The sequence below is a fragment of the Oncorhynchus mykiss genome, chromosome 28 (genome assembly GCF_013265735.2).
Source record: "Oncorhynchus mykiss isolate Arlee chromosome 28, USDA_OmykA_1.1, whole genome shotgun sequence".
NCBI lineage: Eukaryota > Metazoa > Chordata > Actinopteri > Salmoniformes > Salmonidae > Oncorhynchus > Oncorhynchus mykiss.
Window position 1 is genome coordinate 10759615 of NC_048592.1, and position 144179 is coordinate 10903793.

Consider the following 144179-nt stretch of genomic DNA (forward strand, 5'->3'; position numbering starts at 1 on the left):
TTTCCCCCCATACTCTAGTCCTCCCATCAGCGTGAAACAGCAGGAACCCGGATTAATCAGACAGGCAATGTTTTTCCAATTTTAAAGTATCTAGCGTTTTCATTCCTTAACCGCAGTTTCTTGTTTTTTGCTGAATGAAGTGGAACTTTGCAAGGTCGTCGGCTGCCATACACCATTCTCAGGGGGCGCAACTTTGGTTTTATAAGTGGCCGTCTCTATTTAGAACAACAAAATGGAAGCATGCCCCCAGTCATCAAGCTAGGTAAGAGATCATTGTTAAATGTGTTTAAGTGATTGATAAGGTGGAACTAGATCAAAGCTAATTCAATAATCAATATTGTGGTGCACCTTTAACTCAAGTACAAAGACTTTTGATTGTCTTTATTAAGGCATACTCTATATCAAATGTCAGCCAGTCCGCCCAGCCAGCCCGAGCCGCCTGCACGCCGACCCCCATCAGTCTAGTCCATACCTCAACTCTCTCCCAACACAATCTTTTCCCCACTTTTTCAAATTGGATTTATTCCCAAGTGAAAGGTTTTTGAAACAAAAACAATAGAATATGTTGTATCTGAATAAGTTAAATATTAGCATCCTGTTGTTCATCCCTGTCAGTTCCATAGTATTATCATCTTGTCTGCCTCTCAGTTCCTCAGGTGCTGCGAAGCAGCAGTGAATTCATTGAGGAGCATGGAAATTGGTACTTAATGCAGGTAAAACCAAGTACATCATGTTTTCTAAATCACTTAAAAATTGATCTGATGATTTATGCATATTGTGCCCACATTGATCACGTCCCCGCTTATAAATATCTGGGCATTTGGATGGATGAAAAGTTATCTTTTAAAAGCATGTTGATGAGTTAGTCATGGAGTTGAGAGTAAAAATGGGCTTCTTTAGAAATAGATCCTGCCTCACCCTGAACAGCAGAAAGCAGATTATTAAATCAACTTTCCTGCCAGTGCGAGACTATGGTGACACCATTTATACCCCTGGATTTATTCCACATTTCGTGCTACAGCCTGAATTCAAAATGGATTAGATAAAATAAAAATCGATCTACACAGAATAACCCATGATGACGAAGTGAAAATGTGTTTTTAGAATGTTTTGCAAATGAAATACAGAAATATCTCATTTGCATGAGTATTCACACCCCTGACTCAAAACATGTTAGAATCACCTGTGGCAGAAATGACTGTCAGGTTGTGCGCTACTGGTAAGAAGTCAGGTGCAGAAGAGCGGAGAGTTGTGATCATGCGTACACTTTGATAGGCAGAAGTAACAACAGACGGACGCAACTGCGTCAAAACCTCCAGCCAAATGGCGGTACCCGGGGAAAAACCAGCCTGGCGCGTAACATGAAACATGAAACATTTAACAAAACAAAGACATGGGGGAAACAGAGGAAATATGTAGTGTGATTAGGGAATGTAAACCAGGTGTGCGGGGAAACAAGACAAAACAAATGGAACAATGACAAGTGGAGCGGCAATGGCTAGAAGACCTGTGACGTCGATCGCAGAACGCCGCCCGAACAAGGAGAGGAGCCGACTTCGGCGGAATTCGTGACATACAGCTGTGAGTCTTTCTGGGTAAATGTCTAAGAGCTTTGGATTGTACAATATTTGCTCATTATTTGTTTCAAAATTCTTCAAACTCTTTTGGTCAAATTGGTTGTTGATCATTGCTAGACAACCCTTTCCAAGTCTTTCCATAGAGTTCCAACTGTAACTCGTCCATTCATGAACATTCAGCGTCTTCTTGGTAAGCAACTCCAGTGTAGATTTGGCCTTGTGCGTTAGGTTATTGTCCTGCTGAAAAGTGAATTAATCTCCCAGTGTCTGGTGGAAAGCAGACAACCAGGTTTTGTTCTAGGATTTTGCCTGTGCTTAGCTCCTGGAAAAACTCCCCAGCTCTTAATGATTACAAGCATACTCATAACATGATGCAGCCACCACTATGCTTGAAAATATGGAGAGTGGTACTCAGTAAAGTGTTGTATTGGATTTGCCCCAAACATAACACTTTGTATTCAAGACAAAATTTAATTGCTTTGCCACATTTTTTGAGGTATTACTTTAGTGCCTTGTTGCAAAAAGGATGCATGTTTTGGAATACTTTAATAATGTACATGTTTCCTCCTTTTCACTGTGTATTAGGTTAGTATTGTGGCGTAACTACAATGTTGATCCATCCTCAGTTTTCCCCTACACAGCCATTAAACTCTGTAACTTTTTTTAAAGTCACCATTGGCCTCATGGTGAAATCCCTGAGGGGTTTCCTTCCTTTCTGGCAACTGAGTTAGGAAGGACGCATGTATCTTTGTAGTCTACCAATATGATATGTGCCCTTTGTGATACATTGGAAAAGCTCCCTGCTCTTTGTGGTTGAATCGGTGTTGGAAATTCACTGCAAAAAAAACTATTCTGTGTGGGGTACAGAGAGGAGTTAGTCATTTAAAAAATCATGTTAAGCACAAATGCACACAGTGAGTCCATGCAACTTATTATGTGACTTATTGAATCAATACATTTCAGGTTTTCATTTGTTATTAATTTGGACATATTTATATAAACACAATTCCACTTTGACATTATGTGGTATTGTGACTAGGCCAGTGAGAAAAAAAATCTCAATTGAATCAATTTTAAATTCAGGCTGTAATACAACAAAATGCCGAAAACGTCAAGTGGTGTGAATACTTTCTGAAGGCATTGTACATGGCTGGAACCATATCTTTGCAACTAGGGGAACTGTACATTTAGCCATTTGTAGTTTTTCTCCAATAGTTTCAACTGTTTTCAAACTAACTCTACAGAATTAAACCCAGTTCTCTCTCTTTCAGCCCCTTCTCCCTCTGCCTGGTTTCTCAGAACTCAAGAATTCCTGATGCTCACCTTGTCAAGATGGCTTCTTATTCCTCAAACATCAACAAGCATGCCTGGAACCTCACCATTGTTTTGGCTCCAAACCTTCTCAGGTGTGTGTGTGTGTGTATCTACATCTGCCACACTGTCATGGATACTGGATAACTGGCTATGTCTGAGGCCCAAACAGTGTGGTGAGTGTGTCTGTAGGCTGTATTTTCTTTGTTTCTATGACTGTCCTTTTGTTACCTGTTTTTATCTGATGATAATTCCAATTTCAACCAGTAAGACTTTATGAAATTAAACCAGAGGAACGTACTGTCTGACTGTGCTTCAGTCTCTCAGGTGAGCTGATCCAGTGACTGCAAGATCTTTGTTTTGGTCCTTCAGAATTGTCCGTGTGAGATGCTGGGGAGATCCTCCCTGAGTGCAGTCCGCTGATTGATTAGTCTAACAGCGGGGGGCAGTATGAGCTCTAACGGTACTAACCAGATGGATAGTGTGAAATTGTAATTGGGGGGGAAACATCTGCCTTCAGGGTGACTTTGTGATCTCTTCATGTTATATACAGTATGACAGTAATTTCTGATGTTTATGTTGTCTTCAGGGGTCTGCAGGGGGAGTTTGATAGCAGATTGTGTGGAGCGGGAGCTGCATGTGTAAGAAATGGGATTCGGGGATGGAAATCAGCAGGATTTTAGCTCACAAAACACACACACACCACTGCTCTGTGCTCCGGTAGTGGATCTTTACTAATAATCTGAATTCCCTTTTCAAAAATACAATGATATGCGCATACCATTTTGTGATGTTGTATATCGTTTCTATATATTTTATATTCAGACAAGACCAAGGAGACGAAGCAGGAGCACATGGTAGGTGCTACGGCATCTGATGGCACTGTGAAGCTGTGGCACCCCTTCCAGGTGAGCTGAATGCAATTTGATTTATGATTTAAGATTTGATTGGAGCAGTGTCAAAGCATGAAGGAGTCCAGGCATTCCTCACTGTGTCTGAAGATCGGTCGCTGAAGTCTTGGAGCATTGCTATGGCAATGGGTAACACATTTATCAACCTAAATTAATCGTCCAATTTCCATGCTTGATGTTTTTTGCTTCTTTTTTATTAATTTCCCATCTTTACCATTTCCTCAAGAGAGTCCTTCCAACCAGAGGGGCACTGTTACTGCTCTGTGCTGCTCTGAGTGGCAATCTGCTGCTATCTGGCAGAGTGGATATATGGAAACACAACACTTTAGTTGGCCACAAAAAGGTATCTCCATACAGTAATGTCCATTCAGGACCTTGTTTTGTTGGTGTGTTTATCACATTTTAGTAATTTAGCAGACTCGCTTATCCAGAGCAACTTACAGTAGTCAGAGCATACATTTTCATACTGGTCCCCCATTGGAATCAAACCCACAACCCTGAGCATTGCAAGCACCATGATCCACCAACTGAGCCACATTGTGATGAATAAAACAAAGTTGGTTTATCTGTGATTTGCTTGTCTCTCAGGTGTCTGACAGTAGTGTAAAAGTGATCTGCTCCATGCCTGATGGTTAGTTATCTGTGGTCCGCAGGAGGTTGGAGTGGAATCTTTAGCACAATGCTGCAAGGTCAGCTCTTGATATTGGCACAATTTGGCATTTGTAAGACATTTATTACATTTGCTGGTTGAAAATGTGGAAATGTTCAGTAGTATATACAGTGTACTCAGACCCCTTTACATGTTCTACATTTTGTTACGTTACAGCCTTATTCTAAACATAAAAAATAAAAAATCCTCATCAATACCCCATAATGAAGAAACGAAAACAGGTTTTTAGAAAGGTGGGCAAATGTATTCAAAATAAAAAACACATAAGTATTCAGACCTTTTGCTATGAGACTCGAAATTGAGCTCAGGTGTATCCTGTTTCCATTGATCATCCTTGACATGTTTATACAACTTGATTGGAGTCCACCTGTGGTTAATTCAATTGATTGGACATGATTTGGATTGGCACGCACCTGTCTATATAAAGTCCTACAGTTGACAGTATATGTCAGAGAAAAAAACAAGACATGAGGTCGAAGGAATTGTCCGTAGAGCTCTGAGACAAGATTGTGTTGAGACACAGATCTGGGGAAGAGCACCAAAAAATGCCTGCCACATTGAAGGTCCCCAAGAACACAGTGGCCTCCATCATTATTAAATGGACGACATTTGGAACCACCAAGACTCTTCCAAGAGCTGGCTGTCCAGCCAAACTGAGCAATCGGGGGAGAAGGGCCTTGGTCAGGGAGGTTACCAAGAACACAATGGTCACTCTGACAGAGCTTCAGAGTTCCTGTGTGGAGATGAGAGAACCTTCCAGAAGGACAGAAGGACAGCCATCATTCGGACTTGAACACTATCAAACAGAGACCTGAAAATACCTGTGCAGCGACGCTCCCCATCCAACCTGACAGAGCTTGAAAGGATCTGCAGAAAAGAATGGGAGAAACTCCCCAAATACAGGTGTGTCAAGCTTGTAGTGTCCTACCTAAGACGACTTGAGGCTGTAATTGCTTCAACAATATACTGAGTAAAGGGTCTGAATACTTATGTAAATGTCATTTTTCTGTTTTTTTAAATTGAAGAGGAAAAAAACTATTTATTCAATAAAGCTGTATTTTATTTTTTACCAGGCAAGTCAGTTTGTACCCTGTCAGCTCTGGGATTCGCTCCAGAAACCTTTCGGCTACTGGCCCAACGCTCTAACCACTAGGCTACCTAACGTAACAAAATGTGGCAAAAGTCGAAGGGTCTGAAGACTTTCCGAATGCGCCGTACAGTAGATGACATTTTAGTCATAATGTGTTCTAGTACTCCTGCAATGCCTGCTGGTAAACTGTCATCCTTTTGCCCCTAGTCTGTTGGTGTCCACATACTCAGTGCCTTCCCCAGTGATGCACCTGTACTGCTGCCCTATCCTGCTGGGAACCTGTGAGGATGGAAATATCATCAGTGTCCTCATTGACCCTGATTCTGATAGAGAAATTATCAAGTAAAGCACATGATCAAGCACAATGATCAAGTAAAGACACACACACACACATTGTGGTTATCCAGACTGATAAATACTGACTTAAAATGTACATAACTGATTAAATTACAGTTGGAAGGATGACATGTGAATTCTTGGAATGTGGCCAACGATGAAAAAAGAACTTGGTTGGTAGATGAGAAGAAAGGACAGGTTGTGCTTGGCATCTTGGTGAGTTTACCACCATCACCGACACATTCATCATTTTCAATGATCTCACTGCTGCTGTTTGGATTATTGTTTTGATAGAAGTTATATTGGTGGATGATAATATGATCCTATCTGCCTTCTTTAGTATATCATGTTACAGGGCTCCCAAGTGGCGCAGTGATCTAAGGCACTGCATCTTAATGCAAGAGGTGTCCCTACAGACCTTGGTTTGAATCCAGGCTGTATTACATCCGGCTGTGATTTGGAGTCCCATAGGGCGGCGCTCAATTGGCCCAGCGTCTTCTGGGTTTGGCCTGGGTAGGCCGTCAATGTAAATAAGAATTTGTTCTTAACTGACTTGCCTAGTTAAATAAAGGTTACATTTAAAAAATGTGGTGACATTAAGCTAGAAATGGACCCGTCTAGTGGTGGAAGAGGTGGCTGGATAACTGCAGTGACTGTGGAGAGAGGCACAGTAGCTGCACTGCAGTACAATGACACTCACATAACAAGTTGTTATATGAATAATTGATTAACTGGACTGTTATTCTGTGTCCTGTCTCTAGAGTTAGCGGTGTGGGAGATTCCAAGGGGAAAATGTGGTTCGACCAGCCACCAAATGTCAACTCCTAGAGCAGCAGGAAACCTGTAAGATGTCTCCCTTTTGAAACGGGTGTCTTTTTTCCAACGGTGATGGTTTTGATGGATATTCTCTAGGCACACAGTGACAGGATCAGTGTCCTGCGACTCACCAACCAGCACGGTCATCTCAGTGTCCCATGACAGAACTGTCAAAATGTGGGACAAACACCAAGAAACGGCTGCATGCAATTCTAACTCTTCAGTTTCCACACATTTAAATGATTTGATCAATAATGGATGAGTAGTCACCGCAATGCACTGTTTGTGTATGTATTTATGCTTACACGCTATCTCTCGATCTCTCTACAGGTGGGTGTGTTTGCGTGTGTGGGTCCTGTTCTAGTCTTGAAGGTCAACCCGCACTGCTCCAGTGAACTGGTGTGTGGCGATGAACTGAGCCAGCTCTACTTCCTCTCCTGGTAAGAATAACCGGCTCAATTTACACAGTCATTGTATACACATCCATGCAATCATAATTAACGTACTCTCCCACAGATACAGTATATTAGTACTACTGTATGTTCATGTATATTCTCTCATGTAGCTCAGTCAATACTACTCAATATCTTCTGCACACTATCTGATATGGATACACTTTATATATAAGACCTCTACTTATGTAGCCTTGTCAGTGGATATAGGAGGACTGGCTCATTGTAATGGCTAGATTAATAAATGGAATGGTATCAAACATATGGAAACCACATGTTTGACTCAGTTCCATGTATTGCATTCCAGCCATTACAATGAGCCGTCCTCCTATAGCTCCTCCCACCAGCCTCCACTGGTCTATGTATGTGCCTTAAAAACCCTAAGCGAAGAACCTCTGTGTAAATCCGGTATAATGCATGTAGCCTAGTATGCAAGTTACTAGACATATACTGGACATATATTTATAATGAAATGACATGACATTTTTTTTTAAGTTTACATGAAACTAGTTTATGTCAAGCAAGTGATATATCCTTCAATAAATACTATACCACATTTTCAGAATGGTTTATTAGGTTGTGTTGATGAGAATGGAGATGACAATATTAATGACAACATTTGATCATATATAAACCATGAGTTTTTAAGAATGGTTTCATTTACGTTTTACTAAAGTTGCTTCATGCCTTTTATGCATTCATAACCATGTGAGCCAGAATACGTTAAAAAAACGTTTTTTTTGCCAATAGATATTGCTACATGACGACTACATACTATTTTTACCAATCTTGAAGGGCTGTTGCATTCTGTCTCTACGGTAATAAATAATTGCGTCACGAGTTGAACGGAAGTGCGACTGCAGTTGCGCACGCATCTCCCACTTGAAAATTGTTGCCATTTATCAATATCTACGGATTGTTTCTTGCACATTAGTTGGGATATTGTAGACTTTTTACTTCACACAGAGAATACAAAACTGACAAGATGGCCAGCTGCAATTTTCAGGCGCAGTTGGTATCCATTATGGAGGTATTAGCTAAAGCAGCTGTAGCAGAAATAAACAAACGGGTTGATGATAGCTGTGCAGTTATACGTTTGGAAGTGACCCAAAGCCAGCGAGATATTGATGTACTGAAAAGGAAGTGTCAAATAATGGAGGGCGAGCTGAAGAAGACAAGAGTCAGGAGAAAAGGTAATGTGTTATTCATGTAAATTGATTGCATATGCAAAACCCAAATGTGTAACTAGCCCTAATATGACAGAATTTAAGTTTTTTTTTTACCCCATGGCATCAGAGAGATCTTCATATCCAGTCAAGATTGTTTTGAACAAGCAGAGGATTAGCTCACAGTGGAGCGACGAAGAGATTGCTGTTGAAGAGGACTCTCAACCCCAGGTGTGATACATCACCTTTCACAATTAGACCTGGCTTCTCGGATCAGTTATGTTCAAATCACATTTTATTCGTCATGCTTTGTAAATAGGCGTGGACTAACACAGAAGAAAGAAAATATAGAAATAATACTTTTTTTTATACATGTAATAGATACACAAACAGTAACAATGTAAAAACATAGTAACAATAAATCAAATGTTATTAGTCACATGCGCCAAATACAACAGGTGTAGTTGACCTTAGAGTGAAAGGCTTACTTAGGAGCCCCTAACCAACTGTGCAGTTTTAAAAAAAATACAGATAAGAGTAACAAGTAATTAAAGAGCAGCAGTAAGGATAACTTGAAGAATGAGTGAACAACAAGACTTTTAGTGTCAAGTCCCCAGGTACATTTGGCCAAATCATGAATGAGACATTTGCATTCATATTCCATTTTTCTGCAAGAATATTGTCAAATCTGTATATCTGGACTTTGATTTAGCTTTCCAAGTATTAGTAGCTGTATTATAAGTTCAACATTTGCAAAACAACCAGTTTTCATAACTCTGAATATTCTTCTATGTTGTGTCCAAAAGGAAAAAGCATGCTGTCGCAAAAGGTTAGCGCCTACAGTGGGGAGAACAAGTATTTGATAACCTGCAAAATCGGCAGTGTTTCCTACTTACAAAGCATGTAGAGGTCTGTAATTTGTATCATAGGTACACTTCAACTGTGAGAGATGGAATCTAAAACAAAAATCCAGAAAATCACGTATGATTTTTAAGTAATTAATTTGCATTTCATTGCATGACATAAGTATTTGATCACCTACCAACCAGTAAGAATTCCGGCTCTCACAGACCTGTTAGTTTTTCTTTAAGAAGCCCTCCTGTTCATGCAAATAGTCTGGGTAGCCATTTGACTAGATGTTCAGGAGTCTTATGGCTTGGGGGTTTAATCTGAAGCCTCTTGGACCTAGACTTGGTGCTCCGGTACCGCTTGCCGTGTGGTAGCAGAGAGAACAGTCTATGACTAGGGTGGCTGGAGTCTTAGACCATTTTTAGGGCCTTCCTCTGACACCGCCTGGTATAGAGGTCCTGGATGGCAGGAAGCTCGGCCCCAGTGATTTACTGGGCCGTATGCACTACCCTCTGTAGCCCGTTGCCAAGCCGTTTCTATACCAAGTGGTGAAGCAGCCAGTCAAGATGCTCTCAATGTTTTTTTAGGATTTGATGGGGAAGAGGCGTTGTCGTGCCATCTTCACAACTGTTGGTGTGTTTGGATCATGATAGATCCTTAGTGATGTGGGCTTGAACTTGAAGCTCTTGATCTGCTCCACTTTAGCCCCATCGATCTGAGTAGGGGAGTGCTCAGCCCTCCATTTCCTGTAGTCCACAATCAGCTCCTTTGTCTTGCTGACCTTGAGGGATAGATTGTTATCCTGGCACCACACTGCCAGGTTTCTGATCTCGTCCCTATAGGTTCTCGTCATAGTGATCAGGCCTACCACCATTGTGTCGTCGGGAAAACTTAATATTGGCGTTGCGCACAGCCATGCAATTATGGGTGAACAGAGTACAGGAGGGGACTAAGCTCGCACCCCTGAGGGGCCCCATTGTTGAGGGTCAGCGTGGCGGATGTGGTGTTGCCTACCTTCACCACTTGGGGCGTCTGTCAGGAAGTCCAGGATCCAGTTGCAAAGGGAAAAAGGGATACGAGGTGTTCAGTCCCAGGGTCCTTAGCTTACTGATTAGCTTGGAGTGCACTATGATGTTGAACGCTGAGCTGTAGTTAATTGAACAGCATTCTCGCATATGTTTCCTTTTGTCCAAGTGGGAAAACGCAGTGTGGAGTACAATAGAGATTGCATCATCTAGGGATCTGTTGGGGCGGTATGCTAATTGGAGTCGGTCCAGGGTGTCTTTAGATGGTGTTGATGTGACCCATGACCAGCCTTTCAAAGCATTTCATGGCTACAGATGTGAGTGCTACAGGACGATAGTCATTTAGACAGGTTACCTTGGCGTTCTTGGGCACAGGAACTATGGTTATTGGAATATCAGGAGAATTTACCGCTTTTGGGTGATTTCATGAGTATGAAAAGTGTTAGATATGGTGTGTCCAGAGTAATAATCTCAGTTCCATGTTACAGCCTACAGATGTGGAGCAGAGAGCAGAGACTGAACCCATACTGATCAAAGATGAAGAGACAGCAGAGGATGTGTGGAAGACTGACCTTCAGGAAGAGCTCAGGATCACTGGAGAGGGTGGGTGCGACCATAAGGGGTACTGCTCTGTCTGTCTATGGACTGTGGTTGTATGCACATTCCAAATTGCTACATTGGTGTTGAGTGTTTTATGTACACACATAGTCGGTTCTAAAACAGTCATGTTTTGCAACTGTTAATTAACCCCTTGCACTCAGCCTTTATGGAAAATGGCCTATATGGATAGGGCCAAATGTAAATGTTTCGAACAGAATAACTTTTTTAAAAAGCATGCATGACCATGGTAGCAATTGAAAGAGAACACTTTGGAGATCATGGGGAAATGATCAGACCAAATTTGAGGACACAACAGTTCACCTGACTCAAGACTGAATCCGAAGATTACTCTGACATTTTACATTTACTGTACTTTTCACAGCATTTGTCAATAACAAAATCTGAAAATACTCAGGATACATTCAGTAACAAAAGGTACAAGATAAGACAAAATAATTACAAGGGTTTGAGTGAGAGGTCTTAAGTGACCACACCTCTCCAAACTGTGCATAGTTCCTAAGTAATTTCAATGCACTTTAATGACTCAAGGAAAGAGCCTTCAACTATAAGGTGCTTTTTTGAGGTTTCCTGGCTTTGCCATCAAGGAACTGAAGCACGCACACTTGTAGTTTTGTTTAGAAATCGCAATCTGGGTCAGGTGACATCATTTGAAAGCTTATTCTATTGCCAAAATGTCTAGCTAAGTTATAAAATACGTTCTTAATGTTAGGCTTTCAAAAGGCACTTCAGACAAACAGATTGTAATTTTGGTGTGCATAGAATGGAGTCATGAGTGCATGTTCCATGGCTAATGTTCTTCACAATACAACAAACTGGCTCATTTACTTTTTACTATTTTCTTCATTGTAGAATCATAGTGAAGACATCAAAACTATGAAATAACACATGGAATTCTATAGTAACCAGAAAAGTGTTAAACAAATCAAAATATATTTTATATTTCCGATTCTTCAAAGTAGCAACTCTTTGCCTTGATGACAGCTTTGCACACTCTTGGCATTCTCTCAACCACCTTCATGATGTAGTCACCTGGAATGCTTTTCCAACAGTCTTGAAGGAATTCCCACAAATGCTGAGCACTTGTTGGCCGCTTTTCCTTCACTCTGCTGTCCAACTCATCCCAAACCATCTCAATTGGGTTGAGGTCAGGTGATTGTGGAGGCCAGGTCATCTGACGCAGCACTCCATTCCTCTTCTTCTTGGTCAAATAGCCCTTACAGGTGTGATTTGGGTCATTTGTGATTTGTCCTGTTAAAAAACAAATGATAGTCCCGCTAAGGGCAAACCAAATGGGATGGCATCTCGCTGCAGATTGATGTGGTAGCCATGCTGGTTAAGTGCTCCTTGAATTCTAAATAGATTGCTGACAGTGTCACCAGAAAAGCACCATCACACCTCCTCCTCTATGCTTCATGGTGGTAACCACACATGCAGAGATGATCCGTTCACCTACTCTGCGTCTCACAAAGACACGGTGTTTGGAACCAAAAATCGACATTTTGGACTCGTCAGACCAAAGGACAGATTTCCACCGGTCTAATGTCCATTGCTAGTGTTTCTTGGCTCAAGCAAGTCTCTTGGTGTCCTTTAGTAGTGCTTTCTTTGCAGCAATGTGACCATGAATGTGACCATGAAGTCCTTATTCATGCAGTCTCCTCTGAACAGGTGATGTGTATGTTACTTGAACTCTGTGAAGCATTTATTTGGGCTGCAATCTGAGGTGCAGTTAATTGCCAATTTCTGAGGCTGGTAATAAATGAACTTATCCTCTGCAGCAGAGGTAACTCTGGGTCTTCCTTTCTTGTGGCAGTCCTCATGAGAGCCTTAGTTTCATCACGGCACTTGATGGTTTCTGCACTTGAAGAAACTTTCAGTTCTTAATTCTCCGCATTGACTGACCTTCATGTCTTAAAGTAATGATGGACTGTCATATCGCTTTGCTTATTTGAGCCGTTCTTGTCATAATATGGACTTGTTCTTTTACCAAATATGGCTATCTTCTGTATACCACCTCCACCTTGTCACAACACAACTGATTGGCTCAAACACATTAAGAAAAATATATTCCACAAATTAACTTTTAACAAGGAACACCTGTTAATTGAAATGCATTCCTGGTGACTACCTCGTGAAGCTGGTTGAGAGAATGCCAAGAGTGTGCAAAGCTGTCATCAAGGCAAAGATTGGCTACTTTAAAGAATCTCAAATATAAAATATTCTACAATGTAGAATATAGTAAAAAAGAAATAAACCCTTAAAAGAGTAGGTGTGTCCAAACTTTTGACATGCACACAGTGCCTTCGGAAAGTATTCAGACCCCTTGACCGTCCCAGCTCTGCGTATTTTTCATTAGCTCACTTGTTTTGGTATTGCACATATACAGTGCCTTGCGAAAGTATTCGGCCCCCTTGAACTTTGCGACCTTTTGCCACATTTCAGGCTTCAAACATAAAGATATAAAACTGTATTTTTTTGTGAAGAATCAACAACAAGTGGGACACAATCATGAAGTAGAACGACATTTATTGGATATTTCAAACTTTTTTAACAAATCAAAAACTGAAAAATTGGGCTCTCGCGCTCTTCCTACCTGCATAATTTCAGTCGCATCTCATGCCCTACACTTGTCTGTCCATTGCAGATGTAAACAATAGTTTGCCCACTCCATGGCAAGTGACTCTAGCTGCTCTGATTGGTAAAATAATTTAATGTTGAGCTAATGTAAAAGATGTAGATTTCAGATGTTTTAGAAAAGAACGATATAAACCGGTACTTTTTGGGAGTTTGAACCGGTTCAGAACTTTTATTTTGCAGGTTGCAATAGTGAAACGGAACGAAAAAAAGAATGGTTCCGTTCGGAACGAAAAGATTGGAAAATCATTTTGTTTCCAAACCCTGGTCAAAAACCGTACCTCGCTGTGAAGTGGAGAATCTGAACTCTGACGTCGTGTATAGCATGTTACTTTACAGCCACTGCATTCCAATTTAGTTGCTTATCAATGACAAAATCTGCCATTTTCAACCCATATAGGGGCTGAGTGGAAAGGGCTACAGGTCTTCTGTAATGTTTATTTTATGTTTGTCCCAAATCTTGTAGAGTCTGGTTCCAAGTCTGGGAAACCACCATCCTTTGAGCAACGGCACTTTGATGAGGACTTCATCACACAACCCAACATATCTCCTGAAGAGTCAGTGGAACATTACCCCAATTCTGATGGTCCAGAGGAACCAGGCACATCCCGGCTCACGTCTGAGGTGTTTAGCACAGAGCAGCACCGGCCAGCCGAGGACGAGGACTCACTAGAGCTAGTGATGGTGAAGGATGAGAAAAAGGAGGAGCTGGGTCAGACCACGGCCCTGGCAGGACTTGACCAGTTTGTCATGGATGAGACTGATGGGCAGCTGTGGACCTCTGTGGATCCAGGCAGACACACTGATGGCCACCCAGATTTCTCCTTTCATGCCACAGAGGAGTACTCTCAGAATATATCAATTTTCCCATCTCAAAGTGTGCTGCCATCTGTTCCTACTATGACAGATGATGTATGGCCATTGCTTCCCTCTTCTATAGGGAAACCACATGCTGACATGCTCAGTGCAGCAGCACACATGAAAAAACATGTCAGGACATTGGCTGATGAGACTAGACAACAGATGCCAGAAGGACAGAGCAGTGAGATGCTGAATTCAAATAATGATGGAAATAGTTTAGCTCTACAGCCAAGTCAGCATCAGCACAGGGCTTCAGAAGCAACAGTGAGAATGAGTGAGTGCATGACAGGGTCAAACATGGCCACCACCTCCACCTTCTCTGGATACAGCCTGAGTCGCAGTAGTTTTAACATGGTGAAGAGAATGAGGACTCAGTGGAGGTCGGGCGGCACCACTGAGAGGCGTTTCAGCTGCACCTTCTGTGGGAAGAGCTTCCAGCGTTTCAGCCAGCTCAAAGTACACCTCCGGAGTCACACCGGAGAGAAACCGTACACCTGCGAACAGTGTGGCAGGAGTTTCACCAAGCAGTGCAACCTGATCAGACATGCTGTGGTCCACAGCGGGGAGAAGCCCTATGAGTGCACACAGTGTGGGAAATGCTTCACCCAGCGCTCCAGTATGAAGTCACATCAGAGAACTCACATAGGAGAGAGTCCAGTGTCTCAACATGTGGTACCTGCATACCCTGGGGATCCACACACAAGTTTAATGTTGTCTCAGACGAAATGGAGCAAATAAAACATAATTGTATTGTTTTTTGTTAACATTTTCTATGTGAAAATGTGGGAAGAAGTTGAGACATTTTTACACGCTTTTCCTCCAAACTGATTTGTGAACTGGTTTTCATGTTTAACTGTTGACTGCTCGTCACTTTCATTTTAACAAACAATTGATTTACTACTGGTAACATCAATCATAAAAAACATTCAAATATACAGTGCCGTGCGAAAGTATTTGGCCCCCTTGAACTTTGCGACCTTTTGCCACATTTCAGGCTTCAAACATAAAGATATAAAACTGTATTTTTTTGTGAAGAATCAGCAACAAGTGGGACACAATCATGAGGTGGAACGACATTTATTGGATGTTTCAAACTTTTTTAACAAATCAAAAACTGAAAAATTGGGCGTGCAAAATTATTCAGCCCCCTTAAGTTAATACTTTGTAGCGCCACCTTTTGCTGCGATTACAGCTGTAAGTCGCTTGGGGTATGTCTCTATCAGTTTTGCACATCGAGAGACTGAATTTTTTTCCCATTCCTCCTTGCAAAACAGCTCGAGCTCAGTGAGGTTGGATGGAGAGCATTTGTGGACAGCAGTTTTCAGTTCTTTCCACAGATTCTCGATTGGATTCAGGTCTGGACTTTGACTTGGCCATTCTAACACCTGGATATGTTTATTTTTGAACCATTCCATTGTAGATTTTGCTTTATGTTTTGGATCATTGTCTTGTTGGAAGACAAATCTCCGTCCCAGTCTCAGGTCTTTTGCAGACTTCATCAGGTTTTCTTCTAGAATGGTCCTGTATTTGGCTCCATCCATCTTCCCATCAATTTTAACCATCTTCCCTGTCCCTGCTGAAGAAAAGCAGGCCCAAACCATGATGCTGCCACCACCATGTTTGACAGTGGGGATGGTGTGTTCAGCTGTGTTGCTTTTACGCCAAACATAACGTTTTGCATTGTTGCCAAAAAGTTCAATTTTGGTTTCATCTGACCAGAGCACCTTCTTCCACATGTTTGGTGTGTCTCCCAGGTGGCTTGTGGCAAACTTTAAACGACACTTTTTATGGATATCTTTAAGAAATGGCTTTCTTCTTGCCACTCTTCCTTAAAGGCCAGATTTGTGCAATATACGACTGATTGTTGTCCTATGGACAGAGTCTCCCACCTCAGCTGTAGATCTCTGCAGTTCATCCAGAGTGATCATGGGCCTCTTGGCTGCATCTCTGATCAGTCTTCTCCTTGTATGAGCTGAAAGTTTAGAGGGACGGCCAGGTCTTGGTAGATTTGCAGTGGTCTGATACTCCTTCCATTTCAATATTATCGCTTGCACAGTGCTCCTTGGGATGTTTAAAGCTTGGGAAATCTTTTTGTATCCAAATCCGGCTTTAAACTTCTTCACAACAGTATCTCGGACCTGCCTGGTGTGTTCCTTGTTCTTCATGATGCTCTCTGCGCTTTTAACGGACCTCTGAGACTATCACAGTGCAGGTGCATTTATACAGAGACTTGATTACACACAGGTGGATTGTATTTATCATCATTAGTCATTTAGGTCAACATTGGATCATTCTGAGATCCTCACTGAACTTCTGGAGAGAGTTTGCTGCACTGAAAGTAAAGGGGCTGAATAATTTTGCACGCCCAATTTTTCAGTTTTTGATTTGTTAAAAAAGTTTGAAATATCCAATAAATGTCGTTCCACTTCATGATTGTGTCCCACTTGTTGTTGATTCTTCACAAAAAAATACAGTTTTATATCTTTGTTTGAAGCCTGAAATGTGGCAAAAGGTCGCAAAGTTCAAGGGGGCCGAATACTTTCGCAAGGCACTGTATCATAAACATGTTAAATGGAATGTATTTAAAGACGGTCAATCTGCGCTTTTAGATAAAGAACATACTGTATATAGGAGCCATTTTCGTATGTGTTGACTTGTTAGTGTTTGTCTATCCGGGATGTAATTTCTTGCCACATGGGACAGTCTCATATCAAGTCAAGTTAATACCTTAACTTGATTTCCTGAGTTATAGTTTGAAGTTACTCTGCTGCCTTACAATCTTACATTATATCAACTCAGCTAGGCAATGAAATATGTTTCAGTGTAATAGCTTACGTCTTACATGTACAGTACCAGTCTATTTTGGACACCTGCTCATTTCAAGGGTTTTTATTTACTTTTACTACATTGTAGAATAATAGTCATCAAAACTATGAAATAACACATGAAATCATTTAGTAACCAAAAAAAGTGTTGAATCCAAATATATTTTGCCTTGACAGCTTTGCACACGCTTGTCATTCTCTCAACCAGCTTCACCTGGAATGCTTTTCCAACAGTCTTGAAGGAGTTCCCACATGCAGAGCGCTTGTTGGCTGCTTTTCCTCCACTCTGTGGTCCAACTCATCACTAACCATCTCAATTGGGTTGAGGTTGGGTGATTGTGGAGGTCAGGTCATCTGATGCAGCACGCCATCACTCTCCTTCTGGGTAAAATAGCCCTTACACTGACTGGAGGTGTGTTTTGGGTCAATGTCCTGTTGAAAAACAAATGATAGTCCCACTAAGCGCAAACCAGATGGGATGGCGTATCACTGCAGAATGTTGTGGTAGCCATGCTGGTTAAGTGTTCCTTGAATTCTAAATAAGTCACCGACAGTGTCATCAGCAAAGCACCATCTCACCTCCTCCTCCATGCTTCACGGTGGGAACCACACGTGGAGATCATCTGTTCACCTACTCTGCCTCTCACAAAGACACGGAGGTTGGAACAAAAAATCTAAAATTTGGACTCATCAGACCAAAATACAGATTTCCACCGGTCTAATGTCCATTGCTTGTGTTTCTTGGCCCAAGCAAGACTTCTTACTGGTGTCCTTTAGTAGTGATTTCTTTGCAGCAATTCAACCATGAAGGCCTGACTCACGCAGTCTCCTCTGAACAGTTGATGTTGAGATTTGTCTGTTACTTGTGAAGCATTTATTTGGGCTGCAATTTCTGAGGCTGGTAACTAATGAACTTATCCTCTACATCAGAGGTAACTCTGAGTTTTCCTTTCCTGTGGCGGTCCTCATGAGAGCTAGTTTGATCATAGCTCTTGATGGATTTTGCGACTGCACTTGAAGAAACTTTCAAAGTTCTTAATTTTCCGTATTGACTGACCTTCATGTCTTTAAAGTAATGATGGACTGTCATTTATCTTTGCTTATTTGAGCTAAGAGAAATAGACTTGGTCTTTTACCAAATAGGGCTATCTTCTGTATACCACCCATACCTTGTCACAACACAACTGATTGGCTCAAACGCATTAAGAAGGAAATTCCACAAATTAACTTTAACAAGGCACACCTGTTAATTGAAAAGCATTTCAGGTGACTATTTCAAGAAGCTGGTTGAGAGAATGTGCAAAGCTGTCATCTTAGCAAAGGGTGGCTACTTTGAAGAATCTAAAATGTATGTTTTGATTCAACACTTTTCTTTGGTTGCTACATGATTCCATGTCTTCACTATTATTCTACAATGTAAAAAATATTTTTAAAAACCTTGAATGAGTAGGTGTGTCCACTTTTGACTGGTACTGTATGTTCATACAACATTACATTTGACATTTGGGCAACTACACTTTTCCTGTGTAATTTGTCTAAACTGACACTACACTGGAACTGTGTAAAACGGGTTATCTGAATCAAAGATCATTAGCTACTGTAGATAAGAAGTGGATTGGTATGATTAGTAGTTTGAATAATGTACTGGTTCATTGAATTGCCAATAAACAGAGGCAGAGATAATAGGGGAGATATACAGAATTATACAAACCACGGGTCCAATCCTGGATGCTGATGGGTTAAAACCGCATTCCAGCTGGTGTCTATTTAGGTGATAATGACCAAGAAGCCTGTGTTTGAAATCGTGCCAATATATCCTCCAAACACCGGCTTCTCTGGCATCACTTTAATACAACGGGTTAGCAAAATATTTAAATAATGATTGACATTTTCATTAAATGTTATTTTAAAATTTTTACCTTTATTTAACTAGGCAAGTCAGTTAAGAACAAATTCTTATTTTCAATGACGGCCTAGGAACAGTGGGTTAACTGCCTGTTCGGGGTAGAACTACAGATGACCTTGTCAGCTCGGGGGTTTGAACTTGCAACCTTCCAGTTACTAGTCCAACGCTCTAACCACTAGGAAATCCTGCCGCCCCAAATTTAATTTACAATTTTGATTAATGTATTCATACTATTTCATCCCTCCGCAAGATATAGTCCCAACACAAATCTAGGGATGCTACTCAAGCAAGTTCTATTGGTTTGGTTACCAGAGACTCGACCCAGTTGTTCAGTCTTTTTGTTCTGTGTCTATGGACGCGACCCAGTCATTGTAAATGTTCCATTGCCATACTGGCTGGGACAATTGTTATCCCTTGCTTGTCATCTATTGATAGTTCTTTGAATATATCCTTAAAAAGGATGTTGATTCATGATTTCGACTGGGTTGCGCAGTTAGATGGAACAGAGTAAATATGTATTTTAACATCATAGATTTAGCCGGGGGTAACTTGTGGAATAGACACTGGCTGGAATGCGGTTTTAACCAATCGGCATTCAGGATTAGACACACCCATTGTATAATCCACAAATTACCACCCACTACGGCTATGAGTTTGAAATACCTATTTACTGCTCCTACTCACTGCAATCCACCGTCTCATCTGCCCAACCGAGCAATTTATAAACTTGATCCTCACTGTAAAAAAGCATTTTTCTCCCCTTTCTTTTAGACTAGCATTTGGTTTTCAATGGCAGAGATTTGTATAAACCTTGCTGTCCATCTCTCTGGCCTTTGCAACATTGTTTTATTAAAAAAAATTCTCTCAATGTCCCATTGAGGATTAACGTGTCAGGACGAGATATGGCGCTTTCAAGACAACTGGGTCAAATCATGACTTCGGTGATCTTTATGTCAGAAAGTCAGAGCTCTAGGAAGATGCCTATAATTACGAGTTGGATGACCGTTCAACAAGGAAAAAAATCCCAGTTGAAGCTCGTTTTTTCCCCAGATGTTCTGAACGTGGCGATAGGTTTCTCAGACAATCTGCATCATTTTTAAGGATTATATACAAAGAAATGTAAATAGAAAAACCGGTCAAACGAAATGCATCTAGTTTGCCGTCTTTCCAGCTTCAGTTTAAGTGATTGTGTTAGCTGTGTAGTTGGCTAGCTCCTCTGAGCAGTGCATTTTCAATGCCAGGCGAAATTGCGCATCATTAGCCCATTGGCTGTATCCATAGACATTAAAAACGGATGTATCATGTATCCATATAAATGTATGGTAAGTGATTCAGGCCTACGAAAGTATTCACCCCCCTTGGCATTTTTACTATTTTGTTGCCTTACCACCTGGAATTAAAATAGATTTTGGGGTTTGTATAATTTCATTTACAGAAGATGCAAAATATTTTTTATTGTGAAACAAACTAGAAATAAGAAAAAAAACAGAACTATTCACCCCCCAAAGTCAATACTTTGTCGAGCCACCCTTTGCAGCAATTACAGCTGCAAGTCTCTTGGGGTATGTCTCTGTAAATTTGGCACATCTAGCCACACAGCTCCTTCAAGTTGGATGGGTTCTGCTGGTGTACAGCAATCTTTAAATCATACCCTAGATTCTCAATTGGATTGAGGTCTGGGCTTTGACTAGGCCATTCCAAGACATTTTAATGTTTCCCTTTAAACCACACAAGTGTTGCTTTAGCAGAATGCTTAGTGTCATTGGAAGGTGAACCTCCGTCCCAGTCTCAAATCTCTGGAAGACTGTAACAGGTTTCCCTCAAGAATTTCCCTGTATTTAGCACCATCCATCATTCCTTCCATTCTGACCAATGTCCCGGTCCCTGCCGATGGAAAAACATCACCCTTTCACGATGCTGCCACCACCATGCTTCACTGTGGGGATGGTGTTTTTTGGGTGATGAGAGGTGTTGGGTTTGTGCCAGACATAGCATTTCCTTGATGGCCAAAAAGCTCAATTTTAGTATCATCTGACCAGAGTACCTTCTTCCATATGTTTGGGGAGTCTCCCACATGCCTTTTGGAGAACACCAAACATGTTTGCTTGTTTTTTTCTGCCCTCTCTTCCGTAAAGCCCAGCTCTGTGGAGTGTACAGCTTAAAGTGGTCCTATGGACAGATACTCCAATCTCTGCTGTGGAACTTTGCAGTTCCTTCAGTATTATCTTCGGTCTCTTTGTTGACTCTCTGATTAACAGCCTTGTTCAGGAACAGAACAACATATTTTTACCTTGTCAGCTCGGGGATTCGATCTTGCAACCTTTCGGTTACTAGTTCAACGCTCTACCCGCTAGGCTACCTGCCGCCCCAGTATTGAAGGTCCCTAAGAACACAGTGGCTTCCATCGTTCTTAAATGGAAGAAGTTTGGAACCACCAAGACTATTCCTAGAGCTGGCCGCCCGGCCAAACTGAGCAATTGGCGGAGAACGGCCTTGGCCAGGGAGGTGACCAAGAACCCGATGGTCACTCTGGCAGAGCTCTAGAGTTTCTCTGGGGAGATGGGAGAACTTTCCAGAAGGATGACCATCTCTGCAGCACTCCACCAATCAGGCCTTTATGGTAGAGTGGCCAGACGGAAGCCACTCCTCAGTAAAATGCACATGACAGAACGCTTCGAGTTTGCCTGGCACCATCCCTTCAGTGAAGAATGGTGGTGACAGCATCATGCTGTGGGAATGTTTTTCAGCGGCAAAGACTGGGAGACTGGTCAAGATAAAAGGAAAAATGAAAGGCGCAAAGTACAGAGAGATCCTTGATGAAAACCTGCTCAGGACCTCAGACTGCGTCTAAGATTCACCTTCCAACAGGACAATGACCATAAGCAAAGACAACGCACGAGTGACTTCGGGATACGTTTCTGAATGTCCTTGAGTGGCCCGGCCCAGCCAGAGCCTGGACTTGAATCGCTGCCAAATGTGCTTCAACAATGTACTGAACAAACAAAGGGTTTGAATACTTATGCAAATGTTATAACCTGTTTTTGCTTTGTCATTATGTTGAAAAGACGACTATGCCCGACTTCTAATATAACTTTGGTTTTGGTTGAAAATACGTATTTTTCATGTCGCTGAAAAGACACCTATAAAAAGACGTCTACGGCTCGTTTCGTTTGAAAGTTGAAAATACGTATTTTTCAGGTCGTTGTTTTAACAACATGCAAATAACAATTTCAGTGTACTTGTAGCCTATACACATGGACCAAGTAACTAAATATTTTTTTTTCACATTTTGTCAAATTAACGATCACACCACTCATTACATTACTCCAGTATTTGCACAAAACATTCAGTCAAAGAATACTACAGTTGAAGTCGGAGGTTTACATACACATAGGTTGGAGTCATTAAAACTCGTTTTTCAACCACTCCACACATTTCTTGTTAACAAGCTATAGATTTGCCAAGTCGGTTAGGACATTTTTCCAACAGATTTTTCCAACAATTGTTTACAGACAGATTATTTCACTTATAATTCACTGTATCACAATTCCAGTGGGTCAGAAGTAGAGGTCGACCGATTATGATTTTTCAACGCCGATACCGATTATTGGAGGACCAAAAAAAGCCGATACAGATTAATCGGACGACTTTTATTTATTTGTAATAATGACAATTACAACAATACTGAATGAACACTTATTTTAACTTAATATAATACATCAATCAAATCAATTTAGCCTCAAATAAATAATGAAACATGTTCAATTTGGTTTAAATAATGCAAAAACAAAGTGTTGGAGAAGAAAGTAAAAGTGCAATACGTGCCATGTAAAAAAGGCTAACGTTTAAGTTCCTTGCTCAGAACATGAGAACATATGAAAGCTGGTGGTTCCTTTTAACATGAGTCTTCAATTTTCCCAGGTAAGAAGTTTTAGGTTGTAGTTATTATAGAAATTTTAGGACTATTTCTCTCTATACCATTTGTATTTCATATACCTTTGACTATTCTAAAGTGTTATAGGCACTTTAGTATTGCTAGTGTAACAGTATAGCTTCCGTCACTCTCCTCGCCCCAAACCAGGAACACATCGACAACAGCCACCCTCGAAGCATCGTTACCCATCGCTCCACAAAAGCTGCAGCCCTTGCAGAGCAAGGGGGACAACTACTCCAAGTCTCAGAGTGAGTGACGTCACCGATTGAAACGCTATTAGCGCGCAACCCGCTAGCCAATTGAGCTGTTGATGAATTCAAACCTATCAACTCCCGAGATTAGGCTGGTGTAACCGATGTGAAATGGCTAGCTAGGCTGGTGTAACCGATGTGAAATGGCTAGTGGGGTGCGCGCTAATAGCGTTTCAATCGGTGACGTCACTCACTCTGAGACTTGGAGTAGTTGTCCCCCTTGCTCTGCAAGGGCTGCAGCTTTTGTGGAGCGATGTGTAACGATGCTTCGAGGGTGGCTGTTGTCGATGTGATCCTGGTTCGAGGCGAGGAGAGGAGAGGGACGGAAGCTAGAACTGTTTGGCCATAATGACCATCGTTATGGTTTGGAGGAAAAAGGGGGAGGCTTGCAAGCCGAAGAACACCATCCCAACCGTGACGCACGGGTGTGGCAGCATCATGTTGTGTGGGTGCTTTGCTGCACTTAACAAAATAGATGGCAACATGAGGAAGGAAAAGTATGTGGATATATTGAAGCAACATCTCAAGACATCAGTTAAAGCTTGGTCGCAAATGGGTCTTCCAAATCGACAATGACCCCAAGCATACTTCCAAAGTTGTGGCAAAATGGCTTAATAAGGACAACAAAGTCAATTTATTGGAGTGGCCATCACAAAGCCCTGACCTCAATCCTATAGAAAATGTGTGGTCGGAACTGAAAAATCGTGTGCGAGCAAGGCGGCCTACAAACCTGACTGTTACACCAGCTCTGTCAGGAGGAATGGAACACAATTCACCAAGTTAAACAATTTAAAGGGTATGCCACCAAATACCAATTGAGTGTATGTAAACTTCTCACCCACTGGGAATGTGATGAAAGAAATAAAAGCTGAAATCGCCTCACTATTTATGTTGAATAAATTAGTCTTTCAATTTGAACTAAGCAAGCTGTTAAAACGTTCAGTTTATATCTGAAGCAAACACTGGAGGCCGTATCTGTCCAGGCAAAACATACCTATAGTTGAATTACAATCAGAAACCCCGACTTTAGTCAATACCATAGACCAAATGCTATTGAAATGACGAAGAAGGAAATAACCCAATTTACAATTGTTTGTAGTCGTAAAATCAGGCACATAATAACGACACAATTCCCAGAAAATAGCCTTAATTAAAGGTCCAAGCGTTTCTCCGGTGAGATTCTCCAGCTGCAAACAGGCTCACAATCAATTCGTGCATATATGTACAAAATGCATTTCAGCAAATTTCGTGCGTTTTTCAGAATTCGTGCGAAAAGACACTAATTTAACCAGTAGGCTACACACAAGCCTTTGCAACAACCATTTAGACGCGATAGTGTATATTTCATTTTGTCTTCTTAATGGCTAATTCAACGTTATGAATATACAGAAATGTTTGCGCGAATTGAGGCTGTGAGGCTGGGCTGCACCCAGAGTCTCAGGGTGCGCTTGAACATTGGCTTCAGACACTGAAGTCTATGCTACGTAAATATTGTTTGGAATCTGAGAAAGATTGGGATGAGGGAGTTCCTCTAGTTTTGTTTGCTGCTCGTGAAACTGTACAGGAGACCCTAGGGTTCTGCCCGGCTGAACTAGTGTTTGGTCACACAGTGAGAGGACCAATGAAAGTCCTTAAAGAACCGTTTTTGTCCCAAGAGTTGTGTGCGGGAGATGAGAATGTGTTGGATTACGTTAGTTGCTTTCGTGAGCGCCTACATCAAGCCTGTGCTCTCGCAAAGGAAGCTCTGTCTTCCTCACAGTGGAGTATGAAAAGACACAATGATAAACAGGCTTTTTCTTGTCCACTACAGCCAGGTGACCAAGTATTGGTGTTATTGCCTGTTCCAGGATCTTCTCTGTCAACTCGTTTCTCTGGTCCTTATTTCATTGAAAATAAATTAAGTGAAACTTCAAACTCCTGATAGAAAAGGCCAGTCTCGTGTGTGCCACATTAACATGTGAATTCCAATTATAATTATTTTAAATGTGCTAGCCAGGTATGCCCTGGGTTTGGTAATTTAGCGTTAAATATCTAGTGTGAACTAGTTTTGGCCTTTTAACATAAAAAAATCCGGAATCTGTGTGAACTAGTTCATTTTGTATTTTGTATGACGTCGTTTTCCAACTTCACCGCAATGTTTTTTTAGTATCTTATTCAATACCCCGTCCAGCTGGTGGCGGTAATGCAACATTAACATTGAATGCCAACTGCTGTTAAACCCCATCGAAGAAGCACGTCAGGCGTTGAAAGGAAGTGGAATTGAGGACGCACATAGCGTTACTACTTACGTTGTTACTAGTTATAAGTATCTACGGATTTAGTGCACATTCGCATCGAAATTGTATACTTTTCGTCACACAGAGAATACAAAACTGTAATTTGGGCTGGACAACATGGCGCAGTTGGTATCCATTATGGAGGTTTTAGCTAAAGCAGCTGTAGCAGAAATTAACAAACGTGTTGATGATAGCTGTGCAGTTATACGTTTGGAAATTACCCAAAGCCAGCGAGATATTGATGTACTGAAAAGGAAGTGTCAAATGATGGAGAGCGAGCTGAAGAAGACACGAGGACAAGTCAGGAAAAAAGGTAGATGTGTATGATAATTTTATGCTTCAGTTCGAAAACTCGGCTAGTCGAACGAGTGCGCTCACGTTTTCCCATAAGACCTTCGCTTGAAAAACAAGAAGTGGCAATAGTACCGTTTGTCCATTTTGGACGCCGTAGTCAGTATACACTTCCTCAAAATAGTCCGAATGAATCTAAGAAGAAATGTAATCAATATTGACGTTTTTGCCAAAGTTCTGTCGCGCAATTTTACACCTAAGATGTTGGCAGTATTTTTCTATTTAAAAAAAATGTACATTCGTTTTTTTTAATTAACGAATCAATACAGGAAGTACATGTGGAAACACGTGTGTGTGTGTGTGTGTGTGTGTGTGTATGAATGTGTGTGTATATATATACACACAAAGGACAATTGGGCCAGGGGTTACAATATCACATTGCACAAGGACCTTAGGGCCATACATACACTTATCATTTATTTTTTGTTAGAGTATTTAATTGTCTTAAAATACAAAAAGAAATGTAACTGTAAGGTAAGAATGTGGTTTTTGTAAATTTGCATTTGTGAATATAAAATTTGGCCAAAAGAATAATGAAATGAGTTACATAAAATTGTTTCAACTTATTTCTATTGCTGGTAAAATATCCAAGCAGTACATCTCTCCATAATAGTGTAAAATCTTCATAAATGTGTTCAATTATAAATCTACTGATGTCTTGCCACAGTTTCCTTACAAACACAATGCCAAAAAAGATGCAACACTGTTTCTGGGTGGTCAATACAAAAGGTACAATTTGAGTTTGTTTTCCTTAAACTTCTTCACATAGTGGTTGGCAGGATATTATTTATGAAATGTTTTAAAGGAAACTTCCTTAATTTAGTGAACAAGTAGGTATGTGTGTGGCAACATCCACACTTTTTTTCCAACAAATATTATCAATAAAAACTTTCCAATAAGGCATTGCATAAGGTATAGATAGATACAACATCCTGCTGAAACAAGGTTTGTATCGCTCTGTTGTTGAATGGACCAAAAGAGAAATGAATCTTTCCTACTTATGAGTCAACAGGGTTAATGGAAGGTAGGCTCTGAGGGTCAGGTCTTGACACCTTCCTGAGTAATAAAGCAACACCTGAGGGAATGGCATTTAAGACAATTGCAAAATCTTTAGGTGTTACATGGACCTTGTAAAGTGATAAGAATTCCTTATAACTGAGTAAAAGACCCTGAAAAGACATGAAATCGAGTCTTCTGTCGTTGAATGACATACTTTGACGAATCCCTACAGTTGACCAATCAACGACGAAGGGGCGTAGACATCGGCTCCGAACTTCAGCTTGCCCCCGGAATCAAATGTGCGCACGAACAGCCGAAAAAAACTTAATCGAAGTGCAAAACAAACAAAGTCAATGTCATAAGATGTACGAACTCTACCGAACTGTTTTGGTTGGGAAGCAAGCCTATACCTTTGTTCGTGTTGACAGAAAATTGCAACCCTACTATTACCCTTGTTTACACTGAGCTGCACTGGGGTTGGACAGCATGTTTGTGTAGAGCAAGACACTTTGGGGCCAGCACAAGATACATCTCGGAAATCATGTAAATCCAGGGATGAGAAATGTGTCGTACTCCAAATGGTGTCTGTGTTTGGAAGATTATTGGTGGCCATAGACTTCATCTTTGGCCTAACACCCATACCAATTTCTTCTCCAAAGACCGGCTTCTCGTGCATTATCACTTAATCAAAAAATCCCCAAACTATGGATGCTCCTCTGAAGTACAATAATTAATTGGTCATTTTAAATGTGTATTTTACCATATTTAGACATCTTATGTTTTAGTCAAGTCAACTACAGTTGACTTGACATAGGTTGGAGTCATTAACTCGTTTTTCAACCACTCCACAAATTTCTTGTTAACAAACTATAGTTTTGACAAGTCGGTTAGGACATATGCACAAAGTATAACACAAGTAATTTTTCCAACAATTATTTACAGACATTATTTCACTATCGCAATTCCAGTGGGTCAGAAGTTTACATACACTTGGTTGACTGTGCATTTAAATAGCTTGGAAAATTCCAGAAAATGTCATGCCATTTGAAGCTTCTGATAAATTGTCAATTAGCCTGAGTCAATTGGAGGTGGACTTGTGGATGTATTTCAAGACCTACCTTCAAACTCAATGCCTCTTTGCTTGATATCATGGGAAAATCAAAAGAAATCAGCCAAAATCAGAAAAAAAGATTGTAGACCTCCACACGTCTGGTTCATCCTTGGGAGCAATTTCAAAATGCCTGAAGGTACCACGTTCATCTGTACAAACAATAGTACGCAAGTATAAACACCATGGGACCACGCAGCCGTCATACCGCTCGGGGAAGAGATGCGTTCTGTCTCCTAGAGTTGAAGGTATTTTGGTGCAAAAAGTGCAAATGAATCCCAGAACAGCAAAGAACCTTGTGAAGATGCTGGAGGAAACCGGTACAAAGTATCTATATACACAGTAAAACGAGTCCTGTATCGACACAACCTGAAAGGCCGCTCAGCAAGGAAGAAGCCACTGCTCCAAAACCGCCATAAAAAAGGCAGACTACGGTTTGCAACTGCACATGGGGACAAAGATTGTACTTTTTGGAGAAATGTCCCCTGGTCTGATGAAACAAAAATAGAACTGTTTGGCCATAATGACCATTGTTATGTTTGGAGAAAAAGGGGGAGGCTTGCAAGCCGAAGAACACCATCCCAACCGTGACACATGGGTGTGGCAGCATCATGTTGTGGGGGTGCTTTGCTGCAGGAGGGACTGGTGCACTTCACAAAATAGATAGTTTTCCTACCTCATGATTCTATGTGGATATACTGAAGCAACATCTCAAGACATCAGTCAGGAAGTTAAAGCTTGGTTGCAAATGTGTCTTCCAAATGGACAATGACCCATAAGCATACTTTCAAAGTCAAGGTATTGGAGTGGCCATCACAATGCCCTGACCTCAATCCCATGGAAAATCTGTGGGCAGAACTGAAAAGGCGTGTGTGAGCAAGGAGGCCTACAAACCTGACTCAGTTACACCAGCTCTGTCAGGAGGAATGGGCCAAAACTCACCAAATTTATTGTGGGAAGCTTGTGGAAGGCTACCCAAAATGTTTGACCCAAGTAAAAAAAAAAAATGTAAAGGCAATGCTACCAAATACTAATTTGAGTGTATGTAAACTTCTGACCCACTGGGAATGTGATGAAAAATAAAAGCTGAAATAAATAATTCTCTACTATTCTGACATTTCACATTCTTAAAATAAAGTGGTGATCCTAACTGACCTAAACATGGAATTTTTACTAGGATTAAATGTCAGGAATTGTGAAAAACCGAGTTTAAATGTATTTGGCTAAGTGTATGTAAACCTCCGACTTCAACTGTATATGCACTGAATTTGTGATGATTTAAGCGCACTGTTTGACGAAATATTTAAGACAGAAGACTAGATGGGGTCTGACCATATTTGATTATGCTGGGTGCGGTGTTAAAAAAACATCTGGGATTTGTTTTGGAGAAACAACCCCTATTCCCCTAACCCTTGTTCTCTTTACGTGACACAGGTATGTATCACATGCACTTGACCAATAGGGCCTGACCTACAGCATATCATCATTATCAGTAAATTGGTTATAACTCTGACACTGATACGTAAACAGCAAAATGGATGCAGATGGTGTGATAAACTCCAATTGGGGAATGTTTGGTTGCTCAGGAGGTAAAGTGGAGCTAAGTCATGTGTGAAATAAATGACTAGTTGTGGAAAATACTGGAGATCAAGAAAAAGGTAAGGAGCAAGCTCCGCGTGCGTATTATGTGTGCCAAACGGGTGCTGTTAGATTAAAATATATTTCTGACCATTTGGAACAATACTATATAAATTAAGCATACCAGAGTAACCATTTTTGGCCCTTTGTTACAGCAAAGACTAAAACAGTCGACATGCAATTGTAGACATGGAACGGTTTATTATTCAAGGGTCGCTTTATTTTAAAACTTAAATGGTTGATTTGCGTTTCAACTAAGGAATGACATGAACAAATTATTGATTGATACTGTAGCCTATATAAGCATTGATAGGCCTAAGTAAGTTAGTATTAGGACTAAACAGGATGTGCTCTTAGGCCTACAGCTTGGTGGTTATACAAGGCTTATATACATACTAAGCCTACCAATGGCACTACTTAATGATAGTAGTAATAAACAATGAGGTAAAGAAAGAGGGTTTATTATAAATACACATTTCTGACCAGTTGGAACAGTGTAAACACTAAGTAAGTAATACCAGAGGCTGTTCTAATGAAAAATTCTAAAGCCTTCAAATCAAATCAAATCAAATTTTATTTGTCACATACACATGGTTAGCAGATGTTAATGCGAGTGTAGCGAAATGCTTGTGCTTCTAGTTCCGACAATGCAGTAATAACAAGTAATCTAACTAACAATTCCAAAACTACTGTCTTGTACACAGTGTAAGGGGATGAAGAATATGTACATAAGGATATATGAATGAGTGATGGTACAGAGCAGCATAGGCAAGATACAGTAGATGGTATCGAGTACAGTATGTACAAATGAGATGAGTATGTAAACAAAGTGGCAGCATAGCAAATATAGCAAATAGCAAATATTAACAAACAGCCGAATTTGTGAAATTGTTTCTGACGTGGTTGTGTGAGGCTTGGTGCTCACGGAATCAGTAGGCTATTAAACAAACTCACAGGCAACACAAGCAGGCGCAGTCTTATTTCTGTAGATATTACAGCCTTATTCCAAAATGAATTTGTTTTTTCCCCCCTCAATCTACACAATACCCCATAATAATGGCAAAGCAAAAACAGGTTTAGGAATTTTGCAAATGTATTAGAAATAAAAATCACATTTACATACAGTGCCTTGTGAAAGTATTCGGCCCCCTTGAACTTTGCGACCTTTTGCCACATTTCAGGCTTCAAACATAAAGATATAAAACTATTTTTTTGTGAAGAATCAACAACAAGTGGGACACAATCTTGAAGTGGAACGACATTTATTGGATATTTCAAACTTTTTTTAACAAATCAAAAACTGAAAAATTGGGCGTGCAAAATTATTCAGCCCCCTTAAGTTAATACTTTGTAGCGCCACCTTTTGCTGCGATTACAGCTGTAAGTCGCTTGGGGTATGTCTCTATCAGTTTTGCACATCGAGAGACTGACATTTTTTCCCATTCCTCCTTGCAAAACAGCTCGAGCTCAGTGAGGTTGGATGGAGAGCATTTGTGAACAGCAGTTTTCAGTTCTTTCCACAGATTCTCGATTGGATTCAGGTCTGGACTTTGACTTGGCCATTCTAACACCTGGATATGTTTATTTTTGAACCATTCCATTGTAGATTTTGCTTTATGTTTTGGATCATTGTCTTGTTGGAAGACAAATCTCCGTCCCAGTCTCAGGTCTTTTGCAGACTCCATCAGGTTTTCTTCCAGAATGGTCCTGTATTTGGCTCCATCCATCTTCCCATCAATTTTAACCATCTTCCCTGTCCCTGCTGAAGAAAAGCAGGCCCAAACCATGATGCTGCCACCACCATGTTTGACAGTGGGGATGGTGTGTTCAGGGTGATGAGCTGTTTTGCTTTTACGCCAAACATAACGTTTTGCATTGTTGCCAAAAAATTGAATTTTGGTTTCATCTGACCAGAGCACCTTCTTCCACATGTTTGGTGTGTCTCCCAGGTGGCTTGTGGCAAACTTTAACCGACACTTTTTATGGATATCTTTAAGAAATGGCTTTCTTCTTGCCACTCTTCCATAAAGGCCAGATTTGTGCAATATACGACTGATTGTTGTCCTATGGACAGAGTCTCCCACCTCAGCTGTAGATCTCTGCAGTTCATCCAGAGTGATCATGGGCCTCTTGGCTGCATCTCTGATCAGTCTTCTCCTTGTATGAGCGGAAAGTTTAGAGGGACGGCCAGGTCTTGGTAGATTTGCAGTGGTCTGATACTCCTTCCATTTCAATATTATCGCTTGCACAGTGCTCCTTGGGATGTTTAAAGCTTGGGAAATCTTTTTGTATCCAAATCCGGCTTTAAACTTCTTCACAACAGTATCTCGGACCTGCCTGGTGTGTTCCTTGTTCTTCATGATGCTCTCTGCGCTTTTAACGGACCTCTGAGACTATCACAGTGCAGGTGCATTTATACGGAGACTTGATTACACACAGGTGGATTGCATTTATCATCATTAGTCATTTAGGTCAACATTGGATTATTCAGAGATCCTCACTGAACTTCTGGAGAGAGTTTGCTGCACTGAAAGTAAAGGGGCTGAATAATTTTGCACAGCCAAGTTTTCAGTTTTTGATTTGTTAAAAAAGTTTGAAATATCCAATAAATGTCGTTCCACTTCATGATTGTGTCCCACTTGTTGTTGATTCGTCACAAAAAATACAGTTTTATATCTTTATGTTTGAAGCCTGAAATGTGGCAAAAGGTCGCAAAGTTCAAGGGGGCCGAATACTTTTCGCAAGGCACTGTATGTATTCAGACCCTTTACTCAGCACCTTGAAGCGATTACAGCCTCGAGTCTTGGGTATGACGCTACAAGCTTGGCACACCTGTATTTTGGGGGGTTTCTCGCATTTCTCTGCAGATCTTCTCAAGCTCTATCAGGTTGGATGGGGAGCGTTGCTGCACAGCTATTTTAATGTCTCTCCAGAGATTTTCGATTGGGTTCAAGTCTGGGCTCTGGCTGGGCCACTGAAGGACATTGAGACTTGTGTGCTTAAGGTTCTTGTCCTGTTGGAAGGTGAACCGTCGCCCCATTCTGAAGTCCTGAGCGCCCTGGAGCAGGTTTTTGTCAAGAATCCCCCTCTACTTTCCTCCGTTCATCTTTCCCTCAGTCCCTGCCACTGGAAAAACATCCCCACAGCAAGGTGCTGCCACCACCATGCTTCACTGTAGAGATGGTGCCAGGTGTCCTCCAGATGTGACGCTTGGCATTCAGGCCAAAGAGTTCAATCTTGGTTTCATCAAACCAGATAATGCAGTTTCTCATGGTCTGAGAGTCTTTAGGTTCCTTTTGGCAAACTCCAAGCAGGTGGTCATGCATTTAACTGAAGAATGGCTTCTGTCTGGCCACTACCTTAATTAAAGGCTTGATTGGTGGAGCACGGCAAATATGGTTGTCCTTCTGGAAGGTTCTCCCATCTCCACAGAATAACTCGAGCTGGCTGAGTGACCATCGGGTTCTTGGTCACCTCTCTGACCAAGGCCCATGTCCCCCGATTGCTCAGTTTGGCCGGGAAGCCAGCTCTAGGAAGTCTTGGTGGTTCCAAACTTCTTCCATTTAAGAATGCCGCCCAAGGGCTGTCTGAGGGCTCGATGAAGTCTGCCCGCTGCATATCCAACACAGCCTTGTCTGTTGCCTCCTGGCGTGCCAGCGGGATACTGCGGGGATGGGTCAAGCATCACCTGTGTCGATCTCATGCTGCACCAGATGAGTCTGACCCACCTCTTCCTCACTCGGCTCACAGAGGGCTGTGCCGTGGAGGTAGCAGGGGGAATGTGACAGGGGGGCTGGGCAAATGTCACACACAGATGTGTGTGGGGGGGGGGGGGGGGATGACGCACAGTCCTGCCCCCTACTGTCAGTCATTATTCCCTTCCCTTTCATGGGTGCCAGCACACCTGTGACTGTGCAGAGCTGCATAGTTGTGGGCTCACACTGAGTCCAACCTGGCACAAATATCTGGCCTCACCAGGGTTACTGTGGAACCATGTCCACCAGGGCGGAGCAGGGCACCCCCTCCACAGTGACAGGAACATGACAAAAGTCCCCAACACAGGTCCGGCCCAGCACAACAACAGGCTCCGTCCGCTTGCCCTCGTCTGCTTTTGGGGGAAGTGGAGCCTTGCTTCCCCGTCTGCCAGTGGGCTCCTCCTGCGTCTATTACTCAGTCCGGAGCGCAGTAGCCCGGGCTGTACACACTGTCCATAGCGCCTCCTCAGTGCTCCCACTAAAGCACCATAATAACGTCTGTCCTCGGGGCTAATCAATATCAAACAGGCCAGAGCATCATCAGTGAGGCATAAAGCCAATTGCAGTGCCCTATCCTCATTCGACCACCCCCTAAAATGAGCTAACAGTTCAAACTGAGCCTGAAAATCCGCCTTACCGGACAACTTCAGGGTCTTAACAGATACGGACGCAGCCGGGAACTGGGCGCCGCCATGTTTGTTTATATCCTGAGCCCCAGATTCCTCGTCCCGCCGCGTCGACGGCACCCCTTCGGTCCGCCCACCAGAATCCGTGCGAAGCACAGTCGACGAGGCACCCATGTCACAAGAATGGAAGACCCATAGTTGCATCTGCTGCAGAGGAAAAGTTCATCTGAGTTTCCAGCCTCAGAAATGGGCAATTGTCTGCACCTCAGATTGCAGGCCAAATAAATGCCTCAGAGTTCAAGTAACATACACATCTCAACAGGACACCAATAAGATGAAGAGACTTGCTTGGGCCAAGAAACATGAGCAATGGACGTTAGACCCTGTGGAAATCTGTCTTTTGGCCTGATGAGTCCAAATTTGAGATTTTTGGTTCCAACCGCCGTGTCTTTATGAGACACAGAGTAGGTGAATGTCTGATCTCTGCATGTGTGGTTCCCACCGTGAAGCATGGAGGTGGTGTGGGGGTGCTTTGCTGGTGACAATGTCAGTGATTTATTTAGAATTCAAGGCACACTTAACCAGCATGGCTACCACAGCATTCTGCAGCGATAAGCCTGTCTCACTATGCGCAAACGGGACAATGACAGGACAGTGAACCAACACAGGCTGTGTAAGGGCTAATTGACCAAGAAGGAGAGGGATGGAGTGCTGCATCAGATGACCTGGCCTCCACATTCACCCGACCTCAACGCAATTGAGAGGTTTGGGGAGAAAGGAGCCAACGAGTGCTCAGCGTATGGGAACTCCTTCAAGACTGTTGGAAAAGCATTCCGGGCGACTACCTCATGAAGGTAGTTGAGAGAATTCCAAGAGTGTGCAAAGCTGTCATCTTGGCAGAGTGGCTACTTTGAAGAATCTCATATTAAATATATTTTCATGTAACACTTTTCGTTGCTAAATGATTCCATATGTGTTATTTCATCATTTTGATGTCTTCACTATTATTCTACCATGTAGAAAATAGTACAAATAAAGAAACCCATGATTATTTATATATTTTTTGCTACTGTTCGACTAAAGATGGCTTGGTCTAACAGCAGCCTGTCGACCAAACAATCGACCAGTTTTATGAATGGGGTCAGCCCTAAACTAATTTCTCATTCCTGGATTGAGGTAAGTTTTCTGAGCCATGTCTCATACTGGCCCCGCAGTGTCTTGATCTACACAGTTATGCTGTCTGACCCCAGTGCGCTCGGTGTAAACAAGAGTAACGTAGGGTCGGAATCTTCTGGCAATTAATTCATGATAAATTCGTTGCACATGCAAAACCCAAGTGTGTGTGTGTGAATAGCCATAATATTTGACTGAATACAATTATTTTGCAGTTCTTTACCCCATGGCATCAGAGGGATCTTCATATCCAGTCAAGATTGTTTTGAACAAGCAGAAGAGTAAATCACAGTGGAGAGATGGAGAGATGGCTGTTGAAGAGGACTCTCAACCCCAGGTGTGACGCATCACCTTTTACAGTTACAGAGACCTGACCTCTTGGATCAATTCTGTTATTGGAATATCAGCTTTTGTGTGATTCATGGGAATGAGAAGTGTTAAATATGGTGTGTCCAGAATGATAACCTCAGTCCCTTGTTACAGCCTACAGATGTAGAGCAGCGAGCAGAGACTGAACCCATACTGATCAAAGATGAAGAGACAGCAGAGGATGTGTGGAAGACTGACCTTCAGGAAGAGCTCATGATCACTGGAGAGGGTGGGTGCAACCATAAGTGATACTGCTCTGTCTGTGAAAGTGTGGATATGGCGGTATGCCCGTTCCAAGTTACTACATTGGTGTTTTATGTTCTGGCATATGGAGTGCACGTACACACTCAGTCAATTCTAAAGCATCCATGTTTTGCAACTGTTAAGGGTCTTTTGTAATGTTTATTTTATGTTTGTCCCAAATCTTTAGAGTCTGGTTCCAAGCCTGGGAAACCACCATCCTTTGAGCAACGGCACTTTGATGAGGACTTCATCACACAACCCAACATATCTCCTGAAGACTCAGTGGAACATTACCCCAATTCTGATGGTCCAGAGGAACCAGGCACACCCCGGTGTACGTCTACAGAGGTGTTTAGCACAGAGCAGCACCAGCCAGCCGAGGATGAGGACTCGCTAGAGCAAGTGATGGTGAAGGATGAGAAAAGGGAGCTGGATCAGACCACGGCCCTGGAAGGACCTGACCAGTTTGTCATGGATGAGACTGATGGGCAGCTGTGGACCTCTGTGGATCCAGATAGAGACACTGACCCTGATGGTCACCCAGATTTCTCCTTTCATGCCATAGAGGAGTACTCTCAGAATATCTCAATTTTCCCATCTCATAGTGGGCTTCCATCCCTACCTACTATGATAGATGATGGAGGGCCATCCCTTCACTCTATAGGGAAACCACATGCTAACATGTTCAGTGCAGCAGCACACATGAAAAAACATGTCAGGACATTGGCTGATGAGACTAGACAACAGATGCCAGAAGGACAGAGCAGCGAAACACTGAACTCTAATAATGATGGAAGTAGTTTAGCTCTACAGCCAAGGCAGCATCAGCACAGGGCTTCAGAAGCAACAGTGAGAATGAGTGAGTGCATGACAGGGTCAAACATGGCCACCACCTCCACCTTCTCTGGATACAGCCTGAGTCGCAGTAGTTTTAACATGGTGAAGAGAATGAGGACTCAGTGGAGGTCGGGCGGCACCACAGGAGAGAAACCGTACACCTGCGAACAGTGTGGCAGGAGTTTCCCCAAGCAGTACAACCTGATCAGACATGCTGTGGTCCACAGCGGGGAGAAGCCCTACAAGTGCTCACAGTGTGGGAAATGCTTCACCCAGCGCTCCAGTATGAAGTCACATCAGAGAACTCACATAGGAGAGAGTCCAGTGTCTCAATATGGGGTACCCCCATACCCTGGGGATCCACATGCAAGTTTAATGTTGTCTCAGACGAGATGGAACAAATAAAACATGGCATAGCTTGTCTAACACTTTCTGTGAAAATGGGGTACAGCAGGTGTTTTGAGACATTTTGACATGCTTTTCCTCCTAATTGATTTGTGAAATGGTTTTCATGTTTGACTGTTGACAGCTCCACAGTTTTATTTGAACAACCTATTTACAACTTAATCAGTCAAATGTTATTTAATCAAATGTAGAAAGAAAGAGTCAACCCTGCGCATTTAGATAAAGAAAACGTATAGTAGCCATTTTAGTATGTGTTGTCTACTTAAACAAACACTATGTTGAACAATTTCTTGCTACAAGGGACAGTCTCGTATCAAGTCAGGTTAATAACTCAACTTTATTTCTTGAATTATATTTTTTGAAAGTTATATTGCAAGGCAATAAAATGTTTCAGTTCAACAGTTTACATGTTAATGTACAGTGCCTTCAGAAAGTATTCATACCCCTTGACTTTTTACAGCTTGAATTTAAAATTGATTAAATTAATATTTGTTGTCACTTGCCTTTCACATAATACCCCTTAATGTCAAAGTTGAATCTTATATTTTAGAAATGTATACAAATTAATTAAAAATGAAAAGCTGAAATGTCTTGAGTCAGTAAGTATTCAACCCCTTTGTTAGGGCAAGCCTAAATAAGTTGAAGAGTAAACATTTTCTTAACAAGTTGCATGGACTCACTGTGTGCAATAAGTGTTTAACATAGTCATTAAAAAAACAACCATCTCTGTACCCCACAGGTAGTTTTGTGTGGTGTACAGTCAGTGAATTTCAAACACAGATTGAACAACAGACCAGGGAGGTTTTCTAATTCCTTGCAGAGAAGGGCACCTATTGGTAGATGGGTAAAACAAAGCAGACATTGAATATAATTTTGAGCATGGTGAAGTTATTAAATTACACTTTGAATGGTGTACCAATACACCCGAGTCACAACAAAGATACAGGCGTCCTTCCTGACTTAGTTGCCGCAGAGGAAGTTAACCTCTCTGGGATTTCACCATGAGGCCAATGATGACTTTAAAATGGCTGTGATAAGAGAGAACTGAGGATGGATCAACAACATTGTAGTTACTCCACAATACTAACCTAATTGACAGTGGGATAACAAGGAACCTGTACAGACAAACAATGTTTCAAAACATGCATCCTGTTTGTAACAAGGCACTAAAGTAAGTGCTAACCAAGAAGCCAATGAATGTTCCTGAGTGGCCGAGTTATAGTTTTGACTTAAATGTACATGAAAATCAATACCAAGACCTGAAAATGGTTGTCTAGCAATAATCAACAACGACAGCAATAATCAACAGTTTATTATTTTCATAATTCTGTAATGTGCAGAATCCAGGTGTGGATAGAGACATTGATCAATGAGAATTCAACCTATATTCACCCACTCAAAAAAGTGTTGTGTTATCACTATGCTTTCAACCATCTAAAAGCACAACCAAATTCCAATGGAAAAACTATGTCTGATTTTTGGTTTAGTTCTTACCCAAATCTATCAATGCGCTTTCAACCATTTTAAAAGCACAGCAATGTTCAAGTTGGAACACAACGTCAGATATTGTTTATTTATACAACAGAGTAATGTGTTATCATGGTGCTTCATTAATAGCAGAACTAAATCACCTGGATTACATTAAAAGTACATGATGCAAGTGATCAATGCTGTTTGAGATTCTGCACAGATTATTACAGCAATGTTGAAGTTCTCCACAGACCTACTATGACATATGCATGCTATCTTGAACATGTATGCTTTGTGATTACATTAGAATAAATTTATAGTTTCAGTAACCTTAAAATGTGGCCATGGATGTTGTGGTAGCAATTCTATAGGAAGAGAGAAACTGCAGATTCTTTGAAACAACACTTTATTATAAGATTTGCAAAAAATGAGAATCAACCATCCACTCAACAGTGCTTAGTTGAAAGCTTAATGAACAGTGTCGGTTCTCAGCTTTTATAGATAAGTACTTTTTTTTGCATGCATGGCAGTCAGCAGATAGTGTGTAAAAGGCCATTAGTTGTCTGTTCAGCTTTAAGATAGATGGTTGAGCCGTCCGGCTACAACCTTGTGCTAACTGCATTCACAACAGCAAACACTATAATGTGCTCCTTTCTGCAAGTTTCCATACATGTGACTTTCTGTAGATAGTAAACCCACATGATGTCACATGCTGCAGTCACACCCAAACGGACCTTTGGTCTTAAGTCCCACAAAGACAAGTTTGTATCAGGTTAGAAAAAACACTAGCATATAACGAGACATTTCTTTAACAAGCATTTAAGCTTTCTGCTGATATCAGATATGTCTATGTCCTGGGAAATATTCTTGTTACTTACAACCTCATGCTAATCGCATTAGCCTACGTTAGCTCAACCGTCACTTGGAGGACCCACCGATCCCGAAGAATTAAACAATCACTAAAGGGTGTACATTTGAGGGTTCTGTGTTGATACAGTATGTAGGGACTTGTTATTGGTGTAAAAAGACAAAGAAACTCATGCCAGACATCACTATTTGATAGAGCAGGGTCACAAGGCACCATATGGTACAACCAGTGAAACAAGAGATAACATACTTGGTGGTTTTGATGTCACGAAGTACATTACATGTGATTGAGTAGGAACAATGCATTCTTTGGCATGACCAAACACTCCTCGTAGACTCAGGAAAACCCTAGGGGTTTTAATCTCGTGAGACACTTTATTCCGTTTTATTCTAAAATAGGTGCATAGAATTGACGAAAGGGATGATGGGTCACGAGTAAGTAAAGTGGCCTTCCTGTGAACAGAAGTTATCATGTTTGTTTTGACTGTAATTTAAAACGTTTTATTCACCTGGTAAAGTAAACGTTAGACGGAAAGACAGAGGTAGAGTATGATGGTGATTGAGAGGGCTTCTGAGTTAAAGGAAACAGATGTAGACTAGTGAAGGTAACAAAAGGAAATGGGAAGTTAATTGGAAAGTAAGAATTTCAAAATGTAATTGTTTGGACTGATTGAGATTGAGCTAAGTGAAAACTAACGAAATGTTAATTTTCTCTCCCTTTGAAAGGTTTCTCGAACAGTTAGTGAAATTCTGCAGTTTTATAAGTATAAAGGTATACATAATTGGCCGTAAAGGGAGCTCCTAAATAAGTAAAGCCTGGCCATTGGTTTCTTTGTTTTTGCCCATCCTTTCACCACACACACACACACACACACACACACACACACACACAACTCACCCTTTATGAATATGTTAAGTGGTGTTAGTACCCTGTTTGATTTATTATGTGGGGTCTTTTTTACCTGTAAAACTAGGTAAGCAGAATGATGGAACTATTTGAAATGTTTTAAATGGGTTTGGAAGAACACGGAAAGAAAATACTTAATAGGGCTGATTGACCTATGACCTTTGTTCTGACTTCTTGGTGAGGCCTGATCACCCTCACTAGAAAGACTGAAGACATTGGGTGAGATTTAAATTGGCTATGTAAACACGAATAATTAGGCAGAAGTTTATCATTTAGCAATAGTCCTATGTGTGATTCGGAACACGAGAAAGTGCTGCCCTGAATGAGGGACACCTGTCTCTAGTCTATTTTATAGGATACAATTATTTCCTTATGGAGTTATGAAGAGTTAAAATTCAAATTTGATTTGTTATTCTAATTTGTTAATTTTTGATTTAACAGGTAGCCTTAGGTAAATATGCAAATGTGTTTCTTCACATGTCTGCCTATGAAAGGAAGAACATTTTTTTCCCACCTCTAGTTTAATATGAAGAAGTGTATTGCTGTTGCTTTGCTTCCATAGCAAATCTCATCAGATTGCGTCTGCTGTATTGTCAGAATGTCTCCCTAAGGATTGTCCCTCTGACTCTCTGACCCTGTAACTTTCAGTGAGATCGCCAAGATGATAAGGTTAGTATTAGCCAATTTGGAGAAAATGGTTTAGACTGTGTATTCTTATTCTCTTTGACATTTGCTTTAGGAATGTTGTATTAAGAAAATTGGGAAGGTTATCATTTGTCCAACGGTAGTTTTCTGAATAAAAAATGGCTTAACTTTTGTTTTAGTTTGTCCTCTTTAGAAGTCATGGCGAAGTTGACCACAGATGGTGTTTAGATGCATGGAAGGGATAAATTGATAGTCAAGAACAGTGTGAACCTTAACCACCCTAACCGGCTGAAGAAATGGCGTTCACTTCCGACCTTGTGCTTCCGAGCAACCTGTACACAGCATCCAGTCGAAGCTATCAACTGCCTTTTCTCTCATGCTTTGTCTCTCAGGAGTGCGACATGAGTCCACATGGAGTGAGCATGGAGAGAGATCCGGTCAAAACGTATTTCATGCTGCTCTTGTACTGGTAGGAACATGGACAAGACTTAATTCCGTTACCCGTTGTTTAAAATTTTAGCGGCCTTAAGCATTCTAATACAGTTAAATAGTTAACACACACACACACGGACGCAGCGGCCTATGGCACCGCATCTCAGTGCAAGAGGCGTCACTACAGTCCCTGGTTCGAATCCAGGCTGTATCTCATCTGGCCGTGATTGGGAATACCATAGGGCGGCTCACAATTTGCCTAGCGTCATCCGGGCCGTCATTGTAAATAAGAATTTGTTCTTAACTGACTTGCCTAGTTAAATAAAGGTTACACACACACCACACTAATCAAAACCTATTTCTTTCACTTACTTGCTGTGTTGTTTCGTTGTTCATTTGTTCAGTCGTTGCATTCTCAACCAGGATTTCTATGGAACGCCTTTGGACCTTTGCATGTCAAAAAAGATACATGTCAAATAGCACGACAATCTGTTTCAGTAGCTATAGTTGGCTAGCTAACTATATAGCTAGGTGTCATCTAAAATAACTCTAATTTATAAGACAGTTCTTATTTGATTAATGGTGGTCGCACCCATCCAAATGAAGCTAGCCACAATAAGGATTAGCCACAATAGTGGACTTTGCGGTTAGCCTTCAAAATAAAGTATGGCATAATTCAACTATTTGTATTCATTTGCATCACTGTCAATGACACTTATTTTGAAAGAAACCACAAATTCCACTGTTGTGCCTAATTCTTATTGTGGCTAGCTTCACAACACATAACCATGTCCGGTCGAGTACCACTAGCCAGATGAAGCTGGCTGGCTGATTGTTTGCTTTGGGCAACAGGGTTAAGTAGCTGGCTAGCTATTTTTTTTCATGAACTGAAGTTCAATTTCAATAGGCGAACAACAAGTGGCAACCTAGGTAATACTTACTCACAAGGATTCCTAAATCATTTCTAAGAATAATGAAATTATTTATTTATTTATCATTATTTTCAGGCAGGTTGTATTGGTGCTAGCTAGGTACCAACCTAAAGCTAGCTACCCCAGGAGTTGTGGTCGAACAATGGCGCTTTATGGTCGAACAATGGCGCTTTATTACCAACGCGGTATTGTAAACACATCGTTCGTGGCAGTGTTTGCTTGTTTGCAGACTATTTTGTACAGCTTTGACAGTGCTACTGTATCTTTGACACACAAAGACCCAAACGACATTCCATAGTATGTATGTTGTGAAGCAAATAGCAGTGACGCTATTACTGTGTAACAGGGGGCAACATCTGAAAAATAGCGCACTTGGTAGTATGTACCGGTGCTCGACCAGTCGGCAAAAGCCAACATCACCCACAACAGAGAACAGTTGATTGTCAAGGGCAATGAATTCCATTATTTTAGCTTTAATGGATTTCGCCTTTGAGTTGTGTCGCTCAAATTGTCTTAACCTTTCAAATGACTGTCCAAATGACTTGTTGACTGTTCGATCTACACAGCAGACATTGTGTGGGCTAGGTTAGGAATGCTGTGTTGCACGTGTAGCGCAACATTTTACGTGCCGTTATTACGTCAAGTAACTACATTATATAGGTACGCACGCTAGCTGACATCGGTGTTAAACTAGACATCGGGCCAATACTGATTTTGGCATTTTTAGCTAATATCTGTTGATTCCGATATGTTCACCATTATATCGTGCATCCCTAATGTGAAGGGTTGAAACTTGAGGTCGACCGATTATGATTTTTCAGCGCTGATACCGATTATTGGAGGACCAAAAAAGCCGATAATCGGCCAATTTTCTTTAAATTATTATTCTTATTTTTTTTGTAATAATGACAATTACAACAATACTGAATGAACACTTATTTTAACTTAATATAATACATCAATAAAATCAATTTAGCCTCAAATAAAATGAAACATGTTCAATTTGGTTTAAATAATGCAAAAACAAAGTGTTGGAGAAGAAAGTAAAAGTGCAAAATGTGCCATGTAAAAAAGCTAATGTTTAAGTTCCTTGCTCAGAACATGAGAACATATGAAAGCTGGTGGTTCCTTTTAACAGGAAGAAGTTTTAGGTTGTAGTTATTATAGGATATATAGGACAATTTCTCTCTATACGATTTGTATTTCATATACCTTTGACTATTGGATGTTCTTATAGGCACTTTAGTGTTGCCAGTGTAACAGTATAGCTTCCGTCCCTCTCCTCGCCCCTACCTGGGCTCGAACCAAGACCACATCGACAACAGCCACCCTCGAAGCAGCGTTACCCATCGCTCCACGAAAGCTGCGGCCCTTGCAGGGCAAGGGGAACAACCATTCCAAGTCTCAGAGCGAGTGACGTTTGAAACGCTATTAGCGTGCACCCCGCTAACTAGCTAGCCATTTCACATCGGTTACACCAGCCTAATCTCAGGAGTTGATAGGCTTGAAGTCATTAACAGCTCAATGCTTGAAGCACAGGGACAAGCTGCTGGCAAAACGCACAAAAGTGCTGTTTGAATGAATAATTACGAGCCTGCTGGTGCCTACCATCGCTCAGTCAGACTGCTTTATCAAATCATATACTTAATTATAACATAATAACACACAGAAATACAAACATTAGGTCATTAATATGGTCGAATCCGGAAACTATCATCTCGAAAACAAGACGTTTATTCTTTCAGTGAAATACGGAACTGTTCCGTATTTTATCTAACGGGTGGCATCCATAAGTCTAAATATTCCTGTTACATTGCACAACCTTCAATGTTATGTCATAATTACGTAAAATTCTGGCAATTAGGCAACCCAAACTGTTGCATATACACTGACTCTGCGTGCAATGATCGGAAGAGAAGTGACACAATTTCACCTGGTTATTATTGCCTGCTGTCCTGGATTTCTTTTAGCTAAATATGCAGGTTAAAAAATATATACTTCTGTGTATTGATTTTAAGAAAGGCATTGATGTTTATGGTTAGGCACAGTCTTGCAACCATTGTGCTTTTTTTGCAAATGCACTTTTGTTAAATCATCCCACGTTTGGCAAAGTTGGCTGTCTTTGTTAGGAAGAAACAATTTTCACAGAGTTCGCAACAAGCCAGGTTAGCAGGCAATATTAACTAAATATGTAGGTTTAAAAATATATACTTGTGTATTGATTTTAAGAAAGGCATTGATGTTTATGGTTAGGTACATGTTGGAGCAAAGACAGTCCTTTTTCGCGAATACGCACCGCATCGATTGTATGCAACGCAACCATGTGTAGTTAACTAATGATTATGATTAATTGATTGTTTTTATAAGATAAGTTTAGTGCTAGCTAGCAACTTACTGCATTCGCGTAACAAGCAGGCTCCTCATGGAGTGCAATGTAAGACAGGTGGTTAGAGCGTTGGACTAGTTAACCGTAAGGTTGCAAGATTGAATCCCTGAGCTGACAAGGTAAAAATCTGTCGTTCTGCACCTGAACAAGGCAGTTAACCCACCGTTCCTAGGCCGTCATTAAAAATAAGAATGTGTTCTTAACTGACTTGCCTCGTTTAAATAAAGGATAAATAAAGGTGTACAAAAATAAAATAAATAAATTCGGCCAAATCGGTGTTCAAAAATACCGATTTCCGATTGTTATGAAAACTTGAAATCGGCCCTAATTAATCGTCCATTCCGATTAATTGGTCGACTTCTAGTTAAAACAGAGGTCGCTTACAATTGTAATGTAACATGTGTAAGAGTCTTTCCTCTACCCTCTTTTTCCTCATGTTAATGCTAGTTTAATGAAAATGCTTGTAAGTCATTTTCTATTAATCAAATTTATTTATATCAAATTTATTTATATAGCCCTTCGGACATCAGCTGATATCTCAAAGTGCTGTACAGAAACCCAGCCTAAAACCCCAAACAGCAAGCAATGCAGGTGTAGAAGCACGGTGGCTAGGAAAAACTCCCTAGAAAGGCCAAAACCTAGGAAGAAACCTAGAGAGGAACCAGGCTATGAGGGGTGGCCAGTCCTCTTCTCTTCTTTATGGTATTTGTGCCTTTTAATTGGTAACGGTTTTGAACCAATACTGCAACGTCTGAATATACTACTGGGGTCTCATTTATAAAAATGTTCTTAGATTTTTACTTGAACTTAGTTGTAAGATAATTTCTGACGGTGTGCTTACATTTGATTCATAAAAGATACTGAGCATAAAAAAAACTTTATTACGCAGGTTCTAAGAAGCCCATTTGTAACTTACGCAACTGTGATCTATAAATCTCAAATTAACTTAAAATTGACGGTACCTGAACGTTCCTTAAATTTTTTGTTTCTTTATTTCTTAATTTTATATATATATATATATATATATTATTATTATTTTTACCTGCAGGAATATTACATTTTTTCTATCTCAGGATTGTGCCCTGGAATCACATAACTCATAACCATGTCATATCATCCCCATAGCTGCTTCAACAGAGAATCACAACCCCTGTCTCTAACCAGGATATGTCTGCTTCAACAGAATTATTCCAATTGGAAATCACCCTGCTTCAACAGGATGTTTGCCCTAGAATTACTTCTTGGACTTCCCCTATTCAGAAATAACTCTGCTACAACAAAGTTTCTAACTGGGGATGCCTTTGCTACAACAATGACATAATGTGCACAACCTGTTCTTAGAACATGATTTTCTATGATGTTTAAAAGAAAATCAGTCTCACCCTGAATTTATTTTGTCTGTTAGGAATGGCGTATCCACTCACTGACACTCCCGGCAGGTCCGAGAAGGGTCCCACCTGAGCTCCCTTGTGCAGTTAACTTCGGTCTCCTCGGGTGCAATCAGCAAGCGGAGTTAGCATCCCATCCTCGTCGACAAATTGTGGTAGCAATTCTATAGGAAGAGAGAAACTGCAGATTATTTTAAACACCACTTTTATAAGATATGCAAAAAAATGAGAATCAACCATGCATAGTTGAAAGCTCAATGAACAGTGTCGGTTCTCAGCTTTTATAGAGAAGCACATCCTTTTTGTATATGTGGCAGTCAGCAGGATAGTGTGTAAAAGACAATTAGTTGTATTTACAGATTTAAGATGGCATGAGGTTGATAGCCCGAGGGCTCAACCATCAGGAAGGATTCACAACAGCAAACACTATAATGTGCTCCTTTCTGCAAGTTTCCATACATGTGACTTTCTGTAGATAGTAAACCCACGGGATGTCACATGCTGCGGTTGCAACCAAAGGGACCTTAGCTATATGCCCAGTCTTAAGTCCCACAAAGACAAGTTTGAATCAGGTTAGAAAACACAGCAGCATATAACAAGAGACATTATTTAAATAGTAAAACTTGGGATAGCATGACTAATTATGTAATTTTACACGACATTTCCTCACTTTTGAGACATTCTAAGTTTTAAGGTTAAGTGTTACATTAGTTTGTAAGATAGCCTTAACTTTACAAAAGCAACATTTGAATTGCGTTTGGTTGACAAGGCAACCAAATAGAAACATTTAAAGGATATGTACTATACCTGCTTGGATAGTTCCATCTGAGCCACTGGCTTAACTCCATTCTTTAACTTTTATTTTTGTTTGAGATGTGAATCCAACATATAATTTGTTAACTTATCAACAAGTTAATAGGCTATTTATTGTATTTCAAAAGTGATATTGAATTGTGTTTGGTTGTCAACACACCCAAATACAGGAGGCGAGAGAGTCAGCTTTGGGAGTGTGGAGAAGAGCAGTTTTGGTTGAGTGACCCGTCTTGAAGCCTGACTGTTTAGGGTCAAGAAGACCGTCCTGAGAGAGATAGCGAGAGAGTTGGTCAGAGACAGAATGCTCAAGTGTTTTGGAAAGAAAAGAAAGAAGGGATATCGGTCTGTAATTTTTGACATCAGGAGTCAAGTGTTAGTTTCTTGATGAGCGGAGCGCCTCGGGCCATTTTTAAGTCAGAGGGGACGCAACCAATGATCAAGGATATGGGAAGTGAGGAATGGGAGAAGGTCTGGAGAAGGGTATGGGGTCAAGTGGGCAGGTTGTTGGGCGGCCAGACCTCACTAGCCACAGTATTTCAGCTGGAGAGAGAAGGGAGAAAGAGTTCAAGGCGTAGGGTAGTTCTGTATGAGTGAGACTAGCTGAGTGAATGAGGAGCGGATGTCGTCAACCTTTTTTTCAAAGGGGTTGACAAAGTCATCCACAGAGAGGGAGGGGGAATGGGTGGAGGATTGAGGGAGGAGAAGATTCAAAACGGTTTTGTGACGACCCTCCCACTCTGTCTGCCGTATTTTGTCTTTGTTCTTGTTTCCTTCCTTATTAGGATGCCGGTGGGCGGAGTTGAGAGGGTCGTCAGCTACATGGGAAACACCTGGGCCCAGGTGTTTCCCAGGATAAATACACCCCTTCCCCATTCATGGAGGAGACTCTCTCCATGCAGACATTTGTAGATTGTGTTGTGGTTCTTGTTGACTTTTTGTTTGTTTGCTTTGGCACCTTTCAACACCCTGCATTATCACATTCATGCATGCAAAACACTGACTTACGCTACTGATTACTGATTACACACATCATTGTATATTTTCCTTAGTTGCTTTAGTTAATAAATATCTTTTGTTACTCCTTATCTCCACGTTGTCTCCCTTTGTTACGGGCTTTGAGCCGGTTCGTGACAGTTTCCTAGGGTTAGAGGCTTGAAATTTAGAGTGATAGAAAGTAGCTTTAGAAGCGGATGCATAGATAGAGAGGATGGAGTAAAAGGATGAAAGGTTCTCTGGAAGTTTCGTTTTCCTCCATTTTCGCTCAGCTGCCTGCAGCCCTGTTCTGTAAGGTCGCAATGAGTCACTCAGCCACGGAGCAGGAGTGAATAGCCGAGCCAGCCGGGAGGAAAGGGGACAATGCGAGTCAAATGATGCGGAAAGGGAGGAGAGTAGGGTCAAATAGACAGGAGGGAGAAAGATTTAGCAAAAGGGAGAGATGATAGGGTAGAAGAGGGGAGACTAGTGGGAGAGCGAGCGACGATTGCGACAGTGCATGTCCATCTAGGTAGGGGCTGAGTTGCTAGTGTTGGAGGAGAGGGAGACACAAAATGAAAAAAAGTAGTGATCAGAGACCTGGAGGGGGTTGTAGTGAGATAAGTAGGCGAACAGCCTCTAGTAAAGATGAGGTCAAGTGTATTGCCTGCCATGGGAGTGGATTGGGAAAGGGTGAGGTCCAAAGAGGCAAGGAGGGGAAAGAGAGAGTTGGAAATAAATAAATTGAAGGCAGACATCGGGAGGTTAAAGTCGCCAAGTATGGAGAGCGGTGAGCCGTCATCAGGAAGAAATTAGCTTATCAAGGTGTCAAGCTCATTGAGGAACTCTCTAAGGGCACTTGAGGAGCGATAGAGGACAAAAATATTAAGCTTGAGTGGACAAGTGACAGTGACAGCATGGAATTCAAATGAGGAGATGGACAGGTGAGTGTGAGAGGAAAGAGGTGAAAAGAGTAGCCCTGTTCCACCCCTGCGACGACCAAATGCTCTCAGATTATGAGAGAAAGCGAAGTCAGATGAAGAGAGAGCAGCTGGAATAGCAGTGTTCTCTGGCGTGATTCGTTCTCTATCAGGGCCAAAAGTCACGCGACTGAAAGGCAGCATAGGCTGAGATGAACTTGTCATTCTTGACCACAGATTGACATTTACAAACGCTGCCAGGGAACGGTAATTCCACATGGGTTGTGCATACAGGGTACACTAAATGATACATTTGTATTTATTTAGGCAAGTCAGTTATGAACAAATTCTTATTTTACAATCACGGCCTACCCCAGCCAAACTCTCCCTTAACCCCGATGACGCTGTGCCAATTGTGCGCCGCCCTATGGGACTCCCGATTATGGGCGGTTGTGATACAGCCTGGGATCGAACCAGGGTCTGTAGTGATGCCTCTAGCACTGAGATGCAGTGCCTTAGACTGCTGCGCCACTCTGGAGCCCAAAAGGGTTGCAGCCAAGTGGTGGGGAGCATCTGTAACACCTACAAGGAGAGGAGCGAACAGGTATAGAGAACACACACATAGTTGCCAGACCTAGTCTGGCTTTAATTCCAAATTGTTTACAAATTAATAATTGATATGTTGGATTCACGTCTCCTTCTCAACCAAAAATATCCCATAGGTGGTGCTGCCCAGTCTATCGTTGTCCCCCACAATAAAATCGGGGGGAGGACTGTGACTCTGTGTCCGTAAATTAGTCACACGCGATATCTCAGACAGCACAGGCTCGATTTTGAAGAAAACATTTTCGACAAAAAATGATGCATCTTGTCTGCATCATTCGTAGGGGAAGACATGTTTACTGTTGCCTTGGGTCTGTACATTTTGCCATTTTATAGTTTTTCTCCAATAGTTTCAACTGTTTTCAAAACACTCTCTACAGAATAAAACCTACTTCCCTCTTTTTCTGTTCCTTTCCCATCCCTATGGTTTCTCAGAACTCTAGAATTCCTGAAGCATCACCTTGACAAGATAGCTTCTTATTCCTCAAACATCAATATGCATGCCTGGAACCTCGCGGCAGGTAGCCTAGTGGTTAGAGCGTTGGGCCAGTAACTGAAAGGTTGCTAGATCGAATTCCCGAGCTGACAAGGTAAAAATCTGTTGTTCTGCCCCTGAACAAGGCAGTTAACCCACTGTTCCTAGGCTGTCATTGTAAATAAGAATTTGTGCTTAACTGACTTGCCTAGTTACATAAATAAATAGTTTGGGCTCCAAACCTTCTCAGGTGTGTGCATTTATCTACGTCTGCCACGCTGTCATAGTGACTGGATAACTGGCTGTGTTTGAGGTCCAAACAGTCTGGTGAGTTTGTGTCTGTATACTGTATTTTCTTTGATAATGCAATCTTCCAATTTCCATGCTTGTTTTTTGATTATTAATTGTATTTTATTATTTCCTCCAGAGAGTCCTCACAACCTTGACTGGGTAAAGTTCATGATGCCGTGCACCTTAACAAGGGCCTCAGGACCAGTGGAAGCAAAATAGCTCCATAACTTCAAAGATTCATCACCATATTGTACAGTATGGTGTTGTTTTCTGCTTGTGTATTCTATTTGCATGTCATCCAACAAATGTAAATGCCTGGAGTTTGCTAAATGGCTTTGGCATTTGGAGTGGAACCGGTGCTTTGGTAGGATGACATGAAAATAGAGATATTTTGCCACCTGTGTGTAAATCAGCTATAATGCATGTGCAATGCAATAGTTAGGGGAGACTGGGGGCAATTGTTACAGTTTTGTCTTTTAATCTATTGCTCAGCGATCACTTTAACTAGGCCAGTAATCTTTTTATTTATTAACTGACATCGGTCTCCTAATCATTCATACCGTTTATATGTCTGTACTGTACATAAGATGGTCGGATCACAATATTGATCTTAATCAGAAATGTCCAGACGTTACATTTGCCCCTGTTCCAGATGCAATTGTAACAGTAGCTGGAGCCAAACGTAACACCTAAAAAAAAATGTCAAAAAAGAATCCACTTAACTTAAAAAATATTCATGTTTTTGAATTATATTATGATAGACAATAATAACACCCATGTTTGTGCATGACCGTTCGGTTCCTCTCGACATCATCTGTGCCCGGTTTTTCCAAAAGTATCTTAAGGCTAAATTCATCGTTAGAAATATGAACTTAGCCTTAAAATGCTTTTGGGAAACCGGGCCCAGAATAGTCTTATGGTGTCCAGATCATATCTGTTTACAACTTATTTAGCACTCTACAGGACCCAAAGTCTATTTAAAGTTGAATTTGTATAAGTCATGTATAATTCATACAATCTTAAAGTTAAAATCACTTGTTTCATTCGACTGCTTGGCTCAGGGTAATTTTAACACTGCATTACCATTGCACCCAACCCAGCAGTCATGACAAAACCTCATGTGCCTAGTAAGAGACAACAAGTGACACGTCATTCATGTCAATGTTTTTCCCTCATCCATCTACATACACACAATTCCCCATAACAACAAAGAGAAAACATATTTTTAGAAATGTTTTAATACTTTATTGAAATACAGAAATATCTCATCTAAGTATTCACACCCCTGAGTCAATATTTTGTCGAAGCACTTTTGGCAGTGATTAAAGCTGTGAGTATTTCTGGGTAAGTATCTAAGAGCTTTCCACACCTGGATTGTGCAACATTTGCCTATTTATTAAATTACATTTCTTCAAGCTTGAAATTGGTTGTTGTCAACCATTTTCAGGTCTTGCCATAGATTTTCAAGTAGATTTAAGCCAAAACTGTAACTTGATCTCTGAGGAACATTCACTGTCTTCTTGGTTAGCAACTCCAGTGTAGATTTGTCCTTGCGTTTTAGGTTATTGTCCCGCTGAAAGGTGAATTCATCTTCCAGTGTCTGGTGGAAAGCAGACTGACCCATGTGCTTCACCACATTTTTTGCATTATTAATTTAGTGCCTTGATGCAAACAGGATTAATGTTTTGAATATTTTTATTCTATACATGCTTCCTTCTTTTCACTCTGTCAATTAGGTTAATATTGTGGAGTAACTACAATGTTGTTGATCCATCCTTCAGTTTTCTCCTATCACATCAATTAAACTCTGTAACTATTTTAAAGTCACCATTGGCCTCATGGTGAAATCCCTAAGCGGTTTCCTTTCTCTCCAGCAACTGAGTTAGGAAGGATGCCTGTATCTTTGTAGTGACTAGGTGGTTTGATACACTACATGACCAAAGTATGTGAACAGTGGACACCTGCTCGTCGATCATCTCATTCCAATATCATAAACATCAATATAGAGTTGGTCCCCCCTTTGCTGCAATAACAGCCTCCACTCTTCTGGGAAAGCTTTCCACTTGATGTTGAAACATTTCTGCATGGACTTGCTTCCATTCAACCACAAGCATTCGTGAGGTCGGCACTGATGTTGGGTGATTAGGCCTGGCTCGTAGTCGGCGTTACAATTCATCCCATGTGTTTGATGGAGTTGAGGTCAGGGCTCTGTGCAGGCCAGTCAAGTTCTTCCACATCGATATCGACAAACCATTTCTGTATGGACCTCGCTTTGTGCACAGGGGCATTGTTATGCTGAAACAGGAAAGGGCCTTCCCCAAACTGTTGCCACGAAGTTGGAAGCACAGAATAGTCTCGAATGGCATTGTATGCTGTAGCGTTAAGATATCCCTTCACTGGAACTAAGGGGCCTAGCACAAACCATAGCCCCAGACCATTATTCCACATCCACCAAACTTTACAGTTGTCACTATGCATTGGGGCAGGTAGCGTTCTCCTGGCATCCGCCGAACCCAGATTTGTCCGTCGGATTGCCAGATGGTGAAGCCTGATTCATCACTCCAGAGAACAAGTTTCCACTGCTCCGGAGTCCAATGGTGAAGAGCTTTACACCACTCTAGCCGACACTTAGCATTGTGCCTGGTGTTCTTAGCCTTGTATCCGGCTGCTCGGCCATGGAAACCCATTTCAAGAAGCTCCCTGTGAACAGTTATTGTGCTGATGTTGCTTCCAGAGGCAGTTTGGAACTCGGAAGTGAGTGTTGCAAATGAGGACAGGCGATTTTTACGCCCATCAGCACTCAGTGGTCCCATTCTGTGAGCTTGTGCGGCCTACCACTTCGCGGCTGAGCCATTGTTACTCCTAGACGTTTCCACTTCACAATAACAGCACTTACAGTTGATCGGTGCAGCTTTAGAAGGGCAGAAATTTGACAAACTGACTTGTTAGAAAGGTGGCGTCCTATGACGGTGCCACGTTGAAAGTCACTGAGCTCTTCAATAAGGTCATTCTACTGCCAATGTTTGTCTATGGAGCCTGCATGGCTGTGTGCTTGATTTTATACACCTGTCAGCAATGGGTGTGGCTGAAATAGCGGAATCCAGTCATTTGAAGAGGTGTCCATATTATTTTGAATACATACTGTACATCATCCAAATAGTAATTAATAACTTCACCATGCTCAAAGGGCGATTCCAAAATCCAAATGTTTTTTCCCAACTATGTATAGGTGCCCTTCTTTGCGAGGCATTGGAACACTTTTGTTGTCTTTGTGGTTGAACCTTTGTTTGAAATTCCCTGCTCAACTGAGGGACCTTACAGATAAAGGGGTACAATGCTTATTGATTTATTGACATTTCAGCTTTTCAGTTTTAATTCATTTGTAAAAAAAAAAATATAAAAAAAAATAATAATTCCACTTTGACATTATGCAGTACTATGTGTAGGCCTGTGGCAAAAAATTATATTTAATCAATATGAAATTCAGGCTGAATGTGGAATGTAGAACAGGTCAATGGGTGTGAATTCTTTCTGAAGGCACAATGGAGCTTGCATGGCTGATGAAAATTATGCTAGTTTGAACTATTGGACATTAATACTCAGGGCAGTATATGAAAAATACAGCCAGTGGTTAAAAGAAACTAGTGAGATATTTGGCTGTAACTTTTCAAGCAGGGAGACAACCTATATGGGCATGTACTGTGTGAGTTTCATCACTCTAGCTTGTATATGTTTGTAGAAATTCAAGGTGTTACAATTGCTCCCTGTTAAAATTGCCCCCCCGTCCCCCCCCGTCCCCGTCTCCCATACTTGAAATATATAATGAAATTAAGTTTATTTGAAGTTTACATGAAACCAGTTTATCGTCTTTGCTCCCCAGCTGTGTGTCAAACAAGTTATATACCTTTTACTATCTTTTAATAAATACCATACCACATTTTCAGAATGGTTTCATTAGGTTGTGTCGATGAGAATGGAGATTACAATATTAATGACGATATTTGATCATAAACCATGAGTTGTTAAGAATGGTTGAAGAACGTGTTTTTGTATTTTACATTTTACCACAGTGCGTCGTGCATTATGCATCTATAGCATTTTATGTATTAATAACCACGTAGAATTAGGAATGAGAATATTAGAAGGGACATGCACCTTCTTTTGATGGTCTAAAGATCAGCCATTTTGGTCAAGGAATTGGAATTGGCCAATCATAGACCTAGTGGTATTAGACAGAATGTCGAGACCCTGCCTGTGGTTACCTAGGTTACCCCATTGGCACACAGCAAAAACGTAACCTTTTTCAAACGCTATTTTCTTGTCTGCTTGTTTTAGTCAATTACAAAACTACATTTAAGAAAAGTACAACATGCCTAAAGAATACTTTTCAACATTGTCTGCTCCCTAGCATTCTCACTACTGCCCCTTTTCATTCTTTATTTAACCAGGTAGGCAAGTTGAGAACAAGTTCTCATTTACAATTGCGACCTGGCCAAGATAAAGCAAAGCAGTTCGACACATACAACAACAGAGTTACACGTGGAGTAAAACAAACATACAGTCAATAATACTGTAGAAAAATAAGTCTATATACAATGTGAGCAAATGAGGTGAGATAAGGGAGGTAAAGGTGGGAAAAAAAAGTCCATGGTGGCGAAGTAAATACAATATAGCAAGTAAAAAACTGGAATGGTAGATTTGCAGTGGAAGAATGTGCAAAGTAGAGATAGAAATAATGGGGTGCAAAGGAGCAAAATAAATAAATACAGTAGGGGGAGAGGTAGTTGTTTGGGCAAAATTATAGATGGGCTATGTACAGGTGCAGTAATCTGTGAGCTGCTCTGACAGCTGGTGCTTAAAGCTTGTGAGGGAGATAAGTGTTTCCAGTTTCAGAGATTTTTGTAGTTTGTTCCAGTCATAAAGGACTGATAATGATCCTAGCAGCCACTTGAGTGAGTAGCTAGCTAGCTAGCTACCGACCCGAACGTGAAGCTAGCCAAGACCAACAACACAAACAAACAAACGGACTATACAGTCACATGTAGTGAATGAAGTTACAAATGGTCTGTACTAAACAAGTTTCCCACTTTCCCACACCTAATAGCTTGAAGCCATAGGGCTCTTGTCACAGGCTCTATTTTCCTATGTAGCATTGCAAACCATAGGTCAGGATTTTTGACCTGGCTACATGTACATTGAACAACAAAGCAGCTTTTCGGCATGATTTGTTATTTCTGTGTAACAAAAAAATCTACGACGAAGTTGCCTCTTTTACAATGGGGGTCAATAAGAAAGAATGTTAGTTTTCACCAATTTGTAAGCATGGTCGAGGGGAATTTCTTATTATTATGTGAATACCGACTGAGACTATGGTTTGACAGTGCTGTGATAAGATATTGTGTAAAGTAATGAATTTGAAATTATGCCAACATTCCATTCAAACAATGCAATCAATCCACAGCCATACACTGGCTGAAATCAGTTCATGACAGGATATTATAAACTGGGTGGTTTGAGTCCTGAATGCTGATTGGTTGAAAGCTGTGGTATATCTGACTGTATACCATTGGCATGGGTTACTGTTCTCACTGTTCTAATTACATTGGTAACCAGTTTATAATAGAAATAAGGAACCTCAGGGGTTTGTGGTTGCGTCGTACATAAGAACAGTCCTTAGCCATGGTATATTGGCCAAATACCACACCTCCTCGGGGTTTATTGCTTAAATAGCACTCACAGCTTTCTCAAGAAAACAAGAATTTAGACATTGGTCTGTTTACATATATTTTAGGGGCTATTTATACAGCAAATTGGTGTAAAACCAGTGTAAACTGTATTTCTAATTTTAGGTTGACAATCATTTTATTACACAATTTCTGATATACGTATATTACATCCCTTACTTTTTATTGTCCTGCATAAGTAAATTATGCCTCTACTGCCATTCATTCCAATTAGGCTGGTTTGGATTTCTACCATACCAAAATGGCTGCTATTTTAGAGTTAATGAAATAGCCCGCTATAGTCATTTAATATGGTATCCATGTTAATGTCCATGTCCATGTTGATCCTCCAAGATCGCATAGCAGTTCAGACGTCTTTTGTCCTCGTCTTGTCGTGTCCTGTATATATATATATTTACAACTTTTTTCACATACATTTTATTTTTATTTTCCATCAACTCATCTTCTAAACACTCTCCTGCAACCAGCCTCACCAATTTATATTTATAAAAAATTATTATCTAGGATCTGTAATCCTCCAAGAAGCTAGCCAGAAACTCCAAGAAGCTAGCCAGAAACTAGCCAGAAGCTAGCCAGGAGCTAGCCCAGAAGCTAATCCAGAAGCTAATCAGAAGCTAGTTAGCTTCTTTACTGGCAAATCGTTAGTATTCAGCTAACCACGGTTTGTGGTCATCAGCTATCCTTTAGCTCGAAAATCTATCGCCAGTTTTGTACGGCGCAGCGCGGCTCAGAACGGAACATACCGGACCAATTTTTCTCTCCATATCCCTGGATTTCAACTGCTCTCTGGACATTCATACCCGGATCTCACAGCTAGCTAGCTGCTATCCGTGTGACAGTCGGCTTTCGTCGATTCCGGAGCAAACATCGATTGTTCCGGTGCTAGCCAGCTCCGTCAATCACTCCTGAGTTCCATCATTCACTCCTGGGCTGCAGTCACCTATCCGGACCCGTTTCACTGCCTACGCGGAGCCCCACCGGGCCTTCACAACTGGACTGCCGACGTTATCTACCTGAAGGAGATCCGGCTGGCTCCTCTGTCGCGACGTTACCTGAACGCCCATCTGCGGCCCGCTAACCGTTAGTTGTCTTACCGGCTGCTATCTGAATAGACAATCGGACAATTTATTTATTTTTATTATTATTATGTTTTCTTCTCGGGCCTCTATAACTATATCTATTGTTCTTATTTTTGTTGTTGTTGTGTGATTTGGATTAATCCCCTCTACCTCACGGAACCCCACTAATCTACTGACCGAACGCAAGAGGTGGCTAACAACAGACTCCATCCTATGCTAGCTTGCTACCGGTTGGCTTGGCTAGCTGTCTAAATCGCCGTGACCCTCAACCAACCTCTCCACTCACTGGACCCTTTTGATCACTCGACTAAGCATGCCTCTCCTTAATGTCAATATGTCTTGTCCATTGCTGTTCTGGTTAGTGTTTATTGGCTTATTTCACTGTAGAGCCTCTAGTCCTGCTCACTATACCTTATCCAACCTATTAGTTCCACCACCCACACATGCAATGACATCTCCTGGTTTCAATGATGTTTCTAGAGACAATATCTCTCTCTTCATCACTCAATACCTAGGTTTACCTCCACTGTATTCACATCCTACCTTACCTTTGTCTGTACATTATACCTTGATGCTATTTTATCGCCCCCAGAAACCTCCTTTTACTCTCTGTTCCAGACGTTCTAGACGACCAATTCTTATTGCTTTTAGTCGCACCCTTATTCTACTCCTCCTATGTTCCTCTGGCGATGTAGAGGTGAATCCAGGCCCTGCAGTGCCTAGCTCCACTCCTATTCCCCAGGCGCTCTCTTTTGACGACTTCTGTAACCGTAATAGCCTTGGTTTCATGCATGTTAACATTAGAAGCCTCCTCCCTAAGTTTGTTCTATTCACTGCTTTAGCACACTCTGCCAACCCGGATGTTCTAGCTGTGTCTGAATCCTGGCTTAGGAAGACCACCAAAAATTCAGACATTTTAATTCCAAACGACAACATTTTCAGACAAGATAGAACTGCCAAAGGGGGCGGTGTTGCAATCTACTGCAAAGATAGCCTGCAGAGTTCTGTCCTACTATCCAGGTCTGTACCCAAACAATTTGAACTTCTACTTTTAAAAATCCACCTCTCTAAAAACAAGTCTCTCACCATTGCCGCCTGCTATAGACCACCCTCTGCCCCCAGCTGTGCTCTGGACACCATATGTGAACTGATTGCCCCCCATCTATCTTCAGAGCTCGTGCTGCTAGGCGACCTAAACTGGAACATGCTTAACACCCCAGCCATCCTACAATCTAAACTTGATGCCCTCAATCTCACACAAATTATCAATGAACCTACCAGGTACCTCCCCAAAGCCTTAAACATGGGCACCCTCATAGATATCATCCTAACCAACTTCCCCTCTAAATACACCTCTGCTGTCTTCAACCAAGATCTCAGCGATCACTGCCTCATTGCCTGCATCCGTAATGGGTCAGCGGTCAAACGACCTCCTCTCATCACTGTAAAACGCTCCCTGAAACACTTCAGCGAGCAGGCCTTTCTAATCGACCTGGCCGGGGTATCCTGGAAGGATATTGACCTCATCCCGTCAGTAGAGGATGCCTGGATATTTTTTAAAAATGCCTTCCTAACCATCTTAAATAAACATGCCCCATTCAAGAAATTTAGAACCGGGACCAGATATAGCCCTTGGTTCTCCCCAGACCTGACTGCCCTTAACCAACACAAAAACATCCTATGGCGTTCTGCATTAGCATCGAACAGCCCCCGTGATATGCAGCTGTTCAGGGAAGCTAGAAACCATTATACACAGGCAGTTAGAAAAGCCAAGGCTAGCTTTTTCAAGCAGAAATTTGCTTCTTGCAACACTAACTCAAAAAAGTTCTGGGACACTGTAAAGTCCATGGAGAATAAGAACACCTGCTCCCAGCTGCCCACTGCACTGAAGATAGGAAACACTGTCACCACTGATAAATCCACCATAATTGAAAATTTCAATAAGCATTTTTCTACTGCTGGCCATGCTTTCCACCTGGCTACTCCTACCCCTGTCAACAGCACTGCACCCCCAACAGCAACTCGCCCAAGCCTTCCCCATTTCTCCTTCTCCCAAATCCATTCAGCTGATGTTCTGAAAGAGCTGCAAAATCTGGACCCCTACAAATCAGCCGGGCTAGACAATCTGGACCCTTTCTTTCTAAAATTATCTGCCGAAATTGTTGCCACCCCTATTACTAGCCTGTTCAACCTCTCTTTCGTGTCGTCTGAGATTCCCAAAGATTGGAAAGCAGCTGCGGTCATCCCCCTCTTCAAAGGGGGGGACACTCTTGACCCAAACTGCTACAGACCTATATCTATCCTACCATGCCTTTCTAAGATCTTCGAAAGCCAAGTCAACAAACAGATTACCGACCATTTTGAATCTCACCATACCTTCTCTGCTATGCAATCTGGTTTCAGAGCTGGTCATGGGTGCACCTCAGCCACGCTCAAGGTCCTAAACGATATCTTAACCGCCATCGATAAGAAACATTACTGTGCAGCCGTATTCATTGATCTGGCCAAGGCTTTCGACTCTGTCAATCACCACATCCTCATCGGCAGACTCAACAGCCTTGGTTTCTCAAATGATTGCCTCGCCTGGTTCACCAACTACTTCTCTGATAGAGTTCAGTGTGTCAAATCGGAGGGTCTGTTGTCCGGACCTCTGGCAGTCTCTATGGGGGTGCCACAGGGTTCAATTCTTGGACCGACTCTCTTCTCTGTATACATCAATGAGGTCGCTCTTGCTGCTGGTGAGTCTCTGATCCACCTCTACGCAGACGACACCATTCTGTATACTTCCGGCCCTTCTTTGGACACTGTGTTAACAACCCTCCAGGCAAGCTTCAATGCCATACAACTCTCCTTCCGTGGCCTCCAATTGCTCTTAAATACAAGTAAAACTAAATGCATGCTCTTCAACCGATCGCTACCTGCACCTACCCGCCTGTCCAACATCACTACTCTGGACGGCTCTGACTTAGAATACGTGGACAACTACAAATACTTAGGTGTCTGGTTAGACTGTAAACTCTCCTTCCAGACCCATATCAAACATCTCCAATCCAAAGTTAAATCTAGAATTGGCTTCCTATTTCGCAACAAAGCATCCTTCACTCATGCTGCCAAACATACCCTTGTAAAACTGCCCATCCTACCAATCCTCGACTTTGGCGATGTAATTTACAAAATAGCCTCCAATACCCTACTCAACAAATTGGATGCAGTCTATCACAGTGCAATCCGTTTTGTCACCAAAGCCCCATATACTACCCACCATTGCGACCTGTACGCTCTCGTTGGCTGGCCCTCGCTTCATACTCGTCGCCAAACCCACTGGCTCCATGTCATCTACAAGACCCTGCTAGGTAAAGTCCCCCCTTATCTCAGCTCGCTGGTCACCATAGCATCTCCCACCTGTAGCACACGCTCCAGCAGGTATATCTCTCTAGTCACCCCCAAAACCAATTCTTTCTTTGGCCGCCTCTCTTTCCAGTTCTCTGCTGCCAATGACTGGAACGAACTACAAAAATCTCTGAAACTGGAAACACTTATCTCCCTCACTAGCTTTAAGCACCAACTGTCAGAGCAGCTCACAGATTACTGCACCTGTACATAGCCCACCTATAATTTAGCCCTATCAACTACCTCTTTCCCAACTGTATTTAATTTATTTATTTATTTTGCTCCTCTGCACCCCATTATTTTTATTTCTACTTTGCACATTCTTCCATTGCAAAACTACCATTCCAGTGTTTTACTTGCTATATTGTATTTACCTTGCCACCAAGGCCTTTTTTGCCTTTACCTCCCTTCTCACCTCATTTGCTCACATTGTATATAGACTTGTTTATACTTTATTATTGACTGTATGTTTGTTTTACTCCATGTGTAACTCTGTGTTGTTGTATCTGTCGAACTGCTTTGCTTTATCTTGGCCAGGTCGCAATTGTAAATGAGAACTTGTTCTCAACTTGCCTACCTGGTTAAATAAAGGTAAAATAAATAAATAAATAAAAAATAACTTGCACTGCATTCCACTCCACCTTCTACTAAAAACTAAAATAAAAACGTAAACGTCTTCTTTTTTTGGGCAATATATGGGTACCCTACATGCAGACTAGACAGACCATTGTATTTGTCTTGCCAGTGCTAATTCTACCAATTTTAAAGGGCTGTTGCAGTCTCATATTTACGGTAATAAATATTACGTCACGATTTGAGCCGAAGTGAGTTTGCTATTGCGCACGTATCTTCCGCCTTAAAACATTGGGAACATCTCAATTGGTGCCTCTGGTAGTCTCTTTCTCAAACCCCATTGGATCAGAAGGTCAGAGGGGCGGGACCTCTGGCTTTTTCATTCAATGGGTTTTGAGAAGGAGACCAGAAGAGAGGACGCGAGGAGGATCGTATTGAGATTGCCATTTATCAACATAACGTATTGATATTGCACATTAGCTTGTAAATTGTAGACTATTTACTTCACACAGAAAAAATAAATCTGTAATTTGGACTAGACAATATGGCCAGCTGCAATTTTCAGTCGCAGTTGTTATCCATTATGGAGGTATTAGCTAAAGCAGCTGTAGCAGAAATAAACAAACGTGTTGATGACAGCTGTGCAGTTATACGGTTGGAAATGACCCAAAGCCAGCAAGATATTGATGTTCTGAAAAGGAAGTGTCAAATGATGGAAAGCGAGCTGAAGAAGACACGAATCAGGAGAAAAGGTAGTAGATGTGTTATTCATGAAATATTGTGTGTGAATATCTGACTGAATACAATTATTATTTTATTTTTTTACCCATGGCATCAGAGAGATCGTCATATCCAGTCAATATTGTTTTGAACAAGCAAAGGAGTAACTCACAGTGGAGAGATGGAGAAATGGCTGTTGAAGAGGACTCTCAACCCCAGGTGTGATACATCACCTTTTACAATTACAGAGACCTGACCTCTTGGATCAATTCTGTTATTGGAATATCAGGAGAATTTACAGCTTTTGTGTGATTCATGGGTATGAAAAGTGTTAGATATGGTGTGTCCAGAATGATAACATCAGTCCCCTGTTACAGCCTACAGATGTGGAGCAGAGAGCAGAGACTGAACCCATACTGATCAAAGATGAGGAGATGGCAGAGGATGTGTGGAAAACGGACCCTCAGGAAGAGCTCAGGATCACTGGAGAGGGTGGGTGTGACCATAAGGGTCTATGGAAGACTGTGGGTGTGGTGGTATGCGTGTTCATTGGCATAGTTCAGCTTAACCTAGGGCAGGGGCAGCGGTTCCCAAACATTTTTGATCACTGAAAACTCTTGTGAACCCAACCATGTGGAAAGAAATTATGTAATTAACAGCCAATGTTTACTTTTTTTATTTGGGGCTATAGGAGTCAATTGAAAAACATTCTAACAATATTTCTGATTGTCTTCTCAACTCATCATCACATATGTTTAATGTGGGGCTATGACCGTCAATTGCAAATTAGTGTATCTCACCACCACTAATGAGATGGGTGTTCTTGATGCATGTCGTGTCAGAGCTTCTCAAAGTCAGGGGGCGTGGTCGACAGTGCGCAACTCGTCTCTGCTGTCACATCCAACCTGGACGAGAGCGCTGAATCCAGCTTCACACAGATATGAGCTGGCGAAGGGTACCATGAGTTGTATGGTGCTTTCAAGACAACTGGGAACTCTGAAAAATACGAGGTCAAATCATGACGTCAGTATAATTCAGGTCGGATAGTAGTAGCTCTAGAAAGAGGCCCGAGTTGCCGAGTTGGAATTCCAACGATTTTTGTGGAAGTCTAAACTAATTTACTGCATTTCTACACAATTTAAAAACTCTAAAATGCTACTTGAAGGACAGCAAAAACAAACAAAAATGAACCTAGCCATTAATTATCACCTCAATATTAGGTTTAAAGGTCTGTGAAATGGCATATACTGTACAATATCAACCACAACTCATCCTCATCATTAAGTGACTAATTTACTTGTGGAACGGCGCACACAGTGCAACATGAAATAGATGCATAATGCAGACAGCGACTTCAAATGCTGACATCCGTAGGTGGCGCATGAGTTTTAAGTTTGGAAAGCTATTTTTTCAGCATAAAATTGCGGCTTTTATAATAAAGGATTGCATGCATCTATCTTTGCATTTGCAGACTAATGTAAGATATCACATTAGGAATAGTAGCTTGAGTTGATTGCACAGTCATCATTTTATGTAACTCAATCACTGTTAGCAAATCAGACCGTTCTGAACAATGTATGCCTGAGCACGTAGTGACATAGAGTAGGTCTAATCAGAGACGTTTCTTTGCAGAGGAAAAATGTGGTCTTTTATAAACTCATTTCATGCAATTCTACTACACTTTACATGACTGGAGACATAAGCAACATCATGTTTTAATATGGCACATTAGTAGTCAAGAAATAATAATAAATAATAATTTATTCTTGACTGACTTGCCTAGTTAAATAAAGGTTCAAATAAAATAGCCTAATCTGCTGACTGACAAACGGATCAGTAAAAATGACCATGTCTTGAATGCAACCATCTAATCTAGGCCGAAGAAAGTGGGAGACACAAACTGTACAATATGATGTCCATCTAGCCTGTAAGAGGACACTATTTTTTACCCCCAAAAAACTTTAGTGGTACTGAGGGCCGATGCCCTCTGCTGGTGCCAATAAGAGAAGAGACTGTTTAACTCAATTGGGAGTTGAGAATTTTGATAACTAGAGACAGGTTAGCCTCTTTTCTTTGTCTTCTCTTTTCAGCGATAGCCATTTGCTTTCTAAATTATGTTTTTCCTACGATTTTGTATTTTGAAATATTGTGATAGGCATATTTCTATTAAACTGCTTTTCACTGACCGCTGCAACATAACAATCAGCTATTTGGTAGGCTATTTGCTGCACACGCTGATGGGCAGGCTGGCAGCTTCTCTCTGAGGGAAGCTTCGCATTGGTCCTAAAGCCAGCCAATCTATGTGATAAACAGCTGTTGCTTTTTAATCGCCATTGGAATGATTAAGTCTACTTTTTGGTAGCCTACTTTTACAATTTTAGTCTTGACCTAGGACATAGTGACTGCCATACCCAACTGACGCCCCTGTGCACGTTCCAAATTGCTACATTGGTGTTGAGTGTTTTATGTTCTGGCATATGGAGTGCACGTACACACTCAGTCAATTCTAAAGCAGTCATGTTTTGCAACTGTTAAGGGTCTTTTGTAATGTTTATTTTTTGTTTATTCCCAAATATTTAGATTCTAGTTCCAAGGCTGGGCAACCACAATCCTTTGAGCAACAGCGCTGTGATGAGGACTTCATTTCACAACCCAACATATCTTCTGAAGACTCAGTGGAACATTGCCCCAATTCTGATGGCCCAGAGGAACCAGGCACACCCCGGCTCACATCTACAGAGGTGTTTAGCACAGAGCAGCACGGGCCAGATGAGGACTCACTAGAGCTAGTGATGGTGAAGGAGGAGAAAGAGGAGGAGCTGGATCAGACCACGGCCCTGGCAGGACTTGACCAGTTTGTCATGGATGAGACTGATGGGCAGCTGTGGACCTCTGTGGATCCAGGCAGAGACACTGACCCTGATGGCCACCCAGATTTCTCCTTTCATGGCGCAGAAGAGTACTCTCAGAATATCTCAATTTTCCCATCTCATAGTGGGCTCCAAACCCTACCTACTATGACAGATGATGTAGGACCATCGCTTCACTCTAGAGGGAAATCACATGCTAACATGTTCAGCACAGCAGCACAGAAAAAACATGTCAGGACATTGGCTGATGAGACTAGACAACAGATGCCAGAAGGACAGAGCAGCGAGACACTGAACTCTAATAATGATGGAAGTAGTTTAGCTCTACAGCCAAGGCAGCATCAGCACAGGGCTTCAGAAGCAACAGTGAGAATGAGTGAGTGCATGACAGGGTCAAACATGGCCACCACCTCCACCTTCTCTGGATACAGCCTGAGTCGCAGTAGTTTTAACATGGTGAAGAGAATGAGGACTCAGTGGAGGTCGGGCGGCACCACTGAGAGGCGTTTCAGCTGCACCTTCTGTGGGAAGAGCTTCCAGCGTTTCAGCCAGCTCAAAGAACACCTCCGGAGTCACACCGGAGAGAAACCGTACACCTGCGAACAGTGTGGCAGGAGTTTCACCAAGCAGTGCAACCTGATCAGACATGCTGTGGTCCACAGCGGGGAGAAGCCCTACGAGTGCACACAGTGTGGGAAATGCTTCACCCGGCGCTCCAGTATGAAGTCACATCAGAGAACTCACATAGGGGAGAGTCCAGTGTCTCAACATGTGGTACCTGCATACCCCGGGGATCCACACACAAGTTTAATGTTGTCTCAGACCAGATGGAACAAATAGTAACATAATTGTATCATTTTTGGTAACATTTTCTATGTGAAAATGTAGGCAGAAGTTTTTTTGAGACATTTTGACAAGCTTTTCCTCTCTCTATATATTTTTTTGACTGTTGACTGCACCTCAATTTCATTTTAACAACCTATTTACAACTGGTAACATTGTGTATTTGTACCACAAAATCATAAAAAACATGTTTATATTCAATTAAAAATAATATATAGTAGAGTCATTTAGGAGCCATTTAGGATGTATTGTCTAGTTCGTGTTTGTCTTTCTGGGATGTCACTTGCCACAAGGGGACAGTCTCATATCAGGTCAGGTTAACTCAACTTGATTTCTCAAGTTATATTTTCACCTGACTCTGTTGCTGCCTTAAAATGTTAAAGGTGCACTATACAGAAATCGCTCCGCCATTTCCTGGTTGCGAAAATTATAATGTTGTGCCTAATTTCAGTTGGTGAAAAAACAAGCAAGTATAGTGTAGAGAATCATTGTACAGTCGTGGCCAAAAGTTTTGAGAATGACACAAATATTAATTTTCACAAAGTTTGCTGCCTCAGTTTGTATGATGGATGGCAATTTGCATATACTCCAGAATGTTATGAAGAGTCATCAGATGAATTGCAATTAATTGCAAAGTCCCTCTTTGCCATGCAAATGAACTGAATCCCCAGAAAACATTTCCACTGCATTTCAGCCCTGCCACAAAAGGACCAGTTGACATCATGTCAGTGATTCTCTCGTTAACACAGGTGTGAGTGTTGACGAGGACAAGACTGGAGATCACTCTGTCATGCTGATTGAGTTTGAATAACAGAAGGGAAAGCTTCAGAAGGAGGGTGGTGCTTGGAATCATTGTTCTTCCTCTCAACCATGGTTACCTGCAAGGAAACACGTGCGGTCATCATTGCTTTGCACAAAAAGGGCTTCACAGGCAAGGATATTGCTGCCAGTAAGATTGCACCTAAATCAACCATTTATCGGATCCTCATGAACTTCAAGGAGAGTGGTTCAATTGTTGTGAAGAAGGCTTCAGGGAGCCCAAGAAAGTCCAGCAAGCACCAGGACCGTCTCCTAAAGTTGATTCAGCTGCGGGATCGGGGCACCACCATTCCTGCTCAGGAATGGCATAAGGCAGGTGTGAGTGCATCTGCACGCACAGTGAGGTGAAGACTTTTGGAGGATGGCCTGGTGTCAAGAAGGGCAGCAAAGAAGCCACTTCTCTCCAGGAAAAGCCTCAGTGACAGACTGATGTTCTGCAAAAGGTACAAGGATTGGACTGCTGAGGACTGGGGTAAAGTCATTTTCTCTGATGAATCCCCTTTCCAATTGTTTGGGGCATCTGGAAAAAAGCTTGTCCGGAGAAGACAAGGTGAGCGCTACCATCAGTCCTGTGTCGTGCCAACAGTAAAGCATCCTGAGACCATTCATGTGTGGGTTTGCTTCTCAGCCAAGGGAGTGGGCTCACTCACAATTGTGCCTAAGAACACAGCCACGAATAAAGAATGGTACCAACACATCCTCCGAGAGTAACTTCTCCCAACCTTCCAGGAACAGTTTGGTGACGAACAATGTATTTTCCAGCATGATGGAGCACCTTGCCATAAGGCAAAAGTGATAACTAAGTGGCTCGGGGAACAAAACATCGATAATTTGGGTGCATTGCCAGGAAACTCCCCAGACCTTAATCCCATTGAGAACTTCTGGTCAATCATCAAGAGGCGGGTGGACAAACAAAACCCCACAAATTCGAACAAACTCCAAGCATTGATTATGCAAGAATGGGCTGCCATCAGTCAGGATGTGGCCCGGAAGTTAATTGACAGCATGCCAGGGTGGATTGCAGAGGTCTTGAAAAAGAAGGGTCAACACTGCAAATATTGACGCTTTGCATCAACTTCATGTAATTGTCAATAAAAGCCTTTGACACTTATGAAATGCTTGTAATTATACTTCAGTATTCCATAGTAACATTTGACAAAAATATCTAAAGACACTGAAGCAGCAAACTTAGTGTAAATTAATATTTGCATCATTTTCAAAACTTTTGGCCATGACTGTACAATCTAAACCGCTATGAAATATCTTTTCCATAACCAAAAATCTTGTATTTTCAGCAGTTTTGAAGCTGGTGTACAAAACTGAAAGTAAAAGGCACAAAAATAGAACTTATGAACGATACTCATAGAAGTAGCGCACATAGAACAGATATACCGCTTCTTAGACTTGCGTTAAATGAGAATGACATATCTATAACTCACATTTGTATGTGAGATTTGTCGGGTCGCCCAGAGTTACATATTGCAGCTTTAAGTTATTTGTCAACTCAAACCTAGTCAATAAAATATTTAAGTATAATTGACTATACATGTTCAATAAGCTTCACATGTTACATCTGGAAACTACACTTTTACTGTGTACATTGTTTAATCTGACACTACACCAGTACTGTATGAAGATGGTAATCTGAATCGAAGGTCATTAGAAACTGTAGATATCTAAATAGATTAGAGAAATTGATATGATTGTTAGTTTGAATGATTTACTGGTTCATTGATTTGCCAGTCAACAGAGGCGGAGATAACGGTGGAGATGTACAGAAAGAGAATGTGAGAGAAAAGGAGAGACTCAGGAAGTCAACAGGGGAAGTTTAGTGGTTTCTTGCGTCATTGCTTGCTGCTGCTTGGTTGTGCCTGTGCAGAGTGAAGGTAGGAACAGTCTTAACTCTCTTACTCTTTCTTATTCTTGTTTTTACCTGTAAGTCACCCCGAAACTGGACAAGAGTAGCATTGACAGTGTGTTAGATGTGGGATGGTAGGGGTCAGGGGGATGGAGAGGTGGGGTCAGGCTCAGAGGCTTTATGTTCTACAACAAGGCCTGCAGTCACAATGTACACTTTATTGGACTTCAGCTGTAGTGAGAGGGCCACAATTGCCACGAGAGTCCGGGAAGAGAGGGTCACAGAACAGCCAAAGACTTGGTTTGGGGTGTCAGGGTGTCCCATCAGCATAGAGAGGCTTGATTGAATTTAAAGTGTCCCCAGATCACAGCACTGAGAGGGCGACTGGGAGTATTGGAGTGAAGGGTGTGGCTTGTTTATTTTGTGAACAAAATATATTGGGGGAAAGTGAAGAGTTATGTATGCTGTAGATTGTGAGCGATGCACAGTTTGATTTTAAGTGACCACATTAAGTGTTGTGTTGGTGTATACATATGATTTTGCTGGTTTCTTACTTTACAGAGTGCCACAAACACAACGACATACCGCATGACCCAGCTGAATAGCTTAACACAGCTCAGTACAGCACAGTAAAGTAATGCACTTCACCCAGTTAAACATAAAGCACAATAAAATCCAATGAAGAAAACAACACCGCCTATAATATTAACAGCACATTGTAAATGTATATGAAATCCACGTTACCATTGACCAATTCATACAGAAAATACATATATTAGACAATCACGCACACACCTAGTTGACAACAGGGCTGAATGTGAGAGGTTGAGGCAGGAGAAAAGAAGAGATGCGGAGACTCCGGAGAAAAGGAGGGAACAATGAGAAGGTGTTTGGCTGTCACCTGTTGGACCACCTGGCTACAAGCTGTCAGGAGAGTAAGTCCCATGTTCCCTCAGTCTTGTTAGAATATGTTGTATCTGAATAAGTTAAATATTAGCATCCTGTTGTTCATCCCTGTCAGTTCCGTAGTATTATCATCTTGTCTGCCTCTCAGTTCCTCAGGTGCTGCGAAGCTGCAGTGAATTCATTGAGAAGCATGGGGTTGTAGATGGCATCTACAGGCTATCTGGGGTGTCATCCAACACGCAGAAACTTCGGTAAGCGTGTGTGTGTTTGTGCCTCGTGTGTGTGTGAACGCTCCTGCGTGCTTGCGTGAGTCCGTGCGTTTCTATGTGGTCAAGTACAGCAGTGAAATGTAATGTGTTTGTCTCCAAACAGGGGTGAGTTTGACAGTGAGGGAACCCCAGATCTCAATAAGGATGTGTACCTGCAGGACATTCACTGTGTCAGCTCTCTCTGCAAGGCCTACTTCAGAGAGTTGCCCAATCCTCTCCTCACATACCAGCTCTATGACAAATATGCTGTGAGTACCTGTCTTACTTGATAGTAATTCAGATACATGGACACCAGGGTTGCTTTCAGTTGGAGCGAAAAGGAGAAAGCATTGTGACATGGAAAATGAAGTGTTTCTATTGGACATGTTCAGGTATGTTCAAAATGTTTTCTCCCATTTCATACCCAGTGAACGGGACCCAGCATTAAAGAGATTGAACGGGACTCACTTACAAATTCGTGCCATATTGTATGAATTGGAATTCATGTCACACGAAATGCAGGAAAGATAAAAGTTCTTTTTTTTGTTTTTTAATTGCAGGACGTAACATATCATACGAAATGTATGACATTGTACTAAATTGTTAAAACATTTTTGGGACCCGTGTTTGGCTTGTGAGCGCTACTTTTAAAACTACTGGCTGACATTATACAAAACCTTTATAATGCATCTTTAAGATGGCATATGGCTTTATGTATCAACCTCACACACCACTTAACCCCAGGAAGCTGTGGCAATTCAGCTGGAGGACGAGAGGCTGGTGAAGATCAAGGACGTGCTGAAGGAATTACCCGCTCCCCATTACAGGTAAACCTCTACCTATTCATACGTTTTTCATAGAGAAAGAGTAAATGTTTGCTATGTGTAACCGACGTGAAATGGCTAGTTAGCGGTGCATGCTAGTAGCGTTTCAATCGAAGAAGTCACCTTGAAGTAGTTGTTTCCTTTGCTCTGCAAGGCTTTTGTGGAGCGATAGGTAACGATGCTTTGTGGGAGGCAGTTGTTGTGTTCAGAGGGTACCTGGTTCGAGCCCAGGTTGGGGCAAGGAGAGGGACGGAAGCAGCACTGTTGCATTGGTGCCGTGACCCAGATCACTCAGTTGGGCCTTGCCCAGCTGATGGGGTTGCTGCAGAGGAGGAGGAGTTCAAAAGGGGGGGCGAGAGTAACTGGTGTGAAATGGCTAGCTAGTTAGTGGTGCGCAATAGTAGCATTTCAATCAGTGATGCCACTCGCTCTGAGACCTTGAAGTACTTGTTTCCCTTGCTCTACAAGAGCCGTGGCTTTTGAGGAAGCATTAAGTAATGATGCTTCGTGGGAGGCAGTTGTTAATGTGTTCAGAGGGTCTCTGGTTCGAGCCCAAGTTGGGGCAAGGACAGGGACGGAAGGAATACTGTTACATATGTGGGGCGGCAGGGTAGCCTAGTGGTTAGAGCGTTGGACTAGTAACCGGAAGGTTGTGAGTTCAAACCCCCGAGCTGACAAGGTACAAATCTGTCGTTCTGCCCCTGAACAGGCAGTTAACCCACTGTTCCCAGGCCGTCATTGAAAATAAGAATTTGTTCTTAACTGACTTGCCTGGTTAAATAAAGGTAAAATAAAATAAATAAAAAAAATGTGTAACATTGCTGGAACCATCTGTTTGTAACTAGGGGGACTGTACATTTTGCTATGTGTAGTTTTTCTTCAATAGTTTCAACTGTTTTCAAACTAACTATAGAATTAAACCACTTCCCTCTCTTTTTGTCCCTTCTCCCGCCCCCTGGTTTCTCAGAACTCTAGAGTTCCTGATGCGTCACCTTGTAAAGATGGCTTCTTATTCCTCACACACCAACATGCATGCCCGGAACCTCGCCATTGTTTGGGCTCCAAACCTTCTCAGGTGTGTGTATCTACATGAGAGAGAAAGACATGAACTAGATAGAGATAGTTTAAACAGTGTGTTTGCATTGTTCAATGTTGTTTAACCCGCTGTTTGCAGGTCAAAAGACATTGAGGCGTCAGGGTTTAACGGTACTGCAGCCTTCATGGAGGTGAGGGTCCAGTCCATCGTAGTGGAATTCATCCTCACCCACGTGCCCCAGCTTTTTCCTGGTTCAGGTACATCACCTCTTTCTTGCTCTCTCTCTCTCGCTCTCTCTGAGAATATACAGTGTACTGTTTCCACATTTTTTTTACATTACAGCCTTATGCTAAAATGGATGAATTAAAAAATATTCCTCATCGATCTACACACAATACCCCATAATGACAAAGCAAAAACGGGTTTTTAGATTTTTTTGCAAATGTATATAAACAAATAATTCCATACCTTATTTACATAAGTATTCAGTACCCTTTGCTATGAGATTAGAAATGGAGCTCAGGTGCATCCTGTTTCCATTGTACAACCTTGAGATGTTTCTACAACTTGATTGGAGTCCAGCTGTGGTAAATTCAATTGATTGGACATGATTTGGAGCAATGATGAACGGAGCAAAGTACAGAGAGGTCTTTGATGAAAATCAGCTCCAGAGTGCTCAGAACCTTAAACTGGGGGCGAAGGTTCGCCTTCCAACAGGACAACGACCCTAAGCACACAGCCAAGACAACTCAGGAGTGGCTTCAGGACAAGTCTCTGAATGCCCTTGAGTGGCCCAGCCAGAGCCCAGACTTGAACCCGATCAAACATCTCTGGAGAGACCTGAAAATAGCCGTGCAGCTACACTCTCCATCCAACCTGACAGAGCTTGAGAGGATCTGCAGAGAAGAATGGGAGGAACTCCCCAAATACAAGTGTACAAAGCTTGTAGCGTCATAGCCAATAAAGCTTGAGGCTGTAATCGCTGCCAAAGGTGCTTCAACAAAGTATTGAGTAAAGGCTCTGAATACTTACGTAAATATGATATTTCAGTTTCTTATTTTTTTTATAATTTTGTAAAATAATTTTAAAAAAACGTGTTTTTGTTTTGTCATTATGGGGTGTGTAGATTGATCAGCGAAAAAAAAACGTAACGTAACAAAATGTGGAAAAAGTCAATGGGTCTGAACACTTTCCGAATGCACTGTACACTCCCTCATAATCTCTCATATCTCCTCTCTTTCTTGTTCATCTCCTTATAAAGGTATTGGTCTGGAGTGTCTTAAGTCATTCCCATCTCCCTCTATACACAATCCAGAGAAACGTTTATTCCCAGCCATTCCACTCCAGTTAGGCAACATCAGCCCAGGGGACGGCCCCCCGGCCATGCGCTCCTATCACGCCATCATCGACGGCACAGACAAGTAAGCAAATTAACCAAAGAACCCAAAAATGTCAAATTTATGACAATGTAGTAGTAGGGAGTAACAGTATAGTGGTTGAGATAGGTAGAGATTTAGTGGTCGCAATCGTAAAAGGTAGACTAGTACTAGAGGGGATAGTTCTTCTTCCATGAACAGTTCACGTGGTGAAGAAAAACTCCTGGCCCCAGTAACAGTAGTAACATTCTCTACAGGAGGAAGGGATCTCTCAAGAGCAGGAAGTGGAAGTCCATCTTCAATTTAGGAGGCAGACTCCAAGACCCGAGAGGAAGGAACAAGAACTCAACCAAAGGTATGCGCCCTCTCCCATAAGAATCAGTGCCACACTGATGTTGTTATCGTTCAATACAATGCATAGCTTTGCAATGGTAATAATGATTCATTTTGAGTTGTAAAATCATCTCTCCATTTCTCTGTAGAAAAAGAGAGAACTGTCTTAAGGCCAGCCAAGAGCATGGATTCCCTGAGCTCAATGCCCTATTCGCATGAAGGTACACATTCTTCCTTGTTTACCCACTCCTCATCTATAGTGTATAGATATTGGTGAACATGTTTGTAGAGTAATTCATGCATGCTGCTAAAGCATACTTACATTTCTGTGTTCAGTAGTACTATAGGCTTACACTTATGACAGTTTCATCTGTAGACTAATGTGACTGTTTACCATACCTCACAGGTTCCAGACAACAAGCCCCTTCCACTGTCATATCCCCCCTGGCTCAGCCCTCTCCCTGTCCCAAAGGTGGTGCGGATGGAGGGGCATCCACTAATGGTAGTGATGTGGGCAGCGGGTATGCTGTGACCTTCCGGAGGGGTCAGGGGGCTAGTGTGAGTGTAGTGAGCGGGGGCGGGGGAACCAAGGGCACATACAGTCGACTGGGCAGTCACTGTAGTGGGGGCAACAGCACTGAGGCTCTGCAACCCCCATCCAGATCCCCAGGAATCTCCAGCAAAGCGGACCGGCGGGCAGGGATACACATCTCCGGACCTTTCTCAGTCACCGTCCCCCTTCACATCACATCAGGCCTGGCCTTTGGGGTGCTGCAGGGGGGTGGTGCAGAAAGGCGAAACCATAGCGGAGGAGAGGGGAGCGGAGATAAGGGGGAGGGTGTGAGACAGGAGGGAGGGGAAGGGGAAAGGCACATTCGAGTGGCAGTTGTGGGGGAGGACGAGACTGACGGAGTCAAGAGAAGAGATCAAGAGGTATCGGAGGAGAGGAGAGATATGGATGATAAAGTTGAAGGAAAAGAAGACAGAGGAAAGGAGGAGGAACTGAATGGGGACTGTGTATCTAAGCCATCAGAGGAGAGGGGTGAAGAGGGTGAGAGTGGAGGAGAAGATAAAGTAAACCATGAAAACGATGAAGAGGAGGATGAAGAGGGAGAACACATGGGTATCATTCATATATTTTAACAATCATAACACATTTGTGCAATAAGGGAAATGAAACTGTGATTGATCCGGTTTGGAGTGAGTTTTTGACACTTGTGAAAATTTAATTATTGACAATTGGCAATTAACAATCTAAATTGGATAGGACTTTTGTTTTAATCTGTCAAATCTACATATAATTGTCAGAAATCAAAGGCTCTGTGCAGACTGCCCTGGATGCCCCAAATGATGTCAGAAATGAGGCAGTTGCCACAGATGTGCCGTACCCTACAACGATGGAGGAGGACGATGCACAAGTCCAGGACTGTCCACTAGACTTTCAGGATACTTTTGGATTCCTGGACCTCATGGACAGCAGTGCTTCCACCAAGGTGTGTGCGTGTGCACGTGTGTGTGTGTGTGTGTGTGTGTGTGTGTGTGTGTGTGTGTGTGTGTTTGTTTCATCATTTAGTCATGATCCTAACCTCTTTTCTCCCAGATGTTCCAGGCGTTCTCAGTAGAGCCTCATCATGCGGAAGATGAGTATGAGGACGAAGTGGAGCAGAGATCCCCTGGACTCTCACATGACAAACCAGACTCTGTCACACAGCCACCTGTAGACACACAGACACAAATACAGACAGGCTGCCAAACAGAGACACACACACTGAGGCAGACACAAACTCCCACACACAGACCTCTAAGCTTTGATCAATATGGACGAGCCAACAAGTCAATGAGTCTACCTTACATATCCAGACCCTTCCTGCCTGCTCGCTGCTCTTCCTCTGAAGAAGAGGATAATGACGACGAAGATGCTGATTACGACAGAGAAGATGAGGAGGACGATGATGACATGTTCTGTAAAAGTCTACCATCTAGTTTGGTGTTCAATAGACTGACATGGAGTGGGCCTCAGACTGACATGGAGAATGGTTTGTCCCTCCCTGCTAAGCCCTCACAACAATTGGACAGTGCTTCTGATGACAGGTCCATAGGAATTGGTCTATCACAGAGTTCTGAGGCCAGAATGCCTCCTGGGCACTTGGACATTGATTCCCCTGATTGTTGTAACCCAACAGAAGAGGTCTTTAGGCATAGCAAGGCTGAAGAAGAGAATAGACTGGAAGCGATAGACCTGTTGGAGGATACAAGGCAGGATCCAGACAACCAGGAGAAAGACCAGGCAGACACACTGACGAATACATGCACAGAAAGGTAAGCCGAGGTGGGTTAGGAAGCGAATCAAAGTCAAGAACAGTATATCAGGATAAATGTACATGATAAATGTTACCTGTCATCATAGAGCTGATGTCTTACTCTTCACTTTACAGCACTGAGATACAAGAATGTTGTCACTCGGTTGAAACGAGCATGATGAAGGAAGAGGAAACACCAGGTGACATTGAGAGGGGCCTCGCTTCAGCATCCTCTTCAACTGACTGTGAGGAGGCCTCACTGCAGACCACTGCAGAGGAAGAGGACACTGGAGTTCACCTGCAGCTCAGAGACGAGGAGGACCTGAAGAGTCACTGTGGTGAAGGTGTGATTTCAGAGGGTTACAATGGCGATACCGTGAGCGAAGCCGAGAAAGAAGATTCACAAGAGCATTTACTCACTGCCTGTCGTATAGTTTCCTGTGCTGAAGAGCCAAAGGACATACTCAATGAGCGGTCGGAGGTAGTTTCAGCTGGGGGCGCAATGGAGCAGCCTAAAAATAGTGCTGAGAGGGATAGCGAGGGAAAGAAGGAAGATGTAGAGGAAGAGATGGAGGAAAGAGAAGATATAAATGGGGGAGAATTTAATAAACAAGAAGGAGAGGTAACAAGAATTGAGACTGAGGAGAGAGCGGTATTAAAGGAGTTGGAAGAAACAGAAGGGGAGGACTTTGGGGCGAGGGAGCAAAAAGGAATGATTGAAGAAGAGGAAAGGATAGCAGGTGAGGAAGGGGAAGTAGGAGAAGAAGACATTTGTGAGATAATGAGCGTATTAGCCAGGGATGACATGATGGAAAGTGGAGATAGGAAGGATAGGGAAGGGGAGACTGAGGAACGTAAAGTTATGGAGGAGGTGATAGAAACCAAAGAGGGAGAGAGTATCAGAGTACAGCAGAAAGAGATAGATAAGGAAGGAGAGAGTAGGGCAAGTGAAGAGATGAGTGCAAAAGAAGAGACGAAGCAAGAGGTGGAAGGAGTGGATACCATGGGAGAGACTGAGGAAGAGGCAGCTGAAGAGGGGATGGAAAATATGTTGATTGATAATGAGGAGCATAAACAGGACCTAGAGGCACAGCGTGTTTTAGAGAGAAGAGAAAGAGCTATAGATCTGATGAAGGATGTTGTGGGAGAGGGAGAAGAGGAGGGAGATAAAGGGATGGAAGTGGGAGGTGTAATCAGGGATGAAGAAGGAGATAGTATACATGTGGTCCAACAGGAGACAGAGGAATGTGAATCAACAGGGCCAAATAAGGAGAACCAAGAGAGGGAGAATGAAGGAGAGACAAAATACCAACTACAGATACCAACAATAATAGAGGAAAGCGAGGAAGAACTGAAAGAGGTCCAGATTTACATCGAAGAATTGAATGAAGGACAGAAGGAAGGGAGAGGTAGTAAAGTGGGGTCTGAAAAAGGGGTGGGGAGAGTGCTGGTCAGGTCTAAACAAAAAACACCCCCTAAAGTGTTTCAAGCAAGATCAGTGCCAATGGTACCATCCAAGCCACATCACTGCCGAATAACTGCACTGAACCTCAGACAAGAGCAGCAGACGGAGAGGAGAGAGGCAGACCGAGCCAGGGGGAAGGGAAAGGTCCACAGGGCTTTGGGACAGCAAGATAAGGACAAAGAGAGAAAGATGGAAGGAAAGCCAGAGCATGACAAAGTCTGCGAGACAGAACAACAGTGGAATGAGAAAGGGGAGGATGAGGGGAGAGGCTAAAGGGAGTGGCAGGCACAGTGGGGAGGGGAGAGGAGGAGAGATGTGGAAGAGGGGGGAATGAGAGACATGATGAAAAACAGTCAAATAAGTATGTGTTTTGATGAAGTTGTTGAAATGGAAATCAAGAGCGGGAGCGAGGAAGAGGGCAGTGAGAGGGAGAAACAGAAAGTACAATAAAGAGAAAGATGTGGACAAAGACGCCAGTAAATGTTGTAGTCATCGACTCTGTCTGGACGGTTAGTATACAACTGATAATTTATATACAATATATAAATACATTAAACATTTATTTTAAATTTTTATTATACTCGCTGTATAATTCAGCCTGGGCCTAGAACCTGCCCACTCAGACTCAGGGCAACTCCGAAAACGGATCCTCCGCACTCTCTCTCTCTCCCTCTGTAAATGTCCCCCTTTTTGTTGCTGGTTTTAACCTATTAATGTAACTTACCATTTTAACTGCTTGGTTTTAATCAATCAGCAAAGAGCTGTCAATGTACACCAAGGATGGAAATCTCAGGTATCACATCTCATGCATAACCACAATGGGTATTGTTAAGAGTGAGCAATCAAATGGTGAGAAAGCAAATGTAATAACTTCTTAGGAGTTAATGAGGGCAATGTGTTAAGGGCAATGTTAAGGGAAATGTGTTATCATTTGTGTCAATTCCATAAAACAATGAATGTTCTGTTTTATTTGTTTTTGTAAATAAACTTCTTCTGCAAAGAAAAGTGTCCGTCGTATTTGTATTTTCAAAAATTATTTCACTAGTAGCTAGCAGACAATAAAAACAGGTAGCTAGGCGTTTATTACTGATTTCAAATAAATATCCCATATAAGTGCATTTATTTGAAAGCGTTTGCTACTTTCTGTCGTCATTTCCGTTATCCATATTTCCGGAAGTTTTTTTTCCCCTTCCACAAACGTTGCTGTTTGCTAGCTTCGAGAAGCTGTACAATAGAAGAAACGATTATGTTATAAACATTTTACAGAGGCACTCGCACTGCACATTTGTTTCTGTGTAACAACAGTGATTTTATTTGATGAGCAATGTCTAACACCGTTTCTTTTAGTACACAAATAGGTGCAATCATGGATGTGCTAGCAAAGGCAGCTGTTGCAGAAATAACCAAATTTGTAGACGAGGGCACTGTCGTTCTACGGCTGGAAATGTGTCGGAAAGAAAATGAGATAGAAGGCCTTAAAAATAGTTTACAGCTGATGGAAAGAGAACTGAGGAAAGCTCAAAGAGAAGCAGCAGCACGAGGGACAAATGACAGGCAACATGCTGAAGGAATTCAGCTTGGGAGTGGGACCTCACAAAAAGGTGAGAGCTCACCCTTAGTTTAGTGCTGTCAAACAGGGCCCGGTTTAAAGCATCTTAAGGCTACGTTCATCGTTAGACCCATAGGATCCTATCGTACCATATACCTATGGTTCTAACGATTAACTTAGCTTCTTATACCTCGGGCAATGTACTTCAGTTGTGTAACCAGGATTTGAGTTGTAATGAGGACCGGAAGGCGCCCGACCGCTATTAAAATGCTATTTGGAAAACAGCAAAAATGACCCCGGTCATTATCACCGTTGCTGCTGTAGGTTCATTCACCTCGGTCATCTGCAAACACACTATTAGCTATACAATTGTAATGTTATACCCATAAAAGGGGGGAAATATGAGAACTGATTCACACTAACATGTAGCGTTATTAGGTAACGTTATTCTGTCAGTTGTAATGATGAATTGCATAAAATCATCAGTTATTTACATGGATATCTCTTTTCTCAAATTACATAGCTTTTGCATTTGTAGTCCTAGGCATTACTAATATACAGGAGTGAAAGTAGAGTTTATTTCTTCATGGTGCAGGAGCTCAAATGTTTTATGGGCCTAATCATAGAACTGCATGCAGAATCCCTATTAATTCAATAGGATCTCTGTGGGCCTAGCCATTGAGATTTGTAATTTAACTTTTAAAATGTATTACTTTTTATTGTGGCATAAACACAACCAGTCATCATTTGTTTTAATTATTGTGATAGGCTAATGTTTTATCGGTAAAGCATACTCCTACAATTTTTGGTCCGGGACACCGTACCACCTTACTTTTACCCCTGCTAATATATGCCTTTTAGCAGACACTTGTATCCGGAACGACTAACAGTCAAGCTCCGCATAAACAGACATCAATGAAGCAGACAGATGATTCTACTATCACATTCACATTAATTATTAAAATATTACTTACGATTCTGTATTAATATCAGTGATGTAGGGGTAAGAAAAAGGTGGGTAATGGGTAAACTATAAACGCCAGTGGGCGATCGAGATGAGACTAACAACTAGAGGTCGACCGATTATGATTTTTCAACGCCGATACCGATTTTTGCAGGACCAAAAAAAGCCCATGCCGATTTTTAGATATATATTTGTAATAATGACAATTACAATAATACTGATTGAACACTTTTATTTTAACTTAATATAATACATAAATAAAATCAATTTAGTCTCAAATAAATAATGAAACGTTCAATTTGGTTTAAATAATGCAAAAAAACTGTGTTGGAGAAGAAAGTAAAAGTTACTCCTGCCATGTTGTTTTACGTCTCAGGCCCTCGGGCATGTGCCGCGAGAAAGAGAAAGCAGGGTTAGCCCTTGCTGCTAAAAAAGCAAATCTGGGGGATGCAGGTAAACATAAACAAACCACTGTTCAAACCACTGTTCATTCGCAAAGAGGCTGGAGCGATTAGAACTCAATTAGATCAAGAATATAAGCGCACAGAGCTTTGGTCAACACTGGGAGCAATATTTAGATGTTGACCCGTAATTGATTTACTTTATTATGTTCAAAATAAACTCTGCAAAAAAAGAAAGGTCCCTTTTTCAGGACCCTGACTTACAAAGATAATTCGAAAAATCAAAATAACTTCACAGATCTTCATTGTAAAGGGTTTAAACACTGTTTCCCATGCTTGTTCATTGAACCATAAACATTTAATGAACATGCACCTGTGGAATGGTCGTTAAGACACTAACAGCTTACAGACGGTAGGCAATTAAGGTCACAGTTATGAAAACTTAGGACACTGAAGAGGCCTTTCTGCTGACTGTGAAAAGCACCAAAAGAAAGATGCCACAGGTCCCTGTTCATCTGCGTGAACGTGCCTTAGGCATGCTGCAAGGAGGCATGAGGACTGCAGATGTGGCCAGGGCAATAAATTGTAATGTCCATACTGTGAGACGCCTAAGACAGGGAGACAGGACGGACAGCTGATCATCCTCGCTGTGGCAGACCACGTGTAACTCCAACGGTACATCCGAACATCACACCTGCGGAACAGGTGCAGGATGGCAACAACAACTGCCCGAGTTACACCATGAATGCACAATCCCTCCATCAGTGCTCAGACTGTCCGCAATAGGCTGAGAGAGGCTGAACTGAGGGCTTGTAGGCCTGTTGTAAGGCAGGTCCTCACCAGATATCACCGGCAACAACGTTGGCTATGGGCACAAACCCATTGTCGCTGGACCAGACAGGACGGGCAAAAAGTGCTCTTCACTGACGAGTCGCGTTTTTGTCTCACCAAGGGTGATGGTCGGATTCTCGTGTATCGTTGAAGGAATGAGCGTTACACCGAGGCCTGTACTCTGGAGCTGGATCGATTTGGAGGTGGAGGGTCCGTAATGGTCTGGGGCGGTGTGTCACAGCATCATCGGACTGAGCTTGTTGTCATTGCAGGCAATCTCAAATCTGTGCGTTACAGGGAAGACATGCTCCTCCCTCATGTGGTACCCTTCCTGCAGGCTCATCCTGACATGACCATCCAGCATGACAATACCACCAGCCATACTGCTCGTGCTGTGCATGATTTCCTGCAAGACAGGAATGTCAGTGTTCTGCCATGGCCAGCGAAGAGCCCGGATCTCAATCCCATTGAGCACGTCTGGGACTTGTTGGATCAGATGTTTGGGGCTAGGGCCATTCCCCCCAGAAATGTCTGGGAACTTGCCTTGGTGGAAGAGTGGGGTAACATCTCACAGCAAGAACTGGCAAATCTGGTGCAGTATATGAGGAGGAGATGCACTGCAGTACTTAATGCAGCTGGTGGCCACACCAGATACTGTTACTTTTGATTTTGACACCCCCCCCCCCCCCCCCTTTGTTCAGGGACACATTATTCCATTTATTTTACACGGAACCCAAACCAGCTGCGCTCGTGCGCCATCGTGCATAAATGTATTTTGTCCCCCCACACCAAAAGCGATCACGACACACAGGTTAAAATATCCAAACAAACTCTGAACCAATTGTATTAATTTGGGGAGAGGTCGAAAATCATTAAACATTTATGGCGGTTTAGCTAGTTAGCTTGCACTTGCTAGCTAACTTGTCCTATTTAGCTAGCTTGCTGTTGCTAGCTAATTTGTCCTGGGATATTAACATTGAGTTATTTTACCTGAAATGCACAAGGTCCTCTACTCCGCCAATTAATCCACACATAAAACGGTCAACCGAATCGTTTCTAGTCCATCTCTCTTCCTTCCAGGCTTTTTCTTTTATGACTTTATTTTGCGATTGGCAACTTTCATAAATTATGTGCATTACTGCCACTGACCTCGTTCGTCTTTCAGTCACCCACGTGGGTATCTGCTTCTATAAACCAATGAGGTGATGAGAGAGGCAGGACTTGCAGCTCGATCTGTGTCAGAAATAGGAATGACTTCTACTTTAGCCCTTGGCAACACAGATGCTTGTTGGAGCGTGTGAGCAGTGGGTGCAATAATTGAATAACATAGATTTCAACATTTATTTTGCAACGCTCGCAGGCGACACGAGTGGTGTGGTCAGCCTGTTAGTCACATGTCTGTGGAACTTGTTCAGTTTATGTCTCAGTTGTTGAATCTTGTTATGTTCATGCAAATACTTACACGTGTTAAGTTTGCTGAAAATAATCCATTGACAGTGAGAGGACGTTTCTGTTTTTGCTGAGTTTATATACTTTTATTATTTTTAAAATTAGAAAAAATTACCAAAGTCCAGACCCCGGTGTCCTCATATGTAGTTACGGCCCTGCCCTCAAGTCAGGTTAATTGCACTGTACAGGATTTTGCTTTATCGCTTATTTGACACATTTCTAACAATTACATAAACCGTCTACTCTACTTCCAGGTAATGAAGAGGACCAGAAATCCAAAGCCACGCCTGTAGAGGACCCGGAGAAGTTCAATGAGCTGCAGAGCTCAGGACACCTTGTGGAGGCGAGGGGTGGACTGGAGTTGCTGGTGAAAGCAGAGCAGGTGGAAAAACATGTAGCCCAGGGAACTGTACAGGACCCAGGAATCACAGGCAGTTTGGACTTTAGAATGGATGAGAGAGATAGTCAGCTGTGGTTCTCTGTTACACAAGGACTAAGTGGGAATGATTCCACTCATCCAGATGGGTCTTACACTACAGAGAGATGCTTACAGATGTTTTCCTCTCAGGCAGATCAATATCCCGTTCCCATCACATCCCATCCTGCTTCCTGCAACTCTTTGTCTTCTGCAGAGAAACCACTTAATGACATTTTCAGCACTGTCCCAGTGAAAGTGGAGCCCGAGTGGCATCCTCTTTATCATGGCGATGCCATGTCTGAGTCCTTTCAAGCTGACCAGGGGCAGTACAGAGATACTCTGCACCCTGTTTTGATGGAGGGCTTGATTTTACAGCCTAGACTGCAGCAGCCAGGACCTTCTTCACAAGGGCTCATGAGAGCAACTGAGAACACATCTGAGTCAAACTCTCACAGCAATGAGCATATTCTTAATAAGAACAGATTGAAAACAAAAAGAATGGTCAACGTTTGGAGAGCTGTACCAAACCAAAAAGTGTTCATATGCTCATTGTGTGGAAAGAGCTTCCACCGCCACTGTCAACTTGAAGCACACCAGCACTCTCATGCTGGAGTCAAACCATATAGATGTCTTGAGTGTGGGAAAAGTTTTACGCAGAAAACCAGACTTAAGTCCCATCAGAGTGTTCACACGGGTGAGAGACCTTTCAGTTGCAGACTCTGTGGCAAGATGTTTGCAAGGCAGGACAACTGCCAAAGACATGAGCGATTTCACAGTGGACAAAAGCCATTTAGTTGTGTGCAGTGTGGTAAAAGTTTCACGGTTCTCGGTAACCTCAAAATACATCAAAAACATCAATGTAAATTTGCCAATGTAAGAATGTAAGACCATGTTGTTCAGTGTTTTCCTCAGCGTTGTACAGGTAACCCTAACTGTGTCTTCTTGAAAAACATGTTTAACAATTATTTCACCCTACTACTAACAACTCAAGAACTTCCAATTTTGTTTTTTTCATCTTGATGTTTATTTAGGAAATTACAGAGCTCAAAAAAGGGATGCCGTATTAGAATGGCAATTTGCCTGGAATTTTTACTAATCTCAACAATATGACATAAATCACTTGATATGCTTCAAGGGCTTTATAGGAAGGTAAGCGTTGTTAAATGAGGATGTCAAATTTGAACAAATAATTGTCATTTTGTGTGTCATACCATGAATATTAAATGACATCGAATTGAATGGATTTTCAGGTTGTATATAGTGCAATCGGGGCCGGCTCCAGGCATAAGCGGTCACTTGAGGCTCCTGGGGGGGGGGGCACACTGTCGTGGTCTCAACTTAGTTACTATTGAGAGTAAGAATAGTAAAATATACCAGGTGCAATTTAGAAATGTGCTTGTGCAACAGCAGATGGTTCTCTTGTTAATTCAGTCAATCAATTTGCTGACAATTACGGAGGAGCTGCACCAGGATTACACGTGCGCAAACCGTGAACAGGACGTCAGCGCTGTGACTTTACCTGCGTGCGTGGAATTAGATCAGTAGCACTTGGTCTCTTCTGCAAGGAATATATTGACTTGGCGTCCAATATGGGTAGACCAGTGGAGGCTGCTGAGGGAGGACGGCTCATAATAATGGCTGGAACGGCGCAAATGGAATGGCATCAAACCATGTGTTTGCTTTATTTGACACCATTCCGCTCCAGCCATTACCACAAGCCCGTCCTGCCCAATTAAGGTGCCACCAACCTCTTGTGGGGTAGACTATATGATAACAACCATCTGCAGTCAATTAACCTCGCCCATTAATCAACAATCAATTGAACAGTAGCTGGCGATACTCTGCGGGCCATAAGAAATGCACATCAATTGATTTTGTTGAAAAAAAACAACGAGGAAGAGGCAAAGCGAGAGGGTTCTTTGGAATTACTTTTGTGCCTTTAATTTCAAGCAAACCTTTTGAATTCGAGAACAAATTTCTTAGTGTTACACGAAAAATGATGATATTGAAAGCAAAACATTAACCCAATAGTATTGAGAGCAGAATAAATAATATTGAAAGGCAAGAACAAATGAATTGTAAATTAATGCAAAAAATATATATATGAATGCCCCCCAATTTTTTGGGGTGAAACATGTTTTCAATGATTGCGTGATTGCGATGAAATGCTTCCATCTTTGCCTGCAATTTTTGGTTATGTTACCTTGTCCTTTGCTTTTGCTGCCTTTTTTTGCAGTTGCAAAGTTTTGGCACATTCATTTAATTTAAGCTGGTTTATGAGGGAGCCTAAGATGATGCTATTCTATTGGTCAACCAGTTTTGGAGTGATAGGCCAGCCTCACTCAATGATCCAGTTTGTTTAAGTCCTAGCTACATATACTGTATACAAAAGTATGTGGACACCTCTTCAAATTAGTGGATTTGTCTATTTCAGCCACACCCGTTGCTGCGTGTATAAAAATGAAAATGTGTCTCCATAGACACACATTGGCAGTAGAATGGCCTTACTGAAGAGCTCAGTGACTTTCAACGTGGCACCGTCATAGGATGCCACCTTTCCAACAAGTCAGTGTATCAAATTGCTGCCCCGGTCAACTGTAAGTGCTATTATTGTGATGTGGAAATGTCTAGGAGCAACAACGGCTCAGCCGCAAAGCGCAAGCGTCGGCTGGAGTGGTGTAAAGCTCGCCGCCATTGGACTCTGGAACAAATTCTCTGGAGTGATGAATCTAGCTTCACCATCTGGCAGTCCAACGAACAAAACTGGGTTTGGCAGATGCCAGAAGAACGCTACCTCCTCCAGTTTGGAGGAGGAATAATGGTCTTGGGCTGTTATTCATGGTTCAGGATAGGCCCCTTAGTTCCAGTGCAGAGAAATCTTTAACGCTACAGCATACAATGGCATTCTAGAAGATTCTGTGCTTCCAACTGTGGCAACAGTTTGGGGAAGGCCCTTGCCTGTTTCAGCATGACAAATGCCCTCGTGCACAAAGCGAGGTCCGTACAGAAATGGTTTGTTGAGATTGGTGTGGAAGAACTGCAAAGAGACCTGACCTCAACCCCATCAATCACCTTTGGGATGAATTGGAACGCCGACTGTGAGCCAGGCCTAATCGCCCAACATCAGTGCCCGACTTCACTAATGCTCGTGGCTGAATGGAAGCAAGTCCCCACAGCAATATTCCAACATCTAGTGGAAACCCTTCCCATAGGAGTGAAGGCTGTTATAGCAGCAAAGGGTGGACCAAGTACATATTAATGTCCATGATTTTGGAATGAGATGTTTGATAAGCAGTTGTCCACATACTTTTGGTCATGCAGTGTATCATGTCTAGCTGCATTGTAGCTAAATTCACCATAAAACAAAACAGAATTGCAAACTAAATTGGTAAATTAACCCAGATTTCAATTTCATTGTAAGTCATACAAAAAGTCATTAACAAACATGTTAAGTTTGTTTTTCTGATAATCTGTCAAGGAAAAAAAAACTGTTTGCTCTGTAAGTTTTTATTTAGAAGATGAAAGGACATTTGAGTAGTTTGTTTTTCACTGTAAAAAAAACAAAAGTTTTCTCCTCACTTTTTTCCAGTAAAGCTGCTTTTCCTCATTTCAGACTGTGGCCTAAAGATAAAAACTATGTTACCAAAATGATACAACAGAAAACAATAGGGTGACATCATTAGCTAGGCTTCCATCTAACTGGTGACAGATTTTCATGTGAATATTCTAAAATCTGCATGAATAAAATATGCACCTTTTCTTACCAGAGATGTGTTTCCATCACATTGACTTGTCGCGGATAAAAATCTGTGCAAGATGACGTAGTGCACATAAAATTTACTTTAGCAATTCTATTCCCATGTACCAAATAAAATATACAAGTTAAATGTGTTTCCAACTCTACTGACGGTTTTGTAACAAAGAATGTTGCCTTATGTAGCGAATGTGCCCACTCTGGTATTGGCACGTGCGCTACAGCCAACAGCTTGCAGATACAGTGCTGGTATAGCCTACACATGAGGTTAGTATGGACAAAAGAGCGAGATTATTTTAATTTGTCAAACGGCAGCCAAACATCGATCAACATGTCACCAGAATAAGACCCTCAATATGTATTGGAAAGGAGCATCAAGCTCACCAACTGGCATATTCACCACCCTGTGAAGTTCATAACTTATTTCATCTGTAGCCTAATAAACTGCATGCTTCCCCGAGTCGTGGTGGGAGGACCACACATGTCATCACATGACTCCCAAATTGACTTTGATAGGATGGTGACAATAATTAAAATACATATATTATATTGAAATTCGCGCATAAAAGCCTTTCCACTGCCATTTCTCTCATAATACATTTTACAGACAAAAACGATACCACCATGTCTAGCGTATATTGTTTTGTCGTCATTTGGAAAGTTTACCGACAAATTCAGTTTCCATCAGATCTGTCGTGACATTTTTCAACCGACGTACTTTACTCGCATAAAAAAGGTTGGATGGAACCTGGTTAATGACACTAAAACCTCTCCAACACAATCTAATCTAGATTCTTTGGTCATAATTTCTATCTAAACACATGACAGATAATGGGATGCTGATGACATTGTTCTACAGTTCCCAGGCACATAGATAGTGAAGCGCAGTAGCCTATTGTTCTATTGAAATGTACTGTAATTCTAGTTGTCCTACAACAGGCTGCAGACACTCATCGTCTTAGTGCTGCTTGGAGAAGAAGTCTTTGCTCTTCTGGATGTCGGGCTTGATGGTGTCACTTCCTGGTTTCCAGCCGGCGGGACAGACTGAGAAAACACCAGAGAAGAAGTGTGAGTGTCAGGACAGTGCAGTATGATAAACAAAACACTTTGAACCTGAGCTTGACATTTTTACACATTCTGACATCTATCAGCCTAACATTCTCAGCTGTTACAAACATAGAATGTTACCTTAAAAGAGAGTTGTAATAGTGCTCTAAATACTGTTCACATAGTGCAGGTATCATCAACTGGCAGCACTTGGCCTCCCAAAATTTTCTGAGCCCCAAAAAGCTTTTTGGACATGTATAACTAAAATCAATAGGAATTCACCTCAAAATGATTTTAATTTAGGAAATCTATAACTAAACATTTTAAATCAAATTCAAATGTATTTGTCACATACACATGGTTAGCAGATGTTAATGCGAGTGTGACGAAATGCTTGTGCTTCTAGTTCCAACAATGCAGTAATAAATAACCAACGAGTAATCTAACAATTCCAAAACTACTACCTTATACACACGTGTAAAGGGATAAAGAATATGTACATAAAGATATATGAATGAGTGATGGTACAGAACGGCATAGGCAAGATGCAGTAGATGGTATAGAGTACAGTATATACATATGAGATGAGTAATGTAGGGTATGTAAACATTATATTAAGTAGCATTGTTTAAAGTGGCTAGTGATATATTTTTTTACATCAATTTCCATAATTTTTTGTTTTTGTCAAATACAGTATCTGTTTGGGCTTCTTGCGTACAAATGATTTCTAATTATGTTCCAGTCCCCGGACCATCTGCTCAAGAAATAAAATTGGCCCGCGACTGAATCTAGTTGATGATCCCTGACATAGTGTATGTCTTTTGACGGTACATCGTAAAATATGTCACTGCAAAAGGTTAGCCTGATTCTGTGTAGGATAAGGAGGCATCGTCTTTTAGAAAACAAAAAGAAAACAGGGTTAGTTATGTACCCTCTCCGTGTTTGTCAGTGAACTGAAAGGCCTGCACCAGACGCAGGGTCTCGTCGATGGAGCGTCCCACTGGAAGGTCGTTGATGGTGATCTGCCTCAAGAGGCCCTTGGCGTCAATAATGAATAGGCCCCTGAAAAAACAAGTAGGTTATAGATTGAGTCATTTATGCTTGTGTTAGTCTTGTTTTGCACGTAGTCTTATGTTGGGCACATTACCCAGGTTTTGTCCCAGTCGGTCATAGAAACACTGAACTTTGACCCTTGAACTTGTCCGGTGTGAACCCACCTGTAGGCAATGCCCTCGTCCTCCTTCAGCACCCCGTAGTCCGTGGAGATGGAACGCAGTGTGTCGGCTACCAGAGGGATCTTCATTGGACCCAGACCGCCCTGCTTACGAGGTGTGTTGGTCCTGTAAGAACACACGACGAGACGGAATTTAGTATTTTTTTGTGTGTCTGAGACCAAGCGTCCCTGCCAGCTGTGGTATACAGACGGACGTGCATAGTAGTAAACAGGTTTATGTATGCCGGTCCTCTGAATAAAAAATATATATATTTGGACACTGAAGTTTTAGCCTACTCTAGTAACTGAAATATGTACACTGACTGTAGGCCTATAACTCTCACATGTAGCCTAATATAATAGTATTGCAGTAAAATGATACACCAAATGATGATTTAGTATCAGAAATAGGAGTGGAGAAATGTGATTTATTTATTTCAGCATCTTTGGACCGTGCAAACGTGTGGTATTTGTGGATCTACTTTACTGTTTTGTGAATGCCTTTTCAAATGGATTTCACTACTCGTGCTATGGGGCCTCTCCGAGTTAGGATAGGAAGGTTCTCCGTTTATATGCACCGAAGCTGCGCCAACGTCAACCTGCTGTCTCCATTTGCTGGGGAAGGAGACTTTAGGTTTTGGTGGGAGAGAAAGAGGGGTGACCTTTTTTGTTCAAATGTATTGATTTTTCCTCGCTTTTTTCATCAGTTTTCTCTGTCTTTGCACACCTTTTTCCTTTCAATATTGTAGATGGCTAACAAAGCTAATAATTGTAATAGGTAGGCCTAATCCTATAAAGTTTTTATCTTGGAATACTAAAACAATGAATAATCCTGTCAAGAGGTCTAGGATCTTCTCCCTTTTGAAAAGCTAAAAGCTGATTCACGCATTAAAGATCACTCAAGGCTACAAAACTCCAGGTTCAGTCAGGTTTTCCCATTCAGACTTTAACTCCAAAGCCAGAGAGGTTGCAATTTTGGTTAGTAAAATAATATATTTCTCTACTACTAATGTTATTTCAGACAGTAACGAGAGATATTTCATCATAACTGGCACCATTTGGCACACACCTGTAGAATTGGACAATGTATATGCTCCCAATTTTGATGATGATGAATTTGCCAAATTGGTTGCTGTGGAAAATCCCTTCTCTGAACACCCATCTTTTGATATTTGGCGTGGATCTGAATTGTGTTATTAGCCCGGCTTTAGACCACTCCAACCCCAGAACTATGTCTCCTGCTATGTCAAAGTCCTTCTCAGGTTTTATGGTTCAGAATGGGTGTACAGATCCCTGGAGATGTCAGAATCCCCAGGCAGTGTTCTATTTTTTCTCACATGTACACCATTATTTTTCTCGTATTGACTACTTCTTTATTGATCATAAGTTACTTCCAAATGTCACCTCTTCTGAATATTTACCCATGGTCATTTCTGACCGTGGACCTTTAGCCCTCGACATCCTATCAGGACAAACTCGTACTCCTCTCTGTTGGAGATTCAATTATCTTCTCCGGTCTGTTGCAGACGTCTGTAACGTTATTTCCACTTCTATTGATGATAAATTATTTTCAAATCAGACAAGCTCAACCTCTCATTCTCTCTTATGGGAATCACTTCAGGCCTTTTCTTATTTTTCTCATTTAAACAAAACTCGGAAAGCTAAACTAGAAGAACTCACTAAAGCCATCCTTGACTTAGACCACCAATATGCCTTGACGCCATCTCCAGAGCTGTATAAGCAACGCTTGAATTTACAATCTGAATTCAATCTCTTGTCCACTACAGACGCAGAACGGTTACTATTGCATTCATGTGGTACCTACTATGAACATGGCAAGTCATCTGCTCGCACACCAATTTAAACGCAGCGCTGCTAGCCGTCTGATTCCCCAAATGAAAGATTCCTCTCATAGCTTGATTTCTGACCCTACGGGGATCAATGACACCTTCAAATCCTTCTATTCCTGTAAACGTCTGAATTTCCATCAGATACTGCCAATATTTTCGGGTGAACTGGAGACTCCCACAGTTGAGGCTGAAACTGTAGATTACCTTGATTCTCCTCTCAGCCTTGAAAAAGTTATTCAGTCTATCAAGTCAATGCAGAGCAGAAAACCTCCAGGGCCCGATGGGTTTCCAACGGAGTTCTTTAAGAAATTCCATACCAAGTTAGCCCCTTTACTTGTATCTATGTATAATGAATCACTTGAACGTGGCTCGCTGCCACCTACCCTAACACAGGCTTCAATAGCGCTTCACCTTAAGAAGGGGAAAGACCCCACTTCCTGTTCTTCATTTAGGGCCCTAAGTCTCCTTAATGTGGATGTAAAGGTGCTGGCGAAGGTGATAGCAAGGTGTCTGGAAGTAGTCTTACCAGGACTCATATCACAGTAACAAACCAGCTTTATAAAAGGACAGAATTTTTTAAATATTCAGACGGTTTAACATGATTTATTCTAAACAATTCTCCAACTCCCCTGAGGTGGTAATCTCCCTAGATGCAGAGAAGGCATTCGACAGAATTGAATGGGAGTACCGATTTGCTACTGTTACATTTTTTTTTTGACTTGGGAACAAATTTAGCTCATGGATCCATCTCTTGTATACATCTCCCCAGGCCAGTGTCTGTACCAATGTCAACCGTTCTGACTCTTTTGTCCTGGAACGTGGGACAGGCTGCCCCAATGTCCCCTTTGTTATTTGCCGTCGCCATTGAGCCACTTTCAGTAGCTTCACGGGCATCCTCCTCTTTCCAAGGTGTAACACAGGAAGGAGTTGAACATAGGTTGTCATTATATGCAGATGATTTGTTACTCTATGTAACTAACCCTGTAACCTGTTTACCTTCTATCCTTTCTATTCTGGAGAACTTTGGCTCCTTCTCTTGGTTACAAGCTGAAACTCCAGAGAAGCGAGTGCTTCCCACTCAATCCAGCAGCGCTACAGTTCCAGCAGACCGACGTGCCTTTTTAGCTCTGGTATCAAATACCTTGGAGTTGAACGTAACTTGTTCATTACATGCTCTTTTTTTCTGCAAACTTTGCTCCCTTCCTTATGCAAATGAAATCTGATTTTCAGAGATGGGGGTAGCTTACCACTATCACTTATAGGAAGGATTAATGCTGTAAAAATGAACAGTTCACCCAAATAACTATCCATTTCAATCTATCCCATTGTCTTTTTTTTTGTTGTTGTTGTTTTTAAGTCAATCAATCAGGCTGTTACCACATTTATCTGGGGAGGAAAGGTACCCAGAGTCAGTAGATCTTAACTTCAGAGATGCAAGTTTAGTGGAGGTCATGCACTATCCAACTTTGTATACTATTACTGGGCAGCCAACTTGTTACTGTATACTATTATACTATTACTGGGCAGCCAACATTTTACTGTATACTATTATACTATTACTGGGCAGCCAACATTTTACTGTATACTATTATACTATTACTGGGCAGCCAACATTTTACTGTATACTATTATACTATTACTGGGCAGCCAACAGAATTGCCATTCTGGTTACATGCTCCAGATACCCCATGGTAATACCTAGAGGCACATTCTTGTATTTCTGCTTCTCTTCCTGCCCTACTCCGCTCTTCTGAATGTGTTATTTGGAGGAAGGAAGGAAGGCTGGTTGGGATATGGTCAAATCTGTGTACTTACATTGATGTACATTTTGTAAAACTTGAATAAAAATACTTTTGAAAAATGAAATGAAAAGATCACTGCACAAGCTTTATCTTGTGCACTTATCTTGCGTCACCTAGGATGAAATCTTCATAAGGCAAAATAATTGTGCAAAAGACTCGTACCAGGCAAGATGGCAGAAGTGGGAGTCAACAGAGGCACCAATGACCTCGCAGCCGATCTTCCTGAACTCCTCGGCAGCATCACTGAAGGCGATGATCTCAGTGGGGCACACAAAGGTGAAGTCCAGCGGGTAGAAGAAGAACACCACATACTTCCCTGCAGGCAAGCGGCACAAGACACACCATTAGACAAACCTAGCAAGTTGCGGAGCCTGGAAGCGCATATTCAATGTAACTCAAATCTTATCCGACAGGCTTATAGGTCATTGCTGTATTATCGAACTTTAAGAACCGGTCACAAAGCCGACCACACAGATACAAAACAAAGGACAGTGCCAAATACTATGAAGCGTAACAGTAGGTCTACCTCTGTAGTTGGAAATGCTGAGGTCTTTAAACTGTCCATCTGGCATGACTGCTGTGGCCTTGAAGTCAGGGGCCAGATGCCCGATGCGCGCTTTACCTGCAGCCATCTTCAGTTTCACTGGAGGGGGAGGAAGATAAATTGAACTAAATTGAATTATGTATGCTGTCAATGTACAGTATGCACCACTCATGGTAGTACACAAAAAGCACGAAGACAACTGGACATAAAAGATGAACTGGGATGCTCTCTCCATCCTCTTTCTATACATTTTCAGCATTGAAGCTATAATGTGAAAAATAACTGAAAACAATACAGGCAGGAATAGGAAATTGATTCTATAGAAGATTTCACTTCTTTCATGAGCAACACCTAATCCACAGGTGTTTCCTAAATGGCCATTTCTGTCTTTATTTTAAGCATTAATCACATAGTTCAACAGGCTGTTCTTGCCTGGCAAGTGTTAAAACCTTTTACTATTTTGCACACGCAGTCAGTCCTATTTCGTAAACCTGCATTCGTTTTTTTCTCGACATTGATTTTTTCCCCTCACCTGATTTTTTTTATTCCAATATTCCATTGAACAAATTAATTATGTAGGCCACTTGGACATCATCCCCCCCAAAAAAACTATTGTAAAGATAAACAAACGCATTTATTCTGTCATCAATGGAAATGTAGGCTACAAGTTTAATGCCGGAAAGATTGCACACAAATTAAATGATAAGGTAATAAAGGTCAGAAACTATTAGTCATCGTATGGCTAAGTTTTCACTTTCTTTTTTTGGAATGACCGAAAACATGCTTTAGCCTATATATTTCATGATATATTGAAAGCGTAGCCCTACAAAACACATACCTCTACCTTGATCCTTACAGCAGCAGCTTGAGATGCGGAGTGCGAAGAGTGAGATTCCTCGCATGGAACTATATACAGCAGCTCAATTCTCGCGATGTTAGAACACTGCCAATGGCCACATCCCATTCTTAATGAAAATAATAATACAAATAAATAAATTAACAACAATTCAATACAGGAAGTACATATGAGAACACAAGTATATATAAATAATATCCAAAGGACAATTGGGCTAGGGGTTACAATATCACATTACACAAGGACCTTAAGGGACATACATAGAATTATAAGTGTAACATCTTTTTTGTTAGCAGAGAATTTAATGGTCTTAAAATATAGTTAAATGTGTTTTTGTAAGGTAAGAACATGTGTGTTTTGTTTGTAAATTTGTATTTGTGAATATGAAATTTGGCCAAAAGAATAATGAAATTAATTACATGAAATTGTTCAAACTTATTTGTATTGTAGGTAAAATATCCAAGCAGTACATTTCTCCACAATAGTGTAAAATCTTCATAAATGTGTTCAATTATAAATCTACTGATGTCTTGCCACAGTTTCCTTACGAATACAATGCCAAAAAAGATGCAACATTGTTTCTGGGTGGTCATTTGAGTTTGCTTTCCTTAAACTTCTTCACATAGTGGTTGGCAGGATATTATTTATGACATTTTTTAAAGGAAACTTCCTTAATTTAGTGAACAAGTAGGTATGTGTGTGGCAACATCCAAACTTTTTTCCAATAAATATGATCAATAAAAACTTTCCAATAAGGCATTGCATAAGGTATAGACAGACACAACATCCTGCTGAAACAAGGTTCGTATCGCTCTGTTGTTGAATGGACCACAAGAGAAACAAATCTTTCCTACTTATGAGTCAACAGGGTTAATGCACTTTGGTGCAAAAAGTGCAAATCAGGTAAGCTCTGAGGGCAAGGTCTTGACACGTTCCTGAATAATAAAGCAACACCTGAGGGAATGGCATTTAAAACTATTGCAAACTCTTTAGGTGTTACAGGGATCTTGTAAAGAGATAAGAATTCCTTATAACTAAGTTAAAAAAAACTCTGCATTTACAGTTGTCAGAAGTTTACATACACCTTAGCCAAATACATTTAAACCCAGTTTTTCACAATTCCTGACATTTAATCCTAGTAAAAACTCCCTGTCTTAGGTCAGTTAAGATCACCACTTTATTTTAAGAATGTGAAATGTCAGAATAATAGTAGAGAGCATGATTTATTTCAGCTTTTATTTCTTTCATCACATTCCCAGTGGGTCAGAAGTTTACATACACTCAATTAGTATTTGGTAGCATTGCCTTTGAATTGTTTAACTTGGGTCAAACATTTCGAGTAGCCTTCCACAAGCTTCCCACAATAAGTTGGGTGAATTTTGGCCCTTTCCTCCTGACAGAGCTGGTGTAACTGAGTCAGGTTTGTAGGCCTCCTTGCTCGCACATGCTTTTTCAGTTCTGCCCACAAATTTTCTATAGAATTGAGGTCAGGGCTTTGCTTCCTTGCTGAGTGGCCTTTCAGGTTATGTCGATATAGGACTCGTTTTACTGTGGATATACAGTAGATACTTTTGTACCCATTTCCTCCAGCATAATCACAAGGTCATTTGCAGTTGTTCTGGGATTGATTTGCACTTTTTGCACCAAAGTGCATCTCTAGACAAAAGGAGACAAAACACGTCTCCTTCCTGAGCGGTATGACGGCTGCGTGGTCCCATGGTGTTTATACTTGCGTACTATTGTCTGTACAGATGAACGTGGTACCTTCAGGTGTTTGGAAAATGCTCCCAAGGATGAACCAGACTTTTGGAGGTCTACAATTTATTTCTGAGGTCTTGGCTGATTTCTTTTGATTATCCCAATATGTCAAGCAAAGAGGCACTGAGTTTGAAGATAGGCCTTGAAATACATCCAAAGGTACACCTCCAATTGACTCAAATTATGTCAATCAGCTTATGACATCCTTTTCTGGAATTTTCCAAGCTGTTTAAAGGCACAGTTAACTTAGTGTATGTAAACTTCTGACCCACTGGAATTGTGATACAGTGAACTATAAGTGAAATAATCTGTCTGTAAACAATTGTTGGAACAATTACTTGTGTCATGCACAAAGTAGATGTCCTAACCGAGAAATTTGTGGAGTGGTTAAAAAACAAGTTTTAATGGTTCCAACCTAAGTGTATGTAAACTTCCGACTTCAATTGTACAAGTTGGCTCACCAATAGGATATAATTTTTTTATCCAATTGATCTTTAAACGTATTATTTAAGTTCATAAAGTCCAGAAAATTCAGCCCACCATACTCATAAGTGTTCATTACATCAGTTTTCTTAATGTAGTGGGTACGGTTTCTCCACAGAAAGTTGAAAAGCGTCTGGTCTATCTCCTTGCTTATTTTACCATCAAGATATAAAGATAGAACACCATATGTTAGCCTAGAGATACCTTCAGCCTTGGTTATTAAGATTCTTCCTTTTAAAGATAAGACCCTCTGTAGCCATTGATTTAGCTTGCCACGGCCAATTAATTAAAGTTCTTTGACTACAGTCCGTGCTATCCGGAATCCTTGGGATGTCCATACCGCTGAAGTTAACATTTAAAATGGTTAATAAGGTAAGGGTTAAGATTAGGGTTTAGGGTTGGGACGTCCCAAAGATCCAGGATAGCACTGACCACATTTGACTGCCTCACAGCACCATGACTACGCACATTTCATCATCATTCCATGTCAAATAACCTGCGGTGGAAAACTCCTATGCGTAAAGATGAGTAAGGAAAAGACAGTAGTCATGTTCCCCACCCTTGTCTTCTCTTATCATCTAACCATTCACTTCTCTTTTATTCTCTTCTCAACATGCAGAACTATAGACGTAAGCCTAGATAACGTATGTGACAGTTATTGCATAAAATATCGACAGTCTTACAATCAATCAAAACACTTCATTTTGTCATCTTTAAATATATATTTTCAGGGAGAGCAGCAAAGGCCCACAGAAGCCCCCTCCTATGAGCCCCCCTCTTCTAATCCAAGTCAACAGTTATGCTGGGGTCACACAATCATGAAGCTCCCATCATGTAACACAGACACCATGTCATCTACATTTTACAGCAGAGGATCTCCAACTATTACACAACTTTATTACCCCTCGGTGAAATGACATTTTACGACATCCACTTTATCCACTCCTTTCCCATCTCTGATTGTTTAGTCTATTGACATACTACTACTAGTACTACTACTACTACTACTACTACTGCTTCTGCTACTCGTGTGGATCACCCTAACAAAGCTTTAAATGTGTTAGCGTAAGACCATTGACCACCTTAGCATACTTAATCTGAGAGTGCCTGTAATATTTACTCTGAGAATTCCAGTGATAACTAGAATAGAACTCTATTTGCTCTGGAGAATCTGGCTTATATAATATTATCAACTGGGTGGTTCGCGCCCTGAATGCTGATTGGCTGACAGCCGTGGTATATCAGACTGTATACCACGGGTATGACAAAACATGTATTTTTACTGCTCTAATTACTTTGGTAACCAGTTTATAATAGTAATAAGGTACCTCGGGGGTTTGTGGTATATGGCCAAGATACCACAGCTAAGGGCTGTATCCAGGCCCTCCGCATTGGGTCGCACATAAAAACAGCACTTAGCCGTGGTATATTGGCCATATACCACACCCCCTGCTTAAATATACTGTACAGTGCATTCGGAAAGTATTCAGAACCCTTAAGTTTTCCACACTTTGCCACGTAACAGTCTTATTCTAAAAATGATTACATATTTTTTTTGTCCCTCATCAATCTACACACAATAATCCATAATGGCAAAGCAAAAACATGTTTTTAGATATTTTTGCAAACGTATAAAATAAAATAAAAATCTGAAAAATCCCATTTACATAACTATTCAGATTCTTTACTCTGTACTTTGTTGAAGCACCTTTGGCAGCGATTACAGCCTCAAGTCTTCTTGGGTATGACGCTACAATCTTGACACACCTTTATTTGGGAATTTCTCTCATTCTTCTCTACAGATCCTCTCAAGCTCTGTAAAGTTAGATAGGGAGTGTCGCTGCATAGCTATTTTCAGGTCTCTCCAGAGATGTTCGATGTTCAGTCTGAGGTCCTGAGCGCTCTGGAGCAGGTTTTCATCAAGGATCTCTCTGTAATTATCTCAGTTCATTTTTCCCACAATTCTGACTCGTCTCCCAGTCCCCGCCACCACCATGCATCACCGTAGGGATGGTGCGAGGTTTCCTCCAGACGTGATGCTTGGCATTCAGGCCAAAGAGTTCAATCTTGGTTTCGTCAGACAAGATAATCTTATTTCTAATGGTCTGAGAGTCTTTAGGTGCCTTTTTGGCAAACTCCAAGTGGGCTGTCATGTGCCTTCTACTGAGTAGTGGGTTCCGCCTGATTGGTGGAGTGCGGCAGAGATGGTTGTCCTTCTGGAAGGTTCTCCCATCTCCATAGAAGCACTCTGGAGCTCTGTCAGAGTGACCATCAGGTTCTTGGTCACCTCCCTGACCAAGGCCCTTCTCCCCTGATTTCTCAGTTTGGCCAGGCGGCCAGCTCTAGGAAGAGTCCTGGTGGTTTCAAACATCTTCCATTTAAGAATGATGGAGGCCACTGTGTTCTTGGGGACCTTCAATGCTGCAGAAATGTTTTTTGCGCCCTTCCCCGGATCTGTGCTTTGACACAATCCCGTCCCGGAGCACTACGGACAATTCCTTCAACCTCATGGCTTGGTTTTTGCTCTGACATGCACTGTCAACTGTGGGAACATGTATAGACAGGTGTGTGCCTTTCCAAATCATGTCCAGTTAATTGACTTTACCACAGGTGGACTCCAAGTTGTAGAAACATTTCACAGAATGATCAATGGAAACAGGATGCACCTGCGCTCAATGTTGAGTCTCATAGCAAAGGTCTGAAGACTTATGTAAATAAGGTATTTCTGTTTTTTGTTGTTGTAATACTTTTGTTTTTAAATTCTAAAAACCTGTTTTTGCTTTGTCATTATAGGGTGTCGTGTAGAATGCTGAGGATAAAGAAAATGTAAGTCCGTTTTAGAATAAGGCTGTAACGCAACAAAATGTGGAAAAGGGCAAGGGGTCTGAATACTTTCCAAATACTGTATGTCATGTATTGTCATAAAGAATGTAATTACAATGATAACATTCACCTGGTGAAGGCCAATGTACCTGAAATTAATGAATGCGACAATCATGTCTCTGCCACTAACAAAAACAGTCATGGGTGGTAACTCAACAATTCATTCGAAAAGGCAAGGCACACTGGGAAATTATATTGGAGGCATAGTGGAGGAGTCCCTTAAAATGTTTAAGATGATACTAATCAAATCTGGACTCCTACAGGGTCACAGTGACTATATTGGTTTGAGTAATGACTACGAAATCACTTTAAGTAACAGTGCTCAGACATATGAAGTGCAACGGATTTCCTCAAAAGTTTTGAGTAATGACAGCACATTGGGGTTTACAGTGCACAGTGGTCATGTAGCCTGGTCCCAGATATGCTTGTGCTGCCAGCTCCTAAGGCCATTGTCATGCCAATGGAACCAGGCTAGTCATTTTCTGCCCTCAGATGAAAATATGCTACAGAGATTGTTGGGTGCACACTGAAGGGCCCAGTGCCTCTCCTCATCTCTCCTCCACCTCATCCTGCTGCTGCTGTAACTGGGGTGATGTCTTTGCATGTTGTTGCCATGGACACCACATGAAGGGCCAGATAAGAGGGGACCGACACAATGAACCCTTATGAAACTCGCAGGCAGCGTGTGGTGGGATACAGATCAAACAGAGGACTACAGCCCAATGTTCAGCTTTCAAAAACACAATAAAATGGACATAAATAATACCTAAATAATCACAAAAACACTAATTATAGAGTAATTTGCTGTTTGAAGAGCACTAGACCGTCCTCTCTGTTTTCATATACCGACTGGAAATGCAAATGTGTTCCTTCTCCTGTTTCTAAGGACCTACAGTGCATTCGGAAAGTATTCAGATCCCTTGACTTTTTACACATTTTGTTACGTTACAGCCTTATTCTAAAAATGATTCAATCGTTTCCCCCCCTCATCAATCTACACACAATACCCCATAATGACAAAGCTAAAACAAGTTAATATCACATTTACATACAATTGAAGTCGGAAGATTACATACACTTAGGTTGGAGTCATTAAAACTAGTTTTTCAACCACTCCACAAATTTCTTGTTAACAAACTAGTTTTGGCAAGTCGGTCAGGACATCTACTTTGTGCATGACACAAGTAATTGTTCCAACAATTGTTTCCAGACAGATTATTTCACTTATAATTCACTGTATCACAATTCCAGTGGGTCAGAAGTTTACTTACACTAAGTTAAATGTGCCTTTCAACAGCTTGGAAAATTCCAGAAAAGGATGTCATGGCTTTAGAAGCTTCTGAAAGGCTAATTGACATAATAGGCTAATTGGTAGGCTAATTGGAGGTCTCCCTGTGGATGTATTTCAAGGCCTACCTTCAAACTCAGTGCCTCTTTGCTTGACATCATGGGAAAATCAAAAGAAATCAGCCAAAATCTCAGAAAAAAATTGTAGACATCCGCAACTCTGGTTCATCCTTGGGAGCAATTTCCAAACACCTGAAGGTACCACATTCATCTGTACAAACAATAGTACGCAAGTATAAACACCATGGGACCATGCAGTCGTCATACCGCTCAGGAAGGAGACGCGTTATATCTCCTAGAGATGAACGTACTTTGGTGCGAAAAGTGCAAATCAATCCCAGAACCACAGCAAAGGACCTTGTGAAGATGCTGGAGGAAACAGGTACAAAAGTATCTATATCCACAGTAAAACGAGTCCTATATCGACATAACCTGAAAGGCCACTCAGCAAGGAAGAATCCACTGCTCCAAAACCGCCATAAAAAAGCCAGACTACGGTTTGCAACTGCACATGGGGAAAAAGATCGTACTTTTTGTAGAAATGTCCTCTGGTCTGATGAAACAAAAATAAAACGGTTTGGTCATAATGACAATCTGGAGGAAAAAGGGGGAGGTTTGCAAGCCGAAGCCGAAGAACACCATCCCAACCGTGAAGCACGGGGTGGCAGCATCATGTTGTGGGGGTGCTTTTCTACAGGAGGGACTGGTGCACTTCACAAAATAGATGGCATCATGACAAAGGAAAATTATGTTTGTAATTTTAAGAAGCAACATCTCAAGACATCCGTCAGGAAGTTAAAGCTTGGTCGCAAATGGGTCTTCCAAATGGACATTGACCCCAAGCATACTTCCAAAATTGTGGCGAAATGGCTTAAGGACAACAAAGTCACAGTATTGGAGTGGCCATCACAAAGCCTTGACCTCAATCCTATAGACAATTTGTGGGCAGAACTGAAAAAGTGTGTGCGAGCAAGGAGGCCTACAAACCTGACTCAGTTACACCAGCTCTGTCAGGAGGAATGGTCCAAAATTCATGTGGGAAGCTTGTGGAAGGCTACCCGAAACGTTTGACCCAAGTTAAACAATTCAAAGGCAATGCTACCAAATACTAATTGAGTGTATGTAAACTTCTGACCCACTGGGAATGTGATGGAAGAAATAAAAATTTAAATAAATAATTCTCTCTACTTTTATTCTGACATTTCACGTTCTTAAAATAAAGTTGTGATCCTAACTGACAGGGAATTATTACTAGGATTAAATGTCAGGAATTGTGAAAAACTGAGTTTAAATGTATTTGGCTAAGGTGTATGTAAACTTCCGACTACAACTGTAAGTATTCAGACCCTTTACTCATCTTGGGTATGACGCTACAATCTTGACACACCTGTATTTGGGAAGTTTCTATCATTCTTCTCTGCAGATCTTCTCTGTCAAGTTGGATGGGGAGCGTCACTGCACAGCTATTTTCAGGTCTCTCCAGAGATTTTCGATCGGGTCCAAGTCCGGTCTCTGGCTGGGCCACTCAAGGACATTCAGAGACTTGTCCCAAAGCCACTCCTGCATTGTCTTGGTGGTGTTCTTAGGGTTGTTGTCCTGTTGGAAGGTGAACCTTCGCCCCAGTCTGAGGTCCTGAGTGCTCGGGAGCAGGTTTTCATCAAGGATCTCTCTGTACTTTTCTCCATTCATCTTTCCCTCGATCCTGACTAGTCTCTCAGTCCCCGCCGCTGAAAAACAGCATGATGCTACCACCACCATGCTTAACCATAGGGATGGTGTTAGGTTTCCTCCAGACGTGATGGCCAAAGAGTTCAATCTTGGTTTCATCAGACACAATCATTTTAATCTTATTTCTCATGGTCTGAGAGTCTTTAGGTGCCTTTTAGCAAAATTCAAGCGGGCTGTCGTGTGCCTTTTACTGAGGAGTGGCTTCCGTCTGGCAACTCAACCATAAAGGCCTGATTGGTGGAGTGCTGCAGAGATGGTTGTCCTTCTGGAAGGTTCTCCCATCTCCACAGAGGAACTCTAGAGCTCTGTCAGAGTGACCATCGGGTTCTTGGTCACCTCTCTGACCAAGGCCCTACCCCAACGATTGCTCTGGCTGGCCCGACCAGCTCTAGGAAGAGTCTTGGTGGTTCCAAACTTCTTTCCCTTTAGGAATGATGGAGTCCTCTGTGTTTTTGGGGACCTTCAGTGCTGCAGAAATGTTTTGGTAACCTTCCTCAGATCTGTGCCTCGACACAATCCTGTCTCGGACATCTACAGACAATTCCTTTGACTTCATGGCTTGGTTTTTGCTCTGACATACACTGTCAACTGTGGGACCTTGTAGAGACAAGTGTGTGCCTTTCCAAATCATGTCCAATCAATTGAATTTACCACAGGTGGACTACAATCAAGTTGTAGAAACATCTCAAGGATGATCATTGGAAACAGGAGACACCTGAGCTCAATGTTGAGTCTCATAGCAAAGGGACTGAATACTTATGTAATTATGGTATTTCAGTTGTTTAAAAAAAATACATTTGCGAACATTTTCTAAAAACCCGTTTTCGCTTTATCATTATGGGGTATTGTGTGTAGATTGATGAGAGAAAAAACGATTTAATACATTTTAGAATAAGGCTGTAACATAACAAAATGTGGAAAAGGGGAAGGGGTCTGAATACTTTCCGAATGCACTGTATGTTATATTATGGAAAGTACAAAGCTCCTGTGTACAGGATATTACGCACTATGCCATCCAGACCTATATAATTGAGGCCATCAGCTGACCATTTTCCTCACAACGACAGCCCCTCTAGTGAATGAAGATGGTTATGATGCTTTTTTACCATTCACCATAATAGAGCAAAATTGTCAGCATTGTAAGACCTACTTTACATATTACACACACAACTCACATTTAAATTACCTTTACAATACACATTGACATTATACAATTCATAGGACACAGGGTGTTAGAATAGATGTATTGTGTTGTTGAAGACATATAGACCAAATTGGTGTGAAGGGTCTCAGTGTGAGCCTGATTGGGTCTGTCATGTCCAGGCCTGCCCTGTGATTGGTTGTCAGGTCCAGGCCTGCCCTGACAGGGCTGTAAAACAGGGGAGCCAGCGGGGGTTCTTCAGGGGGGGTTGGTGCTTAGAGACCCCTCACAGAAGGCACTGACAGCAGGGCTGCTCGCTCTCTCAGCTCCCTGGACATTTCAAGAGCAACAGGTTCCTCCTTTGCACCTGTCTTTCTGTTCTCTCTGGATGGATCTTGGCTAGCAGCATACAGGCCCGACAGAGCTAACGTCTCTGATTTAATTCAATTTAATGTTATTGGTTCCCTTTGGGCTTAGGCAAATTAGTATTAACGGCAGTCCTGACAAAAAGCCTTTTGAGAGATATGTGTGGTGTGTGGTAACAGAACCCCCCTGAGTTGTTTTCAACTCTCATCCTCTCTGATGTCTCCTTCCCGATAGATAGCTTACCTGTAGACTAAAGGCTTGCATCTCATGCATACTGGAGTTCAATCAAATGATTGCATGGCAGGTGCCATAGCGAAGGGCTCAAAGAGCTCTGTCTCAATGAGTGTTATTTTGATAGGGACGGGTGTGAGCTGGATAGATTTCTAAAGCCCCACCTGTAGGCAAACTAGTGCATATTTCCTTATTACACTAATGTTATATTTATCTAGGCAAGTCAGTTAAGAACAAATTATTATTTACAATGACAGCCTACCGGGGAACAGTGGGTTAACTGCCTTGTTCAGAGCAACATATTTTGACCGTGTCAGCTCAGGGATTCAATCCAGCAACCTTTCGGTTAGTGGCCCAACACTCTAACCACCTAGGCTACCTGTCACCCTAACTATTTTCCTGTGCTACTACTCTTGTTGCCAAACTTTCTCCCAAGTAAATTTTAAAATAAGTGCTATTTTACATGTTGCTAATCATCTGACCATAATCTTTGTTGAGCTATTCCTCCATTATTTGTTGTGATATTGTCAAGAAAATATGAATATGGCATCATTATTTGCCATCATTCGACAGATGTAAAAATGTGTCACAGCACCTTTCATTTTTCTCCTGCGGTTTCCCCAAGCTGAAGTTGACCGGAATTGATCTGCAAGAGTGATGTGCCTGTCTCTGATCAACTATTATACGCGCATTCACTATTATGTAAATGTTTACCATTCATTTAGTTTCATTTGTGATGGTCAAGATCACTGAACAGCGCTCACGTAAATGCACTACTGAGATTGAGAAGCTAGCAGTTTTGCACCGCATAGTGAATAAACTATTGTCAATGGATTTCATGTTACTTTTGACAGCTGAATATTGTTTGCCAATGTTTAATGTAAACTAGCTAGCTAACGTTAGTTAGCTAACTAGACACCTTGTTAGTGGCAACAGACAGACAGACAGACACAGTTGAAGCCATCTGTCTGTAAAATAATTTCTAATTAATGTCCTAATCAACAACTTTGCCCTATTTATCTTTCCAAAGCCAAAAAGTATGGTGACAGCAGCGGATGAGTGAGGAGAGGCTTTCTTCATGTGTAGTAAACCTCTCCTGGAGCTGGCCAAGTAGGTTTTCTTTGTCTTTCACAGTATTTTAAGTGATATACATTATTATTATAAATTACATCTTCGGGTCTCACCAAACCACCTCCATTACAGTTGTAGCTAAGACTTTGAATATGTAATTTTGTCTATGTGAAGCAGGATGGAGAACGGCGTCTTGGGGAATGCTCTGATGAGGGTTCCTGAAGAAGATGAGGAGGAGGAAGAGAAGCCCAAAGACTCCAACATCAAAAGCACAGACAATGATGACGGTAAGCATTCTGAATTGTTAAACCACACAAGTAGTTGGCGCTTGCCTAATTATACAATTTGGCCTAGTGGTTGTGCTGATCTCTCTGATAATGAAGCGAATGCTGTAGATCCTAATGCTGTAGATCCTTCAAACAGTTTTAGAAACTTCAGAGTGTTTTCTATCCAATACTACTAATAATATGCATATATTAGCATCTGGTACAGAGTAGCAGGCAGTGTACTCTGGGCACCTTATTCATCCAAGCTACTCAATACTGCCCCCCTGTCACCAAGAAGTTAACCCACTGTTCCTAGGCCGTCATTAAAAATAAGAATTTGTTCTTAACTGACTTGCCTAGTTAAATAAAGGTAAAATAAAAAAATAAAAAATAAATTGTGTGTATTCGGTTTTGTTGTGGATTATGTCAGATATTCAGTTTTGTTGTGGAATTGTGAGATATTACCTGTTAGATACTGCTGCACTGTCGTATCTAGAAGCATAAGCATTTCGCTACACTCACAGTAACATCTGCTAACCATGTGTATGTGACCAATAACATTTTATTTTATTTGATCTGGCAGAGGTACTCCACCTCAATAACTCCATATGGCAAATCGCTTGGCACACGCATACTCAGGCCGACTGACTCTTGTTCAGGCAAATTAGAAATAAGTGCACTCAGGCTATCCAGAAGGCCATAGTTAATTACTTTAAGGAGAAGTTCTCTCTATTTGTATAACCCCAAGAAGTTCTGGAAGACCTGGAGAATAAACCCTCCTCCTCACAGCTGCCCATGTCCCTTAATGTTGATGATGTGGTTGTTACTGACAAGGAGCACATGGCTGAACTTTTTAATCACCACTTCATTAAGTCAGGATTCCTATTTGACTCTGCCGTCCAACATTCCGTCCAACATTTCATCATCTCCCACCCCTTCTAATGCGTCTATCCCCAATGCTCCTCCCTCTTTTCCCCTGCACTGCTACAAAGTTTCTCTCTACAGGCGGTCACTGAGTCCAAGGAGCTCCTTAAACTTGACCCCCAAAAAACATCTGGGTCAGATGGTTTAGACCCTTTCTTCTTTAAGGTTGCAGCCCCTATCATCGCCAATCCTATCTCTGACCTTTGTAACCTGTCTCTCCTCTCTGAGGCGGTTCCCATTGCTTGGAAGGCAGCCACGGTGCGTCCTTTATTTAAAGGGGGAGATCAAGCTGATCATAACTGTTATAGGCCCATTTATATTTTGGCCTGTTTATCAAAAGTTTTTGAAAAACTTGTCAATAATCAACTGACTGACTTTCTTGATGTCTATAGTATTCTCTCGGGTATGTAATCTGGTTTCCGCTCAGGTTATGGATGTGTCACTGCAACCTTAAAGGTCCTAAATTATGTCACTATTGCACTTGACTCTAAGCAATGTTATGCTGCTATTTTTATTGACTTGTCCAAAGCTTTTGATACGGTAGACCATTCCATTCTTGTGGGCCGGCTAAGGAGTATTGGTGTCTCCGAGGAGTCTTTGGCCCGGTTTGCTAACTACCTCTCTCAAAGAGTGCAGTATATAAAGTCAGAACATCTGCTGTCGCAGCCACTGCCTGTCACCAAGGGAGCACCCCAAGGTTCGATCCTAGGCCCCACTCTCTTCAAAAATGTCATTATCAACATGCTCAAGCAGTAGGAAGCTCTCTCATCCATTATATGCACAAGATACAGTCTTATACTCATCTAGCCCCTCCCCAGATTTCATGTTAAACGCTCTACAACAAAGCTTTCTCTGCCCTTAACCTTGTTCTGAACACTTCCAAATCAAAGTTAATGTGGTTTGGTAGGAAGAAAAGACTTGATTTCCTCTATTGTAATCGCTCCTCTTTCATCCCAGCTGCCAAACTAACCTTGATTCAAATGACCATCCTACCCATGTTAGATTACAGAGATGTAATTTATAGATCGGCAGGAGAGGGTGCTCTCGAGCGGCTAGATGTTCTTTACCATTCGGTCATCAGATTTGCCACCAATGCTCCTTATAGGACACATCATTGCACTCTATACTACTCTGTAAATTGGTCATCTCTGCTTATTTATAAAACCCTTTTAGGCCTCACTCCCCCCTATCTGAGATACCTACTGCAGCCTTCATCCTCCACATACAACACCCATTCTGCCAGTCACATTCTGTTAAAAGTCCCCAAAGCGCACACATCCCTGGGTTGCTCCTCTTTTCAGTTTGCTGCAAGCTAGTGATTGGAACGAGCTGCAACAAACACTCAAACTGGACAGTTTTTATCTCCATCTCTTCATTCAAAGACTCAATCGTGGACACTCTTACTGACAGTTGTGGTTGCTTCGCGTGATGTATTGTTGTATCTACCTTCTTGCCCTTTGTGCTGTTGTCTGTGCCCAATAATGTTCGTACCATGTTTTGTGCTGCTACCATGTTGTGCTGCTTCCATGTTGTGTTGCTATCATGATGTTGTCATGTTGTGTTGCTACCATGCTATGTTGTTGTCTTAGGTCTCTCTTTATGTAGTGGTGTGGTGTCTCTCTTGTCGTGATGTGCTTTGTCCTATATTTTTACAAAATTTTGAATCCCTGCAGGTGGGCTTGTATTGTTCATTTTTTTCATAAAAATGTGTTAGTAAAACACGTTTTTAAATACTTTATAGTGCAAGTGATGTGTGGTTATGGAAACTTATATCAGACTGAAATGTAAAAAAAAAAGAAAAAAAAAAAAAAAAGATTGGGACTGGATCAAAAACAAGCTCGGCTTAATGACAGCACTGCGCATGGTCATGGCTGTGTGTAAATGTATGCACACTCACAAGCAAATGTTCTTCTTGACAAATGTCACACTTTGCATGGAAATTATTGATAAATTAGGCCCCTGAAGCTTTGAAGCATGAGGCTAAACTTCAACTGTTTTGGTCCTGTAGGTACCAGTTGTAGCAGCTTTTTTATTTATTTGTATATTTCCCCTTTATTTAAACAGGTAGGCTAGTTGAGAACAAGTTCTCATTTGCAACTGCGACCTGGTCAAGATAAAGCATAGCAATTCGACACATACAACAACACAGAGTTACACATGGAATAAACAAAACATAGTCAATAATACAGTCGGACAGAAGGAAGCAAAACGTCTATATACAGTGAGTGCAAATGAGGTAAGATAAGGGAGTTAAGGCCATAAATAGGCCATGGTGGCAAAGTAATTACAATATAGCAATTAAACACTGGAATGGTAGATGTGCAGAAGATGAATGTGCAAGTAGAGATACTGGGGTGCAAAAGAGCAAGATAAATAAATAAATACAGCATGGGGATGAGGTAGGTAGATCGATGGGCTGTTTACAGATGGGCTATGTACAGGTGACAGTGATCTGTGAGCTGCTCTGACAGCTGATGCTTAAAGCTAGTGAGGGAAATATGAGTCTCCAGCTTCAGAGATTTTTGCAGTTTGTTCCAGTCATTGTCAGCAGAGAACTGGAAGGAAAGATGACCAAAGGAGGAATTGGCTTTGGGGGTGACCAGTGACATATACCTGCTGGAGCGCGTGCTACGAGTGGGTGCTGCTATGGTGACCAGTGAGCTGTGATAAGGCGGGGCTTTACCTAGCAGAGACTTGTAGATAACCTGTAGCCAGTGGGTTTGGCGACGAGTATGAAGCGAGGGCCAACCAACGAGAGCGTACAAGTCGCAATGGTGGCTAGTGTATGGGGCTTTGGTGACAAAACGGATGGCACAGTGATAGACTGCATCCAGTTTGTTGAGTAGAGTGTTGGAGGCTATTTTATAGATGAAGGAGAGTTTACAGTCTAACCAGACACCTAGGTATTTGTAGTTGTCCACGTATTCTAAGGCAGAGCTTGAAGCACAACCGTGTGTGTGTGAGAGCAATGTGTGTGTGAGAGCAAAGTCTCATCGTGCTCATCTCAATTGCCATGTTAGAGTGGATCACTTTTGTCAAGTCGTTGACCATCGTCTTTCAAAATGTGTTGCATTCTGGGGGAAAAAAATTGTCTGACTTGTGCCCAAGTGAACTGCAAGTTTCTGCAGTTATGGTTCAACTTCATCCTGCTACCATGGCCTGCATTGTGGGAGGCTCTATTGTCAACCAATCATTAGGGTGTTTTTGTTTGACCCAAATGAATGTGACCAAAGACATGATTGAAACCAATTTGCTGCAATTTATGTATATAGTAGATATATACAAATAAATATTTGAGTCTCTATCACTAATTGATTGTACAATATACTCAATTGTTTATTTCAGTTTGTTAGTGTGTGATTATGGGGGAACGATACATGTTTATTTCAACATTATGAAGAAAACCTTTTATAAACAATGGCAACACTGCCACGTTGATCTAAGCCTTGCTGTTGGAAAACCATATTAGTGACCAACTTTTGGCTATTGCAGATGCAACTCCCTTGACTTCACTCCTCGGCTTTCTGTCTACAGTCGGTTACTTTAGCCTTACCATTTAAACATGCCCAATATCTACGGTCCTGCTGGTTGAAAGTCAATCTAATTTTTTTTTAAACATTTATCTCGGCAAGTCAGTTAAGAACAAATTCTTATTGACAATGATGGCCTGACAAAAGGCCTCCTGCGGGGACGGGGGATAAAAAAAATAATATATATATAAATATAGGACAAAACACACATCACGACAAGAGAGACAACAAAACACTACATAAAGAGAGACCTAAGACAACAGCATAGCGAGGCAGCAACACATGACAACACAGCATGGTAGCAACACAACATAAAAACATGGAGCAACACAACATGGTAGCAGCACAAAACATGGTACAAACATTACTGGGCACAGACAACAACACAAAGGTCTAGAAGGTAGACAACAATACCTCACGCAAAGCCAGAACTGTCAGTAAGAGTGTCCATGATATTCTTTGAATGAAGAGATTAAGAATGTGACCTGCCAGACTCAGAAGATTGAATATCCTCTTTGAAAAAAAGCATGAACCCCCCCCATTCGAATTCTGCCCCCCAAAAATATAATTCATGATGTTTTTATTTGATTTTACTTCGTTTCGGAGTCAAATATAATAGTTTCAGTATAGTTGTAGGTTTCTTAAAACAGGTTTCTTAATTTTATTTCAGTTTACTAAATTGTTTATTCATGATTAGATTTAGTTTGTTTCAGTTTACTATAATAACCTTGACCCGTTGGATAGATGTTTACAAAACCGACTTAACAGTTTGAGAGCCTGAGTTTGTGTTTTATTGAAGGAAAGAGTGTAAGGAGGACCAGCTGCTGGGAGCCGAGATGCACTACGAGCTGGGTCTCACCCCCTGCTCTGACTGCCAGTACAGCCAGGCCATCAAACACCTCAACAACTCCACCAGGGTCATTAAGAGCAAACTAGCAGAGGAGGTGAATGTGATGAGTGATTCTCATTATGAATGAAAAGGAATTGTTTAGATGGTTTAATTCTTGGAAAATTGTAGTTTCTTCCTTGTAACAAACACTCTTTCATTGTTTGTCTCCCAACCAAGCATCAGGGGGTGTTAAAAGCAGAGGGGCCCGATGCAGATGTTGAAGAGAGGAAGGAAACGGTGGAGCTGAAGGATCAACCGACAGAGATCCAGGAGAAGGTGGAAGACGCCACAGTGGGACAGAAGATGGCTGCCTCTGCTGCAGCAGAGGCTGTGATGCAGGAGACACCGGTGAGGGATCTAACCAGATTGATTAACCTAGTTCTAGCCCCCTTACCTTTTTAGGCTCTCTTAATTAGGTTTGAGCTTATGCAATACGGCTAGCATGAAGTTTGATTTCACTTTTCATTGGTTGTTTATTCAGTTTTCAAAACGGTGGGACGTTTGCACCTGTGGTAAGCCTAAAATGTGGGATTTTAGGCAGGTTTATTGGTTGGTTTGTGTTTTAAAACAACATATTCTATGACTATGCGTCCTACCCCCTCACTCAGATTCAAGTCAGGTCCACCTACAGAAACGGCCCCTCAGTCTCCGACATCTCACACCTGGTCTGAAAAAAAGGTCAGTGACGTGAACATATCTGCTCCCAGATAACACCTCTAGTCCTCCTCCTAGCATCCACACACACACACACCTATTCGTACCGTTTAACAGCGGAAACCAGAAGACAGCTTAGTAAAGGAGTGACTTTAAAAAGGCGAAACAGGAGACTCATGTTAACAAAATGGAGGTTGAAAGGTATATATTGATTGTATTTTCCACTGCACAGGTAGTGACAGTAAATACCATGGAATACCTACATGTACTACTACTAGACCAATTTTAAATGCACTAAATAGACCACCACATTCAATAGCATGTGCCTCTTTGTGATTGCAATGGCAAAGTCATTGTCAGTGAATTCAGTGTTGTGATTATTTTCTCATGCTTCCTCCCTGCAGCCAGTGAAGCCCTGGTGACTGCCTGATCACATCCTTCTAATGCAGATCAAGTTGTAAATATGTCATGTTCCTATGGTGTACCTGGTTGTGCTTTGTTTTTCATATTTCTAATATTTAGTATTAATAAAGAGTACCTAATTGATCAATGAATCATCTCTGTTTGAATTGTAAAGTAACTAAAATGGGAATTTGGTAGGAAGACATCTATCTACCTCTTGAAACAGTTTAAACGAATGCCTCAGTTCCTCCTCGCAGTGATCAGTGGTGTACTGTGAACACATTGAATTTTGTATGCCTATGGAATAGATGTATGGCTATGAATTACATGCATCTTCTCTTGGCACTCAGCATTAAGGAGATAGATTGTAGGTTAGGCCCCGCAATAAGACTTAGCGTCCTGTCCAGGGGGGTGTACTTGTACATCGAGCTGCCTCACGCTACAGAAGCAGGAGAAAGGCTCATATGAGCCGTTCCGATTCGCACAAGCCAAGGTTACTTACTTACTATGGGAATAGATATCCTTGCTCTTGCTCGGTGAGAAACACTTTGCTGAGAGGGAACAGAGGCGGATCATGTAGGGAAAAATCAGTGTTACAGCGTAATGTGACATTTAAAAGGCAACGTTCTCTCATTGGCAGACTGCATTCACGGTAAATGCTGAATGACAGCTCAATCAGAAAAACTACCTTTTACATTTCTAGTGTGCCATCGGTAACGCTGCTGCGACAGTGAATAGAGCACTTCATCTGTTTTAGTGGTAATCGCAGTCTGCATCGTTTGTTCCATTTTCCAGATTTGATTTATGGGACAGGTGAGAAACTGGGAAAGATAGGAGTGTCACAGGCATCGGGTCAGATTTGACCCCTGGAAGGTTAAGCAACATGGTTAACACTGTATTGAAGAAAGGGTTAGTATATCTATGGGTGGCTGGATCCATGTGATGCGATTGACCATTAACGCAATCCAGCAACTTGTTCATAGAAACAACAATCGGAACACATAACACCAAGCAAGGCCGGATTCGTATTGAAACATCTCACCGTGTCAGGAACCAATTTTATTAATATCATTAATGTCGTCAGTGTCACTGAGATGAGTTAGTCTGTTTAAAGCAGAATCGGATGTGCATTGCCCTTTTCTTGACGAACACTCAGTTCCACAAAGCGAGGAGGAAGGGAAGGGGGGAGGAGGTGCAGTGAAGGAGGCAACGCAGGGAAAAAGACCTCCGCATGGGGAAGCTGAAACTTCGCCCTCCACTAGGATGTGATTGGTTGTAGCTTGTGCAAGATCAAGTCGAAACAGGTGTTCTGAAAACGAAGACAAGAGGGGTGTGTGTGTGTGTGTCGGGTTTGTTTCGTAAAGCCACTTCGTCAGGTTTTGATGCAATCGCCGACGTCATCGTCGTCCGAGGTCTGGCTGCTGCTGCTGGTTTCAGACTCTGAGCCCTCGTCATCTTCTAGGTGAGCCTCAGCCACACACCTCCAGGGGGTGAAGTGGAGGGTGACGCCTCGTGGGCCCCGGGGGAGGACCCCGTTTCTCTTCAGCTGGGAAGAACAAGAACCACCTGAGTCAAAACAAGAACCTAGACACTAACCTGGTTCTCATGCTATGTGCTTCAGACAACTCTTCCATACGACATGGGAGTGTTGGCTACAACACATACACAGGAGCCTTTTTTACACCTTGCGCTAACATGTGGTTTTCACTATCTGATCAAGTTCTGTTACGTTTACACATGGCATTAAAATGTGTCTTATCGGTCCACTGTGACCAGATTTCCTGGTCACTCCATGTATAAAAAGTATTTGAGAGATTGTTTCAAAATAATATTTTATAAATCATAAAATTAGACAATTATTTATGCCTTGACTCTGTCTTGTCAATCATTTGACTGGGCGCTATAATGATGATTTAAATGGTTTCACCATCCAGATATTTTTACACTTGTAAGATATCCAGATACATTCCGTGCCTGACTACCTCTGGAGGGTAGTCAGAAAGATCTGATTACAATCAGTTCACAATGTCTTTTGATTGGCTACTCTACACCCATCTACACAATCAGAATATGGACAAAATCAGGACAAAGGACGCATGTTAGCGCCAGGTATAAACGGGAATTGGGTTACCTAAACACCCCGTTTTCATTCTGTACAACCACATGCCACTTCCTATGAAGTTGATAACAGAAGGTCATAGAAGATGCACATAACATATTGATGATAATGTAAGACTGCCACAAACTCGTACCTGTTCAGTTTTAGTCTGGAACTCTCTGAGCTCATCCTCTGTCAGGGGCAGGAAGCTGTCATCATTTTCTGGGTATTCCTGCCAGCCCATGGCTTTCAGTAATCTACAATAAAACAGCAAACACTGCTTAGCAGACTAATGGGGTGTGTGTGTGTGTGTGTGTGTGTGTGTGTGTGTGTGTGTGTGTGTGTGTGTGTCAGTCCTACCTGTGTTCTGCCTCTAGGGAGCTAGACAGGTGATCAGTGTCTGAATTGCTGAGAGAGAGGGAGTGAGACAGGCCATTCTCATGGCAGACTCCCTGGCGGTAGGCTTTGGGCTCTGGGGTGCTGCTCTCGCCCTGAGGAGTCATTCACACCAAATAAAAGACACCTTAATAAAAACAGGTCACTTCTGCTTACATATGAACTGAACCATGTAACATTCCGAGCCTCTGATTCATTTTCCTCAGTCAGCCTGTGAATTTACCTTCACTTGGATTTTTAAAGTTTTGGGCCTTTCTGTCCCACTTGGACATTTTTTAGGGGCGTTATGTACCTGTCCAGGAGTTCCAGGGCTGCTGCTGGAGGTCAGGTCTCCGGTGCACTCGTCCTTCAGCGTCCGCAGGAAATCACTCTTCCGGTCTGGTCCGCGCCGCATCAGCTTTAGCCGCGACGATGGGCCAATGTCCATGGGAGGAGTCGTACTGTAGGGATGCTGCTATCCAACACAGATGTAGAGAGAGAAGAGAATGCTTAGCCCTTGCTTCTAACAGTTCTGTGAACTTTTTCTCCCTTTCAGTCTCCAGGACTGGATTTGTATGGCCTGCTACAGTGCATTCAGAAAGTATTCAGACCCCAGAACAATACAAAGTGTATTTTTGATACCGTCGCAAAGCTAATTAAAAAGCAGCATTCCCCAAGAGAGGATGGCTTTCAAATTCTTTGACGAAATGATCATGATCATTGGAAAGCAAATTACTCCTCTTCAAATCTACATTTTTCTCCAAAGCTCAGTTGTTCTGAATCTGCACAACACTACCAGGACCTAGGATTGGAGACACTCAAGGTTTTTTAATCCTACATTGACACATTCATGAAAATAATGATGGCCTCTAAAACTTCAAGCTGCATACTGGACCCTATTCCAACTAAACTACTGAAAGAGCTGCTTCCTGTGCGTGGCCCTGCTAGGTTGAACATAATAAAGGGCTCCCTATCCACCAGATGTGTACCAAACTCACTAAAAGTGCCAGTAATAAAGCCTCTCTTGAAAAAAACAAGCCTTGACCTAGAAAACATAAAAAACGATCGGCTTATACCGAATCTCCCATTCCTCTCCAAAAAAATTGAAAAAGCTGTTGCGCAGCAACTCACTGCCTTCCTGAAGAAAAACAATGTATACAAAACGCTTCAGTCTGGTTTTAGACCCCATAGCACTGAGACTGAACTCGTGAAGGTGGTAAATGACCTTTTAATGGCGTCAGACCAAGGCTCTGCATCTGTCCTCGTGCTCCTAGAGTAGAGGTCGACCGATTAATCGGAATGGCCGATTAATTAGGGCCGGTTTCAAGTTTTCATAACAACAATCTGTATTTTTGGGCGGCGATTTGACGATTTTTTAAAATAATTTTTTTATACCTTTATTTAACGAGGCAAGTCAGTTAAGAACACATTCTTATTTTCAATGACGGCCTAGGAACAGTGGGTTAACTGCCTCGTTCAGGGGCAGAACGACAGATTTTCACCTTGTCAGCTTGGGGGATCCAGCCCAGACAAACTGAGCAATCAGGGGAAAAGGGCCTTGGTCAGGGAGGTGACCAAGAACCCGATGGTCACTCTGACAAAGCTCCAGAGTTCTTCTGTGGAGATGGGAGAAACTTCCAGAAGGACAACCATCTCTGCAGCACTCCACCAATCAGGTCTTTATGGTAGAGTGGCCTGACGGCCACCACACCTCAGTAAAAGGCACATTACAGCCCGCTTGGAGTTCACCAAAAGGACTCTCAGAACACATGAAACAAGATTCGCTGGTCTGATGAAACCAAGATTGAACTCTTTGGCCTGGATGCCAAGTGTCACTTATGGAGGAAACCTGGCACCATACCTACGGTGAAGCATGGTGGCAGCATCATGCTTTGGGGGATGGTTTTCAGCAGCGGGGACTGGGAGACTAGTCAGGATCGAGGGAAAGGTGAACGGAGAAATCCTTAATGAAAACCTGCTCCAGAGCGCTCAGGACCTCAGACTGGAGTGGAGGTTCACCTTACCTTCCAACAGGACAACGACCCTAAGCACACCGCCAAGACAATGCCGGATGCTTTGAATGTTCTTAAGTGGCCCAGCCAGAGTCCGGAATTGAAACTGATTGAACATCTCTGGAGAGACCTGAAAATAGCTGTGCAGATACGCTCCCCATCCAATCTGACAGAGCTTGAGAGGATCTGCAGAGAAGAATGGGAGAAACTCCCCAAATACAGATGGGGCAAGATTGTAGAATCATACCAAAGAAGACTCAAGGCTGTAATCGCTGCCAAAGGTGCTTCAACAAAGTACTGAGTAAAGGTTCTGAATACTTATGTAAATTCAGATTTACTTTCTTTATTTTTAATACACTTGCAAAAAAATCATAAAACCTGTTTTACTTTGTCATTATGGTGTATTGTGTGTAGATTGATGACGGGAAAAAACTATTTAATGCATTTTATAATAAGGCTGTAACGTAACAAAATGTCAAGGAGTCTGAATACTTTCTGAATGTATTGTACATGTAAAGTGGGTGATCAATTAGCTTAATTTCTCAGATCAAATAAGATGTCAACAAAATAATGTTACAGGAATGCTAATTTAATCAATTTCAGAATAAGGCTGTAACGTAAAACAAAATGTGGAAAAAGTACTTTCCGAATCCACTCTGAACCCTTTCATGCGTGTTAGGTGTCTGCAGAGCTGCCCTCACCTCTTTGGGGGTGTTGTGGCTTTGTAGCTGGGTGGCAGAGGCATAGGGTTTGGCTGCAGACACAGGACTGGTGAAGACAGAGTCTCGTCCTGACAAGTGGAGGCCAGGCTTAATGGAGTCCCTCCCACTCGGCTTCCACTGGTGGGGTTTGGTGGTCACCAGGGCAGGCTTGGGCACCAGGTTCTTGTAGACAGAGTGGGTGGAACTGGCAATGGTGGGCAGGGTTTTACTGCTGTTGATGGGTGGGGCTCCGGAGCTGGCAAAGCTGGCAGAGAACGCAGTGCATCCTGGGTCCTCTTTGGAAACCTTCTTGATCACCAGCATCTTAGACACCATCTGCTTTCCACTAGGAGGGTTCTCTGGAGATAAGGGAAGCAACAACTTGTTAGAGGGTAACGACATGGAGATAAGGGAGTGGTCTGAACTTTGAAGATGTTACCGATGTCAGCTTTCTAATGTCGAAATCAATCAATTAGTGATTACCCCATACTCCAGCGTGAGGAGCCACTGGCCTCGTCTGGTTTCCAGACTTTCCAGTTGTTTCAGGGTTAAGGGAGGGCTGGGAGAAAAAACATTAAACATGATTTGTTATTATTCATTATATTGAAGTTTGTATATACTGTATATTTGCCATGATGTTTTATGTTTACCTGTACCAATCCAGACATTTTCCCCCCTAGGTCTCAATGTCACTATGCCTATTGGCCCCTTTTTTAACTAACTTTTTTCACTGACTCTGGACTCCACCCACCCACCCACACCAACACACACACTGACCACATACAGTGCCTTGCGAAAGTATTCGGCCCCCTTGAACTTTGCAACCTTTTGCCACATTTCAGGCTTCAAACAAAGATATAAAACTGTATTTTTTTGTGAAGAATCAACAACAAGTGGGACCCAATCATGAAGTGGAACGACATTTAAGATCTGTGGAGGGAGCTGAAGGTTCGAGTTGCCAAACGTCAGCCTCGAAACCTTAATGACGTGGAGAAGATCTGCAAAGAGGAGTGGGACAAAATCCCTCCTGAGATGTGTGCAAACTACAAAAAACGTATGACCTCTGTGATTGCCAACAAGGGTTTTGCCACCAAGTACTAAGTCATATTTTGCAGAGGGGTCAAATACTTATTTCCCTCATTAAAATGCAAATAAATGTATAACATTTTTGACATGCGTTTTCCTGGATTTTTGTTGTTGTTATTCTGGCTTTCACTGTTCAAATAAACCTACCATTAAAATTATAGACTGACCATTTCTTTGTCAGTGGGCAAATGTACAAAATCAGCAGGGGATCAAATATTTGTATCCCTCACTGTATTTACTCCTGAATTTATTTAGGCGTGCCATAACAAATGGCTTGAATACTTATTGACTCAAGTAATTTCAGCTTTTCATTTTTTACACATTTTTAAAAGTGTCTAAAAACAGAATTGCACTTTGACATTATAGAGTATTGTGTGTAGGCCAGTGTCACAAAATCTCATTTGAATATATTTTAAAATCAGGCTGTAACATAACAAAATGTGGAAAAAGTTAAGGGGTGTGAAAACTTTCTGAAGACACTCTATGCTGCAGCTACCGTGCATTTGGAAACTATTCAGACCCCTTGACTTTTCCCACATTTTGTTAAGTTACAGCTTTATAAAATTGGATAAAAAAATATAAAAAAAAAGCCTCAATCTACACACAATAACCCAGAACGCCAAAGCGAAAACAGGTTTGTAGAAATGTTTGCAAATGTATTAAAAAAGAAATAAATTGGAAAAGGTCAAGGGGTCTGAATACACTGCACTGCTCCAAATACACTTCTGCTAGAGCTCAGTCTATGAGTTGTTGCCTAGTCCTGTTGCCTAGTCACTTTACCCCTACCTATATGTACATAGCTACCTCGTACCCCTGCACATCTACTTGCCGCACTGGTAGCCTATTAAAAAGCGGGTGCTTTTTCAAATCGAGATTCTCCTGTGAGTGTAATTGACTCCAGTGAGTTAAATTTGCTGCATGAGTGTAATCTTCTCAATATTAGGAGTTGAGAAATAAAGTTGACATCATTAGAAATATATTATTTTCTTTCATACTGTAGGTATGTAATTCCAAATTAATTTATTATGTTGTTTCTAGTGATATTCATAAAAACATTGAAATAAAATAAATATATAAAAATGTATATATACAGTACTAGTCAAAGGTTTTGACACACCTACTCATTCCAGGGTTTTTCTTTATTTATTTTTGTACTATTTTCTACATTGAAACATAATAGTGAAGACATCTAAACTATGAAATAATACGTATGGAATCATGTAGTAACCAAAAGTGTTGAACAAATCCAAATATATTTTATATTCTTCAAAGTAGCCAACCTTTTGCCCTGATGACAGCTTTGCACACTCTTCGCATTCTCTCAACCAGCTTCATGAGGTAGTCACTTGGAATGCATTTCAATTAACAGGTGTGCCTTGTTAACAGTTAATTTGTGGAATATATTTATTCTTAATGCGTTTGAGCCAATCACTTGTGTTGTGACAAGGTAGGGGTGGTTTACAGAGGATAGCCATATTTGGTAAAATACCAAGTCCATATTATGGCAAGAAAAGCTCAAATAAGCAAAGAGAAACGACAGTCCATCATTACTTTAAGAAATGAAGGTCAGTCAATCCGGAAAATGTCAAGAACTTTGAAAGTTTCTTCAAGTCCAGTCGCAAAAACCATCAAGCGCTATGATGAAACTGGCTCTCATGAGGACCGCCACAGGAAAGGAAGACCCAGAGTTACCTCTGCTGCAGAGGATAAGTTCATTAGTTACCAGCCTGAGAAATTGGCAAATAACTGCACCTCAGATCGCAGCCCAAATAAATACTTCAAGTAACAGACATTTCACATATCAACTGTTCAGAGGAGACTGCGTGAATCAGCCCTTCATGGACAAATTGCTGAAAAGAAACCACTACTAAAGGACACCAATAATAAGAAGAGACTTGCTTGGGCCAAGAAACACAAGTAATGGACAGTAGAAATTTGAGATTTTTGGTTCCAACCACCGTGTATTTGTGAGACAGAGTAGGTGAACGGATTATCTCTGCATGTGTGGTTCACACCGTGAAGCATGGAGGATGAGGTGTGATGGTGTTGGGGTGCTTTGCTGGTGACACTGTGATTTATTTAGAATTCAAGGCACACTTAACCAGTATGGCTACCACAGCATTCTGCAGTGATACGCCATCCCATCTGGTTTGCGCTTAGTGGGAGTATCGTTTGTTTTTCAACAGGACAATGACCCAACACACCTCCAGGCGGTGTAAGGGCTATTTGACCAAGAAGGAGAGTTACCCAACCTCAACCCAATTGAAATGGTTTGGGATGAGTTAGACCGCAGAGTGAAGGAAAAGCAGCCAAGAAGTGCTCAGCATATGTGGGAACTCCTTCAAGACTGTTGGAAAAGCATTCCAGATGAAGCTGGTTGAGAGAATGACAAGAGTGTGCAAAGCTGTCATCAAGGCTAAGTGTGGCCACTTTGAAGAATATCAAATACATTTAGATTTGTTTAACACTTTTTTGGTACTGTATATATATTTTGGCAGTTGAACACCCCTGCCCTACACATTGCTTGTTTTGCACAACAAAAATATTTTTGAAACCACATAATGCAGAACCATTTCTACTGTTCAAGTTTGCCATTGTTGATTCTGCTTGTGAGGAGATGACCATGCCTGAGTGACACTGATGGAAGAGAGGGAGGGTGCAGCTTCCCATTTGACATAATGGGAAGGCTCCTTTATCATAATATGATTTTACCGTGAAAATATTGTGAAACACTATCATTCAACTATTACTGCAGATATATTATGGGCATTTTCTGAAATTACAAAGCAAAAATTCTACATGTAGCTCCTGTAATGCCTTTGCTAACTTTGCTTAAAATGATACAGGGTGTTCAGAGGGGTTCGAGAATGAGATTACTACTCACAAAGTCCTCTTCCACAAATTTCAGCTTGTCCTCCCCGCTGCGTTCCTCATTGGGGAACTTGTCCTGGTAGGGGGTCCCGGGGGCGCCCTTGCGGGGATGGAAGTTGCCGTTGCGCTGCCGGTGCCCCCCCTGCCTGTCCCTGTCCCCTCCTCCGGGCCCGGTGCGTTTGGTGTGGCGCCCCTGGTGGTGGTGCCCGTCCTGCACCCCCCTTGGTGCCCCGTGCCATGTGGGAGGAGCCTCCTTCCAGCAGGGCACACCCACCAGGCCACCATGACCTCCCTTTGCCACCCCAGAGTCCACAGAGTCATGCCTTAGGAGGAGAGAAGGCTGCTGCCACCCATCACCTACAGACCCAGACAGGAACATAGACGGGTTAATACTATGGAACACAAAACAAACACTGCTCTTATACGCGAGTTGTCAACATACTAGAGGTGAAAATACGTTTTTGGGGGCGCACAGGGGGTTAGGATCATCAGGGTTACCTGCGGGGGAGTGCAGGGGCCCGTTGTTGAAGAAGCCGTCGGAGGAGTTGTGTCTGCGGCGGCTCACAGCAGCACGGCTGTCCCGGTGGTGATGAGGGTTGCCATGCTTCTCGAGGCTGGCTGCAGGGGACTGGACACAAAAAAAGTCAGTGAAGTAAAATCCATCTGTTCCCAGATAATAACTCTAGTCCTCTAGTATCTCCACACACACACACACTTTCAGGGGTGGGAAACAGGAAGCCATCTCCCACACCAAACTCTACACATCTTATCTGATTTCGTTAGCAGCAGAATATCACACGGACACATAATACACATATCTATGTAATATACAGTAAAGTAGACCTTAAGCAGCTTAGGTTTGGTGTTTATGTAATAACTTGGTGTAGTCCATTAGTCACCACTATCAGATTGATCTTACTGGACTGCCACTGACCAAGGTTGAGGTCTGTGTACACACCACAGACAAGTAATTTGGCTGGTACACCATGAAAGTCACCTTGTATAGGCTACACCCGGTCTACGCCAAGCTCTTGCTTAGAGTACAAAAACACCAATCTCATTTAGCTTACAAAGCTGAATCTCAACCCTGTGTCTAGTAGCTCCAAGAGCAAGACAACACCACACCGAGCTCTCCTGCCTTTCACACTTACACGCACATTTATCTTTCCTTTTCTAGTGCTTTCACTTACCACACTAAGAAAACACATTTCTATCACAGAGCCTGGAAGATAGCCACTCGTTGAGGAACAAATATCTCTGGTACACAGTATTCACTGATTCAATGCCACTTACTTGCGTTTCTCCTGTCTGTTTCCCCTGAGTACACACAGTATCTTTCCTGAACCCTGTGCTGATGGCAGTCAGTCTGCCCACGATCGGCCTGTCCCTGGCTGCACGCCCGCAGGTACACACACACAGGAGCTCACCTTGGCAGGCTGGGGCGTGGAGAAGTTAAGCCAGGCAGGGACAAAGTCATGCTGCGCCATTTAGGTCCAGTGTCTCCAGTCAGTGGATCGAGGCATCAAACCTCATGGCAAAGATCTGACAGAGAAAAATGAATGAGAAATCTTGAACTTTGGGAAAAAAGAAACAACACATTGTTGCATAAAACGTATCATTATTACCCCAGAGTCTTTGGCTCTGAAGTCCTCTCCTCCTCCCAGTCTCTCCCTCCTCTGTGGGCTTATTCTCTCTGGCCCGCTCACAGGCACACCACTGGTCTTAGACTCAGAGTGTGTGATGGGGAGCAGCACCCCACTGCCGAGCCCTCCTCCTCCAGGACAGAACAGCCCCTTTCCCCAGACGTAGACCCTGTCGTCCAGGGTGAAGTGTTGCGAGACGGGTCACAGGGTTCTGAGATGATCTGGAATGGTGATCCAGAGGCCTGGGGTTGATTCAAGGGTTCGTTACCCTGGAGGGGATTTGATGGCTGTGGACTTCCCAAACAATTTTAACACGTGGTTTGAGCTGGGGAAGTTGCGTGTGACAGTTTTTTGGGGAGCGCCGTTACCCCCACCCCCCCACCCCAATTCTTCCTGATCACTCTACTGAAGCAGGTAGGATTCTTTGTCAGGGGCAGAGACACAAAGTCAGCTTGATCTTTGTTGTGAAACTGAAGGTTCTGATTGACGGGCTCAGTAGATTGGAAGGTGAATTGTCCAATGGGAGAGGCAGCTGCAGGTTGTCTGGTGAGATTTGACACTCTGGCGTATTGATCCCGGTCAATGTGAACAGGAAAGTTCCACAATGACATCAGAAGAGGGGTGGAAGGAGGTTCTAGCTCTTCTCCCGCCACTATGAGTGCCAGCTCTTAGACCAAGACTCACCTTTTACAGTCATTTTAAGCTCTACCCAAACATATGCAGAAAATAAATTGATTCAGAGAAAGTCTTTTTTATTCCAGTGGTCACTGAAAACCACAGCTCACCTCATTAAACTGGTGAAAAGGCTGTCCAGGGTTGAAGGGGAAAAAAAGGTGTCTAGTATTAAAGTCACATGACAGTAAAGGCAGAATCCACTGTTACATTTCTGACATCTTCAATCGAGGTCAGTGAAATGTTGATACTGCAGAACAATGCATTGTAATGCTGTTTTTCAGTGCATGCTAAAGACAATGGAGCCTAAATGGCTGGTTAGACCTGTTGCTTTCTTCATCCGTCTTATTATATCTGTATCTGTTAACTGCCGGTAGAATAATCCGTGGTTGTGCGGTTGCAGGAGGAGAGTGCAATAGTTCAGATTTCATAGATGAGTGAGCTTTTAGACGATATAACAGCAATCTCTTACAAGCACAGTGCCCTGTGTCACAACACACCTGGGACTCCTTTGTTGAAATATAAAAATACAATTTCCCATAAACGAGGGAACCTCAAGTGAAAAACACAAATGTCTTCCTTCAAAGCAAAAGAAAGTGTAGGAACATATGGAGAATGTCACAGATAATTTGTCAACGTAATCATTTTGTTGAAGATTCTGAGCTTTTCACAACACAAAAGACAGGTGCTATGCAGTTAATCCAAGTATTTTCAGTCCTCTTGTAGTGTTGCTTTCACATGCACTTCTGCAGACCCAACCTGCAACTTCCGCAGACCCAACCTGCAAAAAGAAAACAGAAATAGCGTAAGTTCAGAAACCGACAACAAATACTTTTGAATCTCAGGCACACCGGTAAGGTTGTAATGCATATGGCCATCGCCTAAGCCTATACGTTTCTGTAGTCATGTTTACTGCACAGTGTACTAGCCCAGACGCTCGGTCTGAACATTAACATGCATCGCTTGCAGTATGGTTTCGGAAGGGTAAGGACCATATCTTTCATATCAGCTAGAAATCATTTTCTAAAAACAAAAAGGTTCATTTGATACACACCTTGATAGGGTTAGTGTTCCCACACTACCATATCTCCATGTTACAGCGCAGAACACCTGTGTGTAAGCATAACTCAGAAAAGTGTAGCTTCGTTGGATGGAGGCACCCATAGCTGTATGGATCTGTGCAAACCTCCTACAGTAAGTATCTTTTTTTATTGAAGGATTCTTTCTCGCTGATGAAAGAGAAGGGCCATATGTTTTGAAAGCCATATCGCAAGTGATGATTATTGACGTTTCTAAATGTTAAAATAGTGTAGGGATTGTAGTTCACGAGGCAGTTGTGGGTGAAGCTAATGGCTGAGAGCTGTTGGGAGAAGGCAGAATTCTGCCTGGAGTTTGATAGCTAAGTTGGTATTGCATGTCAAATTTGATGAAACTTGCTCCCAGAGCATCTTTGATAAACCCACAAACAGAAAGCAAGCATGTTGCAATGGTGCTAAAAAAAAACACACACACAATCAAAGCCATGTTATACTCAGATTTCTCCCTTACAGAAATGCAAGCTTTGACCAAATATGTATACCAGTCTAAAAATACTCTAGACCTAAACACTCAGCTCCTAATCTAAATAAGGCACAGTGAGTAACTGTGTTCTAAACTGCTAGCTAAGTCCTGCGAACCACAGCATGTCATCATGAGTGACCGAGGCTGCAGTACTTCCTGAAGACAAATCAATAAACATCCTGTATAGCACTGTGATATGCTGCCCAGTGGCTTCCATGGTGTATTAAGTGGACCAAGTTATTACTCTAATTGCAAAGTAAAATTGCTTGAGAGCCATTGATGAAGCACTGCCAGCTGTGAAGGACACATTCAGTGATGCACCAATTCACAATCACTGGAGTGACTTTTGACTTGAAGCAATGGAGTGTCTTAATTAACATGTGTCGACAAGATCTAAATTCTTGACAGCGAGTTGACAACTGATTTGGTCCGATTCTGAAAGCAAAAACGTTGATCACTGCTAAATAATTAGCTAGTTAGTTCCCTTGAAACTTTTTGTAACGTTCACCAAGTTGTTAGCGAGCTACAGAAACGTTAGAAGCTAGCAAGTCAACTAGCTAGCTAAATATCTAATGTTAGCTAGCTACATTAGCTTGCACAACTACTACTCAGTCCCGAACTACTGTTAAAGACATACCATATAGTTATGCAACAGAGTAACTTAAATTGTTTATAATATTGCTGTCACATTTCTGCAAATAGAGGTAAACAGACCTTCGTTGAAACAAGACGGTTTCAAAATGGCTACCTTTAGCCCACACGGGGATTCGCATGTTAGCTTGCTATATTTGATATGATGATGCCAAAACATACCTGCAAGATGTTCATCAATAAATATTATACAAAATATATTTAGACGTAATATTCCATCGATGATTAGCATTGAAATACTTTCTTCTTGTTATGTGCCTCTAGATGAAGAGGCGTTCTGGTGTTTGTTTGGGTTTTTGGAGTGCGTTCGCGCAGCTTACGTACGTTCAAGTTCTTGAAAATAATATTGCAGCCTGGCGCGTTGCATGGTGTGTTTCAAACTGAACAGGAGCGTGGAAAAAAGTAAAACAAATAAAAAGGGTGATGCAGCTTGAAAACAAACTAGAGTTACATCGAAATTGTCCGTTTACACTAACTAGTACAAAAACAAAATACTAGCTACATATTTGTGATATTGAACGCTACTCACTAGCTCCCAGGCGCTCTATTAATCAAACCTTGTGGACATCGAACTTTCGCCAGACACTGTGAATCGAGAAAACGACCTTACACACACACCCCTGCTATGGCTAACTTTTAAGTGGACTGTACCGCGTGAGGATCAAGGGTAAAACGGATCATATATATTTCTAAACGTTATAAAATTACATTTGCAAAGGCTTTTGTTTATAACACATCTATTATTTTGGGTAGCTAACGCGTTAGCTAATGCTGAAGAGGTCAAAGCTAACCAACAGCTAACTAACTAAACCAACTTGATTTTGTAAAATATGGCATTACGAAATGCGTATTAACGTATGCCAATCACATGTGAAACTGGCTGTACATTCCTTATGTTCTAAAATATGCATGCGCCTCTTTTCCTTTTAGATTGAAAATGTTCTCATTTGCATTGAAAAGGCACTTCAATCCCTGTGTGGTAAGAATACACATTACATCAGTTATGTGACGCCATAATATTGGTCTATCTTTTGTCCATTTGATCTGGAACAAATAGCCAAAAACATCTGGGTTCTCTGTACCAGGATAGAGGCACAGATCATGTAAAACCCTACTGAGAAATGCATTTGCAACTGTCTTTATTCTCAGGGTCCATTATGGCGATCTCTGCAGTGGGTACTCAGTGGGTCCAGCTGCATGGTGAAGAGGGAATGTTTTTACACCAGTTCCAACCCCTTGTTGTCTCCACAAGTTCCTACGGCAACATCACTACTGTTCCCGAGACTAGCCTCCTCCAGGCTTCTGAGCCTCAGGTCCCTGAGCTTCTCTGCCTCTTTGCTCTGCCAGGGTCACCCCGTGCCCACGGCCCCTGGGAGAAGACAGGAGAACCAACAGCGCCTCAGCATGAAAGCCCTGGCCTATGCGCCCAAGCCTGCTTTGTACCTTGGCTTCTCCGGCCTCCTTCCATTCCTGGGTGCCCCCCTCCTGATGGCTGTGACCCAGTCCTACCTCCCTGAGGTGGCCTACGCCCAGGTGGTCTACGGGGCTTCAATCGTGTCCTTCCTGGGTGGGGCCCGCTGGGGCTTTGCCCTGCCTGAGGGGAGCCCTGCCCAGCCCGACTGGATGAACCTTGGCAACAGTGTGGTGCCCTCCCTGCTGGCCTGGCTGGCTCTGCTCTGCAGAGACAACATCACAGAGGGAGCCCTTGTGGTCATCATGGGGCTGGGCCTGGCCCTGCACTATGACCTCACACTGCTGCCTGGTTACCCCGGCTGGTTCAAAGCCATGAGAACCATACTCACTCTGGTGGCTACCTTTTCCCTGGTGGCCACACTGACATTGCAGAAGATGTGCCCGGAGAAGAAGATCAAGGCACAAGAGAATTGACTAGGTAATTACTAAGGGATATTAAAGTTAGCACTTGAAAGCTAAATTCTCTCATTGTGAACAGTGGAACTGACCATTGTGGGATTTGTTCAGTAGGAGCAAACAGGGAGAAAACAACATTTTAAAAAAAATGGAAATGGTGCGACGCAACAAACCTTTCCAATAAAATAAATGTTCACTGGATTTCCTTTTAATCAATGTGCTACTTAGACACTTCTGTACCTCAACAGGTGAGTGGTGAAATACAATTTCACGTTGTAATCTAGTGCCGCTGCTGAAATGAAGGTGATACAAGCTCATTCCAACCAAGGGGACATTTCTCAGTGTTTTAAAATGGTGACTACTGTGTACTGACTAAAAAGGCACTGATATTTACAGTGGTGTTATATGGCTGCATTTCGGTCAATGAGCCATATTAAACAAATACTGAGTGCAACGGTTGTACTAGAGTAATTGCAGCTTAAAACATCAACGTTTAGTGATCGTTTAACAAATGCCGTAAGCACAGCAGAATGTTACTGTAAGGTTAGCATTTCCAACCATAACAGTTTGACATGAGGACCACAAGTAACATTTTGCTCGTAGTAGCTTTTGCTTCTGTCATCAAGTGCAGTACAAGGTTTTAATACAACTCCGTGTAGACACATGAAGCCCATCGCACTAGCAGTCAGTCTACCTTAAGTCGACATGGATAATGGACAACTCCCATGTAAGTTAATAGTTTTGGTGTTAATTTTAAATGTGACACTCAAAGTGCACAGGTTGAAACAATTGACAGGATATCAGTGACAGACAGCTATCCCATTCTCAAAAACGGACAAACAATCCTTTACACTTATGTAAAAACGTAATGGTCCTGAAAGTACCAATGTTTAAGTCCACACAAATTAGCAGAGAAAGTACAGTAAACAATGAAAGCTATTTACCCTCCAGAAACACTGGCACACCTCTGAAACGGAGCAGGAAGTATATGACTGAGTGATGGAGACAGACAGGTCTGCCATGTAACTGACGGAGTAGGTACTGCAGTCTTGCTAGCTCAGTTGAATCAACAGTCCCCCTGTTGGCAGTCTCCCAGTCATCTGTTTGTCTGTGTACAATGAACTTCTAGTTCAGTTACATAAAAGCAATAAACTATCCAAAATAACAGAACAATCCAAACATTCTGAAATCCATCAATTCCCCTGCAAGACCACAGAAAGTGATTTGCCTTGTATTTTGCAAAGACCAAACTGTTCTAGCTAGAAAAAGGCTCTGTGTTCATGCTCTGTGAGGTGATGAAAAAAGTATTCTGAGTCGCACCCTCTATTGGCTATATGAGTACAATATGGGAAATAACAGAATTCGATTCTCCTGCAGCATTCTGCCACTGCTGTTCAAAGGTTAAAACACATTGCTGGTGAAGGCTATGTTGACAATGAACTCGAGGACTCGTCTTTGATGTGGCTCCATCGTCTTCCCAATCTCTGATCCAACCAAACCACCTGCAGAAACACAGTAGTGAGGAGACATCATGGTGATGTCAGTATCTTGTCCATAGACTCTTTAAAAAAAAATCCCAAAAGAAAGACTTGGACACTGTTATAATTTCAATAATCAGCAGGGCAACAATGAAGATTGGGGGGTATTTTAATGGTGCAAGAAATAAATGAGGATTTCTTGATGAATAAGTAAAAAATAAGAAAGATCCTGCTTGACAAATCAGGAGTATCATTCCATCTCATCACCTATGTACCTGAAGAGTCTCTGTGGGGAGAGCAGGGGGAACCTGACTGGGTACAGCACCTCCACCACGTTTCTTCCTCTTGGCCACGTCCTGAAGGACCCAGTCCATGGCTGCCGTGAATACCTGGTACTTATCTTCGCTCCGCAGCAGCTTCACCAGCTGGTCCTTGGACAGGCCCCAGAACTCATCCAACACACACACACACCTAAAGGTCAGATGTTCCGATTGTGATTTTTGTTTGTTGGTGCAAGGCTATTCACTTTTTTTGTTACACACACTCAGCAGATTGGAATGAGATGGAAGGGGAAAGAGATCATCTCATGACACAATCCAAGATCGCATAGCAGTTCAGACGTCTTTTGTCCTCGTCTTGTCGTGTCCTGTATATATATATATTTACAACTTTTTTCACATACATTTTATTTTTATTTTCCATCAACTCATCTTCTAAACACTCTCCTGCAACCAGCCTCACCAATTTATATTTATAAAAAAGTATTATTTACCTCAGATCTGCAATCCTTCAGGAAGCTAGCCAGAAACTCCAGGAGGCTGGCCAGAAACTAGCCAGAAGCTAGCCAGGAGCTAGCCCAGAAGCTAATCAGAAGCTAACCACGGTTTGTGGTCATCGGCTGTCCTTTAGTTCGAAAATCTATCGAAAATCTATCGCCAGTTTTGTACGGCGCAGCGCGGCTCGGAACGGAACATACCTGACCAATTTTTCTCTCCATGTCCCTGGATTTCAACTGCTCTCTGGACATTCATACCCGGATCTCACAGCTAGCTAGCTGCTATCCGTGTGACAGTCGGCTTTCGTCGATTCCGGAGCAAACATCGATTGTTCCGGTGCTAGCCAGCTCCGTCAATCACGCCTGAGTTCCATCATTCACTCCTGGGCTGCAGTCACCTATCCGGACCCGTTTCACTGCCTACGCGGAGCCCCACCGGGCCTTCACAACCGGACTGCCGACGTTATCTACCTGAAGGAGATCCGGCTGGCTCCTCTGTCGCGACGTTACCGGAACGCCCATCTGCGGCCCGCTAACCGTTAGCTGTCTTTCCGGCTGCTATCTGAATAGACAATCGGACAATTTATTTATTTGAATTATTATGTTTTCTTCTCGGGCCTCTATAACTATATCTATTGTTCTTATTTTTGTTGTTGTGTGATTTGGATTAATCCCCTCTACCACACGGAACCCCACTAATCTACTGACCGAACGCAAGAGGTGGCTAACAACAGACTCCATCCTATGCTAGCTTGCTACCGGTTGGCTTGGCTAGCTGTCTAAATCGCCGTGACCCTAAACCAACCTCTCCACTCACTGGACCCTTTTGATCACTCGACTAAGCATGCCTCTCCTTAATGTCAATATGTCTTGTCCATTGCTGTTCTGGTTAGTGTTTATTGGCTTATTTCACTGTAGAGCCTCTAGTCCTGCTCACTATACCTTATCCAACCTATTAGTTCCACCACCCACACATGCAATGACATCTCCTGGTTTCAATGATGTTTCTAGAGACAATATCTCTCTCTTCATCACTCAATACCTAGGTTTACCTCCACTGTATTCACATCCTACCTTACCTTTGTCTGTACATTATACCTTGATGCTATTTTATCGCCCCCAGAAACCTCCTTTTACTCTCTGTTCCAGACGTTCTAGACGACCAATTCTTATTGCTTTTAGTCGCACCCTTATTCTACTACTCCTATGTTCCTCTGGCGATGTAGAGGTGAATCCAGGCCCTGCAGTGCCTAGCTCCACTCCTATTCCCCAGGCGCTCTCTTTTGACGACTTCTGTAACCGTAATAGCCTTGGTTTCATGCATGTTAACATTAGAAGCCTCCTCCCTAAGTTTGTTCTATTCACTGCTTTAGCACACTCTGCCAACCCGGATGTTCTAGCTGTGTCTGAATCCTGGCTTAGGAAGACCACCAAAAATTCAGACATTTTAATTCCAAACTACAACATTTTCAGACAAGATAGAACTGCCAAAGGGGGCGGTGTTGCAATTTACTGCAAAGATAGCCTGCAGAGTTCTGTCCTACTATCCAGGTCTGTACCCAAACAATTTGAACTTCTACTTTTAAAAATCCACCTTTCTAAAAACAAGTCTCTCACCGTTGCCGCCTGCTATAGACCACCCTCTGCCCCCAGCTGTGCTCTGGACACCATATGTGAACTGATTGCCCCCCATCTATCTTCAGAGCTCGTGCTGCTAGGCGACCTAAACTGGAACATGCTTAACACCCCAGCCATCCTACAATCTAAACTTGATGCCCTCAATCTCACACAAATTATCAATGAACCTACCAGGTACCTCCCCAAAGCCTTAAACACGGGCACCCTCTTAGATATCATCCTAACCAACTTCCCCTCTAAATACACCTCTGCTGTCTTCAACCAAGATCTCAGCGATCACTGCCTCATTGCCTGCATCCGTAATGGGTCAGCGGTCAAACGACCTCCTCTCATCACTGTAAAACGCTCCCTGAAACACTTCAGCGAGCAGGCCTTTCTAATCGACCTGGCCGGGGTATCCTGGAAGGATATTGACCTCATCCCGTCAGTAGAGGATGCCTGGATATTTTTTAAAAATGCCTTCCTAACCATCTTAAATAAACATGCCCCATTCAAGAAATTTAGAACCAGGAACAGATATAGCCCTTGGTTCTCCCCAGACCTGACTGCCCTTAAATCAACACAAAAACGTCCTATGGCGTTCTGCATTAGCATCGAACAGCCCCCGTGATATGCAGCTGTTCAGGGAAGCTAGAAACCATTATACACAGGCAGTTAGAAAAGCCAAGGCTAGCTTTTTCAAGCAGAAATTTGCTTCTTGCAACACTAACTCAAAAAAGTTCTGGGACACTGTAAAGTCCATGGAGAATAAGAACACCTCCTCCCAGCTGCCCAGTGCGCTGAAGATAGGAAACACTGTCACCACTGATAAATCCACCATAATTGAAAATTTCAATAAGCATTTTTCTACTGCTGGCCATGCTTTCCACCTGGCTACTCCTACCCCTGTCAACAGCACTGCACCCCCAACAGCAACTCGCCCAAGCCTTCCCCATTTCTCCTTCTCCCAAATCCATTCAGCTGATGTTCTGAAAGAGCTGCAAAATCTGGACCCCTACAAATCAGCCGGGCTAGACAATCTGGACCCTTTCTTTCTAAAATTATCTGCCGAAATTGTTGCCACCCCTATTACTAGCCTGTTCAACCTCTCTTTCGTGTCGTCTGAGATTCCCAAAGATTGGAAAGCAGCTGCGGTCATCCCCCTCTTCAAAGGGGGGGACACTCTTGACCCAAACTGCTACAGACCTATATCTATCCTACCATGCCTTTCTAAGGTCTTCGAAAGCCAAGTCAACAAACAGATTACCGACCATTTTGAATCTCACCATACCTTCTCTGCTATGCAATCTGGTTTCAGAGCTGGTCATGGGTGCACCTCAGCCACGCTCAAGGTCCTAAACGATATCTTAACCGCCATCGATAAGAAACATTACTGTGCAGCCGTATTCATTGATCTGGCCAAGGCTTTCGACTCTGTCAATCACCACATCCTCATCGGCAGACTCAACAGCCTTGGTTTCTCAAATGATTGCCTCGCCTGGTTCACCAACTACTTCTCTGATAGAGTTCAGTGTGTCAAATCGGAGGGTCTGTTGTCCGGACCTCTGGCAGTCTCTATGGGGGTGCCACAGGGTTCAATTCTTGGACCGACTCTCTTCTCTGTATACATCAATGAGGTCGCTCTTGCTGCTGGTGAGTCTCTGATCCACCTCTACGCAGACGACACCATTCTGTATACTTCCGGCCCTTCTTTGGACACTGTGTTAACAACCCTCCAGGCAAGCTTCAATGCCATACAACTCTCCTTCCGTGGCCTCCAACTGCTCTTAAATACAAGTAAAACTAAATGCATGCTCTTCAACCGATCACTACCTGCACCTACCCGCCTGTCCAACATCACTACTCTGGACGGCTCTGACTTAGAATACGTGGACAACTACAAATACTTAGGTGTCTGGTTAGACTGTAAACTCTCCTTCCAGACCCATATCAAACATCTCCAATCCAAAGTTAAATCTAGAATTGGCTTCCTATTTCGCAACAAAGCATCCTTCACTCATGCTGCCAAACATACCCTTGTAAAACTGACCATCCTACCAATCCTCGACTTTGGCGATGTAATTTACAAAATAGCCTCCAATACCCTACTCAACAAACTGGATGCAGTCTATCACAGTGCAATCCGTTTTGTCACCAAAGCCCCATACACTACCCACCATTGCGACCTGTACGCTCTCGTTGGCTGGCCCTCGCTTCATACTCGTCGCCAAACCCACTGGCTCCATGTCATCTACAAGACCCTGCTAGGTAAAGTCCCCCCTTATCTCAGCTCGCTGGTCACCATAGCATCTCCCACCTGTAGCACACGCTCCAGCAGGTATATCTCTCTAGTCACCCCCAAAACCAATTCTTTCTTTGGCCGCCTCTCTTTCCAGTTCTCTGCTGCCAATGACTGGAACGAACTACAAAAATCTCTGAAACTGGAAACACTTATCTCCCTCACTAGCTTTAAGCACCAACTGTCAGAGCAGCTCACAGATTACTGCACCTGTACATAGCCCACATATAATTTAGCCCTATCAACTACCTCTTTCCCAACTGTATTTAATTAATTTATTTATTTTGCTCCTTTGCACCCCATTATTTTTATTTCTACTTTGCACATTCTTCCATTGCAAAACTACCATTCCAGTGTTTTACTTTCTATATTGTATTTACCTTGCCACCAAGGCCTTTTTTTTGCCTTTACCTCCCTTCTCACCTCATTTGCTCACATTGTATATAGACTTGTTTATACTTTATTATTGACTGTATGTTTGTTTTACTCCATGTGTAACTCTGTGTTGTTGTATCTGTCGAACTGCTTTGCTTTATCTTGGCCAGGTCGCAATTGTAAATGAGAACTTGTTCTCAACTTGCCTACCTGGTTAAATAAAGGTAAAATAAAAATAAATAAATAAAAAAATCTGAAGACAGAGATGGAGGAAGAAAAATACTGTGTAGCACCTCCAGAAAGTGTACATGGACGTAGTTCTCAGTGAACTCCAGCACGTCCATGCAGGCGATCTGCTCCAGGAACTGGTGTAACCCCACACAGTTGGACAGGTCCATGTGGCTCTTGAGGAACTCTCCACAGATAGACACCACCTCACTCAGCTTCAGCATGTCTGCTGCCACCATCAGCTCCTGCATGTTCTCCACCGTCACATGAATCGTGCCTGGACGGATTCAGTTCAAAGAAACACAAAGACATCTGTATTATGTACTGTTTTGTGTATGAACACTACTGTACACTACACATTCAGTAAAATGGTACATTTCATGACAGGACGAAGCTGTGTATATGAACTCCAGCAGGACCTCAAACATCTGTGCCTCCACCCCCAGGATCTGGACCTCCTCCTTGTCCGCCTCGCTCATCCATCCAGAGAACAGAGCAGAAAAGTAGGTCCAGCTTATGGACACTGAACACCCGGCCTCCCAGCAGTAGCCTGACGTCACAGAAGTCTGTCCGGAGACGCATCTTATTAATCTGGGCCAGGATGCGGTCCGACACAAACAGTGCCTGCTCAGGGGACTGGGTCGTCACACCAGCTGCAGATATGTCACCGCCACCGCAGACCCTGCTCCCAGGGGTCTCTGTCACCAGGACAGAAACAGGGGTGGTGTCACAGACTGTACACACATACTACTGGACTCTCCAAGCAGACACATCTGGCTCTAGGGAGAAGAGTACAAGAAACATGACACAATCTCAAACATATACGTATATATGTAACATGCTGGTATATGATAACAAACACCATCATAATGATTCAAGTGCCAAATATTTTCTCCTGCTGTTCTGCCTGTTGCTTTTGTCTTCAACTGTGTTTTTGGATTCTTATCTCCTTTAAAGTTAAAGTCATGCATATAACTGCATGTATCATACACCAAAAAGTCCATTGTCTTTATATCATCACCACCATCTGATCTGGTTATAACTGTAAATCGGCTCATGACAACATATTTCCTATAAAGCAGACATAATTTAGCAGGCGCGCTACATTTCTGCGGGTATGTGAGAGATGGGGTCAGATCATTTTATTATTTGAATGGAAAATCATGACAATCGAAAATGCTGAAATGGAACCTTTTCTTCACAAAGAAAATATAATACACCAACCTGCACAGTTTCTTGCTAGTCGTCCTCAATTTCTCTAGTTAGCTAGCTAGTTACTTGCTGCAGGCAACTTCCGCATACTTTTCTGGACCGACGGTCTTGAGTTTAATGACTAGGCCTAACTAAGCAAATACCAAACGTCTAATCTAATCAACACCACTAGACGGCAGCATTGCCTTTAGTGTGCAAGTGAAGCATCACAATCGGCAGCAATAAGGGCCTGGCCCAAAGATGCTGGAACCAAAAGCCTGCATTGCTGCCTGCTTGCTTACCAACATGCAGGTCACAACCATAGTTAACACATGATGATTCTGCATGTAGTAGCACTTGGTCATAAGAGAAGCAAGAAATGCCTAGTTTGCAATATCCCTCCCTATCTGCATTCTGTTTGTTATTGCTTAAGACTGAAAGTGCTGTTGATAGTTAAATGGCAGGGCGAAGAATTAGTGTTTTTAATTGAGCTGGGCAGGTCATGGCCTCTTCATGCACATTCAGACTTCAAATAAAAGTTTATTTTGTCACTTACACAGATTAGCAGATGTTAAAGCAAGTGCATTGAAATGCATGTGTTTTTATCTCAGGCAGTGCAGTAAATGTCTAACTGTACAATACTAATACACAAATATACCCTCCGAAGAAAGAAGAAATTAAGAAACATCAGAACGAGCAATAACAAAACAAGAAATGTCAGAGTCCGGAATATAAATATGGGGGTGTGTGTATAGACAATTTGGACAATTTATAAGTAGAAAAAATGTATGTACAGCAGTAGTTATATAGGATGAGCTATGTCGAGAATACAGTATGTACAGTGCATTTAGAAAGGATTCTAAAATTGATAAAATTATTTTTAATGATCAATCTACACACGATACCCCATAATGACGAAGTGAAAACAGGTTTATAGACATTTTTGCAAATGTATAAAATAAAAATATATATATTTACATAAGTATTCAGACCCTTTGGTATGAAACTCAAAATTGAGCTCAGGTGCATCCTGCTTCCATTGATCATCCTTGAAATGTTTCTACAACTTGATTGGAGTCCACCTGTGGTAAATTCAATTGGTTAGACAGGATTTGGAAAAGCACACACCTGTCTATGTAAGGTCCCACAGTTGACAACGCATGTCAGAGCAAAAACCAAGCCATGAGGTCAAAGGAATTATCCCTAGAGCTCCGAGACCGGATTGTGTCGAGGCACAGATGTGATGACGGGTACCCAAACATTTCTGCAGCATTGAAGATCCCCAAGAACACAGTGGTCTCCATCATTCTTAAATGGAAGAAGTTTGGGACCACCAAGACTCTTCCTAGAGCTGGCAGCCCGGCCAAACACGATGGTGACCAAGAATCTGATGGTCACTATGACAGAGCTCCAGAGTTCCTCTGTGGAGATGGGAGAACTTTCCAGAAGGACAACCATCTCTGCAGCACTCCACCGATCAGGCCTTTATGGTAGAGTGGCCAGACAGAAGCCACTCCTCAGTAAAAGGCACATGACAGCCAGCTTGGAGTTTGCCAAAAGGCACCTAAATTACTCTCAGACCGTGAGAAACTTCGATTCTCTAGTCTGATAAAACCAAGAATAAACTCTTTGGCCTGGATACCAAGCGTCACGTCTGGAAGAAACCTGTCACCTTCCCTACGGTGAAGCATGGTGTTGGTAGGTTCCTTGTTCCTTGTTCCTTGTCAGTCATTGGCTTATTGGTGAAATCAGCAGTCAGACAATATCTTCTTTAAGTAAATCAATCAAACCTTTATTAATGCAATTGCAGACAGAAGTTGACAACGGAAACACAGCACAAATGTTTCAGAGTAAGTTCTGCTAAATAAAAGTCAAAGCTGCTTTAATATACTTGCAGTTGACCCCTAGTGGTGTAACTGCCTACGTCAACACCTTCTACTCATGAGACCAAGCCCCTGCATATACAGTTATACAAACTTGCAGGAGAAAAGTCCAGTGTTTTCTAAGGGCTCAGCAGTAATGTTCCATTCATGTGTGGCTTACAGTGGTATGTCTGACTTGTCTCTTATCTATTTACTCCCCTGCAGTTGTCTGTGTCTATGTATCTCTTTAAGACTTAAGACACTTTCCAACAGACCTCCTATTTTGACTGCAATGGCTCACACATTTGCTCAGACCGTTTCTACAAGAGGCAGAGACTAGAGAAGAACTGTGGAACAGTATTAAACCTTATAATGCATATATTGCTAATCTGTGGTCCATGACCCTATACATGTAGTATAGGGGGAGGGTCTTATACCTCTTCCCCTTCTATTAACACAATATAAGCATAATCAATTATTATAATACATTAATAATTTGGTGCAGCCCCTATCATGACCCCGAGGTGACCCCTTGGGGTCGAGACCCCGGCAGGGACCGGGAGACTAGTCCGGATCAAGGGAAAGATGAACAGCGCAAAGTGCAGAGAGATCCTTGATGAAAACCTGCTCCAGAGCGCTCAGGACCTCAGACTGGGGCGAAGGTACACCTTCCAACAGGACAATGACCCTAAGCTCACAGCCAAGACAATGCAGGAGTGGCTTCGTGACAAGTCTCTGAATGTCCTTGAGTGACCCAGTCAGAGCCCAGACTTGAACCTTGATCGGACATCTCCGGAGAGATCTGAAAATAGCTGTGCAGCGACGCTCCCCATCCAACCTGACAGAGCTTGAGAGGATCTTCAGAGAAGAATGGGAGAAATTTCCCAAATACAGGTGTTCCAAGCTTGTAGTGTCATACCCAAGAAGACCTGAAGCTGTAATCGCTGCCAAAGGTGCTTCAACAAAGTACTGAGTAAAGGGTCTGAATACTTATGTAAATGTGATATTTCAGGTTTTAATTTGAATACATTTGCAATAAATTCTAAAACCCTGTTTTTGCTTTGTCATTGTGGGGTACTGTGTGTAGATTGATGAGGGGGGGAAAAACAATTTAATACATTTTAGAATAAGGTTGTAACAATATGTGGAAAATGTCAAGGGGTTTGAATACCTTCTGAATGCACTGTACTTTCTGAATGCACTGTATATAGTGAGTGATCAATTAGCTTAATTTCTCAAATCAAATAAAATCAACAAAATAATGTTGCAGGAATGCTAATTGTATCTCTTTCTAACTACAATAAACATTATGTGAACATTATTCATGTGAGCAGTGTTCAGTGACTCTATGTACATGGGGCAGCAGTCTCTAAGGTGCAGGGTAGTTTACTGGGTGGTAGCTGGCTAATGACAGTGTCTAAGGTGCAAGGCAGGGTACCGGCGGGGGCCTGGAGATAGAAGCTGTTTTTCAGTCTGTCAGTCCCAGCTTTGATCAAATCGAAATAAATTTGCATTTGTCACATGCGCCGAATACAACAGTGAAATGCTTACTTACAAGCCCGTAACCAACAATGCAGTTCAAAGAAAATACCTACGAAATGTAAGAGATAGAGGGTGAACAGGCCGTGGATTGCGTGGCTGGCCTTCCTGTGACATCGGGTGCTGTGGATGCCCTGGAGGGCAGTCAGTGTGCCCCTGGTGATGTGTTGGGCTGACTGCACCACTGGAGACCACTGCGGTTGCGGGTGGTGCAGTTTCTGTACCAGGCGGTGATACAGCCCGACAGAATGCTCTCCGTGAAGGTCTTAAGGGCCAAGCAGAGTTTCTTGAGCCTCCTAAGGTTGAAGAGGCGCTGTTGCTGCTTCAGAGACTGTATTTTCTCTAAAAGCTGGGATATTTTGATATTGACTGTACTATACTGACTCTGTTTTACAAATCTTTCATTGAGAGCATTTTAACTTTTTACATTTTTTGTTCGTTTGGCAATAGCAGAAAAAATATGCTGAGAAGGATTATCACCATAGTAAGCAAGGTACTTGGAGTCAAACAGACAGGCTTGGATGAGATCTTTAAGGTCAGGGTCTTCAGCAAGGCTCACAAAATAATTTTAGACCCAAGCCACCCCCTGTACCTGTACTTTTAACTACTCCCCTCTGGGTGCAGATATAGGGCACCCATTGCCAGGAAAAACAGAACTGGACAATAATTTGTGCAAGGTGTGATATCCCTCCTAAACAGCTCGGGTTAATGTTCCAATCCACCAAGTAAGGCCAGCAGCCTAGTCTTCTTTCATCGGTATATACTGTATGTACAGTAACTGTTATGAATTTTGTATTGTCAATTTGTTGTCTACTGTATTTATACACCACAGTAACAAAATTTCCCCTCCGGGGACAATAAAGTCAGTAAAGTAATCTTTGAGAATTTACAATCACCAAAATAAAAGCTAGTTAACCAGGCTCTCAATGATTTTCTTTTGAGCCTAAAGAACACAGCATTAGCTATGTAAAAGATACGTAGAATATGCAGGAAATTAGATTAAAACTGCAACATTTTCTCTCTGCTCCATGGCAACTGTGTAGAATTGCAGAATATTAGCTTTAAAACTGAGCTGCCAAGATGAGGGCCTTAAATGTTCCTGCCCATGGCCCAGATAGAGTTCAGCCCACGGCCTTGCCCATCACCTACACCCCTTTTTTATCCAGAAAAAAACCCTGCTTTGTTACAAATAATATCATAATTATACATTCAATGTCTTAAGTGGATATTATTCACATATTTTTCTTTGGATTGTGTATGTTTTTTTTCACTCCTCAACCCTTATTGTGGGTCGCAATTCAAAAGCCACCTCAATTGGTGGGTCACGAAGCAAAAAATGTGGGAACCCCTGTATAAATGACTCAAATTGAAAATGTTAATATTAAACCTAAACCTTGAGGACCGTCGTTAAATAGACACAGAGACTTGAATGAACATTTCTGGTCCAACACGCCATTACTTCTTTCTTTTTTGGATGATTTGATTGTTTGGAACTTTGTCTGGAACCATGTTCAGTGTCTGAAACCCGTTCTTCTTTCAATTTAAGCCCCAAAGGTTAAAAGGGTCAATTAATCAAGACGATCAAGAAATTGGTTCAATTACCTCAGGAGGAAATCCATCTTGGCATCATCTTTTCTTCTCCACATCATCTAGAGAAGCCCTTTATGAACTAAATGTATATGATTTGCACCTGATTTCCATTCAGTGAGTTATTACATCTCATGTAGCCTATTTCCTTAATATTAAATCCTGCCCATTTTCTGACCTTGTGGGGATACCATCAGTAGCAGTGACGACCCGTCATTCAGGACCGGTGGGGCTTTGCCACCTGTTTTGAGCCCCACCTGTTTAGCTAAAAAAGAAATACAAAATACACTTTTTTTTTTTGGTTGCCTGTTTTGTTTGTTATTTTGGCATTAATACGTGTCACATATCAGTTTGCAAACAATGTAAAAAGAAAGAAAGAATTTGAGTTAATAAAGCCACATACAAATATGGTCCTTTTTTTGCTTTCTTGAGTAAAGCAGCTCCAAAATGCAGGTGTTTCAGCCTAGCTCAGTGTTTTCTGTAGTGGTGGGGCAGCCAGCAGAGGTTGGTAATTTTCTCTAGTTGCGTCGTGATTGGCTCAGTGGTCTGTCACTTATTGGGACACTACGGAGAGAGCTCGAAAATTCCAGCCCCTTGGGTGCTGCCATAGATGTACATTAAAAGTGCCCATCCAAGACGGCTCAAGGTCATTGGCCACAGATAAAATTATGTCAAATCACGATATATCTACAGTAGCTTGGAATGGTCTGATCATGTCAACATCATACATTCAAAATCTTAGCTAACAAGCTAGACATGCAGTCATCATCATGAAACAAGTCGACAATCTACTAGCAAATCCTTTTCAAGCCTTGTCTGGACTTGGAGACTTTGAAGAGACCCCTAGTGGCATGTCTTGTGGGGTATGTATGGGTGTCTGAGCTGTGTGTTAGCTTTTTGAACAGACAGTTCTGTGTTTTCAACACTTCACACAAAGACAAGTAGTGATGTAGTCAATCTCTCTTTTTTATTAAAAAAATAAATAAAATTTAACTAGGCAAGTCAGTTAAGAACAAATTCTTATTTTCAATGACGTGGGTTAACTGCCTGTTCAGGGGCAGAACGACAGATTTGCAACCTTCCGGTTGCTAGTCCAACACGCCGCCTTTTCTACTTTGAGCCAGGAGAGATTGACATGCATGTTATTAATATTAGCCCACTGTGTACATTTAAGGGCCAGCCATGGAGATTGACATGCATGTTATTGATATTAGCCCTCTGTGTACATTTAAGGGCATTTTGAGGTTACTGTAACAATAAATATCTTCTTATGTGATCATAGAAAGCGTGCATGTTCAGGGTCGCAATGAAATCTTCACAATTTCTATAATAACCTGCACAGAATCTCAAATGACAGTGATCACTTGCACCATGTACTTCAATGTAATCTCAACTAAATGCAATCCAGGTCAGTTGGCTGTGCTATTTGATCAAGCACAGTGATAACATATTAAGTTGTTGTATGAATAAACAAAATACCTGACATCCCCATTTGAACTTTGGTGTGCTTTTAAATGGTTGAAAGTGCAGAGATAACACATTTAGTTGACAACCAAACCAAATCTGTGACATTGATTTTCCATTGGAATTTGGTTGTGCTTTTAGATGGTTGAAAGCATAGTGATTGACACATTGGGAATTCAACAAACATTTGGCTGTTTTTTTGAGTTAAGTGAAAATAGGTTGGAATCTCATTGATCAACGTATCTACCAAATATGACCCAATTCTCCACGTTGAAATGACATGGTGTGCCCAGTGGGATGTGATCGAATCCCAACGTAAAAGGTTTGAAATGACATCGTTTTTGTCAAATATACTATTATTTAGAATTATGTTCCCGCCCCCCGAACATCTGCTCAAGAAAAAGTCAGCATGCGGCTGACTGTAGTTGGATTTTGAGGATTATGAGGGGGCTGGGGCTACTTGGGGTTCTGCAGGTTAAATCAGAGGTCAGACAAGGTGCATGTGCACAAAAAAACGAAATAGGTAAGAGTAAGTGGGATCGAAATGAGGACTCCCTGTTTGGGAAACAGTGGCAATTGTTAGCCTACTGAGAGAGGGCTATATCCTGGATAAATAAATACATGAATGAATAAAATGATATGTTGAGGGTGAGTGAAGAAGCCGGGTTAGGTGGCGTATTTAGAGGAGGACAGTATGTGAAGGATGGATACCCTAGCTGCCAAACTGGCTCCCACAGATCTTATTTGCTAGAATCCCCCTGGATGGTTTGTTAGCAAGCACAGGGCAGTTAGTCAGCTGCTGCTAACTCCGCTGAACCAGCTGGACGTCAGGCTGAATGTTCGGCCTCATTACTTCACCTGACCAGAGGTGCCAGAGGTAGTTGTTGCCAAAAAGGCCAGGCCAAAAACAACCATGTAAGGTTACATAAACATGGGGAAAATACAAGACTTCATTGCATTTATAAAGGGAATCTAAGTAGTTTATAAACGGTTAATTATTCGCTATAGATTTAGTTTATGTGATGGCCCAGAGGAAGGAATGTGATTGACAGTCAAATTGCTAATATAATACCAAATAAATAGGATCAATTATTGTCAACACTGGCGGTTCAGCAATGGAACAATGTGTGCACAGAAGTGATAAAATACGCAGTAGGCCTGGCTAAAATTAAGAAGACAAGTCAAAATCAAAGCACACATGGATATAATAAAATTACTGGTAATAAAATAAAAATTTTACTGTGTTGAAATGACATGAAAACAAATTGTATAGAGAAGATAGGCCTATTCTTATTTGTGATTGTGTTAAAATTGCCTGAATGTTAGGAAGCATTTAGGGACATTTTTAGTTAAATGTTTGGGGATCTTCAAGATTCTGCAGTATTACAAAATGACAATGTATGCATGCCTAACCTAATTTCTTTCATGCTTTCCACAGCAGCCTGTGCTGGTGAAAGAAAAATAATCACCATGTCAATGTCACTGGGCGACAGAGTCTGCCTCCAACATAGCAACTAGCTGCTGGTTGGCTGCCAGTTAGTGAGCTCTCGCCATTTCATTGGTGGACCAGGCTGATGTGGAATGGGAGAGGCAGACGGAGACAGAGGGAAGAGGGCCGTCATTGGCTGTGGAAACCTGAAGGAGAATAGCTCAATTGCCAACGCCTGAGAGCAGGTTTGATGGTGTATTTTAGGTGTGACTATAAAGGTAATTCATTCTCCAGCCCTCCTTGCTCAGAAGTTTTTTCTAAGGACGGATGGTGATTGTAAGACAGCAATGGATGGCATAGACAAAATGGTGGCAGGTAGCCTAGCGGTTAAGAGCGTTGGGCCAGTAACCAACTCCCTGAGTTGGCTTGGTGAAAGATCAGGCAATGTCCCCTTGAGCAAGGCACTTAAACCTAATTGCTCAGGATAAGAGTGTGTGCTAAATTACAAAAAATGTAATATAAACTGAACAAAATATTAGGGTGACACTGGTCCCATGTTTTATGTGGTGAAATAAAATATCCTAGAAATTTTCCACATGCAAAAAAAAGCTTATTTCCATCTAATTTTGTGCACAAATGTGTTTACATCCCTGTTATTATTTATCCTTTGCCAAGATAATCCATCCACCTGACAGGTGTGGCATATCAAGAATCTGATTAAACAGCATGATTATTACACAGGTGCACCTTATGCTGGGAACAATAAAAGGCCACTCTAAAATTCTGCAGTTTTGTCACACAACACAATGCCACAGATGTCTCAAGTTTTGAGGGAGCATGCAGTTGGCATGCTGACTGCAGGAATGTCCACCAGAGCTGTTGCCAGAGAATGTAATGTTCATTTCTCTACCATAAGATGCCTTTGGCTGCACGTCTAACCGGCCTCACAGACCACGTGTAACCACGCCAGCCTAAAACCTCCACATCCTGCTTCTTCACCTGCGAGATTGTCTGAGACCAGTCACCCGGACAGCCGATGAAACTGAGGAGTATTTCTGTCTGTAATAAAGCCCTTTTGTGGGGAAAACTCATTCTGATTGGCTGGACCTGTCTCCCCGGTGGGTGGCTGTGCCCCTGCCCAGTCATATGAAATCCATAGATTAGGGCCTAATTTATTTATTTCAATTGAATTATTTTTTTATATGAACTGTAACTCAGTAAAATTATTGAAATTGTTGCATGTTGCATTTCTATTTTTGTTCAGTATATAAAACAGTATGAATATCAATGGAAGAATGTACATCTGCAAATATTACCATGAGAGAAAGTGATGAGGGTTATGGTGGAGACAGTTTCAGGTCAAGTCAGTCAGAGAGTTCAAACCAGCTAACAGGACAAAGGTTAAGTTGGAGGTGTAATCAGAGCTGCCATTCTGTCACTTTCAGTGTTGCAGTGCAAAGTAAACCTGTGCAATCTGTCTCTGTGAATTGCCTACTGTCCATTTTCTAATCAGGAACAGACACTGACACACACACACCCTGGTAGTGAGTCAGCAGCTCACAGACGCCACTGCATCTGGTCCATCCATCCAGCCAAGAAGGCTGTCCTGTCCTCTCTATGCTGCTGACTGACACAGTTTTCAGTGTTCTGCTTCCATAAGTTTGAAAATTTCGCATTTTTCAAACACCTAAAACCACTTTTCCCTGCAATCTAGAGCCATAATCATTATACTTAATTGTATGTAAAAATAAAAATATATATACAAATACATATATATATATGTGTGTATCAGTACAAGTCAAAGGTTTGGACACAACTACTCATTCAAAGGTTTTTCTTATTTTTTATTTTTTTTATTTGAGATTCTTCGAAGTAGCCACCGTTTGCCTTGATGACCGCTTTGCACACGCTTTGCATTCTCTCAACCAGCTTCATGAGGTAGTCACCTG

General features: G+C 42.0%; 7 protein-coding genes and 1 long non-coding RNA gene across 15 annotated transcripts in view; 5 read left to right on the plus strand and 3 right to left on the minus strand.

Moving 5' to 3' along the window:
- LOC110508512 (zinc finger protein 436) overlaps positions 1-15365 on the plus strand; it is a 23669-nt gene extending 8304 nt beyond the window's left edge. The window contains exons 2-5 of one of the 2 annotated variants that reach the window (XM_036966315.1): positions 8170-8356; positions 8460-8560; positions 10692-10806; positions 13922-15305. In XM_036966315.1, the coding sequence (XP_036822210.1) occupies positions 8170-8356; positions 8460-8560; positions 10692-10806; positions 13922-15054 (1536 nt within the window). In that variant the 3' untranslated portion in view covers positions 15055-15305. Of the gene's footprint in view, positions 1-8027; positions 8357-8459; positions 8561-10691; positions 10807-13921 lie in introns of those variants that run through there. The other variant, XM_021589077.2, reaches the window with a different exon arrangement.
- A 10076-nt stretch (positions 15366-25441) lies between these two features.
- LOC110508513 (zinc finger protein 263) lies at positions 25442-65916 on the plus strand. 2 transcript variants are annotated; one of them, XM_036966313.1, is made up of 5 exons: positions 25442-25821; positions 35374-35495; positions 35642-35756; positions 35958-36735; positions 64972-65911. In XM_036966313.1, exons 1-5 carry the CDS (start codon positions 25626-25628, stop codon positions 65327-65329), a joined length of 1569 nt encoding a protein of 522 aa, XP_036822208.1. In that variant the 5' UTR covers positions 25442-25625; the 3' UTR covers positions 65330-65911. The 2 variants fall into 2 exon arrangements, with proteins under 2 accessions (XP_036822208.1, XP_021444753.2); XM_021589078.2 differs by lacking the exons at positions 25442-25821; positions 35374-35495; positions 35642-35756; positions 35958-36735 and adding exons at positions 61287-61651; positions 61738-61838; positions 61997-62111 and having other exon boundaries at positions 64200-65916.
- A 1358-nt stretch (positions 65917-67274) lies between these two features.
- On the plus strand, positions 67275-77497 carry LOC110508510 (rho GTPase-activating protein 30). The gene is made up of 14 exons (XM_021589072.2): positions 67275-68037; positions 68571-68944; positions 69064-69166; positions 69288-69432; positions 69908-69990; positions 70955-71062; positions 71162-71280; positions 72285-72444; positions 72657-72754; positions 72882-72953; positions 73139-73855; positions 74041-74225; positions 74333-75051; positions 75168-77497. The coding sequence occupies exons 2-14, from the start codon at positions 68857-68859 to the stop codon at positions 76768-76770; spliced, it is 4200 nt and encodes a 1399-aa protein (XP_021444747.2). The 5' UTR covers positions 67275-68037; positions 68571-68856; the 3' UTR covers positions 76771-77497.
- Positions 77498-77665: 168 nt separating this feature from the next.
- Positions 77666-83352, plus strand: LOC110508517 (zinc finger protein 160). The gene is made up of 2 exons (XM_021589081.2): positions 77666-78098; positions 81946-83352. Exons 1-2 carry the CDS (start codon positions 77822-77824, stop codon positions 82992-82994), a joined length of 1326 nt encoding a protein of 441 aa, XP_021444756.1. The 5' UTR covers positions 77666-77821; the 3' UTR covers positions 82995-83352.
- Positions 83353-85600: 2248 nt separating this feature from the next.
- Positions 85601-93260, minus strand: LOC110508519 (peroxiredoxin-1). Its single transcript, XM_021589082.2, has 6 exons — positions 93158-93260; positions 92302-92418; positions 91938-92091; positions 88128-88250; positions 87842-87972; positions 85601-86907 (listed from the first exon to the last, which is right to left on the minus strand). The coding sequence occupies exons 1-6, from the start codon at positions 93219-93221 to the stop codon at positions 86822-86824; spliced, it is 675 nt and encodes a 224-aa protein (XP_021444757.2). The 5' UTR covers positions 93222-93260; the 3' UTR covers positions 85601-86821.
- A 16241-nt stretch (positions 93261-109501) lies between these two features.
- Positions 109502-124976, minus strand: LOC110508520 (vasculin-like protein 1). 4 transcript variants are annotated; one of them, XM_021589085.2, is made up of 11 exons: positions 124842-124976; positions 121617-123087; positions 121419-121533; positions 120490-120619; positions 120005-120348; positions 116518-116593; positions 116035-116393; positions 113635-113796; positions 113307-113437; positions 113101-113203; positions 109502-112394 (listed from the first exon to the last, which is right to left on the minus strand). In XM_021589085.2, exons 3-11 carry the CDS (start codon positions 121476-121478, stop codon positions 112221-112223), a joined length of 1539 nt encoding a protein of 512 aa, XP_021444760.2. In that variant the 5' UTR covers positions 121479-121533; positions 121617-123087; positions 124842-124976; the 3' UTR covers positions 109502-112220. The 4 variants fall into 4 exon arrangements, with proteins under 4 accessions (XP_021444760.2, XP_021444762.2, XP_021444759.2 ...); XM_021589087.2 differs by having other exon boundaries at positions 113635-113793; positions 124680-124845; XM_021589084.2 differs by having other exon boundaries at positions 124680-124845.
- LOC110508521 (transmembrane protein 69) lies at positions 124900-126598 on the plus strand. The gene is made up of 3 exons (XM_021589088.2): positions 124900-125184; positions 125448-125496; positions 125667-126598. Exons 2-3 carry the CDS (start codon positions 125455-125457, stop codon positions 126402-126404), a joined length of 780 nt encoding a protein of 259 aa, XP_021444763.2. The 5' UTR covers positions 124900-125184; positions 125448-125454; the 3' UTR covers positions 126405-126598.
- Positions 126599-127012: 414 nt separating this feature from the next.
- On the minus strand, positions 127013-134527 carry LOC110508522. 3 transcript variants are annotated; one of them, XR_002471323.2, is made up of 4 exons: positions 134383-134527; positions 133224-133937; positions 128132-128335; positions 127013-127888 (listed from the first exon to the last, which is right to left on the minus strand). It is a non-coding gene; the product is annotated as an uncharacterized LOC110508522 (long non-coding RNA). The 3 variants fall into 3 exon arrangements; XR_005040244.1 differs by lacking the exon at positions 127013-127888 and having other exon boundaries at positions 128016-128335; positions 133224-133435; positions 133578-133937; XR_005040243.1 differs by lacking the exon at positions 127013-127888 and having other exon boundaries at positions 128016-128335.
- Between the last annotated feature and the right edge of the window lie 9652 nt (positions 134528-144179).

Coding starts and splice junctions, on each gene's coding strand:
- LOC110508519 (XM_021589082.2), bottom strand. CDS start 93,221: ATGCGAGGAATCTCACTCTTCGCACTCCGCATCTCAAGCTGCTGCTGT. Junction 88,251..91,937: donor CACTTCTGCCATCTTGCCTG/GTACGAGTCTTT, acceptor GTGTTCTTACAG/GACCAACACACCTCGTAAGC. Junction 87,973..88,127: donor GACGAGGGCATTGCCTACAG/GTGGGTTCACAC, acceptor TTGTTTTTTCAG/GGGCCTATTCATTATTGACG.
- LOC110508520 (XM_021589085.2), bottom strand. CDS start 121,478: ATGGCGCAGCATGACTTTGTCCCTGCCTGGCTTAACTTCTCCACGCCC. Junction 116,394..116,517: donor TCCTCACGCTGGAGTATGGG/GTAATCACTAAT, acceptor CCTTATCTCCAG/AGAACCCTCCTAGTGGAAAG. Junction 113,204..113,306: donor TCCCTAGAGGCAGAACACAG/GTAGGACTGACA, acceptor GTTTTATTGTAG/ATTACTGAAAGCCATGGGCT.
- LOC110508521 (XM_021589088.2), top strand. CDS start 125,455: ATGTTCTCATTTGCATTGAAAAGGCACTTCAATCCCTGTGTG. Junction 125,497..125,666: donor GGCACTTCAATCCCTGTGTG/GTAAGAATACAC, acceptor CTTTATTCTCAG/GGTCCATTATGGCGATCTCT.
- LOC110508513 (XM_036966313.1), top strand. CDS start 25,626: ATGGCGCAGTTGGTATCCATTATGGAGGTTTTAGCTAAAGCAGCTGTA. Junction 25,822..35,373: donor AGGACAAGTCAGGAAAAAAG/GTAGATGTGTAT, acceptor ATTATTTTGCAG/TTCTTTACCCCATGGCATCA. Junction 35,496..35,641: donor AAGAGGACTCTCAACCCCAG/GTGTGACGCATC, acceptor CCCTTGTTACAG/CCTACAGATGTAGAGCAGCG.
- LOC110508510 (XM_021589072.2), top strand. CDS start 68,857: ATGCGGAGACTCCGGAGAAAAGGAGGGAACAATGAGAAGGTGTTTGGC. Junction 72,755..72,881: donor GAACAAGAACTCAACCAAAG/GTATGCGCCCTC, acceptor ATTTCTCTGTAG/AAAAAGAGAGAACTGTCTTA. Junction 73,856..74,040: donor TGAAGAGGGAGAACACATGG/GTATCATTCATA, acceptor TATAATTGTCAG/AAATCAAAGGCTCTGTGCAG.
- LOC110508517 (XM_021589081.2), top strand. CDS start 77,822: ATGTCTAACACCGTTTCTTTTAGTACACAAATAGGTGCAATCATGGAT. Junction 78,099..81,945: donor GAGTGGGACCTCACAAAAAG/GTGAGAGCTCAC, acceptor CTCTACTTCCAG/GTAATGAAGAGGACCAGAAA.